The sequence below is a fragment of the Pipistrellus hanaki genome, assembly GCF_964339955.1.
Source record: "Pipistrellus hanaki genome assembly, chromosome: 10".
Lineage (NCBI taxonomy): Eukaryota > Metazoa > Chordata > Mammalia > Chiroptera > Vespertilionidae > Pipistrellus > Pipistrellus hanaki.
The window spans coordinates 9,007,797-9,149,537 of NC_140512.1; the positions used below are offsets into that span (position 1 = coordinate 9,007,797).

The 141,741-nt window shown below is 52.7% G+C and overlaps 1 protein-coding gene across 6 annotated transcripts; it reads left to right on the top strand.

Moving 5' to 3' along the window:
- The first annotated feature begins 39,695 nt into the window (after positions 1 to 39,695).
- On the top strand, positions 39,696 to 81,260 carry ADCYAP1R1 (ADCYAP receptor type I). Of its 6 annotated transcripts, none has more exons than XM_084896888.1 (18): positions 39,696 to 40,293; positions 48,316 to 48,447; positions 49,874 to 49,979; positions 55,807 to 55,914; positions 58,662 to 58,682; positions 59,719 to 59,760; positions 61,021 to 61,133; positions 61,635 to 61,732; positions 62,090 to 62,222; positions 63,035 to 63,188; positions 63,594 to 63,654; positions 64,153 to 64,222; positions 67,605 to 67,696; positions 70,954 to 71,037; positions 74,944 to 75,027; positions 78,263 to 78,392; positions 79,601 to 79,642; positions 80,931 to 81,260. In XM_084896888.1, the coding sequence occupies exons 2-18, from the start codon at positions 48,397 to 48,399 to the stop codon at positions 81,117 to 81,119; spliced, it is 1,578 nt and encodes a 525-aa protein (XP_084753014.1). In that variant the 5' UTR covers positions 39,696 to 40,293; positions 48,316 to 48,396; the 3' UTR covers positions 81,120 to 81,260. The 6 variants fall into 6 exon arrangements, with proteins under 6 accessions (XP_084753014.1, XP_084753015.1, XP_084753017.1 ...); XM_084896889.1 differs by having other exon boundaries at positions 74,947 to 75,027; XM_084896891.1 differs by lacking the exon at positions 74,944 to 75,027 and having other exon boundaries at positions 39,697 to 40,293.
- The last annotated feature ends 60,481 nt before the right edge of the window (positions 81,261 to 141,741 follow it).

A 141,741-nucleotide genomic window follows, 5' to 3' on the forward strand; every position in this document is an offset into this window, starting at 1 on the left:
AGAGGGTGCAGGAAAGCTGAGGGACCCCACTGGTGCACAATTGGGGCTGGGGAGGGGTGCGGGAGGTTGGTCAGCTGGGGAGGGACAGTGGGAGGGCTCCAGAGCATGCCCAGCCCATTTTACTCTGTCCCAATCAGCTGGATCCCAGAAGCAAGCTAACCTACCAGTCAGAGCATCTGCCCCCTGGTGGTCAGTGCATATCATAGCGAGCGGTTGAGCAGCCTTAGCATATCATTAGCATATTATACTTTGATTGGTTGAATGAATGACCGGATACTTAGCTACTTAGCATATTAGGCTTTTATTATACAAGGATTGAGTTCAGAGAGGAAAAGAGAGGGAGAAAGAGAGAAAGAGAAATATCAATGAGGAGAGAAAATCATTGATCGGCTGTCCCCTGCACACCCACACTGGGGATCGAGCCCACCACCCAGGCATGTGCCCTGACTGGGAATTGAACCATGACCTCCTGGTTCATAGGTCAACCACTGAGCCAAGCCAGCCAGGCCAGCCTGGCCTCCTTCTGTTTCCCTCGTTACATAACTGAGTTTCATCTCAGGAGACACCGCCTTCCCCCTCTTCTCACCTCAGGTCGGAGCCACAGATGGGCGTTTTGTAGACTGATGGGATGGGAAAACACAATACACAATATCCAGAAATGCTGACACAGGAGACCTGGGGGGGGGGGGGGAGGGGTTATTGACCTGTCATGCGGGGCTGCCTGCCAGCTTCTGTGCCCGGTCCCCGCCTCGTGTCCCGGGAGACTGCCATACTGCACGTGGTTAGCCAGGGAAATATCAAAACTCAAGATTCAAAACTCAAAGAAAGGTTCCTACTGGATGACTATCGCTTTCACACCGTCATAAAGTCGGAAAATCGCAAAGTTGAACCATTGACCGTCAGTATATGGTTGAGTCATTGACAGCAAACTCGTGGCCGACAGCACTGCTCCTCGTGACGGAATGGAGCTGATCTAACACACGCTTTATCCTTAAGGCACATCTCAGCCTTCCTGCACCAGAACACCGGGCAGCACTCAGCTCTGCACGGAGGGGGTGGGGTGGGGGGGCCCTTGGAATCAGCAAAATCAACGCCAAGAAGCCCCTGGGTGAGAAAAAACTGGCACCACATAGACCGCGTAAAGGACGCTGGTTAACAGCACGGGGACACGGGCATCGGACTCTCAAGGTCTGTACCACTCTGTGCAGGATGACTGACCGCCCTGTGAGTACTGACTTCAGGGGTACTAGTTAGGCCGCGTCATCTAGGAGGCAAATTCACACGTGTGAAAGCTGCAAATAATGAAGACCAGCTGTGCCTTACAGGTGTTCACGTGTATTATCAGGCCTCTCTTATTCTTATCCACTGCTGACTCCAAGGTCAAGGGCAAGACTCACAGAGGTCTCATAAATACTTGTCAGTGGCTGACCTGCCTCACATGCACACACACTCATACCCCCACCTCCACCCAGACACACACTCACATTTACATACCCACACACACATAGAGCCCTCAGAGGTCTCAAAGCAGAAAAGATGGGCCATCTCTCCTTTTTGGTTTTTTTTTGTTAATCCTCACTCCAGGATATTTTTCCATTGATTTTTAGAGAGAATGGAAGAGATAGGGAAAGAGAGAGAGAAACAGCGATGTGAGAGAAACACATTGATTGGTTGCCTTGGGCCGGGGAGGAGCCTGCAACCAGGATACGTGCCCTTGACCAGACTTGAACCTGGGACCCTTTGGTCTGCAGGCTGACGCTCTGTCCACTGAGCCAAACCAGGAGGGCGGGCCATCACTTTTCCTAGCGCTCCTCACTGGGGGGAGCAGGAAGATTCTGCACGGAGAGTGTAGGGGCAGTCCTGGTCCTAAGGTCTCCCCTGTCCCTGTCCTCTCTTTATGCCAGACCCATCCTCCATCCCAGGGAAGGCTGCATGAGCCTGCGTGTTGTTTAAATTCCTTCCCGCAGGAATCGGTGTGTGGCTGAGGTTCCCTGGGAAGATGGTGTGTGTGTGTGTGTGTGTGTGTGTGTGTGTGTGTGTGTGGTGGGGGTGGGGGTGGTGTGTGTGTGTGGTAGGGGTGGGGGTGGAGGGGTGTGTGTGTGTGTGTGTGTGTGTGTGGTGGGGGTGGGGGTGGTGTGTGTGTGTGGTAGGGGTGGGGGTGGAGGGGTGTGTGTGTGTGTGTGTGTGTGTGTGTGGTGGGGGTGGGGGTGGTGTGTGTGTGTGGTAGGGGTGGGGGTGGAGGGGTGTGTGTGTGTGTGTGTGTGTGTGTGGTGGGGGTGGGGGTGGTGTGTGTGTGTGGTAGGGGTGGGGGTGGAGGGGTGTGTGTGTGTGTGTGTGTGTGGTGGGGTGGTGTGTGTATGTGTATGTGTGTGGGGTGGGGGTGGTGTGTGTGTGTGTGTGTGTGTGTGTGTGTGTGTGGTAGGGGTAGGGGTAGGGGTGGTGTGTGTGTGTGTGTGTGTGTGTGTGTGTACAGCTCCAGCCCTCCCCTGCCGAGGCCCGCCGGCTTCCTAGCAGCTGCAGTGCTTGCTCATCGATAGGCCCATAATCACGGGAAATTACCCAGCACAGAACTGGAATTAAGGCTGCCGCTGCCACAGCCTGGTTCACAAAGCCGTGCCCAGAAGAGCCGGGAGGAGGCTGTGCTGGGGGCTGGGGCTCCTGGGGCGGACGGGGGTGGGGGCTGGGCAGAGAGGCCCCGGGGAGGAGGGCAGCTTGTGTGTGTGGTGAGCCAGTGAAGTGTCAGGCCCGGGGCCGGTTTATTCCAGGTTCACTGTATTCAGCTCTCACAGCAGCCCTGCAAGGTCAGGACCGTGCCAGCGGCACCGGTGCCAGGGGCACCTATGCCAGGCCTGGCCTCCCAGAAGTCGGGTAACAAGCTTCAGGTCACAGAGCTTGTAGCCAGCAGAGCTGGGCTTTAAATGCAGGGCTGTTTGACTCCAGGGCCAAGCCTGGGATGCAGGGAGCTCCCTCTGCAGAGGGCGGTAATGGGGGACCCTTGTCCATGCTGCCTGAGCTGGACTCTCTGGGTTCAAACCTCCCAGTTCAAGGAGCACCTGGCTTACTGGTGTGGGGGCGTCGGAGGGAGACACCCCAGAGGTCTCCTATGGCATATGCCGGCACACACCCGGCAAGCACCTGCATCTGACTGAGCAATAAACACGTCCACAGTGCCAGGGGCTGTTCCAGGTCTCCCCACACAGACACACAGAAAACCCTTTGAGGGGCTACCATCATCCCACTTTACAGCTGAGAAAACTGAGGCACAGAGAGGGTATGCGCTTTGCCAGTGGCTGAAGAGCTGGGAGGCCATGGAGGTAGGACCTGGACCCAGGCAGTTTGGCAGCAAAGCCTCCGTGCTAACCACCATGCTACATGGCCTCTCTCTGGCCCTTGAGTCCCTCGGTCCTTCCCAGTCCAGATGCACACTGTGCAGGCCATCTGGCGGGTGGCCATCTGGTCTCTGCTGCCTAGACACAGCTCCCTGCTCCCCCGAGGGCGCCTCTCTGGAGGGCCTGCCCCTAACTCTTCTCTCCAGCTCTCCGGTGGCCCTGCGGGGCCCCGCTGAGGACAGTCCCATGGCTGTGGACGCGCGCTCCGCCAGCCCACGCAGCCCTGAACCCGGCCGAATGCAGGCCCACCAAGTCCCAGAGCCGGGGCCCGTGCTTCCCATTAGCTCGTTAATCTTCTCTCTGTGTGGGTTGTGACCAGCATTTAATAATTCTAATGAAATGGGAGAGAACGGAGAAGAGAGTGCATCTGAGCTGGTGAGGGCAAGTGCTGCCTCATGAAGCTTTAATTTCCACTTTGCATATCGACGCTTGTTTATGCTGCATCTCAATGAAGAATGCGCTTCTCGCTGTGGGTGAAAGCAAAACCGCACGCCTGCAGAACAGGCCTGCGGGGCGCTGTCTCGCTTCCGGTGTGCTACTTAGGTTCTTGCATCAGCCCCGCCAGCCCAGGATCTCCCACCAGGCCGCGCCCAGAAGTCCCCTGTGCCCCCTCCGCTGAGCCAAGCCCAGTCTGGGGGTCACCCAGAGAGAGCAGTGCCCTTGAGCCATGACAGAAGGGACCGCTGTGAATGGATGCTCACCGTGCACTGGGCCCTGTGCCAAGCACTTGGAGTGCACCATCTGTTAAGTAGCGTGTTCTCCCCATTCCACAGATGGGGAAGCTGAGGCTCAGGAGCTTCATCTTCTTGCTCAAAGTCAGTATTTCACACACATCGGAGCTGCGTTCGAATCTGGGTCTGGAGGGCTGGCAGGAAGGTTCTGATCACGGGTGGATGGTGACGATATACAGATGCCCCCACCTCACTTCCATGGTCACCCCTCCCCCTTCTGTACCCCAAGTGGGGCTCCCGCCAAGTTCCTCTGAGGCCTCTCCCCGAGGCAGTGTGGTTGAGGCTGGGGCGCAGGAGTGGAAGGGAGGACCAGATAAAGGAGAGCCTGCCCGGGCCTCTGGCCCCCAAAGCTAACAGCTCCCTTCTCAGAGGCGTGGGGACCAGAGTGAGCACTGAGTTTGGAGTTAGCTGGACCTGGGTTCACGCCGGGGCTGGATTCAGAAAAGAATATGGGGGTTGTCCCTGCCCAGCCCTCAAAACAAAGCAATTCAAAAGAAACCCTATTATTTGCCAACCTCTCCAGGAGCTCCCCATTTCCTCACAGTAAGTGCCAGGGCCTCACATGGCCCCTGAGGGCTCCACAGGCCAGCAGGGCTGCCCCTCTGGACTCATCTTCCCTGTTTCTCCACTGGCTGGGCCCCAGCCTCACTGCCTGTCTCCTTGCTGTCCCTGCCCCAGGGCCTTTGCACTTGTGCTCTCTGCCTGGAGCATCTTCCCTCCGACACCACAGGGGACCCTGCCACACCAGGTGTCCTACGCCTCTTTCTCGCTTTATGTCTTTGTTCATGATACCGGCTACTAAAACACGGCGTGACACGTGCATCGGTCTGGTTTGCCACCTTCTCTCTCCATTGGAATGTGAGCTCCCTGAGGGCAGGGTTTTTGTTCAGCCTGTTTGACTATGCCCACCACAGCCCAGGCTTTAAGAAATGCGTATGGACGCGAGCTGAAACAGAATTGAAACCTGTGGAAAGAGGTCCAGAATGCCGACTTCCCCCACGCCTTCCCTGAAGCTTCTGCACCAAATCCTTGGAGACCAAAGTCATCCAAAGAGACCTCCGCTTGACCTTCGTGCTTGGCTCTCGGCCTTTCTTGGGGTGGGATCCAGCACAGATTCAGGACTTTCTCTCCTTTCCCCTGGTTCCCCCCCCCCCCCCCCCCCCCCCCGTCATCCTGCTGGGTGCCAGGCTCTGTAAATACAGAGGTGAACCCCGCACTTCTGGAGCGCACGGCCTGCCAGGGAGGCTGAGGAGGGGGCAGGAAGCAAGGACATGAGCCTGACAGGGAAGCAGCGGGGACCTCGGGGCCTCCATGCAGGGGAGAGGGCCCCCCTCAGAGGGAGTAGCTTGCATGGGCCACTTAACTCCTAGAGCCTGCTTCCTCCTGGTGACATGGGGCTTCTATCCACCTCCATCATCAACTGAGATCAGCAGTGACATGCAGGTGCAGGCTGTTAGGTGTTTGCTCTCACAAATAGGCAGGAAGGCAGGGCAGAGACGGCAAACCCAGTTTACAGAGTTTACCCTTTTCATGTGTCACTTCCTGCTCTGTCCCCAGAGGTTAGTCACATCCAGAGCTCCTGAAGGCTGGGACGGGTCTGCTCCCCCTCGCCTCCATCCCACCCTCCTCAGCACAGCCCGGACCTGGCCTTGGTCAGTTCCAACACGGGGACTCAGAGAGGGAGAGGGACAGCAACCCGGTCACACTGAGCATCTGAGTGCGGGCCGGGCTGGGCCCAGGCCTCCTGTCTCCTAGCCCCAGGCCCTTCTACTGCCAATGGCTGTTATTTGGAGGCCCTGCCTCCAGCCCGGGCTGCCCCAAAGGATGCATGGCCCCTGACCCTGCTAAGCCTGCCTCCAGTCCTCCAGCACCATTGGGGCCACCGATTCAGGGCTGGGGGCCTTTGGGGTTGGCCGGAGGCGTGGGAGTCAGGGCGAAGCCGGTTCTCACTGAGGCCGTGTGTACCTCCGCCAGGCTCCCGCCTGCCTGACTCCCTCCCTGCTCCCTCCTGGGGGGACTGCGGCCCACCCTTCTGGGGCTGACTCTCCCAAGGCTCAATAATACTGACCTTCAGGGCCAGAGGGGCTGCCACAAAGCTCAAGGTCATACATACTATTGAGCAGGAAGCTAAGGTCCAGAGAGGCCAGAGGCCTGGCCTGGTCCCAGGCGGCCAGAGGCAGGGCCAGGCCTGGAGTCTGAGAATATCTGCTCCTTCAGGGCCTCTGCTCTGCTCCCTCTGGGTAGCATCCTGCTTGCTCACTAGCCTTGCATGCCTCCAGTGACAGGGGACTCACTACCAGGCTGTTCTTTCTCTTGGTCTCTCTCCATTTCTGTTCTCCTGACCTTTGAACCCAGGCCTTAGAGGTCAAGTTCCCTGTCCTCCCAGCCAGTGCTCTGAAGGGCCTTGTCTCTCTATGTTGACAGAGGATATTTCCCCTCTAGTCTCAACAGCACCCAGGGTGTGACCAGGTGTGCTTGGCCTGGTCATTCAAACATTTGTTCCCACATTTCTTATTGAACACATGTTCTCCGAGGTACCGGGTACTTGCTCCAGGCATGGGGTACAGACACATGAATATCAGAGCAGAACAAAGACTTGAGTGTCTCCGACTTAGCCCCGCCCTCCACATTACAGAGCCTCCTGCAGAAAGCAGACGATCAGGGCAATAAGGAGACAGACACCCAGAAAAGTATTCAAAACAGAAGTGCGACGAAGCATACGGAAACTTTGCAAACAGCGCTCCGTGGTTAGCCACGGATCCTCTGCAGGAAATGATGAGGCTGCCTTTTGACCCTCTGCTGCACTTGGAGGCTGAGGAGCCCTTGGGAGCTTCTGGAACATCTGGGAGCCGTCATCTCCCACTGAGGAAGCCTGGGCCAGGACTCGCTGGGGCCAGGGGTGGGGCCCGGAGGACAAGCAGATCCACTAGGCCTCTTCCTGCTCCCAAATCCCATGTCACTTCCAGTGCCAGGGCGGCCTGGCGCACCCCCCCCCCCCACACACACACACACACAGCCTCTCCGTTAGACCCTTCTCTTCCTGTCTGCAACCTCTGGCCTCTCCCAGGGGCCCATGCCCACCCTCTGCACACCCTCAGTGGGTTACTCTCTGTGGGGCGCGGTGGGGATGTTGGCTGAGACCCAGGAAATTCATTCTCTGGGGACAGTCGGGGAGCCAGCTGTGGAGATTGGAGGTGGGAGGTAAGTGTGGGCTGGAGCAGGGGAGGCCTCCTGCAGGAGGTCCGGGCTGGGCAGAGTGAAATAGTTGGGGTAATGGAGGAGATAATGAGGTGCTGATCACAGAGTGGGCAGCTCACAGCACAGACCAACGCAGACTGAGATGGACCAGAGCTTGCCCCCACCCTGCTGTTGGGGTTGATCCTTGAGCATGGATGTAATTGGACCTAATTGGCCCTCCAAATGCATGTGGTGAAGTCCTAACCGCCAGCACCTGTATTTGGAGATGAGGCCTTTCAAGAGGCGACTCAAGTTGAAAAAGGTCATTGGGGCGGGGCCCTAATCCAATCTGATGGTGTCCTTATAAGAAGGGCAGTTTGGACACAGACAGGGATGGGGGGAAGACGCCTGAAGACATAGAGTGATGACTGCCATCTATTGTAGAAGCCAAGGACAGAGGCCTCAGACACCTGGACCTGGGACTTCCAGCCCCCAGAAGCGTGAGGAAGTAAATGCTGTCCGTAAGCCGCCTGGCCTGTGTCAGCAGCCGGAGCAGTGAGGACAGGCCGGAAGCTTCCTAGAGCACAGACCTCGGTTCCCACAGAGATCCAGGTGTCCAGGTGCTCCCCCAGGAAAGAGACAAACACACCCTCGGGGTCACACACCTGGCTTGTTAGTTCCCATGGATTAGGTCAAAATGGGGGCAGCTGGAGAAGCTGATATTCTTCACAGAGATGACACAGGAACTCAGGCCTCAGTGGGGACTTGTACTGCTGTCAGGGGTGCGGAAGAAAAGCAGACACAACTCTGCCTGGACAGAAAGACCGACTAATAGAGCCCTCCCTGACTTCCTCAGGGACGTTGAAGGGACAGAAGTGCCTTCTCCCTGCTTCTGGTCGGCAGAAAACCTACAGAAAGAGGACATCGCAAAAATCCAGCAAATGGCTGAGGCAGCATGGCTTATATAACGTCAGGAAGCTCCCTAATCTCGGGAGGAGGGTGTGTGTCCAAGGAATAATGATAAAAATAGCTGGTGCTTTTCTAGCTCAGACATTAGGCCGTCATTAAACATTAGGCCGCCTCTAGACATTTGGCTGTATGTTCTAAGCATATTACACGTGTCATCTTAACTAAACCTCATAAAACCCTTTGGGGTAGGCACCCCTGGCACCCCCATTTCATGAGTGAGAAAACTGGGGCACAAAGAGCTGACATGGCAAAGGGGAAGAGTAGTGATGTCCGATGGAGAAGAGAGTTGAAGAGAAAGGAAAGATTGGGGCGCGAGAGAGAGGCCTCCTGGGCTTCCCTCCAAAATCTGCCCCCGCCCTCCGTTTGGAGCAACTTTATTTATCTGAATCCTTCAGTAAAGAGCTACTTAACTGTCCCCTGGGGTCCCGGGAATCTAGGATAAGCCTCACAAGACTATTATTGAGAGAACTGAAATGGTCAGCTGAAGTAGAGAATCAGAAACTTGGGTACATGAATATCTTAAATATTTTGGGAGAACGTAGAGAATCTGTGTGTCCATCACCCACTCTTGATGCAGAGCCAGAGCAGGAGTGTGCCGACGGGAACTCTGTTCTGTTCAGTTTTTCATAGGCCGCACCCAGGATGGCTATGCTTGACCTCCTGCTCTGGTTCCTTGATGGAGCAGTGAGAGCATGGGCTGGGTGGGTGTGCGTTCTCTGGCTCTTTCTCCACAGCCACCTGAAGTGAGGTAATGCCATAGGACTCACCCTGGGTGATGGACGTAAGTAGACGAGATGGGGGTCATGTCTGACAGAAGCTTTAAGAGCCAGCACAGGCTTGCCCATCTGTTCATTTCATTCAGCCTCGGTTCCTGGCAGACAACGGTCCAGACATCAGCTGACCATAAGTCTGATCAGTCTTGGGCCTGAAGCAGAGCCCCCACTAACCATGATGGCCATGTAGCATGAATAAGAAAAATTCCTGCGTGGTTTTACACCACTGAGATTTGTGGGGTGGGGGTGGGGGTATTTGTTACTGCAGCCCAGTTTATCTCATCCTAACTGACACACTCATGAAGTAATATGAGTCTAGTTTTACTCTGGGCTTTTTGGTGAATTTAGATCTATTTCTCCAATATTTCTGTATGCTCTTACTCAGGCTCATTTGACAATTCTGTTTGGCTATCTGCTTTTACTGGGGGATACCCAGGGAACCCAGCCCTGATTCATGATGTTGCTTCTGTGGTAAAAAGGGGGAACTCCAAGGACTCAAGGTTCATGTGTGTGCATAAGGCAGTGCCCATGAGTATGGCCATCTGGAGTGCAATGGGGAACAATGCCAGTCCCTCCTCCTGTATCTTTCCCCTGTTGAGAGAGACAATTTGTGATGGGCCATGGGCATTCCTGAACTTTCCTTTTGGGTATGCCAAGAATGCAAGGCCCTGGTCACTTTCCACCTGGGCCAGTCCTCAAGGTCATGTTTGCCACGAGCAACCATGAGAGATGAGGTAGCAGAGAGCAGACTTCCTCCACATAACATAAAAGTGGGGACCCTCCCAAGCTCAGCATTCCTCTCCTATAACATAACCACTGAGCGGCCCACCCACTATGGGCCCCTCACACTGCCTTTATGGGACTTGGGTGGCACCGGAGAACCAGAGTTAATCAACATGAGGCTTTGGTTACTGCTTTTGCCCTGAGTCTCATAGTCCTTTTCCTCCGACCCAGGCAGGAACCCTGTGTCGTCATTAGCAGGCAAACTTGTGAACTCATAAACAGGGTAAAGTCTCAGACCCTGCACTGTTCTTGTCACTGCTGACCACAACTCGGCCCAAAACAGGGCATAGGGAGGGCCGACAGGCAGTAGTGGTACACTTTCCACTTGCTGGTCTCAGTATTAGGGAGTCCCAGGACAGTCTTGTCCCATATCTCATTCTCTGGTTGTCATTTTGCTTCCTGGGGCCTCGGTTTTACCCTCTGTGATGGGGACACGGACCGGGAACCCATAGTTTATATTTGCGAGTTTGGGGGAAGATGGCTGGTGTTCTCTGCGGAATCACCAGCTGATTCCCGTCTTCTCCTGAGACAGTGCCAGCAGGCCCGGACTCCTCACACCGACAGGAGGCGGGCAGGAAGCTCTTGCTGTCAGGGAGAGGGGAGGACGGCAACCAGAAGAGCTCCAGGTGGCGGCTGCGTCTTTGGGTGCGGGGTCTGCACACGTGGGACGGCTGTCGTGTTTCACGAGGCGGGGCTGGACTGCCTGACGCCCGGGCTCTGGTTGGGGTGGGAGTCAGGGTGCCCCGCTCCAGGGAGCTGACCAGAAGGGCTTGCCTGCCTTTCCAGCCATGCATCCGGGCAGCCACAGTGCCTGGCAAAGGCAGAGAGTGTCACAATCTCCCTCAGCCACGCAGGAACTGCCCCCCACATTGTCCCCTAGCAAAGCTGGAGTGCATTCATCCACACAAATACATTTAAAGAAAGAAACTCGAGGGGTGGGGGAGGGAACAAGGAAGGGACGGTTACTTGACGGGCGTCTTCGCGGTTCCCTCACTTGGGGCCACACTTGGCCCTGCAGCCCCTGCTGCACTTGTGGGCAGGAGGCGGCTTAGGGAGGGCTGGTGTGTGCACGTGTACAGGTTACGTGGAGAGGACAGAAGAGGCGGGGGTGGCTTCAACAGCTCCAGGGGAAGGAGAGGAAATGAGCGAGGAGGACACACTGATGAGGCCCCACCCTCAGGGGCGGGGGTGCTGGCTGACTGGGAGGACCGCTGTTTCAGCTCTCCTACCACACCTGACCCTCATGGCTCTTCGCAGAGGATTCTGGGAAAGGTGGCCCCTCCCAGCCTGTGGTCCTGAGGGATGGAGGTCAGGCCAGTCTCAGGAGCCCAGCCCCCAGCCCCCCACCCACCCAGGGCCTGTCACCCGGAGAAGGATGACCCTCCCGTGTCCGAGACCTCATTTGACTTGCAGCTCGGTGCTAATCCAATTGCTGGCTCTAACCTGATTCTCCATTGATGCTCCAGTCCTTTGCCTGCCGATATTAAAACTCTTTTCATTTAATTGTGCAGAAGATAGATCCTCCTCGGTCGTCAGGTGGTAAATATAGAATAACGGATGCGAGCTCTAATTTCTTCCCTGGCAGGCCTCCCGCAGCTCTGAGTAATGGGGGGCCAAGATTCACTGAAGGAGAGGGCCAGGAAGGAGGGAACGGGGAGTCAAGGGTCGGGGGCAGGGGGGACCACGCCATGGTCAGGAGGTCACAGATCAAAGACAAGTGGGCCTGACTGAAGCCCGAACTCTGGACACTTCCGCTGGGAGAGGCAGGATGATGCAACGCGTCCGAGCCTGGGGCCCAGGGAGACAGAGTGCCAATGCCAGCTCCACCCCTGCCGGCTGTGTGACCTCCAGCCAGTGGCTTGACCTCTCTGGACATCAGTTTCCTGCTCTGCACAGTGAAGGTGAAAACAGTGTCTCCCTCGTGAGGTGGCGTGGGAACGCACTGGGATAATTTGTCTAAAGCCCCGGCACAGCACAGCGTCTGGCGCGCGGTGAGCGGTCATTAGTCATCACAGGGCAGCAGCCGCGCCGGATCTCAAAGGTCCCTGAGCCCAGGGTGAGACGCAAGAACGTCAGCTGGTCACGCCATGAGCAGGCGTTAACTTCCTCTCTCAGGAAGCTGAAGGCTCAGCAGCTGGACTGTCTGGATGGCTTTTCCAGAAAGAGGAGGTTGCATGGATGTGGGTTTTCCCTCCGTAGACGTTCCCCAGTCCACAGTGGGGTGGACAGTCATCCTGTCATCTTAAGGCTGCCCCCTAACCCCCCACCCACTAGCCCCCCACCCTCCCTTGCAGAGGGAGCCAGTAAGGGCAGGCTGCTGCTGGGTTCCGGGGAAGGGGAGGGCTCCAGAAACCACGCTGCCCTGCCTGCCGCCCGCCCTGCCCCTGCCGAGCAGCCAGTGCTGTGGGAAGCCCTGCTCCACGCCCGAGGAGGCCGAGAGCGGGATTCAGGCCCTGGCCAGGTGGTCAGGCGAGAACGCCAGTTCCAGGGCCAGGACTAGGGTAGGGAGAGTGAGGCACCCCCCTGGGGTGCACAACTTCAGAGGCACCTGACCTCGGTCATCAAGGTAAATAACATTTTAATGTAATACTTAAAAAACATAAATACGAATTTTAAAATTCACGATGAACAAAATGCCACAGCCTCAAATACAGGCTCTGCCCCTGCCCCTGCAGGACCCTGGTCCCCCCTGCCTAGTTCCCCCTGCAGCTCGGGGCCCTTCCCAGACCAGCAGAGTCAGGTCCTGGTGTTTTGTGACCTGCTTCGTCACATGGTAAGCGCCCAAGATCTCTTCATGACCGCCCTGATTCTCACCCTGAGTTTTTCTGCATCCGTGGTGCTGGGCACAGGGTGGACCTTCCTATTCTGGAAATGGACGTATCTTCAATTCCTTTGTGTTTATGTGTAATTTTCTTCTCCATTTCCTCTGTCCTCCCTTTCTCAAATTTTCCTTAGTCCGATGTTGGACTGCCTAAAATAGAGATCCATTTTGTTTTGTAATATTTCCCCCTATGTTCTTTTTTTTTAAAAAAAACCTTCCACCCTTTGATTGATTTTTAAATGTATTACTCTTTTTATTTTAATTTCTCAGAGCTCATTTCTGTTCTCTGTTCTTTTTTCAAAACTTCTTTGTGTCTAGGTGCGATTTTTCTTTCAGTAGTATATTATTTTTTAAAACAATTTTATTTCAGAGAGAGGAAGGGAGAGAGAGAAACACTGGTGTGATAGAGAAACATCAATTGGCTGCCTCCCATACATGCCTCGACTAGGAATCGAACCCATCACCTTTTGGTATATGGGACAATGCTCCAACCAACTGAGCCAGATTGGCCAGGGAGCAATTTTTTTTTCCATTAAAAACGTTAGCACTAGAATTCTCATTGCGGTTTTGTGTTTTCTTGGCTTGGACCTTGCTCTTTAATTTGGAGGGTTTCTCAAGTGCCTGGCAACCCTCGGCTGTGCATTCGGTCTAAGAGGCCCCTTGGATGCAGACCAGAAGTCTGTGTGCCTGGGCACGGTCAGGTGGAGGTGGTCAGATGGCAAACCGACTTTCCTGTTGGGGGTGGGGTGGGTTCAGGTCTCCCGAGCAGGGCCCGCAGCCTGCCTGAGGGGCTGCTGGCCTTCGGGAACCCAGGAGGACGTGTTTCAGAAGAGAGAAGATGGGCTTGCTCTCTCCTGAACGTATTTTGTGTGTTGGTTGCTTACTTAGTTCTCAGGTACCTGCCATGAATTCTTTCCAAACTCTCCAAAACCCCCAACTGCTCTCATTTCTGTCAGCCTCCTCAGGCCATCTACAAATTCCTTTTTTCTTTTCTTTTTGGAGACATACCCCTTAGGGCTTCCTGTCCCACCTGCAGGGGCTGCCCTCCACACCTTCCTGGGCTCTCATTCAGAACTGTCCTCCCCCTTTCCGTGCCTGGGGCAGTGTGCTAAGGAGCCCCTCCCGGGGAGACCTTCCCTCAGAGCCTGTGGGTCACACATGCGCAGTGTGAGCGAGCCTCTGGCTCCTTCCTGAGCTGGCTTTCCATGATGGGCGCTGGGGATGAAGGGGACGGAGTGGAGGATTCAGGGCACCAGAGAGGGCCGTGCCTTTGTCTGAGGTCACACAGTGTGGGCCAGGCAGAGGCAGGGAGCCTGGGCCCCCTCTGTCCTCTGCCCACCGGCCTGGAGTGGAGGCCGACTAGATGGATCCTGAGGAGAAACTGCCGGGACAGCTGTGAGATGTGAGCAGGTGAATGGAAAATGAAGGAAAGGAAGAAATCCTGCAGACCATCACAGCCCTCCCCGTCCCTGCCTCTGATGGGTGGCACCCCCTCCCCCCACCCTCAGTTCCGCATTTCCTTCCGGGGCTGTGGGAGAAGGGGAGGCATTGGCCCACGTGCCTTCCCTTACCCCCTTTTCTCCAGGCTGAGGTTGGAGCTTTTGTTGTTGCTTTCTCAGTGTTTTTGGCATAGAGGTTGAACTCTGGTTGTCATGGCAACTCCAGCAGAGGGAAGGAGGGAGAGGGCCAGGGAGGGTGAATTTATCCTGCTGTCTCCAAGTGGGGATCTGCAGAGGCCGCAGACTCAGGGGTGAAAGAGTGGAGGGCTGGTCCAGGACGGCCCTGCGGGCCCCCACGTCTTCCTGTCCAGCCTGGCTCCACGCTGGCATCTGCACCACACAGGCTCCTCCTCCTGCGGGGACATGGGCTTCCCTCCTAGGACCTGAGGCTCTGGGTGTGAGCAGAGGAGAGAGGAGAGGCCCCCAGAGGAATACGCAGGGGCTGGGCACTGGTGCTGACCCCTTACTCCTGTGGGGGCAGCGGCCAGGCCAGGGCCAGGGCCAGGGCCAGGGCGTCGCCTGGGGAAGCTGAGAACAGAAACTCAACCGCTGTAAGCCCGGGCCCGGATGTTAAACAAGATCCAGGATCCAGCATTTGGCGGTTAAGCATCTTTCCGAGGAAATAGTCTCCCTTTGCTGATTTTTTTTTCTTTCCTTAAAACATATGTCCCTCCAGTTCAAGTCTCCACTTCTGACAGCAACACGGTGACAAATACATTGGTTTTCACTAAAACAACAGCACGCTGCCCAGTGGTAGACGGCAGCTAGCTGGCATTAGGAACGGAGGGGCAATAGGGAATGGTGGAGACTGTAGCCACCTGGTCAGCTTGTTTTCTGGCTGACAGGCACTGCTCCTACCCACTCCCGCTGACTGTTGTCACGTGGTTATGCTGGCTAATTGTGCAGAAGAAGCCAGGAACCCAGATTACATAAAGTTTCCCGAATTTCACCTTTTCCTCACTATGCTTTTGTGCCCCCCTGGACTCAGGGCCTTCTCAAGGTCACAGACGAGGGAGCCCCTGCTATCCCCTGAAGGGTTATCATGGGCCAAGCCTTTAGCAATGACCTTGGCCTGCTACTGAGAGGGGCACTGGGGCTCAGACAGGGCAGAGAGCTGCTTGGCCAGAGGCACTGAATGGATGGCCGGCGGGGCCACAGCTGGAGGTACGCAGGGCCAGTGAGCAGAAAGACAGCCCCAGAAGGCCTGTGCTGATGGGAACACGTGACCACTGCCCTGGTCCTCCCAGCTCAGCTGGGACTGAGCTGCCTGGGGGAACCATGTTAGCTCCCATTGACCGGGCCTGGTGCCAGCCTCGTGTGTTACAGGAGAGTGTGGAACAGCAGGTCTTGGTCTGCTGAAAACACAGTTTTATTCTTGTGCTTGCAGCTCCTCTAAAACGTGCTATTGGGCAAGCCTTCCGCTTTATTAGATGAAGACTCTTCAGGTCCCAGGCCGCCTCTGCTCACTCTCAGGCCACAGAGACATTCATGAAATCGTGGACATGGATTCACAGCACTTTCCTCCTTGCCAGCTCGCTCAGGCCTGCCCTGGATGGGTCCACGGCTGGCTTCTTTGTTCTTTCCTAGTGTTTTCCCCCTCCTTCTGCCAACCTCCAGCCTGCGAGCCAGTGTCGGACCCCTCCTGGGTGTGGGAGGGCAGAAGGAGGGGGGTGGAGGGCTGGCAAGGGGAGGGAAAGTCTCGCTGGGGTTGGCCCCATCATGAGCTGGCTTGTGCCCTCTGAGCCTGGTGGGCGGGGAAAGCCAGCCCCTCCTTTGCAATCCCTGCCTGGGTATCTCTACGCTATGGTTTGGGGAGGGAGATGCACCTGTCATGGTTAGCAATGCCTGCTTTCTCTCTCCACCCCCCCCCCCCCGCCCCCGCCAGTCTCCCAGCCAACCACAGGGACCATCCCAATGATTTATGTCAAAGACCTTATGCCTGGCCCACTTTCCCGCTGTGAGACCTTGTTCAAGACCCTGGGCAACGTCCCTCGGTCCTGATGGTTCTCTGCTGCAACGTAAGGGGTGAGAGTTTCTGCTATGAGTGGGAAGAGGGTCGGGACCCCCGTCATTTAAGGGGAGGCAGAGGAGGAGTGGCAGCGAGTGGGGTCGGGGAGGCTGAGGGAAGCTCACGGTGTCCCCTGATGCAGAGGGGCAAAGCAGCGAGGCCTGAGGCTGGCAGGGGTCACGGGGCCTTGGGGTCACAGCCTGGGTTAGCTGGTGGAAAAGCCCTGATCGCAGGACCCAGCCTGGCATGCTGTTGCTAGGCACCCATCAGACAGGCTGGGGTCTGTAAGCTGTCTTGGGAGGAATGTGGGGTGCACTATTCTGGGCCCCCACTGCCCATGGAGCCTCTCCATCTTGTGCTCTTGGAACGGAGAAGCAGACCCCCCAGCATCTCTCTCTTCTCCCAGGCCCCTGATCCGGGGCCTGGCCATTGTCCTCCTGGCTCTCTTACCGCCTTTCCATTCCCCTCCCTCTTTCAGAGCCAGAGGACTAGTCCAGCACGGGCCTGAGCATCCAGGTTCTGAACCCCACTCCCCGGGCCCAGGACTCTCCCCTCTCAGGGTGCATGGGTGCCACACAGACTGAGCCTGAACTTAAGCTGCGGCTCAGACTTCTTGTGTGAATAACCAATCGGTGGATGGTCTGGCTGGTGGGGAAGGTGTAGACTTTGGGGGAGACTCAGGCTGAGATGAGACTTTGAGATGACGGAGTGCACCAGCACGTGTGTCACAGGGACACTGGCTGGGAGGGGGATGGCTCCGTGCCACCAGCAGGCCACAGCGATCCAAGATCTGTCCCTGAGCTGTGCCCGTGGTGGAGGGAGGCCCCGGCACTGGGTGCTGGGAGCTGAGAGCACAGCCTGAGTCCGCGTGGGCGGCCCCTGGCCCTCTGGGCAGCGCTGAGGCAAAGCCACTGAGGCGGGGCCATCCAGTCTCCGAAGGCGGACAGGATCCGACCTGGAGAGTTCACCACCCTCTCTGCCTCCACTGCCCCCACCTCACCCCCACCTCACTGTGAGTTCATCAAGGGCAGGACCCAGATTCCGCCTTTTACTTCCTCCCCAGGGGGCAGAGACCTAGGCTGAAAGACCTGAACGGAAGGGAGCGTGAAGACTTTGCATCTGCATTTACGTTTACCCCCGTTTACCCCGCCTGCTTCCAAGCAGATGCAAGGTGGCTTAGGATCTTGAGATGCATAATTAGGACAATACAATCAATTCCTCCAAACAGAGCTGCTGCCCGCCTTCCCATAGCTGATGTGATGTCCTGGAGGAGACAGTGTCCTCGCACTCACTGAGCCCAGGGTGTGAGCTGAGCTGAGGAGCTGAGGAGCTGAGGGCGCCCCGAATCCCAGAGCTCCCCGACCAGCCCACAAGTCCCGGCCTGAGCCCTGGGAAATGCCTGTCTAGGGAGAAGAAGGACCCCAGCTTCTGTTGTAATCCCCACTGGGGGTGTGCCCATGCACTGTACCTCCTCCCTAAGGGCACCCTATGTCACCCCTGGCTCACGTGTCCTTCTGGGACCGCCGGCTATGCCCTGAACAGAGGCTTGGTGTGGGCAGGGGCCTGCAGCCGGGGAGAGGAGCTGGCTCTGTACCCGTGAGGACTTTCTGGAACGTCTTCTGTGGGTAGTTTTCCAAACTGTTCTAGCAGGAGCCCAGTGCCTGAGAGGCATGCAAGTCACTCTGCTTTCCGAGAGGTGATGGGCTGGGCCCACCATTGACCCCCGTGCCCCCCACCCACTCCCAGTAGCCATGGCAGTGGCCTCGATTTACCCCCAGGGCTCCAACAGTTAGGAAAACCACCCTCCGGCCCCAACCTCTGTGAAGTGTTGGGCCCACCTGTTCCGCAGGCAGGTTTGCTGAGACTTCAGAGCAAGGAGCCACCTCCGTGAGGCTGCTTGTGGCAAAGCAGGGACGTGAACCCCGGTTCCTGGGCCTCGCAGCCGCCTGGAGAACTCCGTCTCCTGGCGGCTGGTTGGCTGCTGTAGCTCTGTTTGGAGGAATTGATTGTGTTGTCCTAATTATGCATCTCAAGATCCCAAGCCACCTTGCATCTGCTTGGAAGCAGGCGGGGTGAGCGTAAATGCAGATGCCAAGTCTTCACGCTCCTTCCGTTGGGCTCATTGAGCTTAGTCTCTGCTTCCCTGGGGAGGAAGTAAAAGGCTGATTCAGGGTCCTGCCCTTGATGAACTCACAGTGAGGTGGGGGTGGGGTGGGGGCAGTGGAGGCAAAGAGGGTGGCGAACTCTCAGGAGGGGTAGGCAGGCTGGGCAGAGAGCTGGCACTCTGCACTGTGCCATCCGGTGGGGGGCATGGCAGCTGTCCCCAGGGCACCATCCTGGCTAGCTGCAGCTTCTGTTTCTGGCCTGCATGCTGTTAAGAATATGGGTTCAGCCACGTACTAGCCGTGACCTTAGGCAAGTTTGCTAACCCCTCTGTGCCTTAGTTTCCTCCTCTGGGATGTGGAGGTTATAGAAGCACAATCTCAGAGTTGCTGGGAAATTGATCCTGCATCCGTGCTTATAAAAATACATAGCAGTGCCCCTGGCACCTGGCATATGCCGCTTAAGATTAGCTGATGGTGCCAACTGCGCACAGCCAACCCAGGGGCAGTGCTTCTTGCCTGAGGCTTGGTCATTGAAACCCAGGTTGAATGGAGAAGAGCGAGCCCTGGCTCAGGAAGCAAGAGGGATGTCTCTGTGCCACCAGCAGGCCACAGCGATCCAAGATCTGTCCCCGAGCCGTGCCCATGGTCAAGGGAGGCCGCCAGCAGCTGGTGCTGGGAGCCGAGGGCAAAGCTCTGGGGTCCACATGGACCCCACGCAGGTCCTTGCTCTTTCACTGAGGACCTGTGTCTTCTGGGAGCCTCAGCTTTTGCATCTGTAAAGTGGGGAGCTTGACTCCAAACGCCCCGTGGTGCTGAGTGTCAGGCCAGGTCACGGTGGGCCGTGCTGTCCCTGTACCCGGCTCTCTGGGGGCGTTCAGAGAAGGCTGGTTCCCCTCCCAGGAGGCCGGGAGGAGGGCTCTGAGTTAGGTATCCCACGGAGCCTTCTCAGTGCTTGGAAGGGAGGAGGAAGGAGGGCCCCAGCGGTGAACACAGATGGAGGCAGGCAGTGAGGTCAGGCTGGGACAGAGGAGACGTACCTTGTCCGTCACTCAGCACCTTCCCCGGAGATGAACGTGGCCTGGGCCCTGGGCTGGGTGCCGGGGATACACATCCCTGCCCCCGGGAGCTCCCAGGCTGGGAGGGGGGGGGGTGAGGATGCCCCCTCAAATGAACCCCGTGCTGGGTGCAGATAGAGATGCCCCGGGGGCTGGGGAAGGTTGGGCTTTGGCTGGGGTTGGCTGGGTTTGAAGACATGGAGGCATGCCAGGGAGGCTGAGGCCATCCCAGGTGGAGGGAGCCCAGGGGCCAGTGCAGGGGCCGGAAACCATGAGAGGCAAGCTGCATGCCTTGCCCAGGTCTCCCCGTCCCACCAGGAGCAGAATTCTCACTGCAGGAGTCTGCAATCCTCTACCCCAGAGCCGTTTCCTTTGAAGCCACACACAGTACCACCAAGAGCCCCTTTTGGAAATACAGGCCGAAGCTCTCAAGCTGCACAGGAGAACATGGACTGAAACTCGCCCAATGCCTGGGAGGGTTCTGTGAAGCCTGCGGTGAGCCTGGCCAGGGTAGGCCTAGGCCCGGAGGGCTTCTCGGAGGAGGAGGTGATGGTGGAAGCCTGCCCCCTGCGTCAGGAGAAAGCCAGGGAGCTTATTCACTTCCCACTGCAGATCAGGGCGGGAGAGCTCCTCCGATGACTGCTCACTAAGAAGACAGGCCTCTTCGCAGGCGCGGGCGGGCGGCTGACAGGTTTTGCTTTCCCAGATGGGGATAATCAGCCTGTTTGGGAGTCGGCTGACAGCTCAGGCAGCGGCTGGGAGGCCCTAGGGCTGCAGGCAGCCCCAGGAGCAGACACTGCCTGGGTGACAATGACAACCTCCAGCAGGTGGGGATTTCCGTTTGCCACATGGCGGAGAGGCCTGGGGGCAATTTCCACCGCTCAGTTCCGTGAGCCGAGAGCGGCTGGCTGTGTCCCCATCTGATTCACACTGAATGTCAGTGCTGAGAGGTGTGCAGCCATCCCCTGCTCCACGGGAAGAGGCCCAATCAGATCTGTGCTTGGAGGGGCTTGTCCCCTGTCCCTCCCCTTCTGGGGCTGACTCCTCTGCCTTCCCCATCCCATGCAGATAGTGAGTCCCGGGTTCCTGAGCACAGGTTTGCATAGCTAGTCTCTCCTGTTGGTCACAGCTTCCATAACCCGGCGCCGACACAGCTAACAAGTGAGTGCTGGTGCCCTGCTTGAACCGGACTATAGACTTGTGTTTTCCTAGTCTTTCACTTATAGTCTTTTTCTGTTGGAGGAACTACCCAGAACCCCGCACTGCTTTTAGCCCCAGCTGTGTATTGTCTCCCAGGCGTCCTTGTGTTTCATGGCCTTGACGGGCTTGGAGGGTGCAGAGGGCCTACAGCATTTGGACAGGTTCGAGACCGGGACTAATGAGAGGATCCGGTGTTCTCTTGGCCAGGTGCATGTCCCAGCTTGGAAGGCAGAGCCTCCCAGCACAATTATATCCAACAGCTAGAGTTGTTAGCTTGAACCTATGGTCTGAACAGGTGGCCCCACTTGCCTCAGATATATAGGCTGCAAGTAACCCAGGTCTGTTCAGGTGCATGTAATGGTGTGGGATGGGAACCCTTGGGAATGCTGTAAACACCTTGACCAAGGCCTTACTTTGCCTCGTGGCATCTGCTGCCAAACGAAGCCTCTGCTTGTGGCTTAGGTGCTGTCTCTCAGCAAGCAGCATGCTACCGAGACCCAGCTTTCATTCTCTTGTCTGTCTTTTCCAAGCTTTTCAGCCGCCCTCTCTCAGGGCCACCCTGGGCCGTGTGGGGCGGCACAGTGATGGTCCTGTGCTTGGAAGGGTGCCTTTTGGATTCTCTGATGTTTTCCTCATAATAGACTGGGGTTTAGGGAAGAGCACCACATGGGTGGAGCATGCTCATTGCACAGAGTCAGGGCAAGTGATACCAACACGATTTATCCATGGATCCCTGTTGATGCTGGCCTTGGTCACCAGGATCCTGGGGTGTATGCCAGTGTCTTCACTGTGATTTCCGTCCCACAGACTGAGCATTGGGAGAGAGACACACAGTGCCTCCTGATAATGGGAGGAAGGCGGAGGGGGTGGGAAGTGATTTGGGATGACACAACTGCCCTCAGTCCTTGAGGTTAGATTGGCCATGGGCAGCGAGGAGGAGGTGGGACCAGTCAAAAGGCCTGGGTCTAAAGGTGGGGGTTGTTCAGAGAGATCTGTATTTCTGTAATTAATTTGTCCCCTGCCTTGTGGACCTACTTCCAACCTCACCCAATGGTAGTTGAGGGGCGGAACCCACTTCCTACCTCACCCAATGGTTGTTGAAGGGAGGGACTTACTTTGAACCTCATCCAATGATTGTTGATGTGTGGGTTCCACTTCCAACATCAACCAATAGTTGCTGAGGGGCGGGATCTACTCCCAACCTCACCCAATGGTAGTTGAGGGGCGTGACCCACTTCCTACCTCACCCAATGGTTGTTGAAGGGAGGGACTTACTTTGAACCTCACCCAATGGTTGGTGATGTATGGGTTCCACTTCCAACATCAACCAATGGTTGCTGAGGGACAGGACCTACTTCCAACCTCACCCAATGGTTGTTGATAGGTGGGACCTACATCCTACCACAACCAATGATTGTTGAGAGGCGGGACCAACTTTCAACCTCACCCTCCACCCCTCCCCTCTGCACCTCAGTGTTTCTTTCTGCCTTAAGGGTGAGGGGAGACTCCTGCAAGGCTATAGAGGCTGCAGCCCCCAGAGGGGCTCCTCTGTGACCAGCGGCCACCTGCCCCTGGGTAGCCTTGCCGCCCCATGGAGCAGCTTTCCTCCTCTGTGGTCTCCCAGGCAACGCCGAGCTGCCTGCCAAGCTCGCTGCCAGGACCTGGCTCCGAACACATCTTTAGTGCCACAAAGAGATGGCTGATGGCAGGAGCCAGGGCGAGGCCCAGGCTCCCCAGCTGTCACAGGGAGCAATCAGACAAAGCCAGCGTGGGGTCGGGAGGGGGAGGGATGAGAGGGAGGGGGGGCCTGGGAAAGTTGCTCAGAGTCCCTGGCTGCCCTCCTCCTTCCTCATCCTCCTAACACTGCCCTCTCAGCGACCCCTTCTTTCCAGAACACTCCATTTGGAACCTCCCAACTCTGGGCCTCAGTTTCCCCACATATTGAAGAGATGTGGGCTGATCTCTGGGCCTCCAGACTCCCTAAAGACCCGAGAAAAGAGCCCGATGTCAGAGGCCTGCGGATGGGTGCTGAACAATCTTCAGAAAGCTGCCCCGCAGCCCCACCTGGACACGGGAAGGCGCTCTCTCCCGACAGTCATTACACAGGGTCTCCTGAACCGTTTGCTCCCAGACCAGAAGCCCCTCTGCTCCTGGCTCCATGCCACTGGGAAGGTCCTTCTCCCACTGGTTTCGAGGTTAGTCTCTCCCTTGGCATGTCCTAGTATTTGCAGGTTTTGGTAGGTGGGCTGTTCTTTCTTTAGTTACAGTCACTCCTTCCTTAGGCGGCCATTCCATCATCTGGGTCCAGAGAGATGTGGAAGGCGGAGCTAGCCCTGGGAGGTGGGGCCCAGGGGGGAGTGTGTGTGCAAAGAGGAGAGAGTCCTGGGGACCGCTGCTTCTGAATGAAGACAGCTGCTTCTGCCCAGCTGATGTGGTTCAGTGGTTGAGCGTCGACCTATGAACCAGGAGGAAGTCACGGTTCCATTCCTGGTCAGGGCAAGTGCCCTGGTTGCAAACTGGATCCCCAGTGTGGGATCTATTTTTTTTTTTTTAAAGAAGGCAGCTAGGTTTGCAGACGTATTTGGAGATAGACATTTGATAGATAGGATTTAAAGCCTTAATGGGGTGGCGAGTGAACACCTACAGAGAGCACTGACGTTGGAGAGAAGGTTACTTGGGACGGGGCCCTGGACCACACTGACACATAGAGGAGGAGCCCCAGAGAAGGAGCCAGAAAGAGAGGCTGAGAGAGAGAGAGCAGCCAGTGAGGCAGGCAGGAAAACTAGGCAGGAGAAGAAGGAATCTAAGATGAGGGCGTGGTCAGTTTTCAGACTCAGAGCCCTGAGCCTCCCCGCCCCTCCCAGCAAGACAGCAGGAGAACTCACTGGCCCAAGGCAGGAGGGCTGGGCTCACCCTGGGCCAGAGCCTGGTGGCTGGCCAGATTCACACTGAGTCTGCTAAGCCCCAGGCACTAGGCACTGCTGATGGAACCCGGTCTAGTGGTCCCAGCTGAGGTGAGAGGAAGGCCCTGGGGGGTGGGAAGCTCATTTCATTTGGGAGCCAGGAAGTCCTGCCTTATGTCTGACTGCAATCCTCACCGCTTCAACGTGAGGCTGCAGTTCTTTGTAGCTAACCTGAGCAGCCCCCCTCCTACACCCCTCCTCTGCTTAAAGGCAGAGTGCTTCTTTCCCCCCCCCCCCCCAACCACCACATCCTCTCATAAACTGTCTTCCCCAGGCTGCTTCACCCAAGAGACACATTTCCCCTCCATGGAGGAGCCACAGATTTCAGTCCAGGGCCCTGACAGCGTTGGAGGTCAGGACACACAGGGAGAGGCGGCCAGAGACTCTGATCTGACTCCTCAAGGTCCTGCCTCTGGTGCTGGAGGCCTCCAGCTGGCCCCCACCCCTAAATCCCTGCCTCTCTCAGCTGATCTGTAATATCTGTCTCCAGGAATCTGTTCTCCGGAACACCTGTCTCTGGCTTGGCAACTCGCTGGCCCGCACCTGGCTCCTGAAGCCCGGCAGGCCTGGCTCCTGTGCTCCGCAGCCCACTCTTGGCCACTGTGCCTTCCTCCCAGCCCCTGGCCCAGGCTGCTTGGCTCCCCTGCCCTTCCTGCGAGCGAGCTGTCACCCAGCCGCCACCCAGCCGCCAGCCCCGGCGCGTCCCCGACCGCTAATCTCTCCGTCAGCAGCTTCTCTGCAACCTCGCTGCCCGCAGAACAAAGTGCTTTGTCGATGAAAAAGCCCTTTGGGGGCAAACACAGGAAATTAAAGACTCTGAGCGCAGTAAGAAAATCCATTCTTTTTCATAGATTTCTGCAATCGGATTGCCTCGGCTTCTGCCACTCGCTGGATCTGCTGGTCTCTGTTCACACCCCGGAGGGGAAGGGGGAGAGTGGCCGGAGGGGGTGGTGTTAACGCGGAGGGCCTCTGTCTGAGATTCCAAACCGCAGTGCTTGCCTTCCGGCCTGCGCGGCTGGCCACCTGGCCGCGGGATCACCAGGCGTCCTTGGCAGGGGGCAGCCTGCAGGCGGTTGTCCAAGGCTAACACCTAGCGGGGGGTTGTTGGCAGCAGCTGAGAAAGAGCATGTCCTGGCGGGAAGCTGCCAGGGTGCACCATGTGAGGGAACAGCCCCCTGCAGGGACAAGAGGGAACCACACCCCTGCTTCCAGCCCCCGCGGGTTACTGGGGCTCTCAGGGACTCCCCTGCTCAGTCTGCACAAGGAGGGGGTGGACCGCTTAAGGTCCCTTTCAGGGATCATTTATGCAACAGACGTTAGTAGAGCTTTATCCTGGTGCCAGCACTCTCAGGAGCCTCAACTAATGGTGCCCAGGGCTCTACGGCAGCCAGTGCCACCCGCTGCAGTGACAGCCTGGTGGTGTTGCCCTGGGCAGGGCTTCTTCCGGGAATGGGGGGCGGGGTCAGCTGGAGCCCCATCCCTAGCAGCCTCTGGCCAGTTCAGCTGTGCAGGCCTAGCAGCTTCCTGAGTGGTGGGCAGGAGGGAGGGAGGCAGGAAGGGGAGCGAGCTTGTCACCCCAGAGCCCTGTCACATCCGAGAGGACTATCGTGATGGGGATGGCTGGGCAGTTGCTATGTGTTACACTGGCTTGGCTCTTCTCGCCTCCCAGCGGGGGCCCAGGAGGTGTGAAAGGGACTGCCATTGATGGAACCTGAAGAGCCATCCTTTTCTCACTCTATACTCCTTCCGCAGGCCCTCACGCACTCCCACGGTTTCAATTACTCCCATCCGGTTTCAATTACTACCATCCACGCCAGTGGCTCCGGTCCCGGGCTGCACATGAGAACCACCTGCGGAGCTAGGAGAATACCGATGGCCGATGGCCGGCCCTGGCCCAGACCAACAGGTCAGAGTGCCTGGGGTTGGGCCCAGGCTGAGAATTGGCTCAAAGTTCGCATGCAGGTGGGGCTAAGAACTGACTCGCCCTCTGATCACACTTCCACTCTGACTTCTCTTCTCAGCTCCCCACCTGCTCCCTAGGCCTCTCTGCTTGCTTCCTCTTAGGGTGCCTCAGACTCAGCTTGCCCAGGTCAAGTCAACCCCTACCTCACTCCACCTTGAAGCCTGCTTTTCCCCAGGGCTCCCTGTCTGAGGGAACCTGACCAGATAAGCCAGCCACCTAGGGTAGCCCTGCCTCTCTAGCCCCCGGCTTTCTGTCTATTCTCCTTCTCACATGGAAGGCTGGGCAGGCAACTCAGGGCTGGTGTGGCAGCTCCATAGTCACTGGGGAGGGGGCAGGCTCCTTAGTCATCGAGTGCCTTTGCTCTCCTGCATAAGCAGCTTTCCTCTCTCTGTCAAAGATGGTTCCTCCAGTTCCTTCCAGGGAGGAGCAAAGAGGTCATGCTCCTCCTTTTAGAGGCACAAACTGGATGCTGTTCACATCACATCTACTCATGTCCCATAGACCCAACTAGGCACACACCTGACTGCAAGGGACGCTGGGAAATGTAGTCCTATTGAATTTCCAATTCGCCCACTTCTGTGCCTCATCCACTGCAACAGCTTATGCAACAGGTCTCCCCACATCCTCCAGCCTGTTTATTTTTCTCTGCATCAGGGATGTTATTATTTAAATGCTAATAAGACCTGACCATCTGCTCAGCGGCTTCCTATTGCTCTTAGGATAAAGCTCCGGGGCCTTGGTGGACCCCCAAGGTCCTCAACCCCCTGACCTGGCCCTCTGGCCTCAAATCAAGCCTCTGTCCCTGCTGTCCTCCAGCCATACTAGTCTGAGGCCCGTGGGCAGAGTGCAGGTGTCTCCAACTGGACTTATGGCCTTTGCTCTTGTTGCTTTCACTGCTGCAATATTCCCTACTTTCAGCCCCCGCCCCCATTCCCAGTCCATTCCGATCTGAGATAAATGGGCTGTTTCTCTAGAAAACTTCCTGACCCCTGGGATGAGATCAGGCCTCTCGTTACATAGATTTATGGTACCCTATTCTTTTATTTCAACACCACAGGTTGGAGGATGCTCTTTGTGCGGTGATTGCTTAACTTCTGGCACCCCATCTGACTGCAAGCTCCACGAGGCAGGGACCATCGCAACCCCAGTGCTTGGCACGGTGCCTGGACCACAGGAGGTCCTCCCTCACTGAGTGCTCGTTGCCCAGGGGAACCGTGAGGGATGAGGAAGGGTGAAGAGGGACTCCCAAGTTTCTGGCTCAGCAAGAAGATGGATGAGGTACCATTTGTGGAGAGGGAGCCATGGGCGGGGCTGCAGGCTGGAGCAGGATCCCGAGTTCAGTGTTGGAACACGGGGCTGGGTGTGAAGCAGGTTTGAATCAACGGACATTGGATTCTCGATCTGGCCCAAGGTCATCATGGGTCAAAGCCACCAGAATGGCAGCTAGTTGGGGGTAGATTGCGCATCCTGAGAGGAACTGGAGAGGCACTACCAGAGGACCCCCAGCTCTGGTTCTCCGTGCTGAGTTCTGCTCTTGGAAGGGCCCCTTCAAGCCCTTTGGACTGTCTGGGAAGCTGGGGTTCTGAGTAGCAAGTAGGTGAGCTCCGGAGGGCTGGAATCTGCTCCCCCCACCTGCGTGACAGGGCACACTGCTCCCCACGCTCCCCACCCACAAGCAGCCCAGCCCAGCAAGCACGGGTGGGCTGTCTGCTGGATGCCGGGCCCTGTGGAGATGGGTAACGCTGGTGGTGGGAGCAGCAGGGAACCATAGCTGCTGTGTGTAGAACACCCACTCATGCTGGACACCATCCTAGGCACTCCTTCAACACGTCTCCTCAACAACCCTACGGCCGTTATTCTTCACACTTTACAGCTGGAGAAACTGAGGCACCCAAAAGTTACAAACAAGATCACAGCTCCTGAGTGGCAAAAAGGAGGAGGACCACAGCCCCTTGGCTTAGAAACGCTTGGAGGCGTGGGATTATCTCCTTGTAATATCAAGGCTACCTACTGTCACTCCATTGGGTGGGTGGGGAAACTGAGGCTCATAAGGGGTTTCTGGTGGATATGACACTTCTTGGCAGTGCTACTTCTCTCCACCCTTCTCTCATTCTTCTCCTTTTCTATCTATTATGACCCATCATGTTTTCCTCGGAAGAGACAAAACTAATTTTAAGAAGACAGGCCACGGATGGGCTGGCTGCCCATTTCAGTAAAAGATGATGGGTAATCACTCCCAAGATTAATTTTCAGCAGCCTGATGGAATCCTAGCCCTTCACAGAGCTTGGCAGTTTAGAAGCTTGACCCTGTGTGAGAAATAGTATTAGCTGTGAGTCACGGATGACCCTGAGGTGACTTGCCAGGATCCCAGGGCTGGTGGATTCTAGACTAGATAGAGACTTCAGCTCAGACCTCCAGACTCCCCGGCAGAGCTGTGTGTCTGACATCCATCCCTGTCTCTGTCTCGCCTGCATCCTCTCCTCTGGAATGTGTCCAGATTGCTCCCACCCAGGTCTTTCACTTTCCTCTCCCCTCTCCCCACCAGCTGCTTTAGAACCCTGTTTTTGCTACATTTCCACTGTTTCATGGATGAATCAGCTAATTCATGCTAAACTGGTGATGACTGATAATGGCACTCAGTATATTTCTTCTCTGGAGGGTATTACATATATATATTTTAAAATATATTTTATTGATTTTTTACAGAGAGGAAGGGAGAGAGATAGAGAGCTAGAAATGTTGATGAGAGAGAAACATCGACCAGCTGCCTCTTGCACACCCCCCCACTGGGGATGCGCCCCCAACCAATGTACATGCCCTTGACCAGAATCGAACCTGGGACCTTTCAGTCCGCAGACCGACGCTCTACCACTGAGCCAAACCGGCTTCGGCTACATATATATTTTTAAATATGTTTTTATTGATTTCAGAGAAAGGGAGGGAAGAGAGAGGGATAGAAATATCAATGATGAGAGTCATTGATCAGCTGCCTCCTGCATACCCCCTACTGGGAATCAAGCCCAAAACCCCGGGCATGCGTGCTGTCTGGGAATTGAACTGTGATCTCCTGGTTCATGGGTTGACACTCAACCACTGAGCTACATATTCTGTAATGGAATGACAACGATTATAAAACTTCCCTTATGGGTCCTTCTCTTGGAGTTTTCAAAAACAGTTTCCATTCATTTATCTGATTTTCTTCTCAGATCTTCCCCCTTCCCTCCCCCTCCCATTCTATGTGTTGCCACTGCCTCAGTTCAGCTCAGCCTTCCTCACCCGTCCTGTCCTCAAGATCACAGGCCTCTCAGTGGTCTCCCCGCCTCCGAGCCGTGCTGCCTCCTGTTTCCTGCATGATCCCGTCTAATATCCTCTCTTAATACTCTTGAGGGCTCTGCACCCTCTGCAAACAGCACTAATCTCTTGGTCTAGTTCTTCCTACACCCCATGCGGGGACATGCCTGTGCAGGCAGCTGCCAATCTTGGTGTCACCCAATTTCAGGGAGAATTGCCAAGCTCTCCACATGAGTCTCTCCACTTGACCGAGGTCAGGGAAGCACCTGCCTTCCCTTGGGAGCCCCCACAAATGTATCCTGAATAGTTTTCCTTTCACCTCCTTGCTTTCTCTCATCTGGCCTGGAGGTGGGTGGCGGGATGATGTTGGATGAACACATGTGAGGCCATGTCCTCTGCCAGTCCTGTGTGGAAAATCCTCCGGATAGCTCTCAAGGGGTTGGGGAGTGGGCAGAGTTGGAAACGCGTGTGACTGTTTCTAATGTCACAACAACAGGCAACACTATTGGCACTTAGAACTGGAGGCTAAACGAAGGATGCTTAATGGTTTGCATCCTTCGGGGCGGCCTGGCAGTAAAGAAGTATCCAGACCCAAATGCCCACAGCTGCCCTCCTTGAGAAATGGGTGTGGGTGCCAAAACCGGTTTGGTTCAGTGGATGGAGCTTTGCCTGCAGACTGAAGGGTCCCAGGTTTGATTCCGGTCAAGGGATGTGCCTTGGTTGCGGGCACAACCCAGTGGGGAGTGTGCAGAAGGCAGCTGATCGATGTCTCTCTCTCATCGATGTTTCTAACTCTCTGTCCCTCTCCCTTCCTTTCTGTAAAAAATCAATAAAATATATTTCAAAAAAAAAGAAAAGAAAAAAGAAAAAGAAATGGGTGTGGACCCACGAGGCAGAAATCCCGGCCAGAAACTGTTGTGATGCAGGTGGAAGGCGGGTCCCTCACATCAGACAAGGGCTCCCTGCTGTGTATATTCCTGCTTCTCACGGATCAAGGAAGACTGCTGGGGGTTGGAGGGTCTTTCCCTGTGACCTTCCCAAATGGGCCACATGGCATGCGGCCCAGCACACGGCACACCAGCGATGGCTTATCCCTCCTCCGTCCAGGTGCTGCAGCTCCGAGAGGCCTGTGGGTCCACCTGTCCTCTCCAGACGGGACCCCCTTGACCTTCCGAGGAGTGAGCAGTGTGTGTGTCCGGTGTCCAGTGCCTGATGGGAAGCCTGCAGCTCTCGTGTTGGTGGGAAGAAGCCGCTGCCCCTCCGCCGTGGAGATGCCGGGAGGAGACGCAGGGAGCACACAGACCCTCAGATGTATTTGCTGTTTGGATGGTTCCAGAGTTCCTCCTTGAAAAGCTTCAGGTTCATTGAGGAAAAACGATGGACTACTCCAAAACACACCAGCCGAGGCAGAGCCAAGATGGTGGGTGGCAGAGAGGAGGAAAGCGGTGCAGGGGAGGGACAAGAAGGAAAGTTCTCTTCCCGCAGCTGCACAGGCTTTGGGAATTCACTGGTATCGCCATCTCCTTCTGTCAGTCATTGAGCCCAACATCCCCACGGCCATCTCCACCTCCCACCCGTCCAGGGCCTCCTTGTAGTCACTCAGCTCTCTCCCCACGGTCAGCGTCTCCACCACCACCAGCGTCCTGACTCTGGGTCCGGCTCCCCTGCGGTCCACCACCGCCTTCCAATTCTCTCTCACGGTGGAAAGAGCTCGGGGTGCAGCAGACCTGCTCCTGGGCGGAGACCTTCCACGCCAGCGAGGGAGCGTCAGCTTGTGCTGGGCTCTGAGACGGGGCTGTCAGGTCTCTGTAGCTATGCGTATCCCTAGACAAGCGGCTCCATTCCCCATTTTAAGGACTCCTGGAGGCCTTTTGGATTCTCTGATGGGAATCCTATTTTCTGTGGGCTCATTAAGCATTGTTCGGAGAAACCAGTAGCTGGGATCAGGGCTTGGTCTCGGGTTAGGGTTAGAGGTTAGAGGTCAGTCTGTGCCTGGGGCAGGGCTTGCTGTGAGACTGGGATTAGAGGCTAATTCGAGTCAAGGTCAGCGTTCCTGTCCAGCCTGGGTCAGAGCGCTGGCTGTGGCTGAGTATTCTCAAGGTAGAAATAGTGCCAGGTGTCCACTAATCGAACCTCTTTATGTCCAAAATATCTAACCAAGTACCCCTTTTGCCCTGGGTCATCCAGTTTTCCTGAGTGATTTCTCATCCTCTCACCCCTTGCCACCACCTCCTCTTAGCCCGGGTCCCTGGGGTTCAAGGACATAGCCACACTCCTGCTCTGAGCTGTGGACTTCAGAACTGGGTGAGTAGCTTCCAATTCAAAGTCCTCTGCAGTCTGAGGCCGCCATTGGAGGAGAGGCTACCGCCAGGCCTGGTGCCCAGCCAGCCCTGGCAGCTGGGTGGCTAGCTGTAATGGATTTACAGCCTGCATGCTGCCCCAAAGCCCTCCTTCCTGGCTCAACCCCTCCCCCTCCATCTCCCAATTGGGATGCAGCCCTCAGCTCTACCTACCCAGCAGCCACATTGTCTGGGCCAGCCCAGTGCCTAGCAACCCTCCCTGGGAGCCCTTTCCCACCGCCTCCTGGCCCCTCTCCCTGCCCCTCCCCTGCCAGCACCCGCGCCACTTGTGTGTTTATGGCTGCAGAGAAGCCAGTGAAGCCAGCCAGCCGGTCTCACCAGAGTCTCCCAATGGCCCGGTTCTGAGAGCCTCCTTGGGAATTCCGGCCTCCTTCCCAAGGTTCCAGGGTCCTAGCAGAGATTCCCACGTTCCGTTCTGGAATTCTGTGAGTCCCGGAGTCCATGCATATTGGAGGATGCCAGGGTTCTCTGATACGGGCCTCGGACCATTGAATTGTAGCCTAGAACTTGGTTATTGTGTTCCAGAGGGGTCTGTGGGTCCAGAAATGGCCCGTGGTCACGCATCAGGGTGACGGAGGTTAGAAGGCGATGAGGACACAGACGCTGCACTTTCATTTTCTTTCTCTGCCCGAGAGGCACAGGGAAGCGGACACTGCTGCCCGGGAGCCACTCTGGGAGTCGGCACCGGCCAGCCCTCCGGGTGCTGTGGATGGAGCCGTGGCAAAGAAAGTCCCTGCCCCCACGCAGCTTCCATTCTCGTGGGGAGACAAATATGGAGCACACAGACACATGCCGGGGACCTGTCAGAGAGCGATGGGTGCGTTAAAGAGAAAGAGCGAACCAAGGAATAATTCGCCCGTTATTGCACTCGCTCTGTGTTCAGCTCCGTCCTAAGGCTTTATTTACGTGGATGAACTGACTTGCGCTTTGTTAGTGTTAAACCGTAGGTGCTGCTGTGTGGTCCCACTTTCTAGGTGGGGACACAGGCGCAGCAGGTTAAATACCTTCTCCTAGTGGCAGAGCGGGGACTTGAACCCAGCAGGCTGGCTCCAAAATCTACACCGAGCCACTGCTGTGATGCAGGGGAAGGAGATGGAGAGTGATGCTGTGAGGGGCTGTCCCTCAGGGCAGGCGGGGACACCGAACCAGAGACTTGCAGAAGGCCAGGGTGTGATGCATGCGCACATCTAGGCAGAACGACCCAGCACAAGAAACCCATTCTCCACAGCCTGGCCCTCAAGGCCCACTGTGACACTCCCCAGATGTGAATGATGGAGGCTAATGCACGTGAGGCAGTGGTCCCCACCCTCTGCATGCCCTGGAGCGTGTAGAAAACACCAGCATTTCTATAGCTCCGGGGGACAATAGAACAGGCTCCTATGATGTTACAGCCTGAGGGTGGTGTCTGAGGGCCCCTCTCCCAGGCCCTGGGCACTGGCGCATGCGGCATGGGGAAGCTCACATGCCATCTCCCGGCACGGAGGACCAGTGTTCTCTGTGCTCGGGGGCTTCCTGGGAAAGGCTTTCGTTGGGGACCTTGTGGAAGGCCCAGGCTTGGAGGGATGCTTGTCTCGGGGGCCATAAAAGACCCCTTGGCCAGCCCGCACAGATCCCCTGTGTCCTCTCTCCCTCGCCACACAGATGGCCCCCCTCCTTTGCAGAGAAGTGTCCTCAGGACACACAAGAAAGAGCTAGAAGAGACAGTCTGGGTGACGGGACCATCGCTGGCTAATTGTGAGCGATGAGCGACGCCTCCCCATCCCAAGGCCCAGTGTGAAACAGTGATGACTTCACCCCCTGGGCGGGATGGCAGCGGCGGCCAAGCAGCCTTGGCCATGGGTACATGGGCACACAGGCCTTTTGATGCTGCTTTCTGTCTGTTCTGCCTGCAGACTCGGCCATGCACACAGCGGAGAAAGGGAGCATCAGGGACGCGGGGATCAAGCGGAGTGGGTGAGACTCCTGGCTTTGCCATTGAGCCGCAGCACCTTCGGGCACGTTACTGCCCCTTTAAGACAGGGTCTCTTCCTCTGTAGACCTGAGATAATCACAACCCCTCAGCACTCGGCTCCAGGAACACCGGGGAGCTAGTGAAAGAGCCCAGCAAGGTGCCTGGATACACTCAGTGCTCAAGGCAGCGTCGTAACTGTTTCCACCCGTCACCTGCTGCCTGGGGTGGCCTGACACATTCCTTCCCTCCCTCCGGCCTCGCCTTCCCCACCGGACAATGGAGGCCAGAGTAGGTGACTCACTTTTTCAACCAATCAGTATTTCCCAAGCTTCTTGCCAAGCACCGGGATGGAACAGACTGACACAGGCTCGGACCTCAGGGAGCTTTGGTCACTTGGCTGCCCCCATGCCAACCCTCACCTTCCAGTCTCTATCAGTGGTCGGCAAAGCCTCTGTTTGCCACTCTGTGGACAATGAGTTTGCTTACCACTGGGATAGGGGCTTAATCACAAAGAACAACAACAGCCTGTAATTATTGGAAGCGAGAGTCTAGGTCGGTGGTCGGCAAACTCATTAGTCAACAGAGCAGCTCACGACCAAAGCCGCAGTTTGCCGACCGCTGCTCCAGGTGATGGGGACTGCAGGGAGCAGAGTTCAAGGCCCAAGGTTCCTGCCTTTGGGTGCACAAGCCCATGCAAGCCCCTCTCCTTGCACATGACCAGGACCCATGCAGAGAAAGGGCTTTTACGTTCCCAGTGAGGCTAGTTACGTGGCCGAGGGAAGGGTCTTTGCCGCTGTTACTAAAGTCCCTGGTGGGGTCCCTCTAAATCTGCCAAACTTGAGCCTATCCGATGAGCCCTTTCCAGAGGGTCCAGAGCTTAAAGAGGCAGCAGCCCCTGCATTGGCCTTGGGGAGGTGAAGGGCCACGTGGTGGATTCGAGGGACAGACTTTGCTACCACCTGAAGACCCCAAGCCTCAAACGAGACCCCAGGCCCAGCTGACACACTTTGGTTTCAGTCTTGTGACACACTCCTGCTCTGGGGAAACTGAGCTCATCCACGTGCCTCGTTTCCAGCTAAGCTGGTGGTGAGTTGGTCCACAGCAATAGGCACGTGACTACAAACCCTGCCCGCGAGCCAATGTGTGTGAGCACCAGCCCCCGGATCAACCCCATCTCATCATCTCCGGCTATCTCCCCATCCCCTGCTCAGGGCTGGAGCCCCCCTCCCCCATGAGCCAGGTGAATCCCTCACAGATAGTGATCCCACCCGCGGTGGTGGCAAAAGATTGTCTCGTCACCCCCAACCTGCTCCCAAAGCTGGCTGTCAAAGAACATCCTATTTGCCCTACTTTTAATGTAATTATCAGCACCATTGTTTGCACGACTGTGACTCTGAGTCAGGGCTCAGCCGGTTTCAGGCCCCCTATTATCCTGAGCTGCTTTGATGGGAAGCACCTGCCTCGTGCTTGCTGCCGCCTCCCACACGAATTATCTGTAATTTCCACACCTCCGTGCTGGCAGGGGCCCTGCGTGACAGCCAGGACTTGGGGGCCCGTGCACTGTCATTTTCAAGGCAGCCACGTCCAGACACTGGAGCAAGTGGGACTTGACTGTGAGACCTGCCGGGGGAGGAGAGGGCAGGCCTAGGGGTGCAGGCACCTACCCCAATGGGAGCTGGGGCCAGGTGGAGGGCAGTGACCAAGACCCTAATAATCAGAGGCAGGGCATGTGAGCTGTGGCTCTTGAACACACACCATGGGTAAGGTGACCAGACGTCCCGCTTTTGGTGCCAAAAGCGGACGTTTGGTCACCTTAACCATGGGGCCTGTTTGTAGGATGCCCAAAAGGGTCCTTTCCACAGGCCCCAGAGCACTCCGCCCAGAGTGTGCTGAGGATGGGGGTGGGCGGAGAAGACCGGAAGCCCCATGGATGGAGCAGAGTTGGAGATGAGGATGGAGATCATGCATGCTCCTCCTACCAGGCTGCCTGCAGGGTATCCAGCTCCCAGGGGCAAGCAGTTGGGGCCTTGGGGAGGGGACTCCGCAGGCTGAAGGGGGGGGGGGGTGTCCCTGTGATGGGAGCCGCCTGACAGGGAGGGAGCTTTGCCTCTGCGGAGAGGCCCACTGCCTCCTGCGGTGCTGCCAGAGAGAAGCCGCCTGTCTGCTGGAGAAGACATGGCTTTGTGCTGCAGAGCTGTGAATGGCGCCCTGTGTGCAGGGCGGGGGGGGGGGGGGGGGGGGCGTGCTCACTCCCTCTGTGAGTGTACCTCTGGGCACCGTGTGGGACAGAAAGGCATGTGTGTAGGTGCGGAGTAGACTCATGGACGGCAGTAACTATGCAGAGCCGGTGTATGCTGATCGAGCCCCGAGGCTGCACGTGGGCATTGCTGCACGTAGGTGCGGAGGCTGAGGGTGTGGGGATCTTCTCACGCATCTCCCACCTTTGCTCCAAGCTTTGCCACCCCATCCCCACTCTTCTCAACTCCCTGGAAGCGTGTCTTTTCTCCTAAGAGTTATCACGGTTCAGGGCAGGGGGCACAGGTCTAAAAAGCCCAGAGACCGGGGACGCGGCCCGGACTCTGCCACAGTCAGCCTGTTCACTTGGAGACAATCGTTTCTGCTCTCTGAGCCTCATTTGCTTCATCTGTGCAATGGGGTGCTCACCAGTCCGGTCAACACTCAGAATTTAGGGTGTCAAACCCCTGATCCCACCTCCCTTACTCGCACAAAGTCCTTCCCTTGCTCATCCTTACCCATCGTCACACCCTGGGGAGGGGGCGGGCAGAACAGGACTCCCCAGCTCTGAGGGTCTGAAGTTGGGTCTCCCTTCCTCCTGTTCCCCAGGCTCCTGGTGTGGGGGGTGGGGTGGCAGCTGCAGGCATTTCTAGAGCTCCTGGAACACAGCTCAAAAACCACGGACCTAGGCAGCCCAACATCACTGCCTTGGCTTCTGGGAGCACCCCCAGGGTTCCGGGTCCAGGTGCACGGGTACCTAGCGAGGCTCTCGATGGCAGTGTCTCTGACGAGGATGCAGCCTCCTGGATGAGAGGCAGGGCATCTGAGCACCTGACCCTCGGCTCCTGCTTCTGGAATGGGTACCGTCCCGGGGTAGGGCAGGCTCTGCCGCCTGGAGTGTCCCTGCAGCTGTGCATCTGGGGAAGGGAGACATCGACGGGGCAATGCGCTCACACACCTTCGGGGGGCTCAGCACTCCAAGTCTCCCTGACTCTGCCCTGTTGTGTCGGCGGGCCTCCCAGGGGACTTCCCTCCTCGGAGCCGCCCTGGCCAGCGGATGCAGGCAGGAACCAGAGAGCTGCCCACTCTAGGCCTCAGGCTCCCACTGGCGTGAGTGAGAAGTGACCCAGCACGTTGCTCCTCTGTGGCAAGAAACCCATTCTCCACAGCCTGGCCCTCAAGGCCACTGTGACACTCTCCAGATATGAACCACAGAGGCTAATGCACGGAAGGCGGTGAGTCCCCGCCCTCTGCATGCCCTGGAGGTGTGGGAAACACCAGCATTTCTAGAGCTCCTGGGACAATAGAACATGCTCCTCTGATGCCACATGTCTGAGGACCCCTCTCTCGGGCCCTGAGCACCTGTGCATGCGGCATGGGGAAGCTCACATGCAAAGCAGTTAGCGGAGGGCCCACCGCAGCGCTTCTGCACACCGGCTGCACATCACTATCCCCCGGGGAGCGTTAAAAAATACTTCTGCTCAGGCCTCACCACAGACCGATTGTCTAAGGAGCTTGGGTAGGGAGACGTGTTTAAAGCTCCCCAGGGGTCCTACAACACTAGGAAGGGTGAGAACCACCGGGCCTAGACACGGTGAGCATTTGGCAAACGGTCAGCTCTTTGCCGTAAACACCTAGTGTCGGCTCCTCCTGGGAGACACCGCTATGTCATGGAAGGCGCTGCTCCTGCCTGAGCGGGGCGAGGGCTGGATTGGGGGGGTGGGCCGGCCAGACCTCCCAGGGCGCTGCTGTTCAGGAGAGATGAATGCTGGGTAGGGCAGCCTGGCATCTATCTCCCTCAGCCAGGTCTCGGCAAATTGGATTAAAACCCATGTTTTTAAGCTGCTGCCCGCCTGGCTGGCTGGCTGGCTGTGGAAGGAGCTGAGGCAGTGAGCACCTCGGGGGAGGGAGAGCTGCTGAGGAGGGAGGAGGCACGCAAGGGGTCCTTCTGGGAGACCATTCCCAAGGCTCGTCCCTCGGCCTCTAGTGGCCCTGAAGCCAGGCAGGCAGACTGAGTAAGGGCGGCTGCCTTGGACAAAGAGGGGGAGGCTGGTCCGGTCTGGGGGGACAGCAGCAGCTGGAGTATGTCCACAGTTGTTTGGAAGGAGCAGCCATAAGCCCGGAATAGCAGAAAGTAGTCCAGGACAAGGAAGCCCAGCCCAGACTCCAGCAGGAGGGGGGCAGCCCACCAGGGAGAATGCTGAGGTGGGCACCAGGACGCGGGCTTCAGTTACCAATCCGAGAGTGACCTGGGTGTCCTAGGGCTGGTCCTGTGCCCCTTTGGGCTTAGGCACTCCGTCCACAGGGAAGGGACTTAGACAAACCCCTGGACCCCAGCTCTGATGCTCATTTTCATTTCTCTGTGGGCCGATGTCACGAGGTGGGACTTGTGTGAGATCCATCTATGATATAAGAACTGGTGGCCTCTATAAAACCTTGGGGAGATTAGAGAGGTGCCCCCCCCCCAGAACTTACTAGAAACCTGTCCTTTTTGGGTGGACTCTGCGTGTCAGGACTGGTGGGCAGTGGGCAGAGCAGCAGCTGGACTTCTAACCCCACTCACCCCTTGGCCACATCCCCTTGTGTGGGGCACACATCGCACAGCAGTACCCGGAGCCCTGACTGCCCCCTGCGTGTGCTCGGCCAGGTTCTCACCCTCTGGCCAGGGCCGTGAAGCAAAGCGAGACGAGGTGACGGGAAGGCTGTGAGTAGAGCATGGCTGGGCTTCTGCCCTGGCCGGCGGCTGCCCAGGCAGACAGGAAGGCGTGCCCGCGCTGGCCTGCTCACCGCCCACACCATGGCATACATCTGCGACGCAGGACAGAGTGCATGGGATACAGGACCCACTGTGGGGCCTGGGGGACTCAGAGTGTGGAAAAGGGAACACACCTGCAACTGAGTACTGTATAAACCTCAGAGCCACGGCTGGTGTGCCTCCAGCCCCATGGACAGCTCCAGGTGGACGGGCCTGCCATACAAGACTGTCTCCATCCTGCCTCCCACTCTGGGCCCCCCGCGTTCCTCACTCCGCGTTTCCCTCCCGACTCTGAGGCCCCTGCAGCCTCCCCTCCCCTGGAAGGAAGGACCGGTCACAGTTTACAGAGCACTTTCACACTCTTCTCATTTGATCCTCACAATGCCAGGGCTGTCCCAAGGAAGAAAGCAGGCTCCCAGGGGTTAGGGCAACCAGCCTGGTCCAGAGGCAAGTCCTAGCTGCCTGTCTGACTCTAGCTCAGCACCAGGCCCTTTTCTTCCCAGGAGGGGTCGCTCTTTTGGATGTAGAGGACTGATGCTCTCCTCCACCAGGAAGCTTTCCTGGACGGGAAGGCACGGGAGTCCTGGTGACCAGCAGTGGGGGTACCAGCGGGGCCAGCGCTCAGGATGCAGTAAAAGGAAACCATCGGCCCACCATGCGGACCGGGGAGCTCCCTGCATCTTTCTGGGGCCGCAGGCACTTCCTTCAGTTTCCATCATGGACTCCTGCTCTCTCTTCCGGTCCTCTTTTCCTCACATGAATGGGGATCCTTGAGGAAAGACCCCAGTCACACATCCCCTCTCTTCCTGAGACTTCCATTTGCTCAGCAAGGCGGCCGGAGCAAGATTTGGGCCCACGGGGAGGGTGGACAACAGCTGATGTGAAGGGGGAAGGCCAGAGCCTGGTTGCAGAAGATGAATGTGACTGTGTGTGTGTGTGTGTGTGTGTGTGTGTAGGGGGCTCTTGGGATGCTGACATGTGGGTCAGAGCAGGGATGGCCGGTTGGGGTGGGCAGAGGGTGAATACGTTGTCTGGAAGTGGGTTCTCAAGAGTTGGCTCCACCACCGATTCTGGCTGCATGACCTGTTCATTCTCCTGATGAAGCCTCGGTTTACCCATCCGTACCAGGAGGAGGTTCAGCAGGATCACAGTGACAGCAGCCACAGTCATGTGTTCTCCAGCGGATAAGTAAGTTCAGGGAAAACCTATGGGGCATGTCAAGGCACATGAAGAAGCTGAGGCTGAAAGCCATCCAGCCCTGGGGCCCAGGCTTACCGGGCTAGCCGGGATCTTGGGACCAGAGCCAGGAGGCTGACTCCAGAGAGGCTCATTTAAGCTGCGGGGGACCCCCCTCCCCCTCTGTGCCCCTACCACTTTTCTAAACATAGAGGATTCTTCAGGAGATCAATCACATTTGATGACATCCAGGCAGGCTCCCCAAAGCCAGCTGATCTTTCAGGCCAGGCTGCGGGGACGCAGACCCAGGAGAGTAGGACTTGCAGAGTAAGGAAGGCTTCACGGAGGAGGAGGAGGAGGAGGAGGAGGAGGAGGAGGAGGAGGAGGAGGAGGAGGAGGAGACACGGAATCGCGGGGGTGTGGGAGGGGGAAAGAATAGGGCTTTCACGCTCTGGATATCACGGGGAGGCTAAAAAGGAGGGCGGTGAACCCTGGGAAAGGCCCCACTCGGAAGCCCCAGCAACAAAGGGGGAGCGGCCCCCACATCCTGTCCTCCAGGGTCTGCGGTGCAGCTCTCAGCTCCCACCGGTGCCTCTGCAGCGGGCGGGGTCCCGCTCCCACCTCCCACCTCCCCCTCCCGGCCTGAGCCCTCCCCCGGCGCCCATTGGCCTGCCCCAGCCCGGCCTGCGGCGCGGGGGGCGGCGCGGGGGGCGGCGCGGGGGGCGGTGGTCCGTCCTCCCTCCCGCCCGCAGCCGGCGGAGGCGGCGCCTCTCCTCTCGGAGGCAGAGCGGCTGGGCGGCGCGGCGCGGGGCGGGAGGGACGGCGTGGGCCCCGCGCTCGGGCGGTGACAGCGGCGGCTGCAGGGAGAGCGGTCCCCGCACACGCACACGCACACGCACACGCTCCGGGCAGGCCCGCGGCCACGGGCGGCGGGGACACGCACGCGGACCCGGGACCGGCGCGCACTCCGCAGCCACACGCTCCCAGCCTGCGCGGCGCCTGGCGATCGCCGCTGCGCCCTCCCCGCGGAGTCTGCCCCGCCGACCCGCAGCCCGCATCCCCGCATCTCCGAGGCCCGCCGGGAGCAGGTAAGGCCCGCCCCGAAGCCCCTGTGCCTCCACACCCAGAATCCTTGCCCCTCGGGGACTGCGGACCCCCCCTCCGGAGCGGGCCAGGGCAGCGCGGGGCGAGACTCCGAATCTAAAAGGAACCCCCCCCCCCCACCATCACTGCTCCGGTCCAGGGCGGCAGTCTGGCACCCCCACCTCCACCCCAATGTCCGGGCTGTGCTGGGGGCGACCGATCCCTTCGGGGGTGGGGTCCACCTAGCTACCTCTCGCCCCCTCTCCCCGGCCCCCTTCTCCCCTTCCGGTGCCAGAAGAGAGGACCTGAGGTGGGAACGCACTGCGGCCCGAAAGGGACCTGTGAGAACCATAAGGACCAGCCCAGGGCACAAGGACGCGCTGGCTGCGTGAGCGGGGAAGGCGACGCTGAGGGTCCCCGGGTGCTGGATGCCGCAGGTCCCAGGCGCTTTGAGGGCTGAGCGAGCGATGTGCTCGGTAGGAGGTGGGCTGGGAGCCAGAATAGAATGCCCCGCTGTGGTGACACATTTGGGATTGCTGTCTCTCGGTTTCCCGCAGCGTGGAGGGGCTGGGGCTGGATGCTTTGGGGAGGGGCCCCCTGGGAAATGCCATCGGGGCCTGTGGGAGAAGGGCACCTGCCTCCCAGGCTGACACGGGCCTGGCGGAGACCCCTGCGGCTGTGTTAAAGGCCCAGGTTCCTGGCGCAGGGGTGGGAGGAGGGGGGCTTAACCTGGCGAGTTGGGGCCTCGGAAGGGAGCCCTGCAGAAGCTGATTCTGTGTTACATGCCTTTGGGGAGTGGAGCCTGGCCCCCGGAAGGAGCTCAGGCCTCCTCTGGAAGGTGCTGGGGGAGAAGGGTAGACACCCCCCCTCCCCAATGCTCCAGGCCATGTGCCTGCTTTCCATGCAAGTGCGTCAGCTCCCCTTCCTCCACCTCCCCCAGCCTCGCAGTGCCCCACAAAGCCCTGGGAGCCCACGCAGCCGGCAAACACAAAAAGCCAGGCACTCGGCTTTTCCTGTGAGCAGCCTGGGCGGTGGGGGGCTGGGGGAAGGGGGCTTGGGATGGATGGGGCTACACTCATCTGTGGAGAGCTGCCTGCCTTGAGGCTGCCGCTGGGCCCAGGCGGAGAAGCACCCAGAAGGCCAGGCTAGAGGCATTGGAGTGGCTGTGGGCTTCAGAAGGGGATGCGATACTATTTGAGTCTGGGGGTGGGGTGGCGTGGGGGGAGGTAGCAATGGCACCCGGATTTTCCCAGGAGGCCCCAATCTGAGCTGGGTGCTGGGTGCAGGTGGGTTGGGCTGGTAGAGCCCACAGGTACAGATGAATCGGGCTCCTGGTCCCCACTGACCTTGGAGAGGGCAAGCAGAGGTGCCAGTCTGGACATGAGCCGAAATCTGAACGTGTACATTAGAGACAGGCCCTGGGCCAGCTCTGCCAACCAATCCATCAACAAGTGTGTGTGGGGGGTGACTGGGGAGGCAGCCCATCCCTGCCTCCCCACCATGGGCAGTTCACCTGGGGTGCTGCGTCTGGGACAAGACCCAGGGGGTCTGCCCCCCAGTTCCCAGTGAGGGGACATGGCTGTGGGGAGCCCCTGGAAGGACCCTTTTCTGCATTCTCAGGGCTAATCTGGCTAAAATTGAAAGCTTCAGGACCCATTTTTTCTCCTGCGACCACCCTCTCGGCCATGCCCCTACTTTGGGGTACTCTCTCCATTTGTGTCGAATAAGCAAACACACAAAATGAGTGGCTACCATCGTGTGGAACTGAGAGGCTCGGAGAGGCAGGCGCTCAGGTGGCTTTCTTTCTGGGGACACGGCCTCAGGCCTCTGGCCTCCCCGGGGGCGGGGGGGGGGGAAGGTTTCCTTGACCAAGGGCTGGCCGGGGCGGAGGAGAGGACAGACACCCCGCGCCATCGGCCAGAGGGCAGAGCCAGGCTCAGCGCAGTACCCAGCATGACCCCCACCCCTGCGGGACAGCGGGGTTCTCGCCCAGGAGGTGTGTGAGCCGAAGTCCGGTGGCCCGGACGGGGCTGCCTCGGGGTGTTCTACTCGGGGAGGGCGGAGGAATCCGAGCCCGGAGCCCGAACGGCTGGGCCTAGTGGTGCAGCTGCCAGGCAGCACGCAGGCAGCAAATCAACTGCGATGTGTTTGCACCGGGCCCTGGATGCCGTCACAGGCACATGCCGTCACAGGCCCATGGTGACAGCCTCCCCCGCAGTGACACACACAGAGGGGGTGACACACAGCCGGGGAAGCACACAGGCTTCCCGTGACACCTGCCAGAGCGCTGGCACGGAACACGCGGCAGCAGGAAGACAAAGGGACAAAGGGGCACACACCCTCAGCTCTCCATGTACCTGGGACCCCGATGGTTGCCAAAGAACTGTCATAGGAATCCTAATGCAAGCCCATTATCGTTCCTAATGCAAGGGAGCAGACGCAGGAAGTGCGTGTGGCACGAGACGAGGACAGGGGCCGGCGACCTTTCTGCAAAGGGCCGGGTCGTCCGTGTTTGAGGCTCTGCTGGCCACACGCTGTCACAGCCGCTCGGTTCTGCGGTGGCAGCGTAGAGGCAGCCACCAATGACAGGGAAACAAATGGGCACCGCTGTGTCTGAGGAGCTTATTTATGGGCTGGGATTTTGAATTTCACTGTGTTCATGTGTCGTGAAATGTGAGTCTTTTCATTCCCCCACCCCCTGATCCTTTAAAACTGTAAACATCATTCTTGGCTCGCTGGCTGTCCAAAACGGGGTGACGGGCTGGATCTGACCCGCCAGAGGGGCTGCCAAGACCTGGGCTGGAAGGGAGCGGTGGTTTCAGAGGTTGAAGAATGGAGGAGCTGAGGGCTAAGGGCTGAAGCTTCCCCTGGGGGAGGGGAGGAGGGGGTTGGGATGCCACCCTCCACTCACCCTGGAGCTCAGAGGGCCCCTCTGTTTTATGGGTCAGTCCCTGGGGAGGCTCCCCACCTGGCCTGAGTGCCCCACCCAGATGGCCTCCACTATGTCCCTGTGATGGCTCTCCCACTCTGAGGACCACATTCAGGACTGAAAACAAACCAGCATCACATCTCTGGGGTTCACCAGAGCCTCCTTTCCATTCACCCCGTGCCCAGGTTTGTGCCCGCCTCCACCAGGAGGGCGACCACAGGGAAACCTGGGTGCCCCCTGGGACGGGGGTGAGGTGCTGCTCTTCCCCTGTGGGGCGCCCAGCGGGCTAAGGGATGCCTGGAAAGACACATTGGGAAGATAGTAGAGCTTCTCCGCAGGGACCTGCTGGGAGGGGCAGGTGTCCCATCCCAGGAGCTGGGCCGTCTTCAGCTGCGGGGCTGCAGAGAGGGAGCTGCAGGGCGTGGGGCGGGGTGGGGACGGGACGGGATGCTGAAGGGTCTCTGAGGAAAGCGGGGAGCCCAGTGAGTCACCACACATGATACTATTTTCGTGTGTGTCTGGCAAAGTGGCTCATCCGAGGACTCGGCTGCTCTCATCAGTTCCCCATCCAGGTCTGTGGCTGCGCTGGTGGCGCCTGAGGAGGGCAGGAATCCGGATGGGAGGCGGACTCCCTTCCGGCCCGGATACCTGTCACACAGCCGTTCCTGCCGGGCGGGGGCCACACTCCGCACCGGGGTCTCTGGGAAGTGTCGCCCCATCTCTAGTCTGTTTCCCCACAGGTCACTCCGTAGCCCTGGGAGGTGGCTTTGAAAGTCCACTTAAGGTCGGAAATGCTGTGCTTAGAGTTGCTTCTTACTCAGGAGAGAAGTATGGTCGGGGGACAGCAGAAGGCCTGACCAGTCCCCCAGGCGTAAGAAGGGTCCCTCGTGGGGTGTCCGTGGGTTCTGAGCTGGTCTTCCCCTCAGCAGTGGCAGAGGCTGGCAGGAGCATCTGGGCGGAGTGCACACCTCTGGAGCCAGGTGGCCTGGGTTCACATCCCAGCTCTGCCACATGGCTGCTGTGTGACCTTAGGGAGGCTGGGTACCCTCTCTGGGCCTCAGCGGCCCCAGCTACCGAGGGAGGATCATGCTAGCAACCACTTCACAGGTTTGAGTAGGTGCGATGAGTTAATGAGCATTTAATGCTTGGAAGCATGCCTGACACGTACTGAATGTTTAATAAATGTTAGTCATTAGTGAGGAAAGGTGCAGCTGGCCTGCCGCTTCCATTTTGCACGTGACACAGGGCTGAACGCAAGTGGAAAGAGAACAAGAATAGTTTACACATGGGTAGTCCTCTCTGGGAGTCAGGCCAATGCTATAGATGCCATAGTTTCCCTTAGATAAAAAATGGGTTGGTGTCTCACAGCAATATCTGTGAGGTAAATACCACCATTGTTCCCATTTTACAGATAATCCAACTGAGCACAGAAGAGCTGAGTGGCTTGTCCCTAAGGCCACCACTGCAAATGTCAGGAGGTAGGGGTTCTTGTCCTCAAAATCAGGCGCTAAATGGCCCCAGCAGAGCTGGACCCAAGAGTGAGCCTCGGAAGGTCGGTGGCCAGGTCATCCTGACACTGTGTGGCTGGGCCAAAGGGGCCAGGCCCACCCTGAAGGAGGGGAGAGTCCCACCCCAGGTTGCAGAAGCAGGGCCCTGACCTGTGAGGGGGTTACTAACAGCGGGGGGGAGTCAGACGAGGAAGGCAGCCAGGGCGAGGAGCGGCGGCCGCTGGCAGGGCTGTGGCTGGCAGGCCCAGGGTGGCATCCACAGGGCAGAAGAGCCATTGGCATGGCCCGGGAAGTACCAGGTTTGGGGCAGGTGGTCTGATATTGTAAGCTCTGAGAGCGGTCCAGCCGGGGTGCTGGGGGGGCTGAGAGGTCGCCGTCTTGGAGAGGTTGCAGGAGGTGACCCTGGAGGTGACCCCAGTGGAGGTGGGGGAGTGGGAAGGCCAGGGCCTGGGAGCTTCGGCCAGTGTGTCCGCACCCAGCTGGGCAGGGGCGGATGTAGTGGGGGAGGGTGAGCACGTGAGGACAGCAGTGGGCTAAGAGAATCAATCACGAATGTTGGCATCACCAGGAAAAAAATTGTGTAACTAGGTGATGGATGTTTACCAGGCTTCTGTGGCAATCACTCGCAGTCTGTAGCTATTGAATCATGATGTGGTAGGCTTGAAGCTAATATAATGTTCCTTAGCAATTACATCTCAATAAAAGGAAGAGAGAGGGGACCGTAGTGGGAACCGGGAACCTGGCCAGGTCTGGTTCCCCAGCAGGCTCGAGTAGAGATGGTCCCACCTGCCCACCCTGTGACCCTGAGCTCCAGCCACACCTGCTCCTGGCTCACCCCGGGGCCTGGGCAGCCCGGTGATGAAGCAGGCTGCTGGGGAGAGGGGGTCCCAGCGTGTGTCAGTCCACTGCAGTGCTGGCTGCGGGGTGCCCTGACAGGAGCAGGGTGAGCACCTGCCCGTCCGCCTCCCTGCGTGAACATGTGTGTGTGCACGTGCACAGTCCTGGAGTGCGGATGTCTGCGCGAGTCCCTCCTGCATCAGAATCCAGACAGATCGCGCTGCCTCTGCAGAGCAGAGTGCCTTTGCGCAGTGAGTGTGTGAAGTGTGTGTTATGATACATGTCACCGGTCTGATACACACACCGGTGCGATTGCATCGGCACACAGCTTTGTTCTCGGTCAGGGGAGCATGCTGCGGCGTTGCTGGGATGAGAGAGAGAGAGAGAGAGAGAGAGAGAGAGAGAGAGAGAGAGAGAGAGAGAGTAAGTATATGTTTCTGTGTGTGTGAGAGAGTGTGTGTGAGTGTATGTGTGTGTATGAGTGTGTGTGTGAGTGTGCGTGGTGGTCTGTCAGCCCCGAAGGCACCTCCTCCTCTCCTTTGTGTATTCCACGCAGGGCTGTTTGTATTTTGTTTTGATGCTTTCAAGTGGGTGCCCTGGGGATAAATGTCTTTATGATCTTCTCTGTAGACCTGTGTGTGTGTGTGTGTGTGTGTGTGTGTGTGTGTGTGAGAGAGAGAGAGAGAGAGAGAGAGAGAGAGAGAGAGAGGGAGGGAGGGAGGAGAATTCGGCATCAGCCAGTCCTCAGTACACTAACCCCTTGCTTGCCGGCTGCCACCTGCTTGCCCTGTAGAGCAGCCAGAGCCAAGGGAGCCGCTCTCCCTTCGGGGCTAGCGCTCTTGGTGCTGATGGAGGTTAAGCAGGTTCATGGTTGTGCTCTACGTGAGAGTCGCCTGGAGAGCTGTAATCAGCCTGACACCCGTCCGGGCCCCAGAGCGCCCCGCTCAGCCGGGCAGGGGTATTTTGAACACCCCTCAGTGGTTCGGGGGGTGGGGGGTGGTGAGAGGGCAGGTAGAGCACAGGGCTAATAGGTCAGAGCGCATCTTGGGGCCAGAGTCGGCCCAGGCTGTGGCCTCCGGGCTAGAGGGGCTGACAGAGGTAGGCGGCCTTGCCTTGTGTGGAGGCCACCCTGACTGCACCTCACCATCCTTTGGCCTCCGTGCTGGAGAGTCAGCTCCAGGTCTCAGAGACTGCCTGTGGCTCTCCTCGGAACCCTCTGCTGGCCGGGAGAGCCAGCCTCCTGCCTGTGCTGAGGGGGCCAGCATTCCCAGGGTCCCGCCAGGCATGGCGGACAGGGCCTGGAGCTCCCCAGGGATAGTGGAGGTGACCGAGCCTCCGGGGACCGCTAGTGCCAGGTCATCCAGAGGCAGCCTGTGCCAGCAGGCATGGGAGAGCCCTGTGCACAGCTGGCACCCAGGGGTGCTGGCCAGGGGCTGCCCAGCCTGGGGAGTCTTTCCTGAACCACAGGGCAGAGGCTGGGCTGGCACCCCCATGGCCACCCACACTCAAGGGGCCAAAAGGCTGCATGTGGCTCTCGAGCCGCAGTTTGCTGACCACAGCCCTAGGCTAACAGCAGCTCTGCCCACCGGTGGGGTGTGCAAGGCTAGTGGTCCGGGTGTAGCCCCCATGGGCCTCCCGAACCGGGCACCTGCGGGCTCGGGGTGACCCCGACGCGGGCCTACTCGGTCGTTATGTGATTGAATAGTAATAAGCATGCTTGTTACATGACTGTGCGGTGTTGATTGTATGGCTGTGCCGGGCCCGTTAGCAGCGCCTGCGGGATGGAGGCCCTGTGGCCCCGGCTTCGTGGGGATGCCGCCGTACATGGCGCTGCAGGGAGTCACCTCGCCGTGCCAGCTTCTGTTCAAGTGCAAACGCTTCTCCTGGATAGTCTTTCAGGAGCGGAGTTCCTGGGTCCGACGACCCGTTAGAGGGGCAAACCAGACTCCTCCCCTGCGACTGGCCCCAGCCTCTTCCCCCGACTCCCCACGCACTGTGGGCCTCCGTCCGGGAGGACCAGGAGCCCGGCACGGGAGGCCCAGCTCCCTCGGCGGCAGCCACTGTGTGTGCATGTGGGAGGCGAGGGCTGTGTCCGGGAGGCCCCGCGGGTGGGCGGGCGGGCGGGCAGAGGCCAGTGCAGGAGGCTGTGGGGTTTGGGGACCAGCGGGGCAGCTGGAACCACTCGGCCTTTCCTGAGGGAGCGAGTTAGAGGAGCACTCCTTTCTCACGTAGCAGCCTGGAGCTCTCCCAGGCGTCCTGGTTCCCCGGCGTGGTGCCCCCACCGCTCAGGGGTTACCCTGGCTGCCCTGTCAAAGCGGGCAGGTCCGGCGTCGGGAAGGGGGTAGGAGGAGCAGGGGGACAGCGTGTGGTGCCGTATGGACAAGGGCTCATGTCACTGCCGCCCCTTCCATAGGGCGGAACGTCCACATGCCCTCCCCTGAGCAGAGGGACGGGCGGGCACACGTGTGACTGCTAAAGCTGTCGTTGTGGAGGGGGATGGGGAGGCAGCGCCTGCCGCAGAGGAGAAGGCCGCCCACACATCGCAGTGGTCCAGGGGGGCCTGCGCCGGGGTGCTCCCACCCTGTCCCCTGTGCCTGGCAGACGGGAGTGCTCAGCAGGTGGTTGGGGGATAGAATAAAGAACAGCCTGGACGAAGGCGTGAGGCTGAGAGCCTTACCCCAGGAAGGGGAGGCGGTCGGAGGAGGGCAGGCTGTCTCCAGGACTCATGCCTCTTCCTTTCTCTCGAACCCCAGGCACCTTGGCGCTGACCAGCGGCTGCTCTGAGTGAGAAGCGAGTGGTGCTGGCCTGAGCTTCCTTGTGGCTGAGAAGCGCCATGGCCAGCATCCTACCGGCCTGCCTGGCTGCTCTCCTGCTGCTGCCTCTGGTAAGGCCCCAGGTCCATACCCTCCCCGCTCCCCTCCACCCCACCAGCTGGAGCCCCCAGCTCCCCTGAGCCCCCACCCCAGAGAACCCCGTCTTTGGCGTGCCCTCAGCTGGTATCTCTGCCAGCACCCCCAAGGGATCATCTAGCACGTCTGAATTAGAAAGGGTGTCCCATCCTCAAGACCTTCCACTGACGTGGCCAGAAATCCTTACACAGTGTACGAATGTGTCGCGATGCTGGCGTGGGCAGTCTTCTGAGCTGTGCATTCTGGATGTGTACCGTGCAGGACCCTGGCCGGGCTGCCTAAGGTTCTTTGACCCCCGGCCTCTGCTCCAGGTCAGAGCTCCGGAGCCTGCTCTCTGCTCATGTCTCTCCCAGAGTGAGGGCGGTGGGAGGGCTCCAGGCCTCAGCCCCTGCCCTGAGCTGGGACTTCACACCAGCACCGGCTCTAGCGGCCTCTGAGCCCTGGATCTGAGTTCTGCCAATGCCCTGCCTCACCGTGTGGCCCCAGACAGCCTGTCTCCCCGCCCCCCACCCCACCCCACCCCCCCGGAAGCCGTCTGCACCTCTGTGACCAGTCGGGGCTAGACCGAGCATGGCCCTTGCGCTCAGATGCCTTGTGCCTGCCTCCGTGCTCCTGACGTCTCCTTACACAACCGCTCCTGCCCCCACATTGGAGTTAAGAGGCGACAGCCACGCCAGGGCTTTGAAGTTACTTGTTCTGCGCTTGAATCCAGCCTCTGCCACTAAGCAGCTGTGGGACCTTGGGCGGGAGTTTCTTAACTTCTCTGAGCCTCAGTTTTCCTCTTCTGTCAAACGGGGCAAGAGTAAATGGAAGTGGTTCCTGGGCCCACTGAATGCTGCCGCTGCTCCCTGGCCTGGACCCCCTCCCCCAGCCCCCAGAGGAGAGAAACAGTGAGCGGTCAGCCCCTCCCCCCCAGCCCCTGCTGGCTCCCCTAAAGTGCAGCAGGAGCCTTATGGCCTCTGGAGCTACCCTGCCCAGGGCCAAATCCTGGCCAAATCCAGTCTACTAAGCTGTGTGACTTACCATCTCTGGGCTTAAGTTTCACATGTGTAAAATGAGAGAAATGGCAAAAATGCTACCTATTTGTAGTCCTCTGGATGTACATGTATACACACATAGTATATGACAGAATAGCGCATGCAGGTCATAAAGTGCTGTATGTGTGTTTGCTGCCGTTTTTATAAGACTTGGAACCTGAGAGCCAGAGTCAGAGTGGGGCCCACCCAAGGCCACACATGGAGTTGGTAAAGGAGAGCCTCATGGTGTCGGTGACAGAGTGGATGTCTCTCTCTGTCACTGTCCTCATCCTGCTTCTGCCCCTCCCCCCTGGCCCCAGGGCTCAGGGAAAGGGCTTCTAGTGAGCCTTGCTGCCCCTCCCACCTTCCCTCCCGCTCCCTGCAGGCGGCCGCCATGCACTCGGACTGCATGTTCAAGCAGGAGCAGGCCCAGTGCCTGGAGAAGATCCGGAAGGCCAACGAGCAGATGGGCTTGAACGCCTCCTCCCTGGGTGAGTAGGCTGGCGGGAGGACAGGGCCTCCCAGCACATCCATAGCCGTTAGAGCTGGTGCCCCCGCCTGAGGCCATCTTGGGAAGAAAGGTGGAGGGGACGGTCCCGGGTCCTTCAGAGAGCCCTGTAGGGGGCGGGGGCAGGGGAGTCCTGGATCTGCTCCGGGCAGTGGCCCTGGCCTGCCCTCCTTGGGGACAGCCTGCCCGGGATGCCTCCCTGAGGGAGGGCTGTTCTGGGTGGCTGGGGATGGCTGCCTTAGGTCCCAGGGGCTGGGCTAGAGCTGGGGTTGGCTGTCAGAGCTTGTTAGCAGGCGGCCTGGGCCTGGCGGCAGCAGGGACACAGCTGCTGCGGGTGCCCGGCTGGAGAGCACATGGGCAACCCCAAGCAGGAGGCGTGGGGCCCTTCCACCTCTTCTGCCTCCTGTGCTCACTCTGCCAGAAGCCAGAGAGGAGGCAGCAATGGGGACCCCGCCTCCGCCTGTCTGGGCAGTCCTTCCCGGGGGCTGCTCTTAGCCTGGGGCGGGGTGCTGCCTCCCCTGCGGGAGGGGCCCCCCCGCACTGCAGGACAGTTAGCAGTCTTAGCTTCCCCTTCAGACGCCACGGCTCCCCTGGTCCCAGTGACAACCCAGAATGCCTTGTAACATCTCCAGATGTTCCCAGGCAGTGGCGTGGCCCTGGCTGAGAGCCCGGGGTCCTGTGTGGCCCCCTCCTCCTGACTCCCTCGCTGTGCAGAGAGGACACCGAGGCCACAGGGAAAGGGCGCCCTGGACTTCGGGATTCCCAGCAACCAGGGCAAGGGTCTGCGTAGGAGGCCAGGGACTTGGGGGGCGGGGGCATCCCTGGAGGCCTGGCCAGCCTCACGTTCACCTCAGTCCCTGGAGGGCGGGGCTCTCTGGCCAGCCTAGAAGGGTCCACCTCTCCCTCCGGATCCTCCCTGTTTAGAGGGAGCTCTTCTGAGCACCATCTGTTTAAATACTCGATTAATCTGCAGCCCAGTTATGTGTAACGGTCCCTCCAGGCCAAGCTCCCTGGCCAGACAGTGAACATTAACTGCTAATGGAGCCGCTCCGGCCGTGCTGGACTCGCCCGCCCTCCAGCCCAGCTCTGGCTCAGCCCTAACTGAGGTTGCAAGTGGATTCTAGGCCCTCACCAGCCAGGGAAACTGAGGCAGGGGCCCCAAACAGGTGCCCAGTTGCAGGAGACCAACATAATATCTGGTCCGAGGCTCCGGTCTAGGGGATGGGAAATGTGGCCATGAGGTGGACCTGCCTCCTAGCCCAGGGCCACTGTTCCTGCATCACAGGAGTCAGGGGCATGTGGGTGGGGCATAAGAAGCATCCAGGAGGGAAGGATAGAGGTGGGGGCTGGGCTACTGCACAGATGTTTGTGGGGCCCCAGCTGGGGGAGGGCAAGAAGGCGTGAGACAGAGGTGAGGATGGACACCCTCCCAGGAGGGGGCAGGCAGGTGCTGGGGAGAGGGTTGCACCCAGGTGTGCTCCGGAGAGGGAGAGAGGAATTCTGGGAGGGTTCCTGGACAAGATGGGATTAATACTGGGTCCGAGGTTCTCAAACCTCGCTGCCCATCAGAGCCACCAGGAGCTTTTAGGACAATGTGCTCACGCTACAGTCCAAGCCAGAACCATAGCCCCTCACAGTCACCTCGGCATGTTCTAACGATGTTTATGGGGACCGTTATTCAAGAGTTGTGTTTAGTGGTTTTAAATGCAGGCCAGGCCTCCAGGCTGACGGGCAGGTGGTCCGAGAACCGCTGAGTTAGGCCCTAGGGCCCAGTAGGCCCTGACGGCAGGTGAGAGCTGAGGGGCGGGTGGGTGGGTGGGGAGAGCGTCCTCGGTGGGGGCACCAAAGCAGCAAGGTTGGGGGGGGGGGGGCTCTTTCCAGCTCTGTGCCTCAGAAGCTCCACTGTTAAAATGAGCAGCTGGAACGGACCATATCAGCCAATACTTACATAGGTTTCCCGTGTGCCAGGCACTGGGCCAGTGCTGCTTCTCCCACTGCAGCTACCTAGCGGGATCTATTATTACTTCTGTCATATAGATGAAGACACAGAGGCACCTGCACCCCTTAAATCCTGGTCCCTCCCTGGTCCCGGGATCTCCGCAGAACTCCAGGTGGTCATGGGCATCGTGGCCTCCAGGGGGACGCTGAGGGACAGGGTCATGCCGGGAGACATGGGAGCCAAGCAGGTGAAGGAGGAGGATGCACCGGCCAGGTGGTGGGGAGCGAGAGCACGCCCCCTGGCCCGGCGCTTCCGTCTGCACCGTCCTCGGCCTGTCCTGAAGGTGTTTGCTGGGACCGTTACTGCAGAGCTGTGTGTAGTGGTTTTGTCCCTCATCCCAAACCTCCGAACGCTAAGTGGGACTGGAGACAACATGGAGTCCAGCTCTGTCACGTGACACTCCGAGATGCTGAGGCCAGAGGTCGCAGTCCCCGGCCAAGTTGCACCGAGGGCCCGAGCCAGCTCTGGGACAGGCCCCAGGGCTGCGGCCCCGGCCAGGGGTGCCCTTTGTGCTGCCGTGCCCTGGGCCAGAGAGAAGGAAAAAGGATCCCTGGGCGTGGGAAGCGGACTCTCCACTCCCGAGGGTCCCAGACCCACGCAGGTCACGGGCCTTGCCTGCTGGGCGGGCCGGTCTGCTCTCTGCTCCGCCCAGGCAGCCTGGCTGCCCCGCGTGAGTCTGGCCGGAGCCTCCCCTTTGCAGGGCTGCAGGCTTCTGCCAGCCTGGAGGCCTGGCCTGCATTTGAGCGGCGTCGGTCAGGTGTGGTTCTTGGGGAGCCCCCAGACTCCGGAGGAGATGGAAGAGGGGTGCCTGCAGCGGCCCTGGCAGGGGCAGAGGAAGGGGGCTTGTACAGAAGACAAGAGCCTGCCCACTGATATGCTGACCCGGCCTCAGAGGCCAGGCAGGGTGCACAGTGTCTGGGCCCAGCCACTCTCCCCACCCCGCAAGGAGAGGAGAGGCCTGGGGAGGGAACACAGGAGGGCTGGGCCCAGGCTCCCATCCTTGGAGCAGAATCACCCTCTTGCCTGCACCTCCCAGCTGCTGTGAGACTAAGCAGGCGCCCAGTGTGGGGTCTGCAGGAACCCCTCGCCCCCCAAATCTGACTTGAGGCTGCATCAGAATCTTCTGGAAGGCTTGTTAAAACACAGATGGTCAGGCCTAGCACCAGAGTTCCTGACTCGGTGGGTCTGGTGGGGCCTGGGCACCTGCATTCTGGTGAGTTCCCACTGGTGTTCCTGGCCTGGGGTCCCCAGGTTGAGAGCCGCTGAGCTCGAGGGGAACAATAACTTTTAGTTGATTGAAATCACGCGTTACCCCCGAACTGTGTGCTGAAACGGGGGGCTCGGTGTACCCACGCATCCTCGGCGGCGGCCTCTCAAAGGGACGACTGTGCCTGTGTGAGCCCCCTGCGGTGTCCCTGCTCTCGCGGTTTTGAACACTCTGTGGAGCTGGACAGAATCGTCACCATGACAACCGGAGATGAGCGCCTTGTTCTGTTCCAATTGAGGCTAATGTCTCCCGCGTCCTCTCTGTTCAGCCTGCCCGAGTGGTCCTTCCCTCCCGCTGTTGTCACTCGGCGCTACCTCTCCTTCTGCTTTGTGTGGGTGGCGGAGGGGGAGCCGCCCCATCTCTCACCACCCAGGCATCCCCCCGCCCCCCCTCACCCCTGCATCCCTCTGACCACGTTCCATAGAGGCTTGTGGGGGAGGGGCAGAGGCAGAGGCAGAGCCAGGAGGGCACAGACAGTCAGGGTAGAGTTGGGCTATCGCGGGAGAGGAATAGGGAGGCGGGGTGTCCCCCCTGGAGGGACCTGCTCTGCAGGGACGAGGAGAGGAGGGGACGTTCCCAGCCTCTCAGCGGTGGCGGATGCACTGGACCATCTCCCGGTTCCTGGCCGCTGTCACTCACCTCTCCTGATTTCCCCCTGCCTCTGGCCTCCCCTCCTCCTCCTCCCCACCAGCTGCCCTTCTGCGGTTGGCATGCCTTGTGTTGTTGGGGCCAGGCCCTCTTCTCTCTTCTTCTCAAATCTATGCCTTCTCCCGAGACATATCAGCCAGGTCCACGGCCCCTCATACTATAGCATCTCGGTGCTGACACCCCCTGCTCTCCCTCCTTTCCACTGCCCCTCCGCACTCCACACCTTCATCTCACGGCCTATTGGAAGTCCTGGCAGATGTGTCTTAGGAGACACCGGTCCTGGCGGTGGGGCCGGAGGCGCCCCAGCTTCTGGGCATTGGCAGATCGCGAGTGAGATCTCCGTTCCTGATGGGAGCTCTAGTTGCTCCGAGTCGGGAGTACCCTCGGAGACGCTCAGCCCTCAGTGCGTACACAGGGAAACTGAGTCAGGGTGGAGAGTAGAGACTTACCAGAGTCACACAGTGAGCCCTGGACTGCAGTAGACACAACGCCAGTCTCGTGGCCGACGTGCGGGCTGAGGGACACCCCACCCGCTCCCACTCGGCCCTCAGATGCAAGCTTCCCAAATGTCTTCTCCACGTCTGTAGCCCTAGCCCATGGCGGGAGCTCAGAAAACAGCCAAGAGAATGAATCGCTGCCCTGCCTCTAGGCCTGGGACCTCATCCTGCGAGCCCCTTCTTCCCTGTGCCATCCTCACCGGAGCCCCGCGCCCCTTGCCGTCCCGCCGACCTTGTGACTGCTCACCTCCGTCTGAAGTGCCCGGGGCCTCAGAGACGTCAGCTGGCAGTGGCAGCTGGCTGTGCCAGGGCCCGCTGTTCACGATAAGGGGACATCTGTTAATGGGCACCTGGGACATGGGCTGGATGTGACCATGCTCTGTGACCTTGCCATCTTGGTTTGTGGTCTTCAGAACTTTCTTTCTTCTTTTCTTTTTTAAAAAATTATATGCTTTATTGATTTTTGAGAGAGAGAAACATCATCTGAGAGTCAGCTGCCTCCTGCGTGTTCCCTACCAGGGACTGAGCCAGAAACCCCGCAACCCGGGCATATGCCCTGACTGGGAATCGAACTGGAGACCCTCTGTTGCCTGAGACAATGCTCAGCCCACTGAGCCATGCCAGCCAGGGCCCTCTGAGCATTTCATGGTGTTTCCAGCTCCCAGACTGGGTCAGTCCGGGAGCAGGATGCTATAGGTCATTGTGATGGGGGCTGAATTCCAAAGTAGCCGGGTCTCAGTTCTGAGAGAGACCACTTCTGGTCCACGCAGCACCCAGCAGAGCTCACGCGGCCCGCCAGGCCCCTCTCAGCCCAGGCTTCCTCCGTGACCTGTCAGCGGCCCTCTGCTGGCCCTCGCCCCTTGCAGGCCTCGGGCCTGTGTCCCTGCCCTGGCCTCTCCCCAGGGAACGCTTCCCAGGGACACCTAATTGACGGGAAGTTATTGATGATAACAGCAGGGGGCGTGGGTGGAGTGAGCTTTACTGTGAACTCATTACTCCTCCAGCAGCCCCGGGGGTGGTGGGGGGGGTGAGAGGTGGGGGTGTGGGGAGGTCAGTTCCACTGGCTGTGCCTTACTTGGCAGAGTGGGCCTCTCTGCCCCCGTGTGTATAGACTCCTCTGCAGCATGCAGACCCTCTCCCAACACTCCATGCTCTGCTGCCACTTCCCCCCCTCCTCCTCCGGCTCTCTGTCCTGATGGGTCATGGTCGTTACAGGAACTTCCCCCTCCATCCCGAGTAAACTAAGTCCACAGGGTGCCTTCCTCCCCGTCGTGGTTTCCTGGTGGACTCTCATCCATGGCCTCCCCCATGTCCATGAAGCTGGGCCTAGGGGCCCTCCAGGGAACTGAGGGGACCCGCCCACTGAGGTGGGCCTGGCTCATGGCTCTCTTCCCCACAGGCTGCCCCGGGATGTGGGACAACATCACGTGCTGGAAGCCCGCCCGCGTGGGCGAGATAGTCCTGGTCAGCTGCCCCAAGTTCTTCCAGATCTTCGATCCGGACCAAGGTGGGTTCCTCCCGGGCCGCTTCCGGCCACGCTCAGCCCTGCCCGCTCCCCGCACGGGCCCCAGACCGCCCTGGGATACAAGCACCGCTGCCCCGCAGGCTGACAGCTGTCCCCAGGGGTGCGGGGATGGGACCACACGCCCCCGACACACGGAGGCACACAGGCTTCCCTCAGACACGGTTGCCCAGTCCATGTGGGGTGTGTCATCGTGGGCGGGCACAGCTGGGCTCACACACAGCCTCCGTCACTCGCCCTGCTGCAGGCCTTGGGCACAAGGCCCTCACCCCTCTGTCCCTTGGGTCCCTAATCTGTCAAATAGGAATGTGGTGGGCCACGGGGCACTCAGCAGTACACGGGGGAGTCACTTGGGGCGGGACTGGGCACGTTTTAATACTCAGTGGTAGTTGTTAACTTACGTTACTGCCATCATCACTCCTCCGGAGACACGGAGAGGCCCAGAGACACAGGGCGACACCCTCAGGCAGTGGACACGACGCTCCCCCACTCGCCTGCGTCCACACACGCCCACACCACTCAGATCCAGGCACTGGCCCCGGCCTCACCGTCACTCGTGTGCATTAAGCAGAGTGTGTTCTCGGTCCTCGCTGACTATGGGCAGCGATGCGGGCTCAGGAGAGGAGGAACTGGGGCTGCCTGGGGGAGGACATGGGCACACGGGAGCTGGTGGCTTGCAGATGCCGGCCTGGGTGTCTGATGGCTCCCTCCCTGATAGGAGAGACTGGGTGGGTGCAGTGTCGTAAGGAGCTCAGCCTGTGGCATGTCTGTTTAGGTGTGAGTGTGTGTGTGGGGGGGGAGGGGGGCTACTGCAGCGCCCTGGAGCTACCCAGGCGCCCCAGCTGATGTGGGAGACCCTGGGGGTGGGTGGGCAGGGATGGGTCCTGTGACTCAGGTTATAGGGCAGCAGTGGGTGGGGAGGAGGCAGCGGGTTCTCTGCAGGCCCCAGGCTGTGGTGACCACATCTCTGTGGGGAGTGGCCTGACACTGCATCTCTCCTTTGGGAGTGAGACTCTTTCCGCCTTCCCTTGAGGCCTGTGGGCTCCCAAAGAAGGTTGGTGTCTGGCCAGATCGCTGAGACCCGGGGAAGAGCCTAGAGCCAGGCCCCAGCCCTGCACCACACCCCTGTGGGTGTCCAGGGTGAGCTGAGGGCACTGCTGGGGGCGGGGCTCCAGGCGAGTGGTTTTCTGAGAAGGTGCCAGCCGGTGCTGACTGCTGAGCCGTGGGCGGGGGCCTCTTGGGTAGGAGGGTCTGAGTCACGGGTGTGGTCATGCACAGGTCACTTGAGGCCTGGGCCTCGCTTCCTCCTTCACCTGAGGCTTCGGTCGATGTCCTAGAATTAGGGTTCCCAGACCCCAGTCCACTACAGAGTCCTGCCCGTCCCCTGTCCTGCCCCAGATAGAGGCAAAGTCTGGTTTTCCTGGAATCCTGCCAACCTTGACTCTGCCTGGATGGCAGGTGCCTGTGGAGACGGTGGCAGCCTGTTGAGGTGCCAGGCCTGTGTCTCAGAGTTCCATCTAAGACCAGAGAAGGCAGGGTGCAGCTGTAGTATCCCCACCTCGCCTCTCCCTTCCCCAGCTTCTCCTCCTGGGGCCTGTTAGCCACACCCCCTACCTCCAGACCTCCTGCCAGCCCAGGAGGGAGGCAGACAAACTGTCCCATCCTGACACCTCGGGACTGGGCGTGACCATGTGCTGTCTAGAACAGGACAGGGGGTGAGTTTCGGAAGAGGAGCAGAGGAGGGACGGGCAGTGTGAGTGGTGGGACGTCAGGCATGTGGCAGCCCCTCGATGCAGCCCGATCTCTAGTTCCTTCCTCTGGAAGCCAGGTCAGTCACACCCCCCGCTCACGGACTCCTGTCCTTCATTCGTCTGCTTCAAGTTTACGGACCGTCTTCTTTGGGTCAGGCATCATGGCAAGACTGCTCTTTCCAACAATAAAAATAAGGCAAAGTGAGCCCTAGCCGGCTTGGCTCAGTGGATAGAGCATCAGCTTCCAGACTGAAGGGTTCCAGGTTCAATTCCGGCCAAGGGCACATGCCTGGGTTGCAGGCTCAGTCCCCAGTGGGGGGCGTGCAGGAGGCTGATTGATGAGTCTCTCTCATCATTGATGTTTCTATCTCTCTCTCCTTCTCCCTTCCTCTCTGAAATCAATAAAGAAATATATATTTTTAAAAAATAAGGCGAAGGGAATCGGCAGCGAAATGAGATCTTCTTGAGATAAACTTTCCTTTGGGCGCCACCCCTTCCCCTGGCAGTGGCACCAGGAGTGTTATTTACACCTGACACTTAAGAGCTCATTAAGGCAGGCCTCTTAGCACCTCCATTCGTTTGCACAGCTGAATGAGTGAGACTGCGTGAGACTCTCAGCCAGGGATGTGGAAAGTTGAGAATGGCACTTCCCCTGTTAGCTCAGGGTTCCCAGGGCCGCCCCTGGCGTCCATGGGGTGGCTGCTGCGGTGCAGGCTGTGGAGCTACAGGAGAACACTGTGCTCTCAGACGCCTCTACGCATTTCTCTGACTGTGTCCTGTTCCCGAGGGACAGGGAGATGTCTCTGGTGTCCAGCCGGCCCCCAACTCGCAGTCCTCATGGCGCTGGGCCCCAGCAGACCCTCCTGCCAGCGTTTGGGGGTGAGGTGGGAAAGAAAGAGGGGGAGGAATTGGGGCCCAGAGAGAGCAGACCCCACTTCAGCCCTCGCTCACCTCTGCGCTCTCTCCCTTTCTCTGTTTCAGTCTGGGAGACAGAAACCATCGGTAAGAGGAGCCCTGGAGAGGACAGACTGCTGCTCATCTGTCCATCTGCCCACCCGGCTTGATAATCTGTCCACCTGCCCATCCAGCTGGAGCCCGGCTCTGAACTGCTGGGAACGGGTGGGGGTGGCATGAGAGGCTTATCAGGGACCAGGTTCTCCCCACCCCCTCTTCCCCTTTGGCCATCCTCGAGGTGGGGTCGGGGGACACAGGAAGATGGAAGATGCAGCCCTTGGCCTCAGGGTGCTCATGGGCTTGTTTGGGGGGTCGAGACTCACTCGTGGAGGGGTTAACAAGCCCGCCACACACATATGTGCAGGCCTGAGTGTGTGCGTGCGCCCACACCGGTGCTGACATCCCCAAGTGGCTGCAGAGTTGGAACGCACAGAAAGTTCAGAACAAAGAGACCCAGGATGCCGCATGTGGGCAGAACAATGTAAAGGTCCAGGGAGCTGTCCTGGAAGAGGTGGCATGTCAACTGGGCCTTGGGAACAGGATTTGGAGAAGCAGAGGGGAAATGGAGATGTGTTGCTAGTAGGGAGTCAGCATGGGTGGGGGTGGGAAGAAAGAGGCGGGAGAGAAGGAGAAAAAGGTCTGTGGATCAAGGCTTTGAAGTTCTGGGTTCCCTTTGGCTTGGAGGGGTGAGCACCAAAGAGGAAACCCCAGGCCCAGGCCGTGGGTGGCTGTTCCTTGCCTTGTCCTTGAAAAGGGCCAATCACCCCCTCTGCTTCCTCTCCCACTCTGGGGGAGGCCCTCTCACCAATGGCAATGTCCCATTTCCACTTCCTGTGGGCCAGGGAGGAGGACTGAGTCACCGGCATCATTAGATTACAGAAACACAGAGCAAACGGGATTGCCAATGGGATGTGCAGCGTGTCAGGAAGGTGTGGGTGCGGTGTGGGGCTGCCTCCTGGCTGACACCCTGCCCTCGTCCTCCAGACCAGGGGAGCTCGGCCTTCCTGCGTGGAGGGCCGGCAGTGGGCAGCCCCGGCAAGCGATGGCCGGTGTTCTGACTCATGTCCATGTCTGTGTTTTGCAGGAGAGTTTGGTTTTGAAGACGTTAACTCCTTGGACTTGGCAGGTGAGTTGGGACCAACCACCTGCTGGCTAGAGGTGGGGCATCTGCTGATGTGTGAGCCAGGGGACCCTCTAGCAGGCCTGGCCCTGCCTCTCTATGGCTGGGTGGCTCTGGCAGTTCCTTTTCCTTCTCTGATAAGCTGTGGATCTTCTCCGTGGACATTTGTCTTCGAGTGCCAAACAGATGTTAGGGGAGCCTCATCGTGGACTCCAAATAAAAACCTCCTGGATTAGGTGGCCCCTGACAGCTTGGAACTCCCATGTGTAGAGTGGTGGCCACTACCCCCAGTGGGCTTGTGAAAACCTAGATTCCTGGGCCCCCACCCAGTCACTAACCCCGTGGGGTGTGGCCTGGGGTAGGGCCTGGGGTGGGGCCTGAGAAGGTGCATGTCCAGGCAGACTCCCAGGTGATGCTGATGGGCTGGTCTGGGGAGGTGCCCACGTGGAGAAGCTGGGCCCGGAGGTCCTGTGCTCTGTGAAATCGCTGGGGGTGGGTGGGATGGGGGGAGAGCCGGGTGCAGTCACCGGGGCAGTCACTGTAGTGCTGACCGTCTGGAGGGCAGTACAACCGAGTGGCCAGTTCGTGGCAGAGTTCGGAACAGAGAGGCTTATGCTGTTCTGGGCCCACGCTGTGTTATTCACAGGAAACGTAAAGAAGGGGAATAAGAGGAAGGAAAGAGCGTGCACCTCCAGGACACTTTTTAAAAAATGGTTTTTTGAAGCAGCTTCCCTTTCTTCTTCCCACCACTTTGACATGTGGGCAGAGCGGAGAGGCGATGAGGCCTGGGCAGGGAGGAAAGTGCCAAGGCCATGGTCCCATGGACACGCGGACTCTCTGAAGAGGGGTCACGGGAGGTTGGGAGGAGCCTGCCAGTAGCCGCCGAGCTGGGTGTGCTGGAGCAGGAGCCGTTGTCTTGGAGCTGTGAGCGGAAGCGATTCTCTCCCTGGGCCTGGACGTCCCTCTGCCCTGGGTCACAGGGCTCAGAACCCCGGGCACCTGGAGGCCAGTCTTCCCACCGGGCCAGCCCCCTCTCCCCTTGTTAAGGGAGCAGCTTGCACCTCCCCCGATCCCCACGCCCTTTGTAAAGGCCCAGCCTGAGGTCACCCACAGTCACTAATCTACCCCCCACCCCCCAGCAGACAGTGGAGGGTTTCGGGAACCTGCGTGGCCATGCTTCCCAGGAACCCCTGCGTGTGGAGTGACTTTCGAATAAGGATTTCAGGGCCTCTTAGGTCATCTCTGTGCCTGCATTCTTCCCCGCAGGCATGAGGGTGGTGAGCCGGAACTGCACGAAGGACGGCTGGTCAGAACCCTTCCCTCACTATTTCGAAGCTTGTGGGTTTGATGAATATAATGAATCTGAGTCTGGGGACCAGGTGAGTGTCTGTGTCTTCCCCCCCTGCCCACCCCCCCGCAGCCCAGAGATAGTGAGTGGGAGTGGCATTGAGGCGGGTGGAAGGGTGTTCCCAGCAGAGGCTGTGACTCCTGGTGGGATGATGGGCATCTCTGGTCCCCAGGCACCATGCATGAGCACCTACTGTGTCCGGGTGCACGGAGGCCCAGCAGCAGGAGGGTCGTTGCTAGGCCTGGCAGGGGGCCTCCTGGACCCTTTTCCAGGCTAAGGGGTGGCTGGATTGCTCAGAGCTCCTGCGCTCAGCAAGTGTTTATGGAGCATCTGACAAGAGCAGACACGCCACAGAGGGGAGGAAGCACTCAGTGGGGGATGGGGGCTTGGGGAGGTCTCAGAGGTAGAGGCACTGAGCAGGGAGGAGGTGAGATCAGCCAGAGGAGGGAGGAAGGGGTGCCCAGAGGTGGGAGCCTGGGCCAGGGGCCGGCAGACCCCACATGGAGCCCCCCCATCCTTTGCCCTCCCCCAGAATTTCTACTACATGTCGGTGAAGGCCCTGTACACAGTCGGCTACAGCACATCCCTCGTCTCCCTCACCACGGCCATGGTCATCTTGTGTCGCTTCCGGTAAGCTCTCCGGCAGAGATCCAGTGAGTTCCAGTGAGCATGCCCACCCCAGCTCAGAGCCCTCGCCACGCCCGCTGGACGTCAGGCCTGGAGCTGGTGGGCAGGGGCCAACCCCACTCCCAGGATGAAGGATGGGAAACATGACCCCAGAGAGGGTAGCTGGCCTGTCCAGGGAGGAGACCTTGCCTCACTTGTGCCTTCCTGGTCTACATGGAGGGGTCATGGACTGGGGGATGGGGGCCAGCCACTTAGCGAGCAGGAGGGAGGGGGGTCAGGGGGGGCCCATAGCAGCCCCGAGTGCGGCGCTGCCGCCAGGCTGTGGGTTACCCGCCTCAAGGCCTCTCCCTCGCTGGGCAGGAAGCTGCACTGCACCCGCAACTTCATCCACATGAACCTGTTCGCGTCCTTCATGCTGAGGGCCATCTCCGTCTTCATCAAGGACTGGATCCTGTACGAGGAGCAGGACAACAACCACTGCTTCATCTCCACCGTGAGTGCCCGGCTGGGGACCGCCCGGACGGCCGAGGTCCAGGGCTCTCCTGCAGGTTAACACACCGTCCGGGCACACAGGGACATCCAGGAGAGATCACCAGGCCACCGGGAACCAGGGACTCCCCTGCCTGAGGCCACTGCCTGGCCCTCGGCACCCGCGTGCACTCGGCAGGGCAGTCGGAGGTCGGGTGGAAAGGCCGGGTCCCACTTGGCTAGGGTGCACACAGGCTCTCAGAGGGCTTCCCTGGGCTGGTTACCGCCCGCCCGGGACGGAGCCCAAGGGCTGTGGGCCGGCGTCTTCCTAGACCACCTCCCCCGACCTCAGACCACAGGTCAGCAGAGAAGATGGGCGGCACACTTAGAGCAGGCCTCTGTGAGATTTCGGGGGAGGAGGGCAGGGGTACCTCCTCTAGCCCTGTGATGTCTAAAGCTTTCATTCGATCAAGGGGCCTCCCGCAGGGACCTGCCTCCTCACCTAGCCTGCGGGGCTTGGGAAGGGGCAGGAAGATGGGGCAGTGAGCCTGGGGAGGGGGCTCCATGCTCACCGCCACCCCATCCTTTGCTCACATGGGTAGCATGTTGACTCCGTGGGTAGCTTCAACTTCGAATCACGGGCTGCTGCAACTTTAAACTCTTGGAAGCCAGGAATGTTGAGTGTTTCTGACACATGGGGTGTGAGCCTGAGCAGACCAGAGCGGAAGGTCCCTTGGGATTCTCCCTGCTCCCGGGGCTGGATCTCAGGGCTCAGCAGGGCAGGGGATGGGGACTCATGTCGCCCTCCCTCTCCGCCCCCCCACCCCCTCTCGGCAGGTGGAGTGCAAGGCCATAATGGTTTTCTTTCACTACTGCGTCGTGTCCAACTACTTCTGGCTGTTCATCGAGGGCCTGTACCTCTTCACCCTGCTGGTGGAGACCTTCTTCCCTGAGAGGAGATACTTCTACTGGTACACCATGGTTGGCTGGGGTAGGTCTGCTGCGGCCTCGGGGCCAGGCATGTTCTCGGGGGCCCCGTGGGGGAGTGTCAGACCAGACGAGGAACTTCCCTGTCTCCTCCCCCCTTGCCCCGATGCCACACACCTGCGGCTCGCACCCTTTCTTGCTCTTCCTGCTCCCAGAAAGCCCACCTTCTGAGAAGACGTCCTCTGTAAGGCGAGCTAGCCCACGGTCTGGGGGAGACCTGGGCCTCGGGGTATAAGGGACAGTTCGTTTCCCCAAAGCTCCAGGTCTGAGAGGGAGCCGTGCCTGTGCCTGTGGGTCAGAACCCCGTGTCTGAGTGGGGATGACAGCCGCAGGGAGCCCCAAGTCTGAGGGGGACACTGGGCCCTTTGGTGTCCCTGTTACCACTGGGCTCCTCTTGTTGCTCTCGCAGGGTCCCCAACCATCTGTGTGTCGGTGTGGGCTGCACTGAGGCTCTACTTTGACAACACAGGGTGAGTGCGTGCCCGAGAGCCGGGCTGGCTTTCTGTGCAGGCTCTCCATGGGGCCCTGACCCCGCTTTACCGGCCCCAGATAAATGATACCTGGTAGGGCACCCACTGCGCCCTGCGCTGCCCACAGGCGGGCCCACTCGGCCACACCTCGGCCAGAAGGCAGCGGGAAGGAGCATGGCTCAGAGCCCCCCTCTGCTCCTGGGCCAGAGCTGAGCATCTGTTTCCTTTTAGGGCGGGGAGGAAGAAAGAAGGGGAAGCTCACCCCCACCCCAAGAGTCCTAGGTGTGAAGGGGGAAGGTGGCCCTTGCCCAGGAGCCCTGTGGTGACCCTAACTCTTGGGCTGCAATCCCTGCTGAGGGAAGGCCCGCAGCATCCGAGACCTCTCCTTCCAGCTGCCCCTCCTTGGGGAGCTGCCGGGGAAGCAACAGCCAGGGCCGGAGACATGGTCCTGCAGGGGCCCTGTCCCTGAGCATAACCTCGCTTCTCTCTGTCTCTCAGCTGCTGGGATATGAATGACAGCACTCCTCTGTGGTGGGTGATCAAAGGCCCCGTGGTTGGTTCCATAATGGTGAGTGCCCTTGGGACAAGGCGCAGGGAAGAGGTGGCGGCGACTTGGGCATAAAGGCACGAGACAGGAGAGGAATCCTAAACCAACCTCCTCCCTTCTCATGGCTGTGTTGTGTTCTGCACATGGATGTACATGTGCTCTAGCTATCCTGAGAGTATTGGCCGTTTATATGCTCCCATTTTCCCTCATCACAAAAGACTCAACTAGAGAGAAAGAGTTCTGTGCATGATTGTGGACAGTCTTTGGGGGAAAGGGGTAACGGTTGCTCGATGCTTTAATGTGCGTTTTTCCATGTTGCTAGAGCCTCAGGGCGTTTTCCCAGATGTTTGTTGACAATTTGTTTTTATTCTGGTTATTACCTTTTTATTTATCTTTTTTTCATGCTTATTTTTCTAGCTCCGTTGTTGTCTGTCTTATTGTTGGAAGGATAGTAACCCTACATTCGGTACACATGTTGTAAGTGTATTTCCAAGATGCCGTAACTCTTGTGCAGTCAAACCCTCAGGCTTCCTCTTTCCACAGTCCCCAGCCTTGTTTCTTTCTTTCTTTAATATATTTTATTGTTTTTTTTTACAGAGAGGAAGGGAGAGAGATAGAGAGCTAGAAACGTCGATGAGAGAGAAACATCTACCAGCTGCCTCCTGCACACCCCCTACTGGGGATGTGCCCGCAACCAAGGTACATGCCCTTGACCGGAATCGAACTCGGGACCTTTCAGTCCGCAGATCGATGCTCTACCACTGAGCCAAACCGGCTTCGGCCGAGTCTTGTTTCTTGCTTAAGGAGGACTTTCCAGACCTATGACAGAAAGATATGCTTCTTAATTGTTTGGTCACATTTTTGTCGATTGGGTTATTACATGCTTTAGTCTGGCTGAAATTTTATTTCCTTGATCTGAAATGATACCTAATTTTATCTAATTTTATTTTTTTTCTCCCTAGTGGATAGATGTTCCAGTCTCTCAATTATTTCTATTGAATAGATTATCCTTTCTCCATTATGTTGAAATGTCACTGTGTCTTAAACACTCACTGTATTTTATTTGGTTCCAGATTTTCAGTTTGATGTTACTAATCTACTAGCTTCTTCCATGGTCAATACCCCACTGGGCTAGTTACTATAACACTGTAGCATGTGTTCATATCTGGTATGCTAATTTTCCCTTCTTTATTCTTTTTTTTCCTTCAGAATCTTCTTGTATATTTTCTTTTCACATGATTTCAGATCCTTTGGCCAGTTGCAAGAAAATGGTCTAATTGCAAATTTTATAGGAATTAAACTGAATTTATAAACTAATTTGGAAAACACAGTCTCACCCTTCCCCAGCTATCCACCGTTTTGCTTTCTAAGTTTTTAGCTCCCTACAGTCAACCATGGTATGGAAACCAATTTTTAAAAGAATACATTTTTATTGATTTCAGAGAGGAAGGGATAGAGGGGGGGGGCGGGGGGGGGAGAGAAAGAGAGAAACATCAATGATGAGAGAGAATCAGTGATCAGCTGCCTCCTGCCTGTCTTTCACTGAGAATGGAGCCCACAACCGGGCATGTGCCCTGACTGGGAATCAAACCATGAACTTCTGGCTCATAGGTCGACACTCAACCACTGAGCCATGCTAGCCAGACTGGAAAAATATTTTAAAAGAAAAATTCCGAAATATACAATTTATAAATTTTAAATTGGACACTACCCTGTTTCCCTGAAAATAAGACATCCTCCGAAAATAAGACCTAGCGCATGGAAAGATAAGACATCCCCTGAAAATAAGACCTAGCGCAACTTTGGGAGAAAAAATTAATATAAGACACTGACTTATTTTCGGGGACACAGGGTATTATGAGGAGCGTGAAGAAATCTCACACTATGGCACTCTGTTCTACCCCAGCATGGACCATCTCTCTGTCCATTGTATTCTCACTGTATAGGCTACACACCTGTTAGTCAAAGTAGCCATTTTGGTCAGTGATCAAATTGATTATCATATTTTGAGGGAGAAAAAGACCACATTCACATTTATTACAGTATATTGTTGCAATTGGTCTATTTTATCATTAGGTATTGCTAATCTCTTACTATGCCTAATGTATAAATTAAACTTTATCACAGATATGTTTGTATAGGAAAATAGTATATGTAGGGTTTGGTGTTCTCCACGGTTTTAAGCATCCATTATAACTTTTATTCTTAAAATATTGAGTCTTCCTCTCCAAGGACATGCATGAATCTCCATTTATTCATTCTTTCTCGTAGAGTCATTTTGTATATTTTTTTTCAGTTGTCTTTGTCATTTACCTCCAAGATAAATCCAGCCAGTCTGGATTTATTCTTTCATTACATTTTTTTTTTTAGTAGATTACTACTGATATAGAGAGAAGCTTTTAGTGTTTTTTTTTTTTTTTTTTTTTTTTTTAATTACTTTTTTCCCCTTTGAATGGACTTATGCAGTTAGCAGTGTTTACTGAGCTAAATTCCAGGTGCTGATGAGAGCGGTAGAATACCTGAGGAACAGCACCCTGCCCGCACATGGCATGCTTTATAATCCCAACAGCTCTGTGAAAACACACAAACAAGACCTAACATGGAAATGTATTTTTATTGACCTGGTCTACCTTTTTTTTTCCCTCTTATTTTAAAAAAAATAATGAATTTTGGTTTTTCTTAATTTTCTTGTCTAAGTTACATTTGTGGTACTCTTTCCCTAGCCTTCGATTTGCATGCTTAATTATTTTATCTTCAACATTTATCATGCTTTAGTAAGTATTGGGCTATCGTTTTCCTCGGAGCGCTGCTTTGGCTGCATCAGATGTTGTTGTGCTCTCCTCCCGCCGTGCCTCATTTCTATTTATTTGCTCACCTCCCTCCTTCCTCACCATACACACTGCTCCCCACTTTGATTAGAGAGCTTTTGCCCTGGTCTGTACCTGCAGGGAAACGCTGCTGTTACCATTCCCCAGCCTTGAATGGATAATGGGTGTGGTTGTCCATTCCGGCCCCCCATATTCAGTGACCATGAACTTGGCGTTCCCAGAGGCCAGCTCTCACCTCTGCAGCAGCCTCTTCTCTTTCGGTCTGGCATTGGAATTATTCCCTCATGCTGACCCTGTCTGCTCTTTCTTTCTCTCTCTCTCTGCTGGAAATGACTCACTTTCCTGGCTCACTAATGATACCTTTCCCGTTTCTCGGTACTCCTGTGGAATTCTTCTGTGTCTGTCTCTTCTGTCATTTCAACCGTATGAACGCCATCCTGAATTCTGAGTCTAGCTGGGATCTCGGCTGGATGGGGCTGGGGGGCCCTGTGCGGGGGTAGTAGCGTGTGCAGAGGCAGGGGTGTGGACAGGCTTTGCTCAGCATCGTTTCCACTGGCTTTCCCTTTGCTCCTCAGGTGAACTTCGGGCTCTTCGTGGGCATCATCTTCATCCTCGTGCAGAAGCTTCAGTCTCCGGACACGGGAGGCAACGAGTCCAGCATCTACTTGTAAGTACCACTGTGTGAATGCCATCGCCCGCTCCGCCAGCTGAGGGGGCCCTGACGCAGGCCCCCGGAGGACAGGCTGGGTTTGGGGGACAGGGTAACCTAGCGTGGGCTCTTGCAAGATTTCTTTCTGATTCAAGAGCCTTGGAAATCTCGTTGCCTATCTGTCTTCCGCCACGCCAGCAGCTCCCAATCCACCTGGTGATGACATGGAAGGGAAGAGAGATTGGAGGAGACTGGCCGATGACATGTCACCCTAGGACCGTGGTCAGCAAACTGCGGCTCGAGAGCCACATGCGGCTCTTTGGCCCCTTGAGTGTGGCTCTTCCACAAAATACCACGGCCGGGGCGAGTCTATTTTGAAGAAGTGGCATTGGAAGAAGTTTAAGTTTAACAAATTTGGCTCTCAGAAGAAATTTCAATCGTTGTACTGTTGACATTTGGCTCTGTGGACGAATGAGTTTGCCGACCATTGTCCTAGGAAATCCATATGGAAATGGCCAGGTTCCCGAGGGTACTTAGGATCTTGGTTGCTCAGTAGTTGGGTTTCTTTTGGGGATCTTGGTTCTTTGGGATGCTCATGAGCGCCAGTGGCTACCTTATGGTCCCCTGGTGTGCAAATGGCTTCAGCCCCACCAGTAGGTCATGTGGACGTTCTCGCTGGTCTGGGTAATGGAAGGAGGGAGTCTTTTTCTTCTCCTGCCCTTGGGGCAGCTCTACTTTGGGGTCTGATCCTCCCCCTAGAACTCCCTCTTCCCAGAGCAAAGGAACATGTGATAGGTTTTGGATTGATGGGGTTCGCAGGTGACCTCTTACCACTGAGTGTAGGGTTTTCTTCATTCACTGTCACTGCCATGTGGTTTGTTCCCTACACGGTTTCCTGCAGGTGTGTCCCCATCAGCGTAGCCCTGCTTGCTGTGGCCCACCCTGTCACCCCACCCCAACCTGTCCCAGCCTGTCCCAGCCCTCGACCCACCCTGAGTCAGACTGAGCACCTCCACCTGACTCCTCCTGCCTGGCGATCTGAAGCATGACCAGCTGGGCGTGTGGGGAGTGGAGGCACTTCTGATGCTGGGGAGGAAGGTCAGTCCCTTGTGGGGGACTGGAGAGGCCAGATGGGCACAGAGAACCTGGGGGCAGTCTCGGGAGTCTGTTCATGGGTGAGATATGAGCCTCGGGTGTTGCTTCCTGGGCTTTTTAAGAGGAGAGTAGGTTAGAAGGAGCTGAGGTATTTCATCAATGGGGGCTTTGTCTTACCTTCATCAGAGACCCCAGAACTTTAATAGCTGCCCCGTGGACAAGTGGGGCAGCAGAGGGATCCCCCACCCAACCATTCTTCTGAGGAGAGAGAGAGAGAGAGAGAGGCAGAGACTGCTCAGAGAGCCATCCTAGCTCCTTCCCTCAGACTCCGCGGGGCCTCCCTTGTCTGTCTGTCAGCCCAGGCACCACGCCCCATGGAGCCCTTCCCCTGGGGTGGGGACCGAGCAGGGCTGGCGGGGTGAGCTTTGTTCCATCTGCATGGAGGATGATTCCATTACATTGGGAAGGAACCCCCTCCTGTTTTCTCATTTGTTTACTGTTTTTTTTCCTTCATTTTTTTCATACTTTTGCAAGTTCCTACCAACCTCTGCTTATACGTGTACGTCATGTAGTAAAAAAAATTACCCACCCATCATGGCATTCAGTCTCCCAGGCCTGTCCTCTGCAACGCACTAAGTGCCCTAGAGGGGCCATTCCTGCCTGTCCCGTGGCCTGGGCAGCTTGGCCCTGCTGCCCTCCTCCCCTCCCCCCTGTCTGGCGTCAGGATCTGTGTCCTTGTGTCTGGTCCCCGTTTCCTGCTCGCGGGCGGATTGGCTCCCCCCCAAACGCATCTCAGACCCTGACCCAGTGTGTAGCTGAGTCAGCCTCATCGCTCCCTTGAGCTCTAGCAGCCCCGGGTCCTGGTAGACTCTGTCTCTTCTTCTGTGGTCCCAGGACCCCTTCTCTGGCCTTCTCCCCGCGCCCCCACACTCTGCCAGTGCAGAGACACAGGCCCAGCCACAGCCTGAGGAAGGACACACGTCCCTGTCGCTGTGTCTCGGGGAACAGGGCCCTGAGGACAGGGAGAGAGACTGGGGAACGGGCTGTCGCTGGAGCAGTCAGAACACACACGCCCATTGTTTGTCTTATTTCGGCACGGCATGTGGTCTCTAGAACAACTACTATATTCACACCAAAGACCACCGGCCACAGACCACCACAACCAATACAATAGTAACAACAAAGTGTAAATATTGAATTACCAAAATGTGACAGACACGAGGTGAGCAAATGGTACCAATAGACCTGCTCAACTGAAATCGAGAAAAATATGTTAAACAAAATTAACAAAAAAACCTTTAATCTGTAAACACCCCCCCCACACACACACACACATGCACCACCTGTGAAGTGCAACCAAACAAAGTTTGCCTGCACATGTGAGCACAGACGTTTAAAGAACCAGCTAAGGGCTTGCTTCTCTCGTGTAAAAATCCCCTCACAATCTCAGCAAATCCTTTTTATAGAGAAAGTGCTCGTCTCAAGCCCTAAAGGTTAAACCCTTGGATGGATGTGGTCTGTACACTGGCGGGAGGGCGTGGGGTAAGAACCCACGCAGGACAAGGCTCAGCTTGATCCTGTTCAATTCAGTGAGGGTTTGAGTCCCGGAGGCCCTGCTGCGGAAGTGAGGGGGAGTTAAAGGGACGGTGCTGCTGAGAACTCAGGCGCTGAAAGCCACCTGCACTTCAGTCCACGCACCTTTAATGCTCAGGAGCACCCAGAGGCTCTGGCGAGCTGGACGTATAAATGTCTGTGAGCACATGTAATCCCTGTGTCACAGCCAAGGGAGCTGGTTACCAGTGCAGGGCAGTGAGCCCAGTGGGAACGTGAAGGCATAGCTGTGCCGCAGGCAGGCCGGCCCTGCACCCCAGGCTCCACTGTACCCCCATTCCCGGCCTCAGGGACGTCCCAGGCAGAAGAGGGTGGTAAGCAAGTGTATAAACAAGGCTTCCTGGGAGAGGAGGCCCCAGGGCTGCAGCCTTGTGTAAAGCTGCCCGCCGGCGGGCATGGAGCTGCAGGGCGTCTGCTGTGGGCAGGGAGATGGTGGGGCTGGAAAGGGCAGGCCCGTGGGAGAGGGTTTGAGGGCGGTGCCCGTGTCCCCTTGGGCCACCACGTATGTGTTGGGCTGAGAAGCCCTTCAGACCTACCCACAGCTTTTTGGTTTTTTCCTCTGTTTCCAGAACAAATATAAGCCTGGGAGTCCCCAAGAAAGCCCGAGAGGACCCCCTGCCTGTGCCCTCAGACCAGCATTCACCCCCTTTCCTGTAGGTTGGTGCCAGCGGCTCAGCTGATAAGGGTGTGTCCTCCCTCCGTAGACCAAGACGGCGCTCTTGGCCCAGCCTCCCAAGGATGGTGGCGGGGGGGGGGGGGGGGGGGGAGGGGGGAGGCGGGAAGCTGGGGGCGGGGGGAGGGCACTGAGCCCCCACACTCTCTCATCGGGGGTCAGGGCTTGGGCGTGGAATGTGGGCCTGGGTCAGGGCTTGGCTTGTGCTCAGGCTCGCCGTGGTCTTGGGCAGGGGTTAGGGCTCAGCCCGCCGGGGTCAGGGTTAGCCTGCCTTTCTCCGGGGACCAGCGTGTTCCTCTGTGAGAAGCAGGCGCCCCGAAGACGAGCGGGGGGAGGCTGCAGGGCAGACAGGATCGCACTGAGCGGCTCAGGCCTGGCCCTGAAGGAGGGCTTTGTTCCCGCTGGGGCTTCCCATGGCACGGTGGGCATCGGAAGCTGGTGTGAGGGAGGGAAACCCCATCCGAGTCCCCCTCAGGGACTCCACAGAGGGTCTCCATGGTCCCCGGGGAAAGGAAGGGGCAGAGAACAGGCACGGTGATGTCCTGGGAGGCTCAGCAGCGCCATCATGTACCCAGTGTCAGGAGGTCAGCGTTTGCCTCTGCAGACAGGCCTTTCCGGGCTGGGTGCTTCCAGGGCCCCTGGTCCTGATGGGCTCCATCTTCCACTCCTAAAGCACCCTCTCCCCTGTCTCGGAGCACCCCATCGTCCCAACTCCTGCTAGGGATTGGCAGCAGGGGATGGTTACCCCCATTTTGCAGCGAGAGAAACTGAGGCCCCGAGAAGGAATATGGCCCCACCGAAGGTCACCCAGGGAGTCAGTGGCCAATCAGAGGCTTGCACTCAAGTGTCTCTCTCCTCCCCCACCCCCAGCTGGGCTTCTGGTAGGGGTACCATCGTGGGTAGAAAGCCTCCCTGGGAACAGGTTTGTGTTCTGGGGGTTCTCAGCCTTTTAGCATCAGGGGGACCCTCCAGAGAATGTCCAGTTTAGACCACGACGTCCTGAGGGCTGGGCATATCCAATGCCACACTGGTCACTAGGATCAGGTGACCAGACGGGGCTGCCTGCAGGGGTCTCGTCTTGCGTCTGGTCAGGTGAGGCCTGGGCCTACAGCCCGGTAGCCCCGCCCTCTGAGGGCACTGACGCCTCCTGGAGTCTGGCCTGAGACCAAAAGGGCCCAGGACACCAGGTGCTGCATCCCTGGCTATAGATGGGGGAGCCCAGACCTGGACATGGCTTTGACCTTCCTGCCGACGGACAGCAAAGCCTTGGCAGGCCTGGGCTGGGAGCCGGGCTCTCTGACTTCCTGCGAGGGGGTCCCCCCTCTGAGACGGGCTGGTGCGCTGCTCGCCAGGAAGCCCCACCCAGCACCCTTGTCTGAGTTTCTCCTCTTCCCCCGGATCCAGATCAGAGCTGAGCGCGTCCGTCGGCCCAGGTTTCTCTCTTCCTCGTGGTTAAACGCCTTTCCCTCCTTCGCTAGTTGCTGTGACCGGCAGGGCATCTGCCATCTTTCTCACGCCTGTCTCCGGCTTTCCTGCCGCTCTCCCGTGTTTCTTGTCGTGGGTCCTTGTGGACAGTCTTGAGGATTTGAGGGAGGCGTGTGTTTGGGCCCTTACCTTTGTCCCTAGGTCCTTCTGAGAGCCCTCCTGGGTGCCAGATCCTCCCCCCCCATTGCCCCCTGCACCCCACTCCCCATCAGAAGCACACGTCTCCCAGGGGCTGAGTTCCAGCCTCCGGCCCAGGAAGGGGGGACCATGTGGGAGCTCCAGGAGGGACCTCAAAGGGGAGCAGCTGAGGCTTTGGAGTTCTGGGTGCAGGTGTGTCAAAGGCTCATCCGAGGTTTGGACCCTCGGGCTCCTAGGCCCTGATTTCTGTGTCACACGTGGGCCACGATTGAGGGGCCAGGCCCTGACCTTAGGGGAGAGTCGCCACCCTGTCAGCCCTGGGGGAGGCAGCAAATACACGCGAAGACTGGGATGGCCTCCTTCCTGGGCACCTGGCCCGCCTTTTAGAATTACACGTACGTGTGTGTGATGAGAAGAACAGCAGCGCACGTGTGTCCCCCTGTCCCTGTCTGTGTACGGAGCAGACCTTTGACAGTCACTGAGGACACAGGCAGACACGTGTTCTGTGCAGGACTGGACTTGGGCCGCGGAGGATCTTGTGAAAGTGCGGGTTCAGAGCCGCGGTCTGGGTGGCACCCGGGATTCTGCTTTCTAAGGAGCGCTCAGGCGGGGTTCCCCACTGCTGCTGGTTTGGGGACCCCGCTCTGGGTAGCTGAGCATCGTGTCCCACGTCTTTATTTCTAAAATGAGCCATTCTGCCCACCTCACAGCGCGGTGGGAATGGAGAGATCCTGTTTATTAAGTGAAAACCACACCCTCCCCCTCCCCCCGCTGGGACACAGACGCTGGGGGACCTCGCAGGTTCCATCTTTGGAATGTGTGATTCGAAGGTTTGCCTCAGGAGAACGACATGTCCCCCAGGCCAAGGCCCCTCAGACTTGCTCTCCGAGAGCTGGACGCACCGATGACGCAGCTGTGAGCCCCTTCCTGCGCTTCTGTGGTTGTATCAGGGCCCTCTGGTCAGCAGCCACGGGCAGGTCCCCGGAGCTCAGGCCACGTGGAGCCTGGGGAGGGGTGTGAAGCCAGCAAGTCTATTGCAGCCATAACCCCCGATGTCGTGTTTGTCGGAGAAGGATAAGAAGTGTCCGGGTTTGTACCATCCCAAGCACCCGCCGGGCAGAGAAGGGCAGGAGGAGGCAGGCATGCCACGTGAGCCTCTGCAGAGGGAGGTGCGGCCTCGCCGGGTGCATGTCCAGCAGACTGGACACCGGGCCCACACGTGGGGGCCCCTTCAGAGGACTTGTCTCTGCAGGCAGAGGGACAGTGCCCCAAAGATTAAGGTGACCAGACGTCCCGCTTTTGGCGGCACAGTCCTGATTTTTAACAATTTGTCCTGCGTCAAAAAAGAATTTTTCCAAAAATTGGGACGCGGGACAAATTGTTAAAAATCGGGATGCCCCTCAGCCTCCGGCCCTGCCATCAGGCTTCTCTCAGGAGGCTGAGCCCGACCAGTGCCACGCGCTGGGACCCTCAGCGGCGGTGGATGACCGTGACCTGTGCTGACCACGTGGCACCGGCTAGCACACGTGGCTGAGAAGTCCTTGCCGTGTGGCGAGGGCCTGCGAGGAGGTGGCTTTTTAATTTGATTTAATTTAAACTCAGCCACGAAGGGTAGTGGCTGTCACAGTGGATAGGTCTGGTCTGGTCTAACCGCCTGTTCTGCCCAGGCCACCTCTGTGCCCCCGTATGCCCGCACCGAGGTGCCTGGGGACTCAGATAGGAAGGCTAGGGTGTAAGAAGAGAGGTGAGGAGGGAGACGGTGGCCATCGAGTAGGACTTCGTCATGAGCCCACAGCTTGCCCAGTTCCAGGCTCTGTTCCGCCAGAGCTGGGCACCTCGAGATCCATGATGTTTCCGGCTGCCCAGCTTTCGGGGTGACCTCAGACAAGGCCGAGCCCTGAGCCTAGAGCTGCCCCAGGCGACAGCTTCTGGCTCAGAAACCCAGCCCAGGCCCCGCCTTCTGAACACGTGTTCTCTTCGAGCCCCACCCCTGCGTCGCTGGTCCCAGTGTGAGTGCTCATGTGTGTGTGCATGTCCATGCACAGACGTGTACATGTATGGGTGTGTGTTTCCCTGTCCTGAGCTGACCCTGTCTTGGCCCTCGGCTTCCTCATTCTCCATGTCACTGCCCGGTCCCGTGTCCACACCCTCGGCTCCTCTGCCCTCCCGCCCCTCCCCGTGGACTCTGTGGCTCTCAGTCCCACCTCGGTTTCTCCATTGCCCGGTGCCCCGGCTGACACCAGTGCTGATCTTGTCACACCAGCAGCTGCGTGCAGAAATGCTACTGCAGGCCAGAGCGGGCTCAGCAGCACTCTTGCAAGATGTCAGAACTGTCCGCCATTACTCTGTAAGTGTGCGTGGCTGTGGCCCGTGTCCCGGAGGGGAGGGGGGCGCATGCCGCCACCGCCTGGAGCCCGCGTGCTGCCGCTGGGCTGGGGAGGGCAGCGCGCAGTGCCCCCAGCCCCGAGCCCCGCTGGCTGCTGCATGTTGACCTCTGTGTGTCTTGTGAGTTCTCTGCACTCTTGGAGGGGAGGGTGCAGCACGGGAAGGGAGGCCCGTGGGGATGGAGCCACTGGGGCTTGGCTGCTGCCTTGATGTGTGGTCTTTCCCAAATGTCTTACTTCTCTCGGTCGAGTCTTCGGAACGGCTCCTTTATTTCTGCTGGTCTTAGGGCTTGAGTTCATACGGTTGGTTCCCCCACCCGGGACAGGGACCCTCACCGCAGCAAACCTCACTCACATGACCGTGCCCGGTCTGTGTTCACTCTCTGAGTTCCCACCACATCCTTAGGAGGTGGGTACTTGTGTATATCCCCATTTTACCGATGTGAAAACTGAGACACAGATGCCGTGAAGTGACTCACTCCAGGTCCCATAATTGGCAGGGTGAGGACTTGAACCCAGGGAGTCCTGCCACCTGGCCCTCGGGTGTCTCTGGCCAGAGCAGCCGCCTCCTTGGACATCCTTTTAAGTGGGGATGAGCATCTATGACTGGGGGAAGCTGTTCTTGGTATTTTTCTGCCATGGGTGCCTCCTTAGGGGCAGGGGACAGATGCCAAGGGCCTGTGTCACTATCTGTGGGTTAATCGGATCCCAAGGTGATTCTGTGACTGTCCTCAGAGGGGCGTCCCGAGGACGGCTCACAGCCTATGTCCCCATTCCAAGGCCTCTCTCTGGCCAGCTGGGAAGGCAGAGGCCCCGGAACTCTGGGCCCCAGGAATCTCCCCACCTGCCTCCACTTCCCCATCTGCCAGAGGGTCCCTGGCATGCGCTGGGTCCCCAGCAGAGTCCCCGCCTGTTGGGGCAGCCTCGGGGCTGCCAGAGGGAAGTGCCATCCCTGGCTGTGCAGCGGGCACCCTGATACCAGTCACCACACCGGCCAGGGGCTGGGCCGGGCCGGAGCCCATTCCTGAAAGGTCACTGTGTCTCACACACTGACCCTGGCCATCCACCTCGACCACAAAGGCTGGAGGGGGTGGCCCTCTGGTGTCCAGGGCGCTTTCAAACTGCAGGGAAACATCCCAGGGAACTTCCGGGACCATTGGTGGGAGCAGAGCTGTAGGAGGGAGACAGGGACCACAGGCACATCCCAGGGCGCCTTCCCTCCTGAGGCCCCCCCTCCCCCCATTACGCTGCTCTTGTAAAGTAGCCCCTTTAGGGAGCATCACCGAGGGGCCCCAAGATGAACATGTGTCTCCAGGCCACCGTCCTCTATTTTTTTTTTTTTTTAATTTTCATTCACTTTTTATTTTAAGTATCTTTTTTATTGATTTCAGAGAGGAAGGGAGAGGGAGAGAGATAGGAACATCAGTGATGAGAGAGAGTTAGTGATCAGCTGCCTCCTGCACACACACCCCCCCCCCCCCTCAGGATCGAGCCTGCAACCCGGGCCTGTGCCCCGACTGGCTCATAGGCGGATGCTCACCCACGGAGCCATGCCAGCGGGGTGTAAACTTTCATTCTTCAGCTGACACTCCCTGCTGCCTTCGGTGCCAGGCTCCGAGTGCCCAGGTCGCCGTCAGTGTGCGGACTGAGGCTTCAGCCCGGCTGTGCGGCCATCTGTCCCTCCATGGACAGGCCCCGGGGGTGGGCGCTGTGCCGGCAGGTGCTGCCCCGAGGCCAGTGGGGATAGGGAGGTGCCAGCTGCCTTCAGGAGCCGCAGCCTGAGAGGGAGAGAGTGGACGATGGAGGGGCAGACCCTGCGACCCCGTGCCTGGGCCCAGAGTGGGCGCCTGCTCAGGTCCTGCTGACACCAGCTCTGGTCTGAGGACGCCGGGTCTTGCAGAATGGGCCGCTCGCAGAGGGAGAGGGGAGGGTGCCCAGCCCTCGAGGGGCTTCATCCTTCCAGGGATGAGCCTGGTCCAGGGAGGTCCCCCCAGGTTACCTTCCCTTTTCTCCATCTCTCCTCTCCCCCCTCCTTCTCTTTCCTCCCTCCCTTCCCTCCTCCCTTCCCACGGGGAAGCCAAGGGCTTCACTCTGACTCCAGGGATTTGCTTCTGAGATCCAGAGCCCAGACTCCACAGAACATTCTGCCCCAGAAAAGCTGGGATGAGGAAGAGGGAGGGACACACGGTGTCACGGCCCCAAATCCCATGGCAGCCCCCCTGTCCAGGTGCCCCCCCTCCCCTGTGTGCACCCAGGGCTGCAGGGAGACGCGGAGGCTGAGCCTCCCGCTCGCCCCCTGACCCAGCCGGTGTGCTGGTGTGGGCGGAGAGGGGGTCCCATGCTCAGAGAACCTCTGGGAGCCCCCTTTTCAGAGCAGGGCCCACAGGGTACCACTGTGCACACTCTTGATGTCTCACGTGGCTTCTGGGCCCCACCCACCACCCCTCAGAACAGAGCCCCTCCCTCCGGGCCAGGAGCCAGGGGCAGGCAGAGGAACCCAGAATGGCTCCGCCCCCACGCATACAGCTTTCTCTCCTTTTGACTCAGGGTGTCAGGTTTCCCCAGCTTGAGTGGGAATTGTTCATGCCCAGGGTCAGTAGGTCCTTCCTAGGACCCCACCCAAGTCTCTCCTTCTGTGGCTCTTCCTCCCACTCCCCCACCCCCTCCCTGCCCTCAGCACCTTCCCCCCCTCCCCCCAACCCTCACCCCCTCCTTGCCCTCAGCACCTTCCCCCCCTCCCCCCAACCCTCACCCCCTCTCTGCCCTCAGCACCTCCCCGTCACTCCATGACCAGCCCTGGACCCTTCCAGCACAGGGGCTCCCTCGGCAGCAGGAGAACGCGGGCTTTGCCGAGGGCTCATCACGCCGTCACGCCAGCCTTCTAAACCCCACCCTTGTGTTTGCCTGACTTCGCTTCCCCCGTGGGGGCGTCTGTAAATCACATGATCACCCGTGCACTTTTCCTGGGTCTGCAGGATGTGGCCTGAGGGACAGGAGCCCTGCAGGGAGCTCTGGGTGCAGGCTCTGTCAGCCACCTCCCCTCCTAGGCCCTGCGTGCTTGGGGAGGACCCTGAGCGGGGGGCTCAGGGACAGGGCTCCGGGGAGAAAAGAGGGTGGGGACCGGGGTTCTCTGCCCTCCACGGCTCTGGCCCCAGCTCTGGTGGCCCCCAGAGCGGATGTCCTCCTCTCTCCCCACAGGCGGCTGGCGCGGTCCACCCTGCTGCTCATCCCGCTGTTCGGGATCCACTACACGATCTTCGCCTTCTCCCCCGAGTACGTCAGCAAGAGGGAGAGGCTGGTGTTTGAGCTGGGCCTGGGCTCCTTCCAGGTACGTGCAGGGGACAGGGCTCACGGGGAGCCAGGGCCCTGGCCCTAACCTGCTGGTGGTTCTAGACGCTTCTTGAACCTGAGCCGGGCCTCCAGGATTCCATCTCTGCTGTCAGAGCACTAGCCCAGCCGGGGCTGGCAGAGCCCATGCTGCTGCCCGCACGCTGGCTTCTGTGAGAAGACCCCGGGGTCTTCCCGTCCCTGTGGCCGGGGGCGTGAGCCAGGCCTCTCTCGGGAGACCTAAGTCTGTGGACCGAGCACCCCGTGAGCGCTGGGGCTCTGTGTGGCCCAAGTCAGGGCCTCGGACAGGACCTGGCCGCAGAGCGCCTCGGGCAGAACGGGTGGCAGAGCACGCGGGCATATATATAAGTGACCCGCGGGAGAAAGTGGGGACTGGGTGTCAGGTGGAGGAGTAAGAAGGTGGGTGTGAACACATGAGTGATGGAGAGGTGGTGTGACCGTGCGGGGCGAACAGGTGGCAGCACGCCTGGGCCCTGCGGGCAGGGCTGGCTCCCGGAGTGCCCCCCGTGACAGCCGAGAATCTGTCCTGAGCTCACCCACGTGTTTAGACATGCATTTGACTTTGAGGGTCTGAAAGGTCCTCTGGGTGTCTGCCTGAGTCTCTCCCTCCCCCCGTTTTAATTCTTACGCTGATGAAACGGCCGGTTACAAAGACCACGCCTTAGCTTGGGAGTCAGGCCGGTCCCGCCCAGGCACAAGAAGTCCGAAGGCAGAGAATTCCGTAAAGAACGTGGCAGGGCGCTGGCCCTCACGGCTCTCTGGGTTGCGTGCACAGAGCGTGAGGCCTGGGGAGGGGTGTGTACAACACGGGGCCGGGCTGTCCTGCTGGGCCTGCCCCCGGGGGGCCTGCAGGCTGGCTGGGGAGCCCAGAGAACATTCTGGGGCATGCGGGGGAGGCCTCATGGAGGAAGAGGAATGGAGCCGGCCTTGGGGAAGGGAAGGACTTGACCAGGGAGGTGTGAGCTCGGAAGCCAGGTGTGTCTGTGGGAGGGGCTCCCTCCTCAGCCAGGGGGCTCCGTGGCCGTGGCCATCTGGGTGGAGCAGACTGACCTTATCCCATGTTCCCGGGCGGCAGGCAGGTGCCCCGTCCGAGTGATGGAGTGATTCTGCTCCCTGCTCACTCCTGCCACCTCCCATGTGCAGAGGTCCCGGCGGGCGAGCTCAGCTGTCCTTGCTCTCTCTCCCCAGGGCTTCGTGGTGGCTGTCCTCTACTGCTTCCTGAACGGGGAGGTAAGACCCCACCCCCTGGCTTCTCCGCGGTGGAGGAGGGCTCTCTGGGGAGCAGAGAGGGTGCCCCCTGTACAGCCAGGTCCAGCCCCTGGAGCAGTTCCCTCCTGCCCCCGCCCCCATAAAGGCATCAGCTGCAGAGGCAAACCCGCCTGGGAGGCTCTCAGGCTGAGCCTTGGTAAAGAAGGACTGAAAAAGTGAGGGAGGGCGAGGCGGAGGAGCGGTCCTGTCGCTCAGGAGGCTGAGGTGGGCAGGGGTGCTGAGCGGGGAGCTGCCCAGAGTTCAGCCCAAGCCCACCCCTCTAGAGAGGGGCCTGGGGGTCCTGGCAGAGACCACAGGGAGAGGCCCAGCACCTCCTAGCGATGCTCACGTCCAGTGCTCTGCTCCGGGGTCCCCAGATCTGACCTGTGAGGGTGACGCTTCGAGCGGAGCCCAGACCAGAGGTGCTGAGGTGGGGGTGGGCGGGCGGGTGAGGCTGGGTGTGGACGGGACTCCCAGCACCGGGCTTGGGTCCTGGCTGGGAGACTCGGCGAACCTCCCCGCTCTGCATGTGGGAAAGAAGATTTGGTTCCGTGGTCGCCGACGCCCTTACAGCAAGGCCGGACCAGGCCAGACCAGGAGAGGCAGCGGGGAGATGGGAGGGCACAGCTTGCCCGGGACTGCTGTGGACGGGAGCTGGGCTGGAGGGGTGCCCGTTGTGCAGTCTGTGCAGCCCACCAAGGTTCTGTATTGGAGGCGCACAAAGGCAGAAATGGGGAATGCCCCCCCCCCCCAAATGCCACGCGAAGAGCAGGGGGGGGGGGGTTCGCCCAGGGGGTGCAGTATTGTGGTCCTCAGCCTGGACTGCATCTCACTCCAGAGATGTCGATGTGCTCGTTGGGGGGGTGGGGGGGGGTGTCCTAGCGTCTGGGTTTTTAAAGCGCTCCACACGGATCTAAGGTGCACCCATGGTGATGGTCAGCAAGAGGGCGCCTGGCCCGATCTGTCCACCCAGGGCCAGTGCCATAAAGCTTTCCGAAGGCCCCCAGCAGCTGGCCACTGGCTGTGGACACGAGAGGCCACGGACCCCAGGAAGCCACTCGTGGGCCTGGCTCCGCAGTGACGTGGGCTCAGGGCTCGGTCAGATCCTCACAGGCCTTTCTTTCTCACGGGGGCCCGGGGCTGCCGGCTGCAGTGGGGGAGCGGGCGGGCGCGGCTGGAGGTGGCTGTGCCCGTCTGGACGGGCCCCGGGGCGGGGGGACGAGGTCGGAGAGGATGTTGCCGGCGGTGACCGCCCCGTCGCTCCCTGCAGGTGCAGGCGGAGATCAAGCGGAAGTGGCGGAGCTGGAAGGTGAACCGCTACTTCGCCGTGGACTTCAAGCACCGGCACCCGTCCCTGGCCAGCAGCGGCGTGAACGGGGGCACCCAGCTCTCCATCCTGAGCAAGAGCAGCTCCCAGATCCGCATGTCCGGCCTCCCGGCCGACAACCTGGCCACCTGAGCCCCCTCCCCCGCCGCCCCCTCCTCCACGCCAGGCCGGCTGCCGCGGGCGCCGGCCACGCATGTTGCCTCTTTTCTCCCTTCGGGCAGGCCCCGGGCCAGACGCCGGGCTCCCCGAGGGGCGAGGAGGATGCAGGTGCAGAGGGTATTCCGCCCCCCTTCTGATTTTGGCGCTGGCCCCACCCACCACGGACCCCTGGGCCCTGCCCCCAGACGTGTAAATACTCCTCTGACGTGGGAAAGTTGTACCATCCCGGCCCCTTCGTCCAGTGCCCCTGCCCATCCAGAGGGTCCCAGCTTCACCGCCCCTGTACCCCCCGCCCCCCCTTCCACAAGCCTCAGCGATCGCCTGGCCTGGTCCTGAGGCCGAGAGCCTTGATTTGGGGGTTCCCCACCCGACAACCTCTCAGAGTGTCTGACTCTCCGCGTGGACTCCTTGGAGGCGGGGCCCTTCTCAGGCCTGCCCGTCGCTGAGGCCAGCCAGGGTCCCCCGTGGATGCCAGTGCGGCCTCCAGCGGCTGTGAGGTCCCTCCCGCTCGCCTGTCTCGAGGGCCGGGTGCCCGGCTCCTGGGCATCGGGCGGCGGGACCGCTCCGGGGCACTTCATTCCCCGGAAGGGGCGAAAGGTCCGGGAATGTTCTGGTGCTTCTCATTGGGCCCGTGGAAGATTGCCGAGAGCTGGAAATGTGTGTCTGATGGGAAGGAGCCGGCCGGGGGGCCAGAGGGGAGCCGTGGGGGGAGGACCCATGCGAGGCCTTCACCATCTCCATGATTTGCCCCAACTCTCGCGGGCAGGGTTCGCCCAGTGGCCTCTCCTCTGCCCCTCCTGCCCGGGCATCCGCTGTGGAAGGAGAGACGATGCCTGGCAATAACTGCTCCCCAGCCGCCTCCACCTCACAGAACCCCAAGTCCTCCCAGCTCCCCTTCCCCTCGGTCAAAGCCATGGCTAGGATGAAGCCCCTTAGCCCTCCGTGGGCCCAATTTGAGGCCCAGGAACGCCCCACCCCCCAGCTCACCTACCCTCACCGCCGCCCCGAGGAGCCCCAGCCGCTAGCTCCTGGGGCTGGGCCTCAGCTAGGAGGTCTGAGACCAGGGCATAGACCCCCCTGTGCGCTTGCCCTCGGGTCCCAGGAAGGACGCCGAGGTGTCCTCGATGTTGAAGGGAAGCCACCCCCCCCCCATGTGTCTAGGAGAAGCTGCAGGTGGAAGGAGTTGGTACCCCAGCACCAGCCCTGGCCCCCACAGTGTGAGGGGGAAGTGGGCCAGGCTCGGGTGGGGGCGGAGGACAGTGCTGGAGCGCCATGCACGCCCCGAGCGTGGGGACACAGTGTGGGGCTGGCGGCGTGTCGGGTCCGCTCTGGGGACCCCGCCTGCGGGTGTGGACGGGCTTCACGGCCGTGGTCTGGGATGCTTGCGGAGCTTGGGCGGACGGTGAGGTGGCTTTGTCTGGTTTGAGGAAGAGGAAGGGGCCTGGGGCTTGTGTGCTGCACCTCACCGGAGAGGCCATCGGTGAGGGCTGAGCTGGTTGGGCTGGAGAACGGGAGGGAGGCCCTGGGCCTTGGGCAGAGTCGGAGGGCGGAGAAGCCACCTGCACTTCCTGGGCACCTGGGCGACACGGGCTGGCCGTGGGGTGTGCCGCGGTCCTTCTGTCTGGCATCTACCCCAGGGAACCCCCCCACCCCCGGCCCCGGCTCTGGGAGGCAAGTGTGTTACCCAAAGGGGTGTCCACTGGCCACCGTGGGGGGCCTGAGCCGCTTGGAAGGGGCCTCAGGCTGGGGCTCAGAGACATGGGGCCTGCCCCTGTCAGGCTCAGACCACTGGGCCCGTGGACAGAGCGCCCCCTGCCCGGGCCTCCGTTTCCCCAGTTGGGAGGCCGGGGGACTAGTGCGTCTCCGGGCTCTGTACCTCCGTGACTCCCCAGTTCCAGGGGGAGCGGTAGAAGGGTGCGCGTCACTGTGGTGCGTCACCCAGGCTTGGTGTGCAAGTTGACACGGGTGTGGGTGGCGCTGTTCATTCTCAGCGCTGGGACCGCTGCCTCTGCCACGGGGACGCCGCAGCGGGAGCTGACGGGCTGGAGGGACCGGTCCGGCCAGGGTCCATGATGTGCAGACCCAGCCCTGACCCTGGCTGGGATAGCGGTCACTTCCGGATCGTGGGGGGGGGTCCCTTGAGCATGGACCTGTTCCTCACCCTGCCCCATCAGCGGGTCTGTGTCACTGTGCCAGAGGGGCTGTGACTCTCCGTAGACCACAGACCAGCAAATCAAAGCCGGCCCCAATCCCCCGTCTGCTGTCTGAGCCCTGGGCCTGGGTCCCTGTGGGCCCCAGGTTCCCGCCAGTTTGTCACTCTGTTTTTTTCCTCTCTGAGCCAACGATTGCCTGTCCTGTGAGCCGAGGTCCCTGTGCCTTTGGGATGGATGTCCAGGAGGTTAGGAGCTGGCCTTCAGGGTCCTGGGCAGTGGAGGGGCGAGAGCATGAAGTCCAGGGAAAGCCTCGCCCTCCGGTCCTTTGTTTTCAAATCTGTAAAATGGACAGTAAGGCTAGATTTGTCCCGTCCAATGCACCCCTGGATGCTCTGCCTAAACACCAGTCATCTGCGGGGAATGGGCCCAGCGCAAGGATTTCAGTATTTGCCTGGTGCGGACAGGATAAGAAGCCACATTGAGGACAGGGGGCGGGGGAGGAGCAGGAGCAGTTTCCTACTCCGTGTTCCTACAAGGTCGTCACCGGGAAGGGGGCGATTCTTGCTCTGTGCACCCTGCAGGATGGAGCTCACCAGGGGAGGCCGAGGGCCGAGTCCTCCCGGGGACGAGGCAGGGTCGGGAAGGCCCAGCCCTGGGGGCAGCGGGACTCAGGCAGGGCTGCGGAGGCTGTCAGGGAGCCTGTGAGGGGTCAGAGGGTGAGATTTGGGGGTTCAGAGGCTCTGGGGGTCTCTAGGACTGAGAGCTTTGGTGACCACATGCATGTGGGAATGGTTGCTGAGGGGTCAGAGGGTGAGATTTGGGGGTTCAGAGGCTCTGGGGGTCTATAGGACTGAGAGCTTCGTGACTGTCCCTAGGCCCGAGGCCAGGCCTCGTTCTCCGCCTGGTGAGCAGCTCCGACGCATCCAGGGTTTGTCATGGTTCCTCCTCTGACCCTTCCCCACCCTGAACTGGCTACTCTGGGGGACAGTGCCGGGAGCTGGAGCTGCCCTCACCCCCCACCCAGGGTGCTCTCACCTCCTCCTGACCTGTCCCTTCCGGAAGGGAAGCTGGGAGAGGCTTCCTGTCATCCCCCGAGTCCCCTCGACCCCCTCAAGGCCACTCCACAGTGAAAGCAGTGAGTGCTTTTCACCACAAATTCCTACCCGAGCCTCGTGACCATGGCCGCCCTGGGAGAGTCCCGAGCAGGGACTGGGGACCTGGGGTTCGCCCAGCTTTGCCGCCGGCCTGCTGTTTGTCCCTGACTCCTTGGGCTGATGAAAAATTGCCGGTGGGCCTAGTGCAAATATGCGTGAGGAAAGGGCCCTGCACAGAGGGGTGGGAGGCGGGGGGGGGGGGGGGTGAGGAGGGGAGACTCTCAGGGAAGCTTCTGTTCAGAACACGTTCCGCCGGGCACAGGGCAGGCTCTGGCCACAGAAGCTGCTAGGACGCTGGAGTGCAGGAGGGGTGGTGGGGTCACCAGGATGTGGGGACCTGGGTGCCACCCCGGGCTGCCCTCCTGGCTGAACCTCTCTGGGAAACAGGAGGACACGCTGTGCGTCTGTCCACGGGCCAGGGAAGGGGCTGCAGTGAGTCCCCCGTGAGAAAGGGCTTTGGTGACCACACGCGTGTGGGAATGGTTATTGGGGGGAAGACCCCCAAAAGGCTCCCTGTGCTCTTTGTCAGCTGCCCCGAGCCCTCCTGGGTGACCTTTGTCCCGCTGTGGAGACCTACCAGCACCGGGAGGAGGCCAGGCGGGCCCGGAGGACACCACTGCCGGTGTATCCATCGTTGTTCAGGCTGTTCTTGGGTTAGGATGGGGACTCCATTGTGGGTGCTGTCAGCGCCCCTGCCACCCCTGGGAATCCCCCAGAGACCTGGGACACCCTCGAGTGGGCCCAGTGCCCATTCCCTCTCCTCCCCTGAGCTCCAGTCCCGGGGTGTGTGTGCTTGGCCACCTGTGTGTCTTGTGCTGTGTCCGTCTCCCGTCGCTTTGCCCCTGTGAGGACCAGCGTGGGACCGCTCCCGGCACCCCAGACGCGGCTCCAGGACCCCTTGTGGGAGCCGGGTCAGCTGGGGTTCCACCCCGCGCAGTAAAGACCAGCCACACAGACCCCGCTACCGCTGCCACTAGTTGTGCTGTGCTCACACCTCGTCCGGGATGTTGAGGATGTCAAACTGCTGTAGATGACTCAATAAATGTCTTCTCGTTTTTCCTGGTGGCTCTAACTTGGCGGTTGTATTGCAAAGTCCTGAATAATGAATGTTTCTGCTGCAGGCCTGGGCAGAGCCAGGCCCTCCGGGGATGGGTGAGCCGCTCTGAAGAAGGTGTGTCAATGGTAGCCAGCTGTTTCAGACACAGGCCGAGGAGAGTGAAGGGAGGCAGATGATCTGTCTCTGGTCCAGTCATTTCTCTTTAAAGAAGCCTCGCATTGGCTCATGTCTCATTGGCCAAAGGTGGTCACATGGCCACACACCCCTGCGCCCCTATAACACTGGAAGGGGAGAATGGGTTCTGGCCAGCAAGCAGTAGTTTGTGCCACAGCCTCAAACCCCCAAATCTTTAGGGGTGGAGGGGGTGGTCCCTAGGCCACTGGGAACAAACCAGGGGTGCAGACTCCATCCTGGGTCATAGAGTCCGTCTGGGGGTCCTCAGTCAGAACTGAGGGAGCGGCTTTGCCCACCCACAGGAACCACTGTGGGGGAGATGTGAGGGCACGTTCGCACCCCCCCTGGCTGCCTCCATCTCTGCTCTCTTGTGACTGCGTTCCCTGGGAGCCTTCTGCTCCCTCGTGGCTTCTACAAATTAATCTTGCTTTCACTTGGGAGGTTATTGGAGTAAAGATGTTGTTCACCTGATTTTTTTGGTCCTTTAATTTCTGTCAGGTGCCTTCCAGTGAACTCAATTTCCATGCCTCTGAGCTTTCAGCTTGGTTAGCCTGCCCCCTGGTGGACGTCCACTGCAGCGTTCTTCTGGTCTGAGAATAGAGCTGACAGCCCCCACCCCAGTCCAGCCTGTTCTTCCTACTCTCCCCTCCTCACCAGGTCCCTCCTCTCCACCCTTGGCCTCGGCTCAGGCATGGCTTGGCGATCAATGTTTTCTTCAGCTGATACCCCTTTGGGGCCCCTGCCTTGTGGGTTTCTCTGACTCTTGGGAGTCATCTGTGGTTTTCTCTTCAACTCTCTCCTGTTTTTATAGTCACTGCACGGGCCAAGCATCCATTTTTATGCGTGAACTAAGACCTCAGTTAAAAATCCCGACGCTTGGTCTCTGGGCACAGTTTATTGGCAGACAATCTTACTCAGGAAGTACCATGGAGAGAGGCCAGTGAACCTGGGCTCCAGCACCACAGACAGTTCCAAGACACTGTGTCTGCTAGAGCGTGGGCTCTGTGTGGTCGGTGCATCTGAGGTGAACAAAGACAGATCTAGGTTGTATTTGTTCCTGAAACTCATAATTGTGGGAGTGTCCTCTTTAATAAAAAAAATGCAAACATTTACATTCAAAAGTGGTATACTAATGAGGGTTTCTTAAGAATGAGAAAACTTGACAACCACTGTAAGCATTATAAAACCCAGACAAATAACATCGTATTAGTATTAATTATTCTATAATACATTTTGCCTGGCTCCATCACTGCTCTGATACTGCAGGACATTTTCATGTGATGATATGATCTCTGGCCCTCTGCCTTTGTGTGCCATGCTGAGTACATACAGGAATATTCCTGGATGGGTGGTATTAATCTAACAATATAATGAAGCAACAGTACAGTATATACTTGTAACCCCAGCTAAATGTATCTCTAGCTTAACCTCCCCTCAGCTGGGGCCCCAAAGTGCTCCTGGCCCCATCAGCACTCTCCCGACTTGTGAGATGGTGTTGGGTTCTGTCTCTTGCAAGGTATTATATCTTGGAGGCATCTGGTATATCTGGGGGGGTGGGGGGGGGGGTAAGGCAAGTTTACTACGTTTCTTTGCTCTTGAGCCCAAATATTAATGAACAAAAAGGATAATAAAAGAGTAAAAAGAGGCAACTTTAGAAGCAGGGAAAGTAGTTCTATGTGCTTCCGATGCCTGGGATTAAAACATGAGTTAAGGATAAGATTTTTTTTTTTTTTTTTTTCCTGGAAAGAAGTTCTCCCACTGGAGTGAAAGCGGTATGCAGAAGGGATGAGGTTGAAGATGGAATGAGTTATATCTTTAAGTGCGTTTAAGGAAACTGTCTTATATGACTCACTCAGAGCCAGCCCTGGCCCCATGCCTGAGGGGGCCACACGCTGAGTTCTGGGGAGCCTGCTTGAGACCGAGGCTGCCCCAGCCTCCAGATGACAGCCAGGCCTCAGGACAGGCCGCCTGCAAGCCCCACGTGCAGAAGGTAGGTCTTCTGGGCTCTGCAAAGGCTTGGTCGGGGGTCCAGCCTCCTTGCTCATTTGCATCACAAACAGAGAAATACGTAAGACAGGTCATGACACAACCGGTCCTTTAACTGAACCTCCAGCTGCTGAGGCAGCAGCAAGCCTCAGGAGCTGAGAGCAGATTCTCTCCCCAGTCCAAACGTGTAGGCACGTTCCAGGTCCTGACTTCACGGGGAGGAAAGTCAGTGTGTGGGTCCGCACTGCCCTCTGCTGGTCACTGGCTCACAGGAGCTCTTTGTTTCCACAGGAGGACTCATAAATGAGATAAGGAGGGGCGAGAGCAAGTTACACCATTTCCTATCATTAACACGGGGAAACGTATATCTTACATTGTTTGTGGAAAGAATGTGGCCCAGACAGGATTTCACAGTGGACTTAACCCTTTGCATTTCCTGTAGATGAAAAACACTTACTCCCCTCCCACTGCCCTCCCCCTCCTCCCCCCTCCACCCCCCCATTGCAAGTAAGAGGGTCCAAACCTGTAGAGGATTTTTATAAGATTTTATTTGAGCCACACCTACCACAGGCCTGGGAGCAAGAGCTCCAATGCTCCAGAGAGTGACAGTCTTGCAGTTTCGTTCACACGTTTGGAAGGGGGGATACGGAAGAGTACAGGAAGGTGGGAGCAAGCGGGGAGGGGATTGGATTACAGGATAATTAACGGATCAAGTGCTTCAGTGAGGGTAGTTACACCTAGAGGGGTCTGGAGAGAGGATTACTTATGGTATTTCAAAGGTGTATGTTAACCTAGACCCACAAAAACAGTGGATAAGGCTGGCTTAACATTTTACTTTCCAGCCCAGGTGGCTCAGTTAGAGGGCCATCCTTTGCTAAACAAACAAAACAAAGCAAAACAAAACAAAACAGGCTTCTGGTTTGATTTCCACTCAGGGCACAGACTTAGGTTGCAGATTGGAGCCCCGGTTGCACAGGGTGCATATGATAGGCAATCTCTCTCTCTCTCTCTCTCTCTCTCTCTCTCTCTCTTTCTCTCTCTCTCTCTCTCTCTCTCTTCCCCTCCCCTCTCTCTCCCTCTCTCCCTCTCTGTCTGTCTCTCTTTCTCTCTCATTCTCTCCCCCTCTCTCTCAAAGAAAGAAACAAAAAAGCATAAGAAATCCTCTTCCTAAAGAAGCTGTAGGCCTGAGGTGTGAGTGCCCACCATGACCTGTCCATTAGGAGTTCATGATCAACTCCTTGAAGCCGTGGGCCCCTGGGGGATGAGGCAGAACCATTCCACCCTGGGAGGTTAGTTTCGGTCACTGCACTTGTACATATCTCCCCTTTCACCCGCGCCGATCCAAAATGGTTGCTGAAGGCCACACACATGAAACATATATGGTGTCATTCAAGCAGTGAACGTGTGTAAGGATTTCACACTCCATTGCCAACAGGAGTACACTCATGGAGCCATTCACTCCTTCCTCGGATTCCCAAGGACAGGTTTTCTCATCCTCCCGCCCTGCTTTGGGAGACACGAAGGTGAAAGCGATGATGATCTGGATCTCTAGGAGCGTGATGTTTGCAGGGAAGAAGATAAATCGCTGACAGACGGCAAACGGGGATGAGTCCCAGCAGACTGTGTGTCCACCAGGGCTCCCTCACCAGTCCAGCCGCCGCAGGGGTGGCTGCCCATGGCGTACACCTGCCCCCTTGCCCAGACAACCATGGAGGGGGTGCCTGAGGGACACCACCCTCCCTCTACACCTCCCACCCAGCCTGGCCCGTGGCTGAGAGATGCCGGGCTCCAACAGGCAGCCCCTTTGCTCAGGCTGGGATCACCGCTGAGGGCAATGTACAGGCCCCAGCTCCCTGCAGGGCTGAAGGCTGGTTCTGCTGCGATGAAGACCTTGGTCACTCCCCCCTCTCCTCTCCCTGCTCCCCTCACTCCCCTATGGTGTCTCCCCGGGGCACCTCCTCTATCAGCGGCTTGCTCAGAGTTTCCTTTTTAGGCCCTGCTTCCAGGAGATCCGGATGGAAACCTGTGCCAGGTAGGAGGCCCGGGAAAGGTGATGTCTAGTTTCCGGTAAGGAGAAACGTGCCCCAAAGTCAGGGTTAGATGTGAGTCCAGGAGAGGAATTCATTCATTCCACACACACGTTGTGGACAGGTACCTCCAATACCGGACGCTCTCTCTCCCAGGCCCTGGGCCCACAGCGGCCAACACGACAGCCTTGTTCCTGCTCCCACTGGGTGCTACTGGACACCACGAGCCAGCCCCAGCTCCAGGAGCAAACACAGGGAGAGAAAGAAAGGTGGCCATTTTTATAAATAATCAACGCCAGGGGCTATCTGATAGCCAGACCTGAGATCATTTGGTGGCATTCCTTGGAAAGAAAAATCTTAGGATCCTCCTGGGAGTTGATGGTGAAAGGTTATTTCTTTTTTCTTTCTTTTAAAAAAAAAATATATTTTATTGATTTTTTACAGAGAGGAAGAGAGAGGGATAGAGAGTTAGAAACATCGATGAGAGAGAATGATAGATCAGCTGCCTCTTGCACACCCCCTACTGGGGATGTGCCCGCAACCAAGGTACATGCCCTTGACCAGAATCAAACCCAGGACCTTTCAGTCCGCAGGCCAACGCTCTATCCACTGAGCCAAACCGGTTTCAGCATGAAAGGTTATTTCTAAGACACCCTTGTATTAGATTTCTTATTGTTGGATTTGGGGCCCTTAAAACCGGACTGGAATCACCCTCTGCAGTGAGGTCAGTATGAGAGTGAGTCAAAACAAATGTGATTGTAGAAAACGAATAATAATTGTTGGCTGGGATCCCAACTCTCGCTCTTTGCCTCCCACGAGGATAAGGAAACAGACACGTCGTTAAGAGCTGCACTTTGCTGCAAGTCTGAACTCGCTGCCTTGACCCTCTCTGGGAATTTCCACTTCGTTATGTGCTGGAAGCTGTTCCGGTAATTTCCCTCGTGCTGTTATCCGCGAGATGATCTTCCTTGTAGCTGTGCTGGGCTTTCAGAGGCATTAATACAGCTGACTATCCCCTCCTGTTGCTTCTCTAATTAAAAGCTTGTTGGATTTCCCCAATAAGAACCACAATATCCAGCACTGGTAATAAGACTGCTAATAACCAGGATGAAAACATCAGCAAGGGATGGCATTAAGGACCCGGGGGTTCTTGGTATAAGCAAAGGAGAGGGCCAGGGGTCCGAGGTTCTGAGAAGCCAGCCTCCCCAGGGAGGGGGTGCTGCAGACCGAGCACCTCCAATGGGCAGCTAGGGGCCCCGTTCCACGGGGCCGAATGCACGCATCCTGGGCCCCAGAAGCACGGCTCTCCTCTGGCTTTCCAATCATCACCTCCCTCCTCTGTTGCTTCCTTGAACGCCCCCACCCCGCCCCTCTGGAGGCCTTGGCCTGCTTTGGTCTCCACAGCAGGTGGCAATTCCACTAGTTACAAGAGTCGGCCACTAGGTGGCATCAGGGGCCCAGAGGAAAGTGCTTGATTCCATGGCAGCTCAGGTCCTTCCTGGGTGAGTGAAGGCAGGTCCTTCTCATTCTCCCACCTTCCTCTCCACCTCCTCACTCCATCCCACACCCTTAAACAGTTAGGTTTCTTTTACGCGATTTTGAAGGTCGAGGAAACGTGTGTGTGTGTGTGTGTGTGTGTGTGTGTGTGTGTGTGTGTGTCAATGGTGTGTGTGGGATTTGTGGGATGCGCAGGAACTTTGAAACTCTACAACAGTGTTTCCCAAACTTCTCTCATGATGAGAATTACCTGGTGGAGTTGTTAAAACACAGATTCCTGAATCCCAACTAAGAAGTGCTAAACTAGAATTTTTGGGAACATATAGGTAAAATTGTATACTTAACTAGTGCTCTAACACAGATGTTATATACAGAGCACTAAGTTAGGTATGCAATTTTACCTATATGTTCTCAAAAATTCTAGTTTAGCACTTCTTAGTTGGGATTCAGGAATCTGTGTTTTAACAACTCCACCAGGTGATTCTCATCATGAGAGAAGGTTGGGAAACACTGCTCTACAAGCACAGCGTGAACTCTGGGCAAGAAAGAGGGGCGGCAGCTGTTTCCTATTCTCTCTTGAGCCCTCACCTCTCTTGAGCATCGCCAGGGGCTGTCCCACAGGCACCTCCCACTGCCCTTTTAAAGACAGCTCACCCCTTCTCTCCATCCTCTCCCAGCCCAGTCTGCTCTTGGTTGGATAGTTCCCTCCTCATTTCTTGCACTCTTATAACTCAAGCAGTTCCGGACCTAAAAACCATCCAGATATTCTCCTACACACGCTCACCCTCCTAGCTCACCTGCTCCCAGTGAGGGCTGCCCCAGCTCACCTGCCCCCAGCTTCCCTCCTTTCTCCCCACATGCACTGAGCTGCATGCCCTTTGTCTGAGCACCCGTGTTTTGAATAGGGTGGAGGTACGGACGCTGGGGATGCAGCAGTGACGGTGAACCTGGCGTTTTAAGGATGAGCTGAAGGTAGCCAGGCACAGGGGAGTGAGTATTCTCTGGGGAGCAGGGATGTGTGTGGGTGAACACGCACCATTTCAGTCACTGGCTTGAACCAGGCCTTCCTGTCCAGAAAAAATATTGGTATCCTATGACCGTTCTGATTTTGTTGTTGTTGCTTCTCTAAAGGAATACGATTAATTTGTGCGTGAAACAATTTTGTTTAATGTATTTATTATTTTTAATATATTTTATTGATTTGTTTTACAGAGAGAAAGGGAGAGGGAGAGAGAGTTAGAAACATGAATGAGAGAAATATCCATCAGCTGCCTCCTGCACAGCCCCTACTGGGGATGTGCCCACAACCAATGTACATGCCCTTGATTGGAATCAAACCTGGGACTCCTCAGTCCGCAGGCCGACGCTCTATCCACTAAGCCAAACCGGTTAGGGCTAATGTACTTATTAACCATTATAAATTATCTGTAAATTTTTAAAATTTCTACACGTAATCATATCATCTTCAAATGCTGACTTGTTAAGACTGAACATAAAATTAGTACTTTTACCATCTCTCTGTTAGTGCAAAGATCCTGGAATGCTTACTATACATTTTGATTTTTGTATACCGATTAATCCCAATGAACAATTATTAGTTTTATACAATTACATTTATTTTGACTCAGTCTCATACTGACCTTGCTTTTGTTTTTTATTCTTTTCTGAATTTCCCTTGATTAAAATGGGATCATTTTCTTGGGGGGCTTTAGTAGTCCATTTATTGTTTATCTGCTGCTGCTGAATTCCCTCAGCTTTTTATGGTCTGAGATATCTTTTTGTTTTTTGAAGGATGTTTTTTTCTCTGGAAAGAATTAAGTTTACCAGTTATTTTTATTCAAGACTTTGAAGGTGTTATTCCATTATTGGTTGGGTTCTGTAATTTTCATTGACAAATAAGTGTTATTTCTTATTTTGCTTTATTGAAGGAAATTATTCCATTTCCCCACTAGTTATTTTCAATGCACTTTTCTTGTTTATATTTATTTCTCAGAAGTTTTACTGTGATAAATCTAGGTGTGTGGGTTTTTTTTTTCTTTATATTTTCTTGCTTGGAGTTTATAGTGTTTCTTAAACCTGTGGCTTGATATCTTTCATCAGTTTAAAGCATTTCAACCTAGTATCACTTCAAAAATGGCTTCAGTCCCATTTATGTGTTACATTCTCTCCTAGAATATAATTATAAATATTAAAAATTTTGGATATGACTTATACATATTAAATTTTTGGCTATGTCTCTTACTACACCCTTCCTGTTTTTTTCATGCTTCATTTTTAATATTTTCTCCTGATCCTTCCCCAGTTAATACATTCTCTATCTCTACCTATATCCATATTGATGTATAATCTCTATGTACATAATATATAGACACATATTGCTGTTAGACACATCTGGTTTTGTTGTTGTTGTTGTTGTTACATTAACCCAATTATTATAGGTTGGCAATATTCAGATTGTGGAGCTTCTATGGTCTTTCAATACTTCAGCCTTCTGAAGATAGATGTGGTGATGTAGGTCCAGGCACATCTGTTTTCAATTTCTGTTTTACGTTTTATTTTATTGTAAAATTTTCTAATTAAATCTACCATCTTGTCATCTAATTTCTTGAACAGCAATAGTCACTTATTTTAAAGACCATGCCCGATAAAACCGTAATTGAATTACCTGTGGCTCTATTTCTGTCCCTTGTTTCCCCCCCATGATTTAAGCCATCTGGCTTTATTTCCTGATGTAACCATTTTTGACCAAATCCCCATATTAAGTGTATCTTTAGAGATGCTCTGGAGGGTGTTACCCATGCCTAGAGCTGGTTTCTTTTTGCCTCTGGTAGGCAGGTAGGGTAGGATATAGTCATTTCAATACTATCACTTTAGTTCCATCACATATTGAATTAACGTAAAGGTGGGCTTCAGTCTTTGTAAGGGATGTTCTATTTCTGGTTCATTTCTGTTACTGCGGTGTTGTCTCTGTAGGGCTCTCAATGGAAATCCTGGGGTGTTTGCTAGGACACCTCCTCTATTTCCCCCAAGTCTTCTAAGAATGCAGGAAACCCTTGCTCAGCCTGTTTCTCCACCACCACGTGTGAATCATCAGAGTCCTGGACCAGGAAAGCAGTAGGAAGTTAACGCCAAGCTCACCTTTTTGTAAATGTCCTTTCTCCAGGATTTTGCTTCCTCAAGTCCTCACTGCCTTCGTAGTTCTCCAATATCTTCAAACACACATTTATATTCACATTCCCAGGCACTTCTAGGTGATTTTAGTGGGAGAGTTGGTCTGAAACCAGCGGCTTTCTGATTATCAGAAGCATAAGTCTCTGATTACAAATCTCTAAAGGATATACAACAAGCTTTTGACCAGTGGTTTCTGTAGAAGAATATTAAGGGCTCTGTGTAGAGAGAGGTAAGGCTTTTCTTATAACCCAGGGTTTGGTATATATAAGTTCATTTAACCTTTGTTTCTTTTCTATGAACTGGATAGACATATATGGGACTTTTCTTTCTTTCTATTTTTTTTTTTTTTTGCTACAAAGAAAATGCTTATGGTTTCTGTGCTTATATTTCCAATTGTTCTTTTCACTTTACAAAGATTTCCAGGGAAATAAAGGGAAACGTTTTAGCTTTACAATGCCATCTTTAAATCAGAAGTCTGATCTCATTTTCATTTTAAATGTATCACCTTGGCTATTGCCTGGAACATTATTTCAAATAGCAAAAGGCTGTAATGAACCTAAATATACACGAATACAGGATGGTTAAATAAATTATGATAAATTCATATAATAAAACATCATAACCATTAACAATAATTAGATAGCTTTCTGTGTAATGACATGGAATTATTCCAAGAGATACTGATGGAGAATTTGGAGGTGTGGAACAATGTGTGTGCTATAACTGTGGCCATTTGTATGAAAAAATATGTGTACATGTATTTTTATAAATTCATAAACAGTCTTTAGAACAACATGCAAAAATTTGTACTTTCTAGAAAAGTTATTCTCCTAGGAAATGGAACAAGGTCCCAGGGGGGAAGGAGCAGTCCAAGGTGAACATTGACTTTTCAATGCGTATCTTTCTATATCTTTTGGATATGTTACATTCAAACAATGTAAGTAGGCTCTGGCCAGTGTTGCTTAGTGGTGGAGTGTTGCCCCATGCACTGAAGGGTGTGGGTTTGATTCAAGGTCAAGGGCACATTCCTGGGTCACAGGCTTGATCCCCGGCTTCCGTCAGGGCACGTGTAGGAGGCAACCAATCAATGTGTCTTTCTCACATCTGATGTCTCTCTCTGTCTCTCTGTCTCTGTTTCTCTCTCTCTCTCTCTCTCTCTCCCTCCCTCTGTCCTCCCCCACCCTTCCACTCTCTCTAGAAAAAATAATCAATGGAAAAAATATCCTCGGGTGAAGATTAACAACAATAACAAAAAGTAAAATAAGAAAACATGCACTTTACTGGATCCTAGTGAAATAATTTTCATTTCTGGGCATTACTAACGTTCCCCTTCCATTATTAGTCTAGTGACATACATTTTTTACCTCATTATAATCAGATAATTTTATGTTCTTTTTCTTAATTTGATAACTTTTTCACATTTTTATAATCTTCAGGATTATTTAAACATTTTTTAAAATAATATTTTGTTTAGTGCATGTACCATAGTTTATGTGTCCTTCCCCCAAGGTTGGTTATTGATATATTTACACGCTTCCTTATTATGTGTGACGTGATGATAAATATCTTCGTGAATGTTATTTGTTTGGTGTCTATAATGAGCTCTAAAACTTTATGGTTCTTTGGTAAGGCTGAATGACGCTAAAACGAGCACTCTGCGGAGTAGGAGAAAGGTCAGATATGATTACAGATGATCCTCTGAGATCTCCACGGTAAGCAAGGCGGCCTTCCTTCATCCCAACATGTGCCTACGTGGGTAAAACAGAGTTGTTGCTCTTTAAACAGACACACAGTGGAAATGGAACTTGCAGGAAACAATGCACTTAAAGAATCATTAATTATTACCTAATTACTTGCACCACTGTGGCATGGACAGAAAAGTGCTCTGCGATGATGAAGTTGTCAATTACAGTTCATAATTAAGGGGCCAGGTGCATGTTTAACTTAACAAGATAAATATCGGCCCAGATGTTGTTTGTCTGCTGCTTCATTACCAGGTAGGTTAGAAGATTTCCATAAACTAGAAAGCCTGTTAAATGCAAAACCTCCCCGTGTTAAGAAATCTTTAACAAACTAGTTACTGGAGCTGATAATCATTCAAGAAGGCTGCTCGCCAGGCCTCTGAGGGAGCTGCAGAAGGAAGTGCGTGTATATAATACCATGTTTGCATATTCTCAATGAAATGGCCATTTGAGCATAAAATAGGGCAGAAATACGATGGCATGGAAACCGGAGAAGACGCCTCCCAGTGCCAGGGCAGGGAGGGGTTCTATGCAAGATTGAAAAACCGGATCGTGAGGAGACAAGGGAGAATCAGCCCAGTGTACAATGGACCTTGCTGACATTGTAAATGCACCTACACATCTGATCCCGCCGCCCACTTCCCAGCCTCCTTCCCTCCCAGAGTCAAGACTTTCTAGGGAAAGAGATGAAGCGCCACCTAAATCCCCTTCTGTGTTTTTACTCAGCTTCCCCAGGGCTGCACCCAGGTTCCTCCTGGGTTTGCAAAATGGTGTAAGTGGGGTTAGTCCGTGTGTTTGAGGTACGTCAGTAGCTCTTCCCTCCCGGTGTCCAGACTCTTCTTGTGTCTCAGATCCCCAGCGGCCCCACAGAGGCCGTACCCGATGCAGCCACCACCACACAGAGGCCGCCTGCTTCTAGTCTCCCTCTGGTTTGTGGTGTGACCTTGAAGAAGTGGGTAGACCTTCCTTGATCACCTGGGAACGGAACTTCAGAAAGAGGCGCGTGCACTGAGAATTGTGGGATCGGGGTCTCAAAGCAGCAGCAGCTCAGAGAGATCATTGTGCGGGTGCTTCTCCACCCACTTTGCTGATGAAAGAGCTTCCACTTCATGACCTGTCAATCCGATCCTTCAGATGAAAGACGCATCGTATGAAAATCCGGGAGCCAGTATCAATATTTATCAGGCGACACCCGCCTCCTGTCCTGTTGCATCATGGATTTAGAGCAAGGCCAGCCATCCCGGGCTCCCTGCACTCCTTCGAGGACTGTGCTGAAATTGGACCTGTTGGCTGTTGCTGGGGAGGATCACAAAGTTTCAGACATTCGTGTAACTGACTTGCCTGCAGAAGTATGGGAGCAGGGTTTTGCTTTTAAAAAATCTCTGCTTAGTGCCCGGCTGGTGTGACTCCATGATTGAGCATTGATCCATAAACCAGAAGGTCATGGTTTGATTCCTGGTCAGGGCACATGTTTGGGTTATGGGCTTCATCCCTAGTGTGTGTGTGTGTGTGTGTGTGTGTGTGTGTGTGTGTGTGTGATGAGGGAGGGAGGGTAGTTGGGAGGCAGCCGATCAATGATTCTCTGTCATCATTAATGTTTCTATCTCTCCCTCTCCCTTCCTCTCTGAAATCAATTAAAAATATATTAAAAAAACACAAAACAAACCACCATCAATTGAAGTTATTAAAACAACCCCAATTGTAGGAACCATCTAGTGACTAGACTAAACGCTACTGTGTAGTTGGAAGCTGTGAGGATTAGGTAATTGTGGCATATTGTGTGTAAAGAGGTAAAGGGTAGTATAGGACAGTGGTTGGCAAACTCATTAGTCAACAGAGGGGCAAACGCGGCTTTCAAGCCTTGAGCCTCATATGGCTCGCAAGCCGCCATTTGCCTGATCTAGAGTCAAGCTTTTGGGATTTGCTGCACAAGGTGTTTCAGACTCAGGGAGGAGGCATTGAGTGGCTGTTCCTTCGTTCCTAAAGGGAGTTGCAGGTGTAGGAAGAGCACAGGCCCAGCCTCAGATGGGGGAACAAGGAATACTCACTGGCTTTTCAGAAGCGTGCTCCCCGGGAGTATTGCAATACTCAGCAGTGGGTCCCTGGGTTTCCACAACACTTTATCTCTCCCACCTTTGATCTTCCCCTAACACCATCGAGAGCATCGCACGGCATCAGAAACATAGTCAACAAAATGGGAACCCTGTAGATAAAAAGCATCAGATGGACACAGAAGGGAGGGGATGCCCCGATTGCAACGGTGCGATTTAAGGCCCAAATGCTACTCTGATGGAAACTTTTAAACCTAGCCCTCCAATGAATGTACACCTCGGGGCTGTGCAAAGTGCCGGAGGTCAAGCTCTTGGGAGTGCAGGTCTTTGAAACGAGGATAAAAACATTGCAAAATTCGGATCATATGCTATTGCTTGGCTTCAGTTACAAAGTGAGTTAGCAAAACACAGTTTAAAGTTCCCAGCTGAGCATTTAAAATAAAAATAGAATTTTGTAGGTGCCTAACACTTTTTATTGCAGGAAGGGATAAGCAATCAATGAGCCTTTCCTAAAAATGGCATCACATAACAATCCAAAGTGACCGGAAATGTGTGTAGCTGCAAACATCTCTTAAGTTTGAATAAATCTGAGTGGAAGGGACTTGTCTAGTAGTGGCTGTGTTAGCTCTACATGCTGAAAATTTATTTCCTTGTACTTTTGTAAGTTAAAGGCTTGATCGCCAGCAGGTGGCGTGCAGGGGAAGAGCTGATCAATGTTTCTCACGTCAATGCTTTTTTTTCTTTCTCTAAAAATCAATTAAAACATATTTAAAAAATTAAATTATTGACCTCGCATAGCGTTAGAGAAACTACATGCTTGGCCCATAGAAATTGTCAAGAAACATTAGCTGCTTTTAAAATTATTGATATTCATGCTCAGACATCATTTCTGCCCAAATGTATGGGTCACCATACCCTTTACTAGTTCATGGCCCATGTTCATCTGCATGGCTCACTGTTCCTTACAGTATACCAGGGTGTTCCCACCTCTGCACCTGAGCACGTGTAGGTCCTTTCACCTGGTTCCTTATTTACCCCAGGTTAGATCAGTCATTCATAAAAAAAAAATATTATGGGAAATTTTACATGTATACACAAAAATAGAGAGAATAGTGGAAATGAACCCTCATGTGCCTATCATCCAGCTTCAGCAGTGACCAATAACACATGGCCAACTTGCTTCATTTTACCCCTGAATAGATCATTTTGAAGAAGATCCCAGACATCATACTGTTTTATATATAGGAACTTCAGTAAGTATCTCTAAAAGTTAAGGGCCCTTTTAAAAACATAACTGCAATAGCATGATCACATCTAAAAAATGAATAGTCATTCTTTAATGTTAAGTATCTAGTCACTTAAATTTCCACAATTATCTCCTAAATGCTTGTTAAATATGTATTTTTTTTTTTTTTTTATAGTTGACTAGAGACCCAGTGCACAGATTCGTGGTCAGCTGAGTGGCGCTCCCACTGTGGGAGGACATTGACCACCAGGGGGCAGCTTCTGCATTGAGTGTCTGCTCCCTGGTGGTCAGTGTGCATCATGGCAACTGGTTGATCAGTTGTTCTGGTCATTCTGCCATTCAGTCGCTGGGTATATGAATAGTCATTCTTTAAATCAGGATTCAAACAAAGCCATCCATTGTATTTGGTTGGCAAAGCCTGTTAAATCTCTTTTAATCTATACATTCTCTCACCCCCGACCCCTCTGTAATTTATTTGTTAAAAAGACTGGATCATTTCTCCTATAGAGTTTTGCACATTCTGCATTTTGCTGATTGCATCCCTGTAGCATCCCTTCTGTCTTCTGTATTACTCATAAATTGGTAGTTAGGCTACAGGCTTGGTCAGGTTTCACATTTTGGGCAAGAAACTTTCATAGGTGATGTCAGGAACCATTTCTTAGCCACCGAGCACTGGGCTTGGTTCTAGGTATCCGGGGGGGGGGGGGGGGAAGGGAGGGGGGGCTGAGTCAGATTCCCCATATTAGGCCTAACACTCCTCCTGCAGCCTCCACCTCACATTCTTGCCTGGCATCAGAGCTTTTCACATATGAATCTCCCTTTCCCTTCTGTGTGGTGGGCTTCCCAAGGGAACTCTGCATGTGGACATCAGCTTCATGCCCAGCCTTGTCCCCACCACCCTGAACCTGCACAGCCGGTTTCAGTAAGAATCAATGACAACCACACTGAACACCCAGGGACCTTTGCTGAGTGCTAACCCTGCACCAGGCACTGTGCTAGGCCCTAAGTACGAATCATCTCACAGAATCTCACCAGAGCCTCATGACAAAGGTATTTCAGTATCCCCATTGTAGAGGGAGGAAACTGAGGACGAGAATTTAGGAATCTCGAGCAAAAGGACCTTTAAGTGATGCCTCATACAACTGGGATTGGTCCCCAGTGTTGAGTCCTTGTCCATGGCAGTGACCCAGCCCTACAGATCCACCCCCTTCCTTTCCTTCCTTATGAAAAACCCTGACCTTATGAACTGAGGGGAGCAGGGGAGCAGAACTAAGTGTTAACAGAACTTTGCTATCTTCTATAATAAAAGGCTAATATGCAACTCGACTGAACAGTGGGATGACTGGTAGATATGATGTGCACTGACCACCAGGGGGCAGACGCTCAATGCAGGACCTGTCCCCTGGTGATCAGTGCGCTCCCACAGGGGGAGCACCGCTCAGCCAGAAGCCAAGTGCAGCTGCAATGGCAGGAGCCTCTCCCACCTCCGAGGCAGCTCCAAGGATGTCCAACTGTCCCCTCTCTCCCGAGAGCTCCTGAACTGCAAGAGGGCGCAGGCTGGGCTGAGGGACCCCTCACCACCGAGTGCACGAATGTTGTGCACCAGGCCTCTAGTTAGTGGGTAAAGTTGTTGAGAGTAAATTCCGGTCTGAAAAAAATGCCTTGAGAGCTGCAGCTTAGAAGGAATCTGCAACCGCCGGCTGTGTGATGTTGGGCAAGTCACTTAACCTCTCTGTGCCTTAGCTGCCTCGTAATCAAGTGTGTATGACATGCCACAGACTGAGAACGGTGCCTCGCAAAGAGTGGGCGCTCAGTAAATGCTACCTGCTACTCTTGTTATTACTGACATCATTCTCCAAAGCGCTTGAACAATTAGCAGAAAGAAATAAATAAAGGGCTTAAAAATCACTTACTTTGTTTCTTTTGTTGTGAAAAGGCCATCTCCGCTTTCCTTTAACTATTTCTTTTCTTTCTCATGGAGGCGTGAGAAGGACGGAGGTCCCTTCCCCCAGCACTCCCCACCACAAACATTTTAATTAAGGTATCTTTTGAGAAGGAATACTTTAATCCAAAATGATCACTTTGATACTCAAAGAGACACATTTGGAGGCTGTTTGACGAGGGGGAATTAAAGACAGAGAAGCTGAATAAATATCAAGCAAAATGTTAATGTTTTGGCTTTGTGGTGTCTGCATCTGAGAGCGCTCCTGGCAGATTTTTCTCGGGCTCCAGCTGGAAGCTCCAGCTCCTTTTGTGTGCCTGGAGCGGGGCTGCGCATTGCCGCGCGGCCCCTAGGGGTCAGTCTGATCCAGGGATTGTCCCCATCCCTGCCGCTCTGCTCGGCGGGGAGGAGAGCTGGGCTCGGGGATCAGGCAGCCAAGGGCACTGGATGGCAAATGGTGAGGGTGGAGCGCGCACCGGGCTGTTCCAGCTGTGGTGCCGCCTGCCAGGCATCAGCCGCTCTCCCGCTGGGCATGGGCTGCCCTCCAGCCATCCTCTTCCTGAACATGGACTTTGCCAAAGTCAGGCAGGAGAGGTCAAAGGACTAGAGTTAGCCTCACTTCCTAATGCTAACAGGAAAAACAGCAACAGAAAGAAAACATGGATGTGGGTGGCTCAGTCCTATTTTCTAATAAACAATGTTTGTTTGGGCCACACTCAACCTTTGGCCCAGGCGTAAACATGGGGCTGTGAGAGGCCTGGGGACCCCTCCCACCACCCCTTCTTCATCTCACAGAGAAACTGAGGCCCGGAGAAGAAACACACAGCCCTGGTTATCACAGGAAGTCTCAGCTGAGGGGTAGCTCCGCTTTGCATGAGCTTACTCGTTATTAAAAAAAAAAAAAAAAAAAAAATCTTACGAATGCTTATTAGTTTTCAAGGCCAGGAATCGATGTAAAAAATAGTTGTTAGGTGGTTAGATGGCAAATGGCATAGAGGGTAAGTGGTCAGACTGCAGAGGCCGATTACCTGCTTGCAGATGAAGATGGGGTGGGGAGGCAAAGGGCGTGTGACTTTGCTATTTTTGAGGTCCTAGGTCCTTAACCTCCCCGTGCTTCAGTTCACTCATCTGTGACATGAGGGAAAACTGGAAGAATTCAGTTTTTAAAACCCTTCAGAGCAGAAACCGGTTTGGCTCAGTGGTAGAGCGTCTGTCTGCGGACTGAAGGGTCCCAGGTTCGATTCCGGTCAAGGGCATGTACATTGGTTGCGGGCACATCCCCAGTGGGGGGTGTGCAAGAGGCAGCTGGTCGATGTTTCTCTCTCATCGACATTTCTAGCTCTCTATCTCTCTCCCTTCCTCTCTGTAAAAAGTCAATAAAATATATTTTAAAAAACAAAAAAACATAAAAACCCTTCAGAATAATTCAGTAAATGCCCATTGCATGTTGGCTGACATTAATTATGAAGATTAGTAGTATTACAAGGGAAATCCTTGAACTTGAAGAAAGGGGTCTAAATGCCCTGGTTCACCTTGGAGAGCCCATTTTTTTAAATTTTATTTTCTTTATTGATTAAGATATTACATACGTATGTGTCCTTATCCCTCCATTGTCGCCCCAACTATGTCCATTAGGCTTATATGCATGCATACAAGTCCTTTGGTTGATCTCTCCCCCTTACCCCCCACTCTCCCCTAACTTCCCTCTGAGGTTGGATGGTCTGATCGATGCTTCTCTGTCTCTGGATCTGTTTTTGTCCATCAGTTTAAGTTGTTCATTATATTCCACAAATGAGTGAGGCCATGTGATATTTATCTTTCTCTGACTGGCTTATTTCACTTAGCATAACGGGGAGCCCAATTTTACCCCTCCCTGTTTGTCCCCCAGATGTCTGTTAGGGTGATTTTCTTCAACATGTTTTGTGAGTCCGTTCCCCTATCTCAGACAAACACTCAGTGTGGGGCTGAAGCAGGACTGTCCCTTGGGAATCTGGTGATGAGTCAGGAGTGGGTGATAACAATCAGGGTGGCAGGTATTGGACGGTCTGCCCCAGGAGACATCGCCAAGGAAGGATCCCCAGGCTTTAGCAGCTCCCTCAAGTTCAAATCCCAAAGGAACAGGGTCTTCACAGGGATCTGTGGTTCAGTTAGCTGCATGGTGGTTCACACCCAATCTCAGCTTCCTAGGTGATGGAGAGTATTCCCACCCTTGGCTTTGTGTGCAGGGAATGCTTAAAAAAATGCTTCCCTATGGTGTGGGTTGCTAGATAAGACGCTTACTGCAGTCTCCTCCTCACAGACTATATTGGGTACCGTTCTATCAGCACAGACACTCTGTAAGATTAGTAAGAAAGTCAATCTAACAATAGATCACTGCCTTTAGGCTCTTCTGTCTTCTTTCCATTGAATTGGCTACCCCCCCCCTCCCCCCCCGTTAGTACTCAGCCTGCCTCTGGAGAAGGGCTGATATCTAATCTGCTTTGCACCTGGCAGGACTGGAGCTATGTAAAGACAGCCACCAAGGTTCCCTGAATTCTCTTTCTCAGATCTCCAGCCATTCCTCCTAGAGAGTCATTCAGAATCAGCATCATCCTGGCCATCACTGGCTTCCAGACCTTCCCCAGTTTGTAAATGTCTCTGTTGCCTCTTAGATTTCGGCACCAAGAGAAGGCCCCTAGAGCTATGGATCCTCTGGAACTGGATCAGGTCTTCCCAGAGTGCTTGTTCATCATCTTGGTGTCTCTCAGAGCAACACTTGGCTATGGAATAATGGAACCTGTAGAAAAATAAACTGCAAAGTCCTTTTTACATCTGTGACCATTGAGCCACATCACTCCCCAGCCAGTACTTGATTGGCTGATTGAGGTATAAAACTTGATTCTGCATTTGTCTTATCAATACCAACTTGTCAATCTTGTAGACTATTAGTCTCTTTGAGGTCAGAGACTGTGTTTCCCAACTCCGTGTTTCTAGTGCCTATCACAGTGCCTGGCATTTCATAGATGCTTAACAAAACATATGTTTGTGGAATAAAGGGATGAGCCTCTTAAGGGTCTTTGAATCTTAAGTTGCTTATTTGTAATTATTTACAACATTATTTGTAATATGTAAATATATTACATGTAACATATTAAATGTTCTTCCATGCTTTCATACCAAGTCAGTAATATTTTGATTAACATAGAGCTATGTAGGACCTAACTAGAAATGATCCTTCATAAAATTTAATGATAATAATAATGATGACAGTAATCAACACTGCTTGACCACAGTATGGTCACTGCACGATACATTTATTTCACTTCACTAATACTTACCTTAAATGTTTGGATCTTGACCACAGGGTTTCAACATGCTTTGGTGACTGTCAAGTTAAAATCAAGATGGGTACCTCCATGCCATTCCGGATATTCAAATGTAATGACCCCGCATCAGAAGTGAGGTCAGTGTCTCACAACCTTGAGTTTTAGTGATTTGCCTCTTCCTTTGGCCAATTGCTCCGCCCCCCCCCCCGCCCCCCCTGTGTTGTCACTGCCTTGTCTGGAAAATGTTGATAAGCTAGTCCTACATTTTATTAGGCCAATGTATGGATAGCACAGTAATCCACACAAAGCATTTAGCATAATTCCTGGCGCAGCATAGAATGCTTAAAAATGTTAACTACTCTTTTTTTAAAATAGATTTTTATTGGTTTCAGAGAGGAAGGGTGAGGGAGAGAGAGGTAGAAACATCAATGATGAGAATCATTGACCAGCTGCCTCCTGCATGCCCCCTACTGGGATTTGAGCCCTCAACCCAGCAGGTGCCCTTGACTGGAATCAAACCCGGGTCCCTTCAGTCCACAGGCTGACGCTCTATCCAGCCAGGGCTTAACTGCTCTTATTATTACTTTTATTTGGCCAGTTATGAACCCACTCAACTGGATTCATAGCCACGGAATTGTGCATTCATCCCGTCAACTCCGCTTTGATTTTTAAAATTAGTTTAGCCAGTTTGGAGTTCTACAGCCAGAAATCATGGTTGGCTCATTTTTTATCATATCAACCTTTTTTGTTTACTTGTTTGTTTTGTCTCTTTGCCTGGGAGAGACAAAGACCTGAGTGTATTTCTTATGAGCAGATGCATGTGTTTGTTTAAGCTAGAGGCGCAGCGCTGGGAAGGGAACCAGGTGGGGTGGCCAGCAGAGAACCCTGCAAATATGGGTCAGGCCAATGCAAAGGAAGTTGGTTGGCTCAGTGATTGTGATTGTGTGTCTCAGTGATTGTGAAAATGAAACGTGGAGAGTTTTCTCATCAGCAAGGAGTGTAAGCAGATGGCACAATGTCCAGCATTTTAACACAGCTGTGTACATGAAATCTAAAACCCAGGATTCACTGTGGTTGGGTTACTTTCCTCTGGGTGGTTTGGTCTTTGGAGTTTCATCACGTGGGTCTTCCTGCTGCTTCAGCTGAATGCGTGACTTGGTGTCCTCCTCTGTCACAGGGGACGGTTCCAGGTAGTTGTGAGATGTGCTGGTCCTGACTATGCCGTTAACCCAGGTGGTTCTAAATTGTATTTATCGTCTTGGTGTTGTTTAATCATCAGAACGCTCTTATGAGTTATATATCATTATCCCAGCTTTCCAAAGAAGACGACTGGTTTGTCCAAGGTCACACAGCAGCTAGTGAGTGACAGAGCAAGGACTGCTCGGCGCCAGCAGTCATGGGTTTCCCCATTCGGCTACACCAGCCTCCCCACGCCTTGCTTCTGTCCTTCAAGAGGTCTCTGAGGTCTCTTCAGCTCACTTAGTGAGCTCTGAGAGTGCTTTGTGGAATTAGGAGTGGCATATGTATTATTAAAGAGAACAGAAGAGCCATATACTTGTTGTCTCACTCTCTGGGAGAAGTAGAACCGAAGGAGAAGTTGGACATAAATGATTCATAAACAGCCATTAATTACCTTCTGAGACTTTTGAAGTTTTGATCTCCAGCTCCTCAATTTGGAATTGATTAATTAATAATTTAATTAATTCAACAAATATTAATGAAGCACTCGTCATTTGCCTGTCACCATCTGAAGTGTGGAGGAAGGATGCCGATTCAAAGGCTTTTCTATCAAGTTGGATATTGGCCTTCACGAAGTAGTCACTTTCAGGAAACTTAGATCCTAACCCTCACTGCAAATTACGTTTTCACATGATTGGAATATTTCTTATCTCTGAGTATGATTTATATACATGTACACCTACCCTTGAACCTTGACCAGGCCTCACCTCTTATAACTACTTAACCAATCCTACACTTCCTTCAAAGGCCAGGGCCCACCTTCCTCTCCTTCCTCTTGAAAACTTCCCTGACCACAAGGCTCCAGAGACAGGTTCATCTTCTCCTTTAAACCTCCATGTAGTGTCTGCAACACCCTCTGGTCCCTTAAGAATGACGGTCAGATTCTCATCTTTCAAGGATTCTTAACCTGGGGTGGAGCCAGAGTCATTGGGGAGTTTTATCAAAATCCACGTGCCTGGTCTTCACTCATGAATGTTTGCTGATTCGGTAAGTCTGGCACTGGTGGTGATGTATCATTGGAAACTGCCACCTGAGGGATTCAATCCTGAGCAGGTTAAGGAGCCTCATCTTCCATTGTGGACAGGCCTTTGTACCGAGCCCTACATTTTACATGCGACTTCCTGTGCCAACTCTTTCCTCTTTAATGAGATTTTAGCACCAGAAACACTGCGCTGATAATTCTTTGTGTTTTCCTAATTCCCAGCACAATGCCAATTCAATAATGATTAATCATGGAAGGAATGATCAGATCCCATTTCCTCTTTCCTCCCAGTGCACTCAGAAATTTTCAGGAGTGCATGATACAGTCCGATACCTTAAAGGCAAACTCCCTGGTCCTGGCCCGTGTGGTGGCATGAGGATGAGGCTCTTATGTTCTGTCTTCTTCCCTCCAGACATGGAAGTGTCACACTTCCCTACACCCTGGAGGTTAAGGTTCTATGTGTGGCCAAGTGACTTGCTCTGTTCCAAGACTCATGAGTGGAAATGATGAGTGTCGCCCAGGCTGGAGAACGAAATTACCCATGTGGTGCCCTCTGGCAACGAGCAAGTCCCATCACAAGGTGGGTCCCTGAGTGAGAAGACAGGAAGCAGCCCTTCCCTCTGGCTCATGTGGGATATGGGAGTGTGAGCAAGAAGGAAAGCTTTGTGGTGATAACCACACACATTGGGTGGGTTTTCGTTATTGTATCTTAATCTCTTCTGACTAGCCCTGCAAGGGTTCAATCCATATTAAATTATTTTTGATATGTTATATAAGATTTTTCAATTAACAAAAAGAATGTGAAGAGTTGAACTATTTCTGGGAAGGAGCAGTGGAAGCAAAGCCAAAACCAAAGGCCTAGCACAGAAAGTTAACAAATGTGGAACTTTCTATGGCCACTAAGGCAATGTTTTTGCCATACGTGTGCTTTTTCAAAATGACTCCTCCTCTCACTCAGCTGGTAACATAAGGAAGAGTTGTTTGGTAAAAGGGGTAGATGCTATCTTTAGTTATCTAGTGTGGAAGAGTGAGGATTGAACAAAAGGTAATTGCCCAATAAGAGTTAGTACCTTGGTCCTATCCTTAATTAGCCACTTGGGATGAATTTCACTAAGTGAGATGGCTGGGTGACAGGTGTGCCGCTCTTCCGGGTTTTGATACGTATGAGGAGTACCGGGAGGCAGTTCTGCATTATATGACCAGCGGTAATCTACAGCAGGCTGTGTTCCTGTAAACCTCCCCCATAGCAGGCATGACCTTTTCCTCAGTGTGTGGGAGTTTGGTGGGTGAAAACGCTATCTTGCAGGACGGACATAGTCCATGAGGACTTCACAGTGCTAGCGGGATCTGGAGGGACAAGTGCCATGACCTGCTCTTCCTCTGAGCTCTTTTTGATACCCCGCAGTAGCCAAGTCCCACTGGAAACCAGGGAGCCTGCTGGAGTAGTCTGTACAGGCGAATCTCTGAGGGCAGAGCCAAGGGAGGAGGGTAGGGTGTGGGCAAATGGGAGATAGCTCTGTAGAGGGGAAAAGACCTCTTTTCTACCCTCTTAGGTTCAGGATTGGTGGGCCTGCCAATGAAACTGACCAACGTCAGATTAGCAGGAGAAAAGACATGTAAATGTACTTCAGGGAGTTCACAGAAAGAGTGGCTCAAGGGAGCAATTAGGATGTGGGGCTTCCACACCATCTTAACAGGGGAAGAGGTGGGGAGAAGGGTGCTTACTGGAAAACAAATCCTTTTGGAAAGATGAATGGGACTTTAGGAGAAAATGTGGCAGGTATGATAGTTTTATGACAACGTCTCATCTCTGGGGGTAAGAGTCAATTCCCTCTTGTTGCAGGAAATTCTGGGGAGCAGATTAAGGACTACTGAGTTCTTTTTAAAAATATATTTTTATTGATTTCAGAGAGAGGAAAGTGGAGAGAGAGAGAGAGAGACAGAAAGAGAGAGAGAGACAGAGAGAGAGAGAGAGAGAGAGAGAGAGAGAGAGAGAGAGAGAGAGAGATATCAATGGTGAGAGAGAATCATGGATTGTCTGCCTCCTGCACACCCCTTACTAGGGATTGGGCCTGCAACCAGGGTATGTGACCTGACTGGGAATGGAACCATGACCTCCTGGTTCATAGGTCGATGAGCAACCACTGAGTCACACAAGCCAGGCAAGACTATTGAGTTCTTTTGGGTGGCTCTGTTCAGGAGCACAGATGCCTTTGCTCAGAATAACGTTTTTGCCACAGTGGTATGTTCTGGAACCTTCTACCACCACCACAAGCAGGGTGGTCTGTGGGGCTGAAGACAGACCAACATTTCTGATCTTCCTCCACAGAGATAACTGAATAGGGGGCCTTGCTTCCAGGATGTTCTGCCCTGACCCATCCTAGGTGTTCCGCAGTGTGACTAAAGGGCGTGACACGTGCGTGTCCACGTGGCCCGCAGGAAATGGCACATGGCCTTCCAATTGCTCGGGGAACAGTGTCCTGTTTGGTAACCTCAGGAAATTCTACTGCTTCGGGCCAGGTTCTGGCTGGGGTAAAGAATTCCAGACCTTTGGGGAAAATGCCTTCTGAACACTATAAGAAGATTCTAGTTATAATCATAAAAGTTGTTTGGAATTCAAGAAGAAAGTGAACTTCTCTTTCTCTCTGTGTGTGTGTTTCCCAAGTGGGAGAGAGAATAAAACAGATAAGATGACAGAATTTCCATTGTTAAATGTTTCTTTTTTTGTCTGTGAAAAACACATGAAGGAGCTATACTGAGCCACGAATACTGAAAACACTTGTGTGTTTTTTCCACATGGGAAAACGTTACCCTTTGAAAAATCCAAGGCCCGTCCCGGGCGACACCTGTCGGATCCGGAGCTCAGCTGTAGCTGTTAGGCAGCCCCTCACCTGCACCAACATCGAAAGCGAGAGCGTGATGGCACAGACCTTGTTTAAAATGGGCGCGTTAAAAATACCATCTTGGCTTCACAGATTTCTGGAACTGTGAGGTAGCATCCTCGTTTTTGTTCCCCAAAGAAGGTGCGTCTGGGAGAAATGCACAAGCCGGTTAAACTGGCTCTGTAATTGGATTATGCAACAGCCTTTGGACCTTGATGCTTTAAATGTTGAAGAACCAGCAGCTTCTCTGAGCCCCACCCAGTAGCCCAGAACAAGGCTCTGGGCCATGGCAAGGGGAGGAGCTGGCAGCTCAGTCAACGTGTGACGTTGGTGGTGGCTTCATCTCCCCGGTGGGGTCATGGAGTCGAAGGCTGCTGTGGGAAAGAGAAAGCTATCCCTGTATCAAGGGAAGGCTTTCGTAAGTGATGAGAGGAAAGGAACCACCAGCATGTTGAAGGGAGGGTTGCAAGGACTCAGGAAGAAGACTGGGCTTGGGGGTCCATTTCCGGTTAAGGAAAATAGTGATACTGTGGCTCAGGTTTACTCTAGAAGGAAGCCCCATGAGCTCTGCTTTCTAACACTGAGCATGGCCTGTGTAGTCAGCTCCCAAAGAGCCTAAGTCAGGTTCAGGAGCTTGGTTTTTATTTGCAGAACGTAACCCAGTGGTCAGCATACCGCGGCTCGCGAGCCTCATGAGGCTCTTTGGCCCCTTGAGTGTGGCTCTTCCACAAAATACCACGGCCTAGGCAAGTCTATTTTGAAGAAGTGGCGTTAGAAGAAGTTTAAGTTTAAAAAATTTGGCTCTCAAAAGAAATTTCAATCATTGTACTGTTGAATTTGGCTCTGCTGACTAATGAGTTTGCCGACCCCTGGCTTAACCCATTTTGTGTCCTCAGGCAAACATTTTACAAAGGACCCTCTGACCTCCTGTTAACTGCAACCTTAGCTGCTTACCAGCCCACCAGACCATTCCTTATTCCACACATGGTTGGCTCTGCCAGGTTCCGTGTCAGGGGCACAAGCCTGTGTGCTTGTGTAGGACCCTCAGCCCTTCTGAAAAGGGGATCATGGTGGAAATCCAGCGATATATCTGGCTTTCAACCAAACTCTCTGTTGTCTCCATTCCTTATTTCTCTGACTACTCACTGCTTTAGTCTCCCACTGGCCTTTGACGTCTGGTCAGAACTGTCAATGTTTCTGGAGTTCCTGCCTCCAGAGGTGATGGGAGTGGCCTTTGGGGCCAGAGGCCTGAGGAAAGGGTTAGGGGAGAAGACCAATGGGATGGTCCCCCCAGCAGACAACCCCTAGTATTCACCCTGGAAGAGTGGAACAGTTGGCAAGCCACCCAGAAGTCAGGGTAAAGGATTGTAAAAACAGAGGAAAGAGGAAAAATACTCAACATGTGTTGATTATGAATTTTAATTGCTGAGGTATCTGTTCAGGCAAACAAGCTGGGAGAGAAATGTGGGCAGGAAGAGCTCTATGAACGTTGCAGATGATACGGTTCTGTTTTTAGGAAATGCACAATTAGACTGTGTCCACACAACCCAAAGTAAAAGCAGATGTATCTGTCACCAGACTATTTTGATTAATGGGGAAATTTGGAGCTTAAATGATCTGGTTCCGCCAGCTATGTTGATCAAATGAACTGGATCATTGCCAGACCTCCGTTTGCCTCAGTGGGGTGTAGACACAACTTTTTGGGGGAGGCATTTTCAGAGACAGGATTCATCATGTGAAGCAGCAGGATCTCAGTGGGGAGTGGGAAGCACCACCAAACACATGGTAGTGAACTCTTACATTTGGAACAACCCACCCGCATGAGAGGTCATGGGTTTAGTTTAGTTCCAAATCACGTAAGCAATTCAGCAAGCCCCAAATACTGCTACGGAAGCAGACTCTTCGTAATCTTCCTGGGAGCGGGTTATCCAGTTAGGGAAAAGATCCTCATGCTATTGGTTTGTGATGAGAGGATGCAGTGACTGGACAGCGGAAGAGGTGAGAGAAAGCTCTTTGAGACCCAGGGTAGACCTCCTTCATGGTAGCTCGGACCAGATAGAGACAAGTGACATGAAGATGGACCACTTCTGCCATCTAATTGGCTGGACCAAGGTTCTTTTTTGATATGGCAGTACATATCTGTTTGTTTGTTTTTCCTTTTTACCCTCTGGAATATATTTATTTATTTGTTTATATATATTGGTCACTGCAGATTATAACATCAGTATAACCTCTTGCACACCAGGGCTATTTTTAGAGTACACATCTTCAATGAGGCCACTCCCTGAGAAAAGAGGATGATTTGAGTCATGGAAGATGCTGTTGCACCAAAAATTATCTTTTGAAATAAGGCCCTGTTGGAATAAGGATTCTTTAACATTACCCAAAGCATTGTAATGTCTGGAATGTCTTTTATTTTGAAATAACAGAGGCAAATTAAAAATAAAAAGAAATAGCTACACTGGAAATCATTAATGATAATGAGTGATTAAGAAGTGGTTATAACAGCCCAAATGCCCATCAATGGATGAATGGATGAACAAATTGTAATATATACTAGTACATATAATGGTCTATTACTCAGCCATAAAAGGAATGAAGTACTGGTACCAACACAGATGAACTTAGAAAACATGTTAAGTGAGCCCTAGCTGGTGTGGCTTAGTTGGTTGGGCATTGTCTTGTACACTGAAAGGTTGCCAGTTTGGTTCCAGTTATGGCGTATGCCAGGGATGTAGGCTCAATCCCCAGTAGGGAGCATGCAGGAGGCAGCAGATCCATAAAGATACATATCAGATTGGTGGCACCAAGGACTGAAAGGAAGGGAATGGGGAGCGACTGCTCAATGGGCATGAGGTTTTCTTTTGGGGTGATGAGAAAATGTTTTGAAACTACATAGAGGTGGTGGTTGCACAGCATTATAAATGTACCCAATGCCACTGAGTTGTACACAATGACTAATTTAAAGTGACTAATTTCATGTTATATGAATTTTCCCCAAAAGAAATGTCTGGAAAACAAACATGTTTGAGCTGTGCTATCCCACCCCCAGTCCCTTTTCTGATGAGATTACAGAGTTTAGAACCGTTTGGGAAATGATTCCTATGGCCAAACAAGCTCACTGCTGTAAGGGACCTTTAAAAATATATTTTATTGATTTTGTACAGAGAGGAAGGGAGAGAGATAGTTAGAAACATCAATGAGAGAGAATCATTGATCAGCTGCCTCTTACACACTCCCTACTGGGGATATGCCTGCAACCAGGGTACATGCCCTTGACTGGAATCGAACCCGGGACCCTTCAGTCCCCAAGCCGACGCTCTATCCATTGAGCCAAACCAGTCTCGCTAAGGGACCTTCAGAAACCATCTCCCCACATCCTTCTTTTTGCAGATGAGACATGATGCAATAGTTTCATGGGAGTTAGGAGAGGGCCAGGTGGGAGTCCAAGTTGCTTGATTCTTATAGTGGTTTTGAATCCAGGATATCACACTGTATGCTAAGAATAGGTGATGTAACATTCTGAAATACCCACCCAAAGGGGTGCAGAAGTTTCAATAGCTTCTTTACTGTAATGCTTTGAAACAATGTGGTAATAATAATAGCAATAAAAGTAATAACTGATAATAACATGTTTATTGAGCTCTTATCGGGTGAAGGATACTGGACAAAAAAAAAAAAAAAAAAAAAAAAAAAAGCAATTTCTATGCAATTTAATTTGCTCCTAAACCCTATAAAGTCAATGAGGCAACTGAGGTCCATAAAAAGTAAATAAATTTCTTCCAGATGTTGCTAGTAGAGTTGGGGTTGGAACTTCCTATTCCCAGGGCTATGGTGCTCTTATCCAATACACCAGTGTTATCTAACCCTTTGGATTTCATAAATTAATAACATTTCCAGAAACCAACATAATGTGGTCATATTTTTTTTTTGGTGCCAAGTATAAGCCTAGAGCAACAAACAAATAATAAAGGAAGCAAACCCTAGTATTTCCTACCATCATTATGTTATCAAATAAAAAATGTTTCACACCAAATAGTAGAAGGACCTAATCTGAGAAGAGAAAATGCTCTTGTAAAGCGGATTTGTTTAACTTTATGTGAACTATTTTCTCGCTTTGTTGCTTTAGAAGATAATCTAGTGGAGGTTCTGAGCTGGTCGTTGCTGTTGGCTGTTGACTGAGCAATGGAGGTAGTGATGGAGCATTGGTGAGGGAAAGTCCACGGCATTGTGTCTGTGCATAACCGCCTTCTCTGCCACCAGGATCACTTCGGACACGGGACCATCGTCCAAGTGTTGGGGTGGCCGGAGAAAGATGCTAACAGAGATCCACCAGACAGGTCACATCGTCCACCAAATTATTGGGATGGTCTTCCTCAGTGGATGCTCTATGGTAGGACACTCCCAGCCCCGGAGAAAATCGGGTGAAAGAACTTGGGTGAAATTAGCCTTGATTGAGGAACAGATACAGTAACTAACATTTTCCTAACCTCTAAGATTTAATTGTGAATTCAGTTAGATTATCCTGACACTGATTATGCTGCTTCGTCCTGATTAAGTTTGGAATTTTACCGCCCCCCCCCCCCACCCGGGGGTTAATCGAATTCTTGTCTTCCTGCTCCACACAGAGATGCAGAAAAGGAACTCCATTTAAATATTTTCTTTTAATGGTACTATTTTTTTTGCAAGAAACAATTTCTCTTTTATTGGAAAGAAAATGATATGACCACTTACCAAAATGTATTTACTATTTAATATGAGAACCACACCCAATTCTTTAAACAATCATTGGAGAGCAGTAAATGCTATTTTGTCCCCCTTGTGAGCAAGGACAGTAGGTAACATGAAAATATTTCTTGCTAGCACTCATTGTATTAAGGGGGGAAAAGGTTATTATATTCAACCATTAAGTGTTGAGGTGGTTAGCTGATATAGTACTTTCATCCCATTTGCAAAGCCATTCATGGGTACCTCAAAAAGACTGAGAATCCCTTTTCTGGAAGGGAATCAGAAAAAGAAAAGACACTAATGATCACTTTGTTTCTGGGATCCAACTTCAGCTGATCTCTAAGGTTAGAGTTTCATAATCACAACTAAGAGGAATGACAAACTGAAGACAGAATCTTGTTTCTAGAAGCCACAGCAAAATGTTCTGCTATAGTCTGAACTGTGTTCCCTAAAATTTATAAGTTGCGTTTCCCATTCCCAGTTCCTCAGAATGTAACTGTAATTAGAGTAAGGGTATATACAGGGTGATTAAATTAAGAAGATGCCATTAGGATGGGCCCTAATTCAATATGACGTGTTCTAATAAGAAGAGAAATAGACCACTGGAATGTGTGTGCATAGAACAGGCGTGTGACCAGGCAGCAGGAAGGCGGCCATCTGCAAGCCAAGGAGAGAGGCCTCAGAGGAAACCAACTCTACCATCTTGAAAATAAAAAAAAAGAGAGAGAAAATACCTCTGATATTTTCCCTTTTATGAAGAGAAAGAAATTCTTACATATCAGTGAAAATCTCTCTTATACATTAGATCAATCTACCAAAATACTTAACCTGCATCAGAATGGTGTAACACATTGTTTTGATCATAAAATACCAGCTCCCAGGAAGACTTTGGCTAGAATCACTTGCTAGACCTGTAGAGTGTACACTGTAAACCGTTTGTGCAAACCATGGCTTTGTTACAGGACCAGACTTATCCAGTGAGAAGAAATCCCATTTCGTCAGAGAACAGGTTTTCCATCTGATTTGTGCCCAGGACATGTAAAAAACATAGCAGATTGCATGCTGCATTGGCTACAGAACATACATACATATGCATTTAAATCACTTAGGTTTTCCTTTTTTATGGTGCACTGGTGGATTGTATTCCTTTTGCATTTGTAATTAGAAGGCAAAAACAGATGTAATGGCTTTATTTAAAGTGATAAGTCCATTAAAATAGCCTACACTACCAAGTCATTGTTTCCTTTAACAAGGAATCTGTCCATTGTGATGCTGTGTTTTTGAGCCATGTAAATAGGTGATAAAGAAAATTGTATGTGTTTTCAGGAAATGTTGACTGATTATGAAAGTCAGATTTTTTTTTTTTTATGAGGAGGTTCAACTGTTTTTACAGTTGGTGGGGGTTTGTTTTTGTTGTTTCTTGTATTTAGGGATGGGACATCATCAAAGAAACAGTCAAGCCTCTGCTATCACCTTTGTTCTCCAACTGAGCTGAATAATCAAACCTATCTGTGTTTCAGAGGGGACCAAGGCTTTTTAATTTTAACAGGCCCTGGTACCGTAAAACTGAATATTTAACTATCGCACACTCGGTGGTCAGATATATTTGGTATTAAACTGGCTCTTTGTTTGAACCTAAATAAAACATGGATCTTTATTTTGACCAATAACAGCTTTCTGGAGAGCTGCAGTTATGCTTGATTGAGACAGACTGTGACAGCCAACGCAATAGCCGGCAGACAATTCTTTAATATATGAGCTCCACTGACCCAATTTCCCGCCCTCCGCCCCCAAAGCAAATAGCATCTCTAGCAACCTTTTCACCATTTAATCTTGCAACATCAATGCACTTATGATAAAAATTTAACTAAAATTAATCTTTGTAGAACAGATGCAGATTAATTTCTTGTACAGCTATAATTAAACACCTCTGTCTTTGAATCACTAAAGCTTGTGGACACATCCTCAAGTTCAAAGTTGCCATTTTTTTTTCCTCCAAGGAAAATTTAATATCAGGAACACTACATGGTCTGTACACAGGTTCAAAGATACTATGGTTTCATACAAATTTCATTTAGGATACAAGGTGACATTTTGATGATATAAAACATTCAGGAAGGCTTTATATGGGAAGAAATGTTGGGGGGGGCATATTATGATGATTATGATGTTCAATCTAATAATTTACACTCCTATAAACCCCAGGGGCTTTATTATGCCTTACAGGGCAGGTGGAGAGAAAATCCTTGTAAACTGGGTCCCTGAGATGATCAGCATTGTATTATAATTGAACACTAGTAAATATATTTTGAGTTTGGTTTCTTTTGGCTTTATGATTTTGTAGGGAAGGAAAAGTCTGAAAATTAACTTGACAAAGGTCAACAGGAGAAAAAGAATAGAAATGTATTAAATATAAGTTTTTCAGGACACAGGAAACCTCATAGGGAAAGGAAGATCCAAAGAAACAGGTAGACCTGAGTGTGTCTGTGGTAGGTTTGACGAAGAGTGGGTAGTTGTGTAGACATACGATAGGTTATGATGAGGGAATTGTAGTAAGCTGGTGGAAAATGAACAAGGTCGCTTGCTGGGATGGTGTCCCTTTGTCTTTAAGGATAAGGCTGTCCTTTTCCTCCAGGTGTAGGGAGGGAACCTCCTACAAGGGGTTTTATGATCTGTTTTGGAGGTTGGGCACAGAGGGTGGGTCAAGATGACTTCCCTGCTTCTTCTGATTTCCCAAGCTCATAGGGCTGAAAATATTCACATACCAAGGAGCCATATTTGGCGTAGGGTGCCTTGAACCCATAAGTGCACATTTACTGAAATATGGAAGAATGGTTAGCTTTCTGTTTTTGCTGTAGATTTCAGTTTTCTTTGTTTTATTACCCAAGGCTCTGATTTTCTATTTCTATAATAAGCTTATTGATTGTACACTATTTGTTGATAGTAACTTTCAAATATTGTTTGAAAGGGGATATACAGGCACACTCAGGTCAATGATTGATTTGATCAAAAAAACAAAACTCCTGATTTTCCTTAGCTGTTGAGTTTCTATTTATGAAAGAGAAATTATGATAAATTTTCTTCAACTGCACTATGTGGTATGTGCTTTCTATAAAGCCACATTTTATGAAATCTTTAAAGGTTTATTCAAAAGACTAATTGAGTACTTATGGACAAATATTGATTAATATTAATAGCAAATAGGAATAATTTTATAAAATGATATTCTATTGGTTAGTTAATTATTTCTGGATACCATATAAACAAACATTCAAAAAGTATGTTAGGGCCGAAACTGGTTTGGCTCAATGGATAGAGCGTCGGTCTGCGGACTGAAAGGTCCCGGGTTCGATTCCGGTCAAAGGCATGTACCTGGGTTGCGGGCACATCCCCAGTAGGAGACGTGCAAAAGGCAGCTCTCATCGATGTTTCTAACTCTATCTCTCCCTCTTCCTCTCTGTAAAAAAATCAATAAAATATATATTAAAAAAAAGTATGTTAGGGAGGCTGCTTGTGGAATGAATGACTTCCAGTCTGATAGAAACCCATCTGTTTGAGGTTATTTAAATATACTCCCATTGGAAACTTTGAATTTTAAAGCTTGTTTCTAAGGCTTTAATTTAGTTGTTTACTTAGACCATTTTCATATTCAAACTTAACCTTTGTTCATAAGTAAAAAAGATGTTATTACTATGATCTTCAAAATACACAGTTGAACTTTTTTGGATTTGGAAGTCAATATTAAACTAATTGATATTAAGTAGAAACGCCTGAATTCTAAAATAGCCAGAATTCACAGAAGGCTCAGTAACTTTTAAAGCTTACAATTGCTCATAAATCCTCTTCTATAAACTATCATTATCTTTTTCAAGCTCCGGGATTTGGAGAGTGAAAACAACGTTTAAAGTCAGAGAATTAGGATCCCTCTTTTGGGAGCTCTTCTCAGCTCATTTTTTTCTATGATCACTGCTTTCCTAGGAGGGGGTGAGAGGGTGGGAGGGTGGTCACCGCTGTGCAAGTGTTTGTAGGATGGGACAGATTCTGCCCCTCTGCCCATGGCTGATCCGCTGGGCACTGGGCACTACTTGCATGTGGCTACAACTGGAAATATATGAATGCAAGTGCCATGCAGCAGCCTTAGGCCGAGAGAAGCAGAGAGAGGGGAGCAGGCGATGCACCAGAGAGAGTAGTTTATGAGCTGTGATGTTAATTCCAATGTCGTACCATTGATGAGAAACATACGAAAAGCCAATGCCAGGAGAGCAACCTCTATTGAGTTCTTTGATTTAAATTCCAGTGTATTTTGGGAGGAAGAGTTTATATTGGGTAGCTTCTAAGACCAATACTCCATAAGAGTATATTTGACTATTTTTTTTTCAAATGTTAGAAAAATACATTTATTTTTCTTAAAGGAAATTTTGAGTTGAGTAATAATTAGTTGTCACTAACTTCTTTGATGTTCAATACTTTTATTTAGATGTTAGTATAGATGAAAATAATTTGAGATTTCTGATCCCCTTCTGGTATCATGAATAAATAAAAACGGATTTACTGTATTATCTAAAACAGAGAATTCTTTCGTCTTTTTCATTGACAATTGGGAGCACACTGACACCAGGGGGCAGCTCCTAGGTTGAGTGTCTGCCCCCTGGTGGTCAGTGCATGTCATAGTGAGCAGTTGAGTGACCTTAGCATATCATTAGCATATTACTCTTTGATTGGTGGAATAGATGACTGGACACTTAGCATATTAGGCTTTTATTATATAGGATATATATGTTTAATCCTCACCAGAGGATATTTTTCCATTTATTTGTAGAGAGAGTAGAAGAGTGAGGGAAAGACAGAGAAATGTCAATGTGAGAGAAACACATCGATTGAATGCCTCCCACATGAGCCCCAGGGAGAAGCCTGCAATTGAGGTATGTGCCCTTGACCAGAATTGAACCTGGGATCTTTTAATATGCAGGCCAACACTCTATCCATTGAGCCAAACCAGCTAGGGCTCTGCATACTATATATATATAGTTTGGTTCTTGCAGATGCCTGCATTTGTTAGGATAATTATCCAACTCAAAGAGACTTAAGAGAGAAGGAACTTTGAAACTCCTGTCACTGAGAAAGTCTGGACAAGTTGAGCTGACATCAACTCTCTCCTCTCTCCTCTCCTCTCCTCTCCTCTCCTCTCCTCTCCTCTCCTCTCCTCTCCTCTCCTTTCTCCTCTCTCCTCTCTCCTCTCTCCCCTCTCCCCTCTCCCCTCTCTCCTCTCTCCTCTCTCCTCTCTCCTCTCTCCTCTCTCCTTTCTCCTCTCTCTCTCTCTCCCTCTCTCCTCTCCTCTCCTCTCTCTCTCCTCTCTCTCCTCTCTCTCCTCTCTCTCTCTCTCTCTCTCTCTCTCTCTCTCTATCTCTATCTCTATCTCTATCTCTATCTCTCTCTCCCGCCTCTGCTTCCCACTCTGTCTGTTTGTATAAGGAAAGATCTCACTCATCACAGAGCAAAGATGACTTCCTGTCTCCATTAGACCCTCTTATTCATAATTTTAGGAAAAAGACCCTCTTCTGGACTCTGGGCAGCCTCACTCCCTGAAGAAAAAGACCCTCTTCTGGACTTTGGGTAGCCTCACTCCCTGAAGAAAAAGACCCTCTTCTGGGCTCTGGGTAGCCTCACTCCCTGAAGAGGGCAGGTTGGGGGAGGTGGAGCCTCCAGAAGACTGGTGATGATGACCAAGGGCCATGGCAGGTAGGAAGGAAATGCAGATCCACAGAAAGAGCAGTGCAGGTGAGGCAAAAAGAAGCAGGTGCCTCCTGCAGCTGCTGAGCTACTTACCGACAAAATCTATTTAACCTCCTTCTTGGGAAAATTCACCATCTTTCTTTTTTTTAAAGGCAAAACACATAAAAGTAGAAAAGATAATAAAAAAAATAGAAGACCCAGAAGAGAGTAAAAATTAATACAAAAATGAAATCAAGATGAGAAGTCTGGTAGTACTGAGTGATTAAAGTAGATACTGCCATAGAATACAAATATGAAGTGTTGGGTATATGCTGACTTTCCAAGGTGAGTTTTAAAAAGAGTAGTAGTGGTGCATCAGAATACTTAAAGGCTTTGGGGAAAACACACAATCTGGATAATGTTTTCTGGCTCCCAATCTTGCTCCTGCTGCTTGCTTATTGGAAATTTTCATTTCTTTCTTTTTCATTACTTGAGCAAGGGACTTAATCTCTTTGGGTTTTGCTTTGTTCACTTGTCAAATGAGAATAAGTATATTTAATTTTGGATAGTTGGTTGCAAGGGTTAAAAATGATGACGCACATAAAATCGTGTCATCTAATAGACCCTCAATAAATGTTAGTTTTCCAGCGTAATGTGTAAACTTAATACAGACAGGCTTGATTCTCCTTTTCCTTTATTAGCCTTTTCCCCCACGTGATAGTACGTAATACAAATGGAAACAATAATAGCTTGTTCAGGTAGTATCGGAAGAGAAGCAGAATTCGTAATAAATCACATTCACCGGAATTTCCGATAATGAAAAAGGCAAGTATATTAAAAAAATTAATTATACCTTGTTATATGTCAAAAATCCAGTGGAAAGAAAAGACAGCTGGACACCCACGGAGTCACAACCATGGTACGGCAAGCACTGTGATAAGAGAGAATATTATACGTCACATTGCCACCATCGTTCTGTCAGTCATTGGCGACTGTGGCCATATGAGGCCCAGAATCACACACAGCTGCTCACACAGCATCCAAACCAAAGAAGAGAGCAAGAGCTTCTGTTTGACTCTGTATTGAAAAATTTTCAAAGTAATATTGCTCTTTAATAGTAGAGAATGGGTTGGATTCTTTGCTCTGTAGCTTTGGATTTTGTGTTCAAATTTTCATGATGAGACAACTTGTCTGTCATCTTATTTCTTAAAAAAAGGCTACGGGTGGGCTGAAAAAAATTTTTTTTTAATAGATCTGAAAAATGTCCTTCTACTTGCAAAATGGTAGCCCTTTCTTATTAGCCTATGGAAAAAATATTTAAGGAAGAATGTTCAATGGCGTTAGTTTTCTGTCGCTGTTGCTCCTTTGGGCTCACCCATCCAGATTAAATGACAGGTGTGGGATTTTAATCAGAAGAAATCTCTGGAAGTTTGATGAAAAACAGAAGAAAAAAAAACCAACAAAAAACCACCCCACCCTGAATTAATTTACACAGCCTAACATATGAGCATAATTTTCTTTGGATGTAGTTTATTGTTGGCAAAATTAAGAAACAATTGTCTGTGCCATTTTAATCGCAAGTGTCTTCTCATGAAATGTACATGGTTGTGTGGTTGACTGTTTACAGGAACTTTTCAGCTTTTGCTGTTTGGCCTGCTTTCAAAATATTCAAATATATTTGGCTTTTGTAACTTCGCTAATTAGACCTTCTAAAACAGATGGAATTATAGAAATTACAGGGTTTAAAATATCATTTTAATTGGTTTACGATCTATGTGACACACAGTGCCATTCATACTGTAAAATATATATATATATATATATATATATATATATATATATATATATATATATATACACACACACACACGAATGGCTTGAAAGAGATAGCATGCTAATGAATTTTTCTTTAACTCTTTCAATGAAATCTTTCCATGAGTCTGGCTCCAGGCGAGTCTGATCAACCTAACTGAAGCGTCAGGTTGTAACCTGAAACCAGGTTGGGGAGTCTCTTTTAGGATGACTGGGGAGTGAGGAGAGCCTGAATTTACCTTCTTCCTTAAGAAAATAATTGGCTGTACAGCATGCAGCTGGCAGTCCCCTGAGTGATGCTTGGGCTCATCTTTCTTCTTCAGTGTGACTGCCCCCTGTGTCAGGCAACCGGACGCCTCTGATCTTCCAGACTCATCTTGATTCCAAATATTCTGTCTTACTGGCCCACTAAGAACACTTGCATGAGAACACACGTACAGGTTTTGAGTTGAAATCACTGTGTGCAGATTTTGGGGAGATTTGTATGGGGTGCTTCGTGCGTGTCTATGGGCCTTAAGATCAAGAATCTGGAGGGCCCTGCTGAAGTGGCTCTGTTGGTTGAGTGACATCCTGTGCACCTAAAGGTTGCTGGTTCGATTCCGATGAGGGCACATACCTGGGTTCAGGTTCTGCCCCAGGTTGGGCAACTGAACTATGTTTCTCTCTCACAGCGATGTTTCTCTCTCTCCCTCTCCCTTCTTTTCTCCCTCAAATCAGTGAAAAATGTATATTAAAAAAAAAAAATAATCCAGTGGAAAAAGCTCACCCAGACCCACTAAGATTTGAAGTTTGAGGCCCACAATGAAGCTCTCAATTAAATAAACCTGCTCTAGCCAGCAAAACAACATGCTGTTTTTTTTTTTTTTTTAAAGAAAAAAACCTATACTACATTTTTTTTTTTTTTTGGCTAGTGTTGGCTAACAAAATTAAATGACTGTTTTTCGAATATCTCAATTTGCCATTTAGATGTGATTTTAAGCACACTATGCCCCTTTGTTGCCATGGTAACAGATTTGGGCCCTCGTGGGTGACAGAAAAGTATCACGGTACTGGTTCCTGTTTGAGCACACATGTTCTCTGGGTCTCGCTTGCCCTGCAGCGGGAGGACGGGGGAGGCTGGAGTCCCGGCGCTTCCCACAGCCAGGTAAGCCCGCGCATCCAATGAGGCGGAGGGCTGGGGAAATGGCCCACAGCGGGGACAGAATGCCTCAGCCAGTCGCTGTGGAGAACGAGTCAAATTCTGGCTTTAATGAGCCCACACAGAGCCCTTCTCCTCCCCACCAATGTGACATTTGCAGACATTTTCTATATCGAGGAAATATTTAATTGAAACGTGCTTCTGAGGATGCCCACAGAGCTGGCTCCAGGCGCCTTCCCTCGTCGCAGGGGTCAATTAAAAGAACCAATGAGCTGTTTTTAAAACTTGAAAATATTAAAAGGGGGGAAAAAAAAAAGGTTGGAGGAAAGGAAAGTGGACAAAAGTAAACGTTAAATAGCATGGAGCATGACTAATGGCGCTAGCATGTTAAAATCATTGGGAAAATGTCCTTGGAAGACAAATGAATTTTCAGCAGAATAATTAACTTAATTAACAAATTTGCATGCATATTCATCAGGCTATTGAAGTCTTTCCAGCCCAGCTTGATGAGCGTTGGTGTAATAATTGTCTCATTTACATTCTGCAATCTACTACAATTTAGGGCATGCAAAAAAAAAGCCAACCTCTTCCCTTTGACTTTCTCTCGGACCCACAGACTCCTCATAACTCGGCCATCACCTCCTCGGTGGCCTTAAGATCCAGCCTTTGAGAGAACCCCCAGAGAGAGCTGTCTGTGGTTTCCTCCTCCCCCAGCCTCTTCTTTCTTCTTCTTCTTCTTTTTTCTTTTTTTTTTTTTTTTTTTTTTTTGGCTCAGGTTCTCTGATTTTGCCTCTGCTTGCTCTCCTGGGTACATCTTGGCACCAGTTCTGACTTCAAATCTCCTGGGTCGCCAGACTGCATCATGTAAAAATTGCCATTTCCCTCCATCTCTGCAGGGCAATCTTTAAAGGCAGTAAGGTGTGACGCTCCAGACTGGCAGCTTGGCAAGCGCAGCCCATGGATACCAGCACACGGGAATCTGGACGGTTCGCGCTGACAGCACTCAGCTCTGGGAACAAAAGGAATGGAGGGGGAAAAAGCGCAAATGTATTTTTACATATTGTCGGCATATGGCCATAAGACCAGCAGAAATACATTTAATTAACAATTGCACACATTGAGGAGAAAAATACTCGGAAGGAAAAAAACAAACCTGTGTACACAGCAATATTATTCTACTTTAACTTTTCACCTCATTTTTTTTGTTTTGTTTTATTTTTTTTCATATGTTTTTATTAAGATATTATATGTGTACATACCTTACCAATCCCCCCTCCCCATTTGTTTTGTTTTAATTGAAGATGAAAGAGATGTGGATTAGAATCGCAAAGGTTATCTGCTGGATTCCTCTCAAAGGCGATGTGGGTTTTTGATGTGCCTTCCTCAATAATGTAACATTACATAAGGAAATAGAAAAGTTTTCATTACAAAATAATTTTACTAAAGTTTCTTTTTTTGGGGGGGGGGAAAGGGGGGCACATGGGAACCTAATGGGAAATACACCAATTAGACACTCTTTTTTTATTGTTGTTGTTGTTTTGTTTTTAATATATTTTATTGATTTTGTACAGAGAGGAAGGGAGAGAGATAGAGAGTTAGAAACATTGATGAGAGAGAGTCATCAATCAGTTGCCTCTTGCACACCCCCTACTGGGGGTATGCCCGCAACCAAGGTACATGCCCTTGACCAGAATCGAACCAGGGACCTTTCAGTCCCCAAGCCGATGCTCTATCCATTGAGCCAAACCGGTTTCGGCTAGACACTCTTACTGTTGTGCTAAAACTATACTTCTGATGTTGCTACACATTAGTTTAGGCCCTAACAATGAGAAACAAGTCTTGAAAAATTATAGTCTTGTTCTTCCCTAAGCAATCAGAACAGTTCACCCCCATTTATTGCTTGTTTCTCGCCTGTCAGGCACTGTGCCAGGGACAACGGTGAATCAGGTGTGGTCCCTGACCTCAATAAGCTCATACTCTAATCGGAGACAAATACATGTATACTTTTAAAAAGTATATTTTAATTGATCCCAGAGAGAGGAAGAGACAGGGAAAGAGAGAAACGCCAATAATGAGAGAGAATCATAGATTGACTGCGTCCTGCATGCTCCCAACTGGTGATTGAGTCTACAACCCGGGCTTGTGTCCCAGCCAGGAATAGAACCACGATCTCCTGGTTCATACATTGACAATCACTGAGCCACACTGGCTAGGCCAAAAACTTATAATTTTAATACCAAGATAGTAAATATATTAAATTTAAAAGTGCGTAGTATGCAAAATAAAATATGTGTAGTGTGATGAAGCAGGTTTATTGATCCAGGGGCCACAGAGAATGGATTCAGTTCATCCTGGGAGCCAGTTACCCAGGAGGACCAGGGAGGTGACTCCTTCCTGGAGGAGTTAACAGAAAGGAGTTTTGGGTTTGTACAAGGGTATAGGTAAGAGGTTCCAACAATGTCCTCCAACCTCGTTAATTCTGTTTCATCCCTCATAAACCTGTTAGACAATTGTATCTTAGTCAATGTGTTAGAATTTCCCACTCTTCTAACATCCAGCAGCTGGGCAGGATGGGTTGAGTAGATATGTATTGGTACCACACACCATTGGGTCATCTAGTCACCAGTGGGCTGGCAGCTGTGGCTGGAGCTCACGTCCAGTGAGGGTGTTTGCCTACTGGTTCAGGCCTCCTTTGAGAAGTGCTGGTGAGTGAGACCTCCAGCAGTAGCCAAGGCAGCACCCCAGCATTGAGGTAGGTTGGAGAACTTGGCTGCAGGACCAAGTTGGTGGCCATGGACTCTAGGTAAGAATCCCAAGGATTAGTTCAGGACCGCTAAACCTGTTCCAACAAACTAGTGGCCAGCCCTTGGGTATCTCAGCCCCAGTTGATGATACCTGGCAGGCGTGCCCCTAGGGTGGACATCGCTGAGGACTGTGTGGGCAGCTTCCTTCTTTTTTCTCCCTGATCTATGAAAGATTTATTGGAAGGACAGACATAGGAGAATTCCAACCCCGGGGATGGTATGGTGAGAAACACCAGAAGCTGGTTCCATCTTTACTGGAGCAAGTTTGGTTTCTTTGGGGGCTTTGCTTTGGATAGGCCAATACTTAAGGAAAAGGCCAAGGTTGTTGCAGGGCTCAAATGGATCCCATTTCTTGCACTTGAGTTTTGCTGACTCAGTTATTAGTGAGTTCAAGTATGCTTGAGTAGGAACTTAAAGTGTTGAGATGATCGTGGGTTAGGAGCTTGCTGGTAATTCCTCTTCTATAGCTCAAATTTAAGGGAAAATAAAGTGACTACATCAGCAGACTTCTAAGGTCCTTCCTTTATTCACCCTTCCATTTATCTGTTCATTTAGTTATTCATCAGATTTATCAGGGACCTAGTATGTGCCAGGTATTGAGCTACCTGTTGGGGATACAATGGTGAATGAAATGGATGCGGTCCCTGCCTTTCCAAAGTTCCAGTGGAGAGAGGTGATTAGTCAAGCAAAGACAACTAAGTCTGCATGGGAAGGACAAAAGATAGGAGGAGCACATGGTAGGAACAGTTAGCCCAACATAAAGGGACCAGGAACCCCCCCCCCTTTTTTTTTTTGAAATTATATCTGACATTATATGTTTTAGCCTAGAAAAGACTGCAAGAAGGTCAACAACAACCATTCATGGAGGGCTTACCCTCTGACCGATACTTACGTGACTTGTCTAAGGAAGCTTTGCAGGTGGCCAAGTCTGGATACTTCCCAAACAAAACCATATGCTCTTAATCACTTAGCTTCACTGACAATATTAAAATTATTATTTATGAGGCCCAAATACTGGTCACAAACACATAGGGTGTCAGACTGTAGATCTGGCTGTTTTATTGGCCACATGTGGTTTGGAGCTTCAGCTCCCCAATCAGTAGAGAAAACCCAATTCAAACCATTAGATGGTGAGGAAGCTAGGTCTCTGAGCTGCACAATGGAGATGGTGTCTGCGCCCCGAAGGACATATTCCAAACAACTTCCCATGGCATAAGAAGTTCACATGACTGTTTTTAATTCAGTTGAAAATGCAAGTTTGGTTTTCATGAGTCTTCAAGTGAAGTTAAGTTATTAGGTTCTGTAGACACCATGTGGTGACTTTCAAAAGTTTGCAGAGTAAAGTAAGAATGATACTATCACAGGTTTAGAGAAATGCCTTGATAAAATAGACACCTACTTTTACATTGATAAAATTCGTGGTATCAAACATATGTATATTTATAGTCTGTCTTCCAGAAACTTATGGAATATCTGAAAGAAAAAGTACTTTTTAAAAATAAAGATCCATAGGGATAAAAAAGGAAGTTCAATTTGAATAGAAAAATGTATCAAATTTATTTCTGGGCTTCCTCAAAACCAAAGCTAAAAAGGGAAACATGGAAAATTGCAAATTTTTTTATTATCAAAAAGAAGAAAGCAGCCCTCCTACTGTGGCTCATTGGTTGAATGTTGACCTATGAGCCAGGAGGTCATGGTTCAATTCCTGGTCAGGGCACATACGTGGGTTGTGGGCTCCATTCCGTGTGGAGCGTGCAGGAAGCAGCCAATCAATGATTCTCTCTCATCATTGTTGTATCGATCTCTCTCTCCCTCTCCCTTCCTCTCTGAAATCAATAAAAAAATATATATTTTAAAAATGAGAAGGAAGAAAAAGTATTTACTAAGACACAAATTCTGAAAGTTACTTAACATAGACTTTGAAAGAAGGAATAGGGTAAGGTGTTTGTAACATAGTGGATTGTAGTATCATTCAAGAACTGTAACGAAATAGGTCCTTTCTTTTAAACCTAAACTGGAGGAAGGTTTCCTATCAGGGTACTAGGTCCTGATGCACAGCTCTGGGTTTAGCAGCACTAATTCATCTTTTTGGTTATATATTTATGAGGCCAACCTTGGTTGATTATCTGATATGTGCCATTTATGCTTCTAAGGCTAAAACTGAATGATAAAAAAAAAAATTTCCCTGCTCACAGTCCAAATGAAAATGATTCCAGCATATTAATATAACATTTTATAGTTATAATTGTTACAGTGGTATGTGATGGGTGAATGATGGATTAATCAACTTACATGATGCTTTATGGTTTATGAAATGTTTTCATACATCATTACAACCCAAGTATCCTCATGGAAGATTGGGAGATTTCAGGTAGAACCTAATGGTCAGATTTGGGCTGATATTCTTGGTTACAGAGTCCTGCTATATTACAAAAGCATTGTTTGTGCTTGTATTTTTCCATTGAAAGGATATGCTTGAGAGCCCATTTCAGAACTTAGTAAGAAAATCAGCTGGTTAATTTGCAAGAGATCTTAGCATATCTTGATGTGTTTAAGGCTTGAACATTATACTTGGTGACACTCGGTTTAACGAACATGTTAATTTTTTTCACATCCCAGATGTGTTGCAGGACTTCTGGCAAAATGTGAGATCCTTGTGCTAGGCACAGCTGGGAAATATTAGTAACTGTTAAATGGTACCCACTTGTCCGTACCTCACGGCAGTGATGGCTAGTTGTATGGTCCACTCAGGCTCTCTTTATTCTCCTTCCTCAGCATGCCTATTGTGCACAATGGGTGGAGAATTCTACTTCTTTTCTAGTTAATTAACCCACATGCTAATGATACTGTTCCATCCTTGGTTGATTTAGAGCATCCTCCAGCTGCCTGCCTGTAAGAAGGAAATGGCTATGTATATTCATCATGCAGGCAGGCAACGTGCTCTTGGGTGACCAGCTCATTCTAGTTTGCCCAGGATTTTCTTGGTTTTAGCATTGAAAGTCCTAAGTCTCTGTAACCCCTCAGTCCTAGGTAAATGGGACCAGGATTGGTCACCCCAAATGCAGATAACTGCCTGTACGATCAAAAGACAACAAATGAACATCCCTATCTCTGAGTAGAGTATAAGGAACAAAGGTAATAGTGGAGGGTTCCTTTGGATTTGCCGGCAGCAGGCCCTGAGTCAGGGATTCCACTACAAACAGTCTACTGGGAGGTGATCCCATGGAGACAGTGGAAGGAGAGTAGAGTCATGAGACAGGCAAGCAAGTTGCCACTGTGGGTACCTGGAACTTGATCCTACTAGGGAACACTGCGAAATGGTGTAGAGACAAACTTTGTGCAGCTCAAAGAGCTATGCCACCTGAGGGTAAGAGGAGTTGGAGGTAATCATGCCATTAGCTGAAGTCTGTTTCTAATGGTGGTGGTGGTGTGTGTGAGTGTGTGTGCATGGGGGAGGGGGGAGAGGTTGTTATCTTGATCTGCTGAACCTGTGGCCAGAGTGGACCTCAGGACTCAGGGGAAGCCCTCAGACGGTTGCAGGTGTAGTGAAAGCCATGCCATTTTCACAGAGGGGTAAGGGCTGAAGGGATGAGGATGTGACAGTGCTGCTGCAATGCATCTACACTGCTACCCAGGTCATTGCATTGATCAGCTCTCTTTTCGGTGTGGACCTGGGCTCAGACCTGTATGCCTGTTTGGCAAAGGGGGAAAGAAATGGGCTGGGCACTGGGGAAATTAAGGGTGTGTGTGCATGGGCAAAAGGCAGATGAGTTTGATGTCTCTAAATAGTGATTGATACGCATTCTTTTCATTAGTAATTATAATCTGACCAAAGGATAGGAATGAGATCAGCTGGACTTATTTATTTATTTATTAATTATTTTTTTTAAATAATTTTTATTGTTCATATTATTACAAATGTTCTCCCCCCCCCTCCATTGCTCTCCTCCACCAGGTTCCCACCCCACCCTCTACCCTTTCCCCACCCCCCATTGTCCTCATCCATAGGTGCACAGTTTATTTTCAGTCTCTTCCCACATCCCCCTCTCTCCTTTTCCCCAAGAATCGTCAGTTCACTCCCCTTCCATACCTCTGATTCTATTATATTCAACAGTTAATATTGTTCATCAGATTTTTTTTTTTAATTTCCTTGGTTTTTAGATTCACTTGTTGATAGTTACGTATTTGTTGTTCATAATTTTTATCTTTATTTACTTTCTCTTCCGAAAGAACCCCCTTCAGCAATTCATATAATTCTGGTTTGGTGGTGATGAACTCCTCTAGCTTTTTTTATTAGTGAAGATCTTTATCTGGCCTTCGATTCTGAGTGATAGCTTTGCTGGGTGGATTATCTTTGGCTGTAGGTTCTTACTATTCATCACCTTGAATATTTCTTGCCATTCCCATCTGGCCTGCATGGTTTCTGTTGAGAAATCAGCTGACAATCGTATAAGTGCTCCTTTATAGGTAACTACCTGCTTTTCTCTTGCTGCTTTTAATATTCTCTCTTTGTCTTTTGCTCTTGGAATTTTAATTATGATTTGTCTTGGTGTGGTCCTCTTTGGATTCCTTTTGTTTGGAGTTCTGTGCACTTCCTGGACTTGTAAGTCTAATTCTTTCACCAGGTGGGGGAAGTTTTCTGTCACTCTTTCAGTATATTTTTGATATCTTGCTCTCTCTCATCTTCTGGGACCCCCATAATTCTGATGTTGGTTCTCTTGAAGTTGTCCCAGAGGTTTCTTACATTATCTTAAATTTTCTGGACTCTCTTGCCTTCTTGCTTCTGCGGAGGAGTGTCTTCTGGCTCTTTATGTTCCAAATCTTTGACTTGATTCTTGAGATCTTCCATTCTGTTTTTAGGACTCTGTATAATATTTTTTATTTCAGACAATGTATTCTTTATTTCTTGTTGATCCCTTATCATTTCTTGTTGATTACTTATTAATTCTAGTTGATCCCTTTTCATATCCTCATAGGTCTTATCGACCTTTTCTAGGAAATTCTTGAAAAACCTTATACACGTAGATTTGAACTCTATATCCAGTTGCTTTTTGTCCTCCATTTCTTTCGTTTGTGATCTATTTCGATGTCTCGGCATTTTCGTAGCTTTCCTGATGGGGCGGGGTTTCAGGGTGGAGCCTATGGCCTTGGCTTCCGTCAGCCCCGTGCTATGCGGTTCCTAAGTCTCAGTAATCCCCAGGATCCTTCAGTACTCGTTGCAAGCACCTCTGAGAGAAAGGTGCCCTCGATTTTCACCTGCTACCAAACAGTGTAGGCTCTCCCCCAATGAGCCCTGAACTGGGGTTCAGTTCAGTTGGAAGTGGAGTTGGGGGTGGTGTTTAGAGCCATCCGGAGCTTTTGTCTCCTTCCCGCCAGGGCAATCCCGCAGCACAGCCAACCGTCCCTTCTCTGCGTGCAATGTGAGCACCTCCAGGACCTAACTTCTCCGCTCCCCCAGGGTTCCGCCTTACAGCCCAGCTCCCTATGGATGAGCTGGGTTCCCGGGGTCTGGCCTAGAACTGGGGTTCAGAGCAGTCGGAACTGAGGCCCAGCACAGTTGGAGCTTTTATCTCCTTCCCGCTAGGGAACGCCAGCCAGGCACTCAGCGCCCCTCCTCTCCGGCTCTGTCTTCTCTGCACGCGCCGCGTGTCTCCGTACCTTAGGCTTTTACAGCTCCTCCGCTCTTCTTCTGGTTTTCTCCTTGCTTCTCGTTGTAGAATTTCCAGTCAGTCGACTTTCCTGTAGTTCTGGGTAATGTCCATTTTATATTTTAGTTGTATTTTATTGAAATTGTTTTGTGCGGCTGAGGCTAGGTGTTTACCTGTACAGCCATCTTGGATTCTCCCAGCAGGACATTTTTAATTAGGCCTCAATGATGTCACTTCAGACATTAATTCTGTAAATCTCACCAATTTGTAGGGAGGATACTTTAGAGTACCCTTTAGGGTCTTTCCAAGGCTTTTGAAGTCTCCAGATTATAAAGAATTTAACTTTTGAATTTTACCTTTCCTTTAGCCATTAAAAGCTGTTTTTGTATTTCTGTCTTTGAACTGGACTAAAGGCTACCAAAGAAACACCTAGAACATGACCTCCTCCTTAAGCTTATAACCTGTCCAGGATGGAATGTAGCGGCATGCTCTGCACCAGCCAGGTATCCGTGCCAGGTGCCTGGAGCTGGTAACCAAGTCATACCAGCCATCTAGGATGCTCAGTAGTCTTGCAGGCAACCTGAAATATCTCTGTCAAATGGAGACACTGGAATCTTGTTAGAAGCTGGAGGTTCCATCAGTCACTGTTCAAGAAGTCAAACAAAGATATTAGGTGAGTGGGATCCATAAGGAATCAAACCTTGAGGTAGGGAGAAGAATCTAGAGAGCAGAGTGAGAGTCAGCTGATGGTAGAGAGGTATTCACAAAATCAGAGCAGCTGTGTGGAGCCGTGTGGCCGGGATGGCGGGTCATTGAAATGGGAGTGACGTTCACCTGCCATGGAGAGGAGGTGGGAACCAGGTGACTCAACCAGGCTTGTGTCTTAAAAGTCCATCCAGTGGCTGTGAGTGTGGCCAGGAGGCTGCTGGCATAGTCTATGTCTCTTTAGTTCCCCACATGCAGCCTTAAAAGAAACCCTGTTAATTAAAGTAACCTTGATGTCCCCATCTACCTGAAAGAGCCCGAGTCACATTTATTTTTTAAAGTATTTGAAGTCACTGCGCACCTTTCTCTTGATGTAGCCTAGGCCATTTTCATTCCATTCGTATTCTTTGTTCTTACACTTTTTAAAAGAAATTTTCATTAGCCATGTTCTTTCTCATCTTATTGTTTTGCCTTTTAGATTTGTTTTAATTAAACTTGATCGCAATAAGGTAATATGGAATAAGGAATATTTAAAAAATATGTTCTTATTGACTTTAGAGAGAGAGAAATAGAAACATCAATGAGAGAGCAATGTTGGCCACCTCCAGGAATTGAACCAGTGACCTCTTGGTGCATGGGATGAGGCTCAACCAAAGAGCTATGCTGACCAGGCTGGAATAAGGAGTCTTAATGTTTAAATACAATCATTCCACATCTGTGAAGGCATGGTAAAAAGTAATCAGAAAAGCTACCAAAATTCATGTCAAAGTTATGTCATTGTAATTTTAAAATTTGGAAATAGCATATATTTTCCCTAAAGGGGATGCATCAGAAATTATTATGATATATTCAATTAATGTAATGTTATGCAATCTTTAAAATGATGAAATTATTTTTGAAGAATATTTAATGATTTGGGAAAGTGCTTATGCATAGAAAATGTTCCAAAAGAAATATACCAAATGTTAGCAGTAGTTATAAACCTCGGGTGGTGGGATTATGGATGCTTAAAAATAACTTCTTTTTTATATTTATGTATAATGCATTGCAATATTCATGCATAATACATATATATTATAAAATACATTATTAAAAATGAAAATTACCCAAAAGTAAAAAGATAATAAAAATAGCTTTGGCTTATTCACCCTAATTCTGTGCATTATTTTACATTCTTTATTATTCCTTTGTTCCTTCCTTTTCCACACTCTCCCTGCTTCTTTCTCCTCCACCACCATCTCCTGCTGCACATGCTGACATGCACAAGTCCAAGGTGTTCACATGTTTCCCTCACAGCCAGATTGCACTCCAGGAATGCATCGACAGTCTCACTCTTTCTCCTCATCCTCACCAGCAGGTCCTACGCTGTTAGAATTGGTGAAGAGTAATGATTTGGTCTGACTTGCATTTCTGTGATTTTCAGTGAGGTTGAACAACTTTTCCTTCTTTCATTAAGTCATTTGGGCTTCCCTTTCTGTGAATTCCATTTACAGATCTATTGTTCCTTTTTTGTTTGTTTGTTTGTTATTGGTTTGTTTCTTGCTTCTTAGTCCTTTCATGCATTCATCTATTCATTGGTCCTTTCTCATTGGAGGCATTCTTGCTGTTCTCTTGGCAGGTTAGGCAATTTAGGCATCTCCTGTCGACCTTTGCCCTGCCTGTGACCTTTGTTATGTTGGTTCTCTGTAGAAGCAGTCCTTGAATTTTGATCCATTCATTGTTGAATGGATTCACCAACATTGCAATGTAGAACAGCTTTTAGATCTTTAGTTAGGTCTTCGAATTTCTGTATCTACCATTTTTTTTTCTTTCCCCATTTCCATTGTTGTGTTTTTCCTCTTTATAATGAATTGTCATGTTTATCTTCCATATTACTTATTCAGTTTGTCAATGACAATTCTGCGATTTCAAAAAGCTTAATTCTGTTTTTTTTGAACTCTTTGATTCCTTGCAGCATTTCTTACTTCAGTAAACCTTCCTTTCTTTTCAAATAATTGCTTATAGGTACATTTTCTCGCTAAACTTTCTTTTTCCATTTTATCTCACATCTATTGAAATACAACCCACTCACTATTCTTTTTTTCTTTTGCTTCCTTGAGCAACATGTCTTTTTCCTGAGTTTTCCAGAAGGTGTCTCCTTTCCCTGAATCCCCCCCACTTTGCAGGTTGCCGCATACCCGCACAGGAAGCTGTCAGGATAGGATCGCCCCTGCCCTCTGACCACTTTTGGAGAGGCCCAATCTCTTTCCCCGAGTCACAGATGGTAGGTAGGTGGGTGAGCCCAGCACCTCACACATTTCCTATCTCATTCCGCTCCTTCAGACAGAAATGGGCCCACTCCTACGTCCATCGCCGGCTCTCTAGCACACGAGACAGATGGACTGCATGGAAAACGGTAGCCCTGGTTGTTGCTGCTACTATTTCCATCTTCTCCCAGACCCTTCGCGGTGTATTTGTGGAGACCACTATGCTGGTAGCCCACAGCCTACGTCTTGCCCAGGTGTTTCTGAGGAGTTGGATCTCTGGATGTAGCTTGGGGTGAGGTGGGGGTAAGTGAAGTGAGACATAACCATCTGGCTGTCCTAGAAAATAACACGAGTCAGTGGAGGACCAGCCAGCTAGCTCTCCATGAGTTTCTCAACGAAGTGGATGCAATGGAGGAGAAGCAAAGGACCTTCTCCTTTGTGCAGGGGATTAGGTGGTGTTTTTCCTTTAGCAACATAGCACAAGGTGCCCCCTGGCCTGGTGCTTACATGTCTGGCCACAGTGGCATTGGAGTCACATTCTCCTCGATTTTCAAAACCAGCTAATTGTTCTGGTTTTCACTGGTGCTGTGAACTTCTATCTGTGTGTGTGTGTGTTTTCAGATATTTCTTAATGAGACATTGAGAAAGGCCAGGTGTTACTTAAAGCTGATCCATTCCTTTAAGAAGCCCCAGTTTCACTTCTTGCCCTGCAGGGGGGCAGTGACCTCTGCATAGAAAGTTCTTCAAGGGCCACCGGCAGGCCAGGCCAGGCTGCTTCTTAAAGGATAACAGGTTGGAAATTGCTCCAAGTATTTGAGCAAGCACTGCTCTAAGGAAGAGAAAAATGTGCCCGTGAAACTCTGCAGCCTGGTGTCATTAATGCCCACCTCCACCATGTAAACGTGTTAATGTGGCTGCTCCTAAAAGCATGAGCTTTAGAGAAATTGCGTCTTGATGGATCCATTCTGGCAGAAGAAAATACAAAAATGAATAACATAGCCTGGTTCTATGGCTATCAAGTGAAAGAGGACAGCAAAGAATGACATGATGAGATAATCAGGTGTGGCGAGTGCTGTGTGGTTTCACATGTTGACCTGTGGATGAACTTGTTTGGAATTATGACTCTTTCTTTATTTGGAACCCAAAGGCCAAAGAGAAACAATATTGTTTTTCTTTGTGTTAAATAACCCTTATTTCAACACAAGGGCCACATCAGCTGTATGTAAGGTTGCCAAATAAAGTGGAGCATGCTCAGTTATATTTGAATTTCAGATAAGCATAAGTGATTTTTTTTTAGTATATGTCCCAAATGTACAGGACTTGCAAAAGGCAGTGTCTGAACATTTTTAGTGGTACCTTGAATATATTAAAGAGAAGAGGCTGGGGAGGCCAGGAGATAGGATTTTGGAGACATTGCCATAGTTTGGTGTCATTCCCACCAGCCCCTACTCCCATGCAAGGAAGGAGGGCATATTTCCTTCTGTAAATGCCTCCCAAGAAAGGTCCAAAGGTCTTGCACTTGTACGTGGAGGGAGCTGGTGATGTGATGTGCTTGGAAGACTCAAGTTAAAGACTGGTGGGATCCATCTGCCCAGCAGCCATTGAGGGGGAGAGAATGGGTGTGGGGGAGGGGGGGAGAGTGCATTGAAAGCAAGCAGGACAGAGGGGCACAGGTTCCATGGATCAGACATGGGTTCCATCACAGGGGCTGGGACTGCAGGTTATTTACAAATTAACTCCACTCAAGAGGGCTTTCCTCCAGCTGAAGAGACTCTGGCAGAAATGGAGCCGCCAGTTGTAGGCACTGGGGAGGTTGATGTAAGGTGCCACCTGGGGCGAACTGAGTCAGATAGAGACTGGTGTTCTCAGAGAAGAGCTTTCTGTGGGATTTGTGCAAACACCCCAGAGAAAGAATCACATACAGGCCAGGGAGCACCAGTGGAGCTGGTTTGTTCATTCATTCATCCATTCATTCATTACTCAGAAAAATTTGTAGCATGGCTGTCTGCAGTTCTCAGTACTTAGGACACACACAAGACACAGCAGTCACAGATACTTGCCCTCAAGGAGCAGAGGGGTGGCAGGCAGTTCTGTAGGAGACTGCATTGTCTTCTATGACATGTCAAGTGGGCATCAGTCCTCTTTACTTGAAATCACCAGGAATAAATCAATGCACCCACCATCCTAGGTCACTCTTAAACATCTTTTAAATTGGCCAAAAGAGAGCGCAGTAGGAGCAAAACTCCCCGTCAAAGGTGTCATTACTCCAGAGAAAGCAAACGGAGGGTCTAAAAGACATGCTTGGGAAACGCTGACGTCAGTGTTTCTTCTTTTGTCCCTCTGCCTGCCCGGCTCCTGGCTGAGGAGGTGTCAGTAGTGGGAAAAGGGAACAATGAAGGAGGCTGAAATGAAAGGCCATTTGTTTTCTATCAGAAACAGGTGAGAACTAATAGAGGGAGGAGAGAATCACCAACATTTCCAAAGGCAGGTTTGTGTGAATGTAGATACAAAGGCTAAATAATAAATGGACTAGAGTGGTTGTCAAGAGAAGGAAGGAATTAAGAGTGGAAAACGACTGCATTGAACTGCCACTGACATTGTCCCCATCAGAGCAGGTGTGGTCATTGATCATGTGTCATCGATCCTGTCTCATCAGGTAGGGCGTTGCCCATGCCCCTCCAAGCTCACACAGGTGCTAAGTGTAGGCTGCCTGTTCTTCATATGAATGAATCTGGAGCCTTTGGTGACCTCTATGATCCTAGGATTAATGGAAGGTCCCTGGGTCGCTAGTGCATTCTCCGGAAGCAGCAGAATGAGCCTACGAATGTGGTCATAACGGGAGAAGAGGGGCGTCTCCATTCTGATATTTAACCCGGCTCTTGGGTGAGCAGCCCTTTTCCTGGGGATTGAAGAGAGGCTGCGGAGGAGAACAGAGGGGCTCTGGCAGGCACTGCCGGACCCTGGATGCCAGCAACGGGTGAAAGGCCCGGTTTCTCCTGGCCATCTTTCTCCGGTCAGCTTGCAGCTTTCCAATGAGAGGCCCCAGCTGGGGATGCGCACGAGGCTGGAGGTGCCGAAGCGCGCTCGGGTACCACCTGTTCCGTCCACGAGGGACCAGGTCTCAGGAGCAGCTTTTCTTGTGGGGCAGACGCCAGACCTCTCCTGCAGGTGAGCCACGGGCTGGAACCCTTTCCCGTGCTTTTTGTCTTCTCTACGACTCCATCGTGGTGGTGATGATTAGCTGAAAGAGAAACTTTCCGCCTGCCCTGTTAGATTCTAGCTGGGGGAGCGTTTTGCTGACTTTTCAGCCAGCCAGCGTGTGAGGAGCTTTCTTGCCAGCCTTTTGCTTGTACTTGATTCTTCTGACTTCTCCTGCATGGGAAACCTAGGTGGACACGGAAACCTTTCTGCCTTCCGTCTACCACTGGAAGAGCAAACGGCCTGCAATCAACTTGTGTGGCTTATGTAATAGAAAGCGTTTTACCATAAATCTTGCACCGGTTTGCATCCTCAGGCAGAATCGAAAACACGATTTGATTGTTTCAGTATGGAATTCATTCTGTGTTCCAACTGTGGTATAGTTTGTTATTTCAATCTAGAATTTGGGCACATTCACTCATTGAACAAAATATAATAAGCACCTATAATGTGTCAGGACCTATTGTTTACAGAGCCCTGGGCTTGGTTCCTGCTTCTGTGAACCCAGGGAGACCATTATGATACATTAAGAAAGTTGCTTTGATGGTGGTATGTACAGTAACCTCAGGGAAAAAAAGTTTCTTGGTGAATCTAGAAGAACTTTACAGAGGAGAAGTCTTTTGGCAGGTTTTGAGGGACAGCTGGACAAGCCATGGGGGCAGGAAGAAGGACAGTGTAAGGCCTGACAGACAGATGCCTCTTTCTGGGGCACTGAGCACAGCAGGCAGGACAATGCAGCATGGAATCTCCATCCCCGGTCTTCAGCACGGTCTTGGGAAGTCCATTAGTTTCTGAAGAACTTGGTGGAGGAATCTTTACAGGGTGTGGATTCTAGCAGACCTGGTAAAGTTTCTATTTGTTTCAGAAGGAAGCATGAATTTGAGAACCAGTGCGCATTTCAAAAATTCCTACTGTATCCCTATCATGGGAACACCTGTTTTGGACATGGCAATATTTTTGTTGTTGATGTTGATTCACTAAGCTGAATACATCAAAACAGACATTTTCACTTAAAAAAAAAAAAAGAATAGATGATAATCCTAGCTTCAATCATCTCCCCTTTCCCCCCAGTTTAGGTTGAAAAAGTAATGAATTTTTGTAGTTCCAGAAAAATCTCACATTGAACATTGACTCACAAACTATTGGAGAAGTATCATTTTCTTCAAATACTGCAATTAACCCTGAGGAAGTTTGGCTTCATGGATCCTAGTTTCTTGCATGAAATAAAATGTTAGACTTTTTTTTTTTTTTTTTAAAGCTCCGCGAGTGATCATCAACTCTATTTGGCAGCCAATAAAAAGACATAGGATCTTTTAATCTGGTTTGGATCTGCCTAAAGTGATTCCTTGGAATATAATATGAGACCATTTGTTGTTCAATGATATTATCCCTTTAGTTTTAAGTATTTGTCAAATGTTATTTCTAATTGTGATTATGATCAATTTTTCACAGATACCTAGAGGGTACAGAAATGAATAACATTTGAAATAAAAAAATGTAAATTTCTTTCACTTCTCATTAACTCAGAGCAATTACCTCTTCCATTCAGCACTTATTTGAAAATGCTCTACACTGTAGCAATCTATTGTATATAAAGAGGATGAGGATGAGAAAAGGCACTATATTTCAACTCCAAAATTCTTCAAGGAATCTTAAGGCTAGAGTTCACTTATTAATTCTAATAATTTGTCTCCATATTCTTTTGAACTTTATACATTTACACAATTTCCTAGGTATACACAATTATGCTATCTGTGTATAAAGTCATTTTTAATTTTTCCTTTCCCAACTCTTTTCCAGTAACCCTTTTTTCTTGACTCATTGTACTGGCTAGGACATCCATATAATAGTGAACAGAAATCAATGGTGGTAGCTGGCATCTTGCCTTGTTTCTGATCTCAAGGGGAAAGCTTGTAATATTTCATCATTGTGTATAAACCCTTTGGGTATTATCGAACTCTTAACAATGTCAAGTCTTCATGTCCATGAATATGGTATGTTTTTTTCACTTACTTAGGTGTTCTTTAATTTCCTTCGACAATGTTTTGTAGTTTTCAGTAGACAAATCTTTTACTTCTTTGGTTAGATGGATTCCTAAGCATTTAATTATTGTAGTTGATTTATAAATGAAATTGGTTTCCTAACTTATTTTTTGGATTGTTCACTGCTTGTGTATGGAAACACAATTGATTTTTGTGTGTTGATTTCATACCCCGAAACTGCTAAATTTGTTTATTAGCTGTAGTAGCTATATCTTTAGTGTGTATTCTTTACAATTTTCTATACAGAGGACATTTTAATTTGTGGATAGAAGTAGCATTACCTCTTTCTTTTCCATTTGGATGCCTTTGTTTCTTTTGTTTCTAATAGTTCTAGTTAGAATTTACAGACAGTGTTGAACAGCAATGGCAAAAGCAGGTAGTCTTGTCTTGTTCTGGATCTTAGAGTGAGAGCTTCCTATCCTTCAATATTGAGTGTGATCCACTTAGCTTTATTTTAACCGCACACCTTCCAAACTTATTTGGCTAATGAACAAGCTATTCATATTTGAAAACACTGCACTGATAAAGACTTTGAATGAGTCTACAATATCTGACAATTAGAATAAAAATTCTGGTCCTCAGAGAAACATGTGTCATTGGATTTCAATTTCTGATTCCAACATTCTGAGGAAACCATTTTATCTGCTTCATCAATTCTTCTGAGTACTTCAGCTCAATTCACAAACCAAACAAATGTACTTCACTCAAGCAACTAAGCAGGATGTGGCTACTAATTACAATTCAAGGAATAAGTGGCACTGTTCACTGAGAGAGGATGGCCACACACATGGCCTGGTGCTCTATGATGCATTGCTGGCGGTTGTAGGAACTCAGCAGGAGCAGTTAACAGCGAAACTTTTATAATTTGCCTTTTAGGGAGAAAGGTGTGAGGTTGATATGAAAACATTGGTTATTTTTTTCCTTTTGCCAAAATATTCTTGACTGCGACTTCTTCATTCCAATCACTAGTTACTGATTTTTTACCAAGTGTCCCATCCCCACATGTATGTTTTCTCTCAAAAAGAATTCCAAGCAAGACTCTGCCAAACTTCCCTCATCTGAACACATTACCCACTCTTACACTTTATAGATAATTCTGACAGTGGCCAGGAAACAAAATAACAAATAAACAAATTGGCTGAGAAATCAGAGTTGTTGTAAAATTGGCAGCAGTAAGATAAGCAAGCTGCAGAAACGGAGGGTGGTTAAGTAATCAAACAGGGATGTCAGAGAATGTCTCAGCCGGTGTGCAAAGCCAGATGAGGGCCTTATTGTAGGATTTAGGTAGAACGTTAGAGTCAAAGAAGTTTTATGTGTTTAGTGGGTGGCTCGGTTAGCTCATGTCTTTGCACACTTTCTGTGTCTTTAATAGCACTAACTGGTTTTGCTGCTGGTGAAGACTGGATGAATGTTGGGTCAGAGAGCCATTGGAAATAATATTGTCATTCCTGTGAAAGCCACTCTACATTGACGTCCTTGTTCTTCCTTTGATATCTATAGCTCTTGCTCTTCTAAATGTGAATTTTATTCTCTCTGCGTAAAATTGTCCCCAAATATGTAGAGGGGTTCTTTTTTTTTTTTTTTTTTAAAGATAAGGTGGAACCTGTTTTTATTTTTTTATTTTTTATTTTTAATATATTTTATTGATTTTTTACAGAGAGGAAGGGAGAGAGATAGAGAGCTAGAAACGTCGATGAGAGAGGAACATCGACCAGCTGCCTCTTGCACACCCCCTACTGGGGATGTGCCCACAACCCAGGTACATGCCCTTGACTGGAATCGAACCTGGGACCCTTCAGTCTGCAGACTGACGCTCTACCACTGAGCCAAACTGTTTTTGGCTATGGAGGGGTTCTTACCCCTCATTTATTTAGGTCTCTGTTCAGAGAGGTCTTCTCTAATGCCCCTTTCAAAGCATCTCCTGGCACATACTGTCCCATTGCCCTGCCCGAGT

Bases quoted from the DNA above. Each gene is read 5' to 3' on its own strand.
- ADCYAP1R1 (XM_084896888.1), top strand. From the start codon at position 48,397: ATGGCCAGCATCCTACCGGCCTGCCTGGCTGCTCTCCTGCTGCTGCCT. The intron at 48,448-49,873 runs GTAAGGCCCCAG...CGCTCCCTGCAG, and splicing joins CTCTCCTGCTGCTGCCTCTG to GCGGCCGCCATGCACTCGGA. The intron at 71,038-74,943 runs GTAGGTTGGTGC...TTGTCACACCAG, and splicing joins CAGCATTCACCCCCTTTCCT to CAGCTGCGTGCAGAAATGCT.